Raw genomic sequence first — 144,179 nt, 5'->3', positions numbered from 1 at the left:
TCAAATTTATGGCAATTAATTTACTACATAAACACTACAAATAATAATAAGAAAAGTAATAGTAACAACAAAGACCTAGTCCCCAAAAGTTTAGGTCAGCTACTACAGAGTATAGAAAATAAGACCGTGAGCTTGACCAGGGAAAAAAAGAAGCTAGAAAGAGAAAACACACACCTCTTACAGACAGTAAACATTTTCTGTACTAAGCTATTAACAACAAATAAGAACATTAATAATACAAAGCTAAAATTTGGCCTATATTAGCGAATTTGGTAGATTTAGACCCAGATCTGGGACTAATGCTAAAACAGGAAAGGGAATCACCACAAAAATCTACACCACCAAATCACAAAAGACCAGGGGTCAGAAACCCAGATCACCATTATTAATTACCATAAACAACAAACTTTAACAAACCCAACTACCATCTTCTCTATGCAAGTACTAAAATTCCATTCCCAACAATGAATGTGAAATTCTATGCAGTTATACTAAATTTAACAAAAACATAAAAAGCAACATATTCAGAGAGAGAGAGAGAGAGAGAGAGTAACAACCTGTTTTTTGAACTGAGAAAGATGGGATCTTTAGCAAAGGGGAGAGAGAAAGTGATTCATAATTTCACGTTTGAGTGACAGAAAAGTTTCCAGCTTTAAAATGAAGCATTGGGCAGAGAGAGAGAGAAAGAGAGAGAGAGAGAGTGTATGGTTGTGAAGTGAGAAGGGTGTTTCTCACTGATCTGAATTATTGGGTAGTGATAGTTGGTTATGTTGGAGCTCTGTGGAAGATCAAGGAGAGCTTCACCTCGATTGAAGAGAATAAGCGGTGTGGCATTTTCTGAGAATTGCAGTAGCTACCGGGCTCATCACCTGCATCAGAAGGTAAAGAAAAACATATAGTACAAATAATACTATAATATTTAAAAATAAATAAATAAATATATTACTATCAAATTTTAAAATTAAATTACAGAATTTGGGTCCATGTGTTATGTGTTTTAGGCCCAAGTATCCTAGGACAAATATCAGAGGTTGTTTGGTTGGGCTATAGTGGCCATTTTTTAGATCTGTATTCACACTTCTACAAGTTCAAAGCTCAATTTTAATTTTAATTTTTAATTTTTGCCTTTTATCATTGCACCAAAAGAAAGTTGCTTTTATTGTGGGGGTACATAAAGCAACCTAACAGTGAAATTGAAATTAATGTCTTGCAAGTACTATCCTGGTTCCTGAGGCCTGAATGTCATGCAAATTGACTGGATACAACTTAATCTCTCAATGCTGTAATTCATAATCTACTGAGCTATCATTGCATTTTGTCGGCTTCTAATAATTTTGTCTTTTTATTTTGAGTGATACAATTTCTTTTTTTACGGGGTTTTTTTTTTTTTTTTTTTTTTGGGAATAAGTAGGTGGTGAAAAAGATAAGGTTAGTAGAGATAGTCTCGAACCCAGCTCAAAAGCAAATACCATGATGCTTTCTATTCCGAGGAACTTGATTCTAAAAATAAAAAATAAAAAATAAAAAGACTCCGAGGAATTTGGCAAGGTTCCTTTTATTTAGACGGATGGAAAATATTTTCAACTATTTGATTATGCTCCTGAATATATTAGGATTTCTTTTTTTTTTTTTTTTTTTACATTTTCTTATTTCTCAAACACATATATAATAAAAAATGAGAAGTATAGAAAAAAATTGTAACTAATTACTTGCATCCGGCAGCAATGACCAACTATGTTAGTGAAGGGTGGGTGGTTGGATTGCTATCAGTGGGAGGTGGGGATGGGGGTTGGACTGATGAGTTTTGGGTGATGCATAAAATGTTAAGACCGCAAATGAAAGAGTAAAATGTTTTACACCCAAAGTTCCTCTATTTTACAATCAATTGTAAATTATTTTTAGATTGACTAGCAATTTCAATCATCCCAAACACCCGCTGAAAGTTTAAATAGTGTAAAACACTATAATTTGTTTAGACCTCCAATTTTAAACTTACAACTAAATTACTTTTACTCTAATTTATCTAAATGTGGAATAAGATTAAATGATACGCAATAACTAGAACTACTCTTTAAGCCATAACCACAAGCAAGCAACAACAATAATAAAGCTTAAAGAGTAAGGGAAGAGAGCTGCAAACACAAGATAATACCGAGACGTGTTGTTGAAGATAAAACCGAAGTACTCGGTGAAAAACCCCTCCGCAACCCTCCAAGCCAAAATTGATCCACTAGTGAATAAAATTAGAGTACACGAATATCAAAAAGACATTCTAAGCCTAATCTACCCAATGTACTTGAATCTTCCAAATTCCAACTACCAACGAGCTTCACCTAGTCATGTCTTCACTAGTTATCCGGATTCCGCAATTAGCTCCAAATTGCATCCGCCAATCAATGACTTCTTCCAAAACTTCCCACGCGCACCAAAACTTCTCTCAATACTCAGATTGAGTGAGATAAGTGTTTGGGCTAAGAACCCCTAAAGGATGTGTAATTGGAGAGGTAGGAGTAAAGGAAAACTTAAAAGAAATGGTGTAGATGATTGTGGGTTTACAATCACTAACTCTGAAGTGTATAGCTAGGGTTTTTTCTCTCAAAAGTTCTTTGGAAAAACTCCTTACAATTTCGTGGGTAATGTGGGCTTATATAATGTTGGTAAAGGAATGAAAAAAAGCACACTTAAAAAGTTCCAAGCATTGAGTTTCGTCTGTCACTTGCAATTTGGCCTGAGTTGCAAAGTGACTCGCGAAATCCAGCCTGGCATGAGATTGTTTAGATTCCAGCATGTGCTTCTCACATGACCTTTTGCGAGTTGTCATTTGTGAGCCAGTCACGAATTCACCTTCTTCACAAATCTTTACCAAACTCTCACACTTAACCTTTAAATTAAATCCCACAAAAAATACAAGAAAATGATTGAACAAAAAATACAATCAAATTTGACACGGAATTAAAGCCAGCAAAAATATAGTTGTAAATCACAACTTTACACCCGTAAATGCGAAAAATATTTTTTAAGAATCAAATTTCGTCTAAACAAACAGAGCCTCAATAAACCTGACAAAATTGGACTTGAATCCAATAATTCATTTCGAATCTGAAGGAAAATGCTTGACCTGAACTTCCAGCTTTGCTCTCTCTCTCTCTCTCTCTCTCTCTCTCTCTCTCTCTCTCTCTCTCTCTCTCTCTCTCTCTCTCTCTCTCTCTCTCTCTCTATATATATATATATATATATATAGGGTTGAGTTTAAGTTACATCTAATGTAACTCTAAGCAATATTACACCACTCAATAATTTGTTATTGAATTCATATTTTGAAAATTTAATAGTTGAATTACATGTTTTATATGTTCTTAATATGCATGCCAAATTTCATGTCAATCGGATATAATTTGATCCATAAACTCATTTTTTATGCATTATTTTAACTACAAAAACTTAAATTTAAACATTTGATTGATGACATTGCTTTGATCTTTAATCATTTTAAAATTTTGTAAGTATAAAAAATAAACGAAGATAATGTGATCTATCCTTAGTATTACACTTTACTCTCCACAAATTATAATATTGTATGTCATATGTCCATAATGCCTTATGCTTCTACTTGACCTGGTAGCTACATGGCTATTTTGCAACTTTGCATTTCTCCCTACAGCAATTAAAATGGGATTACCATATACCAGAGATCCAACAGGCACAAAGAATACGAAGCATTGAAATGTGAAAATTACAGTGGGTCATAGCAGCTTTCAATTATCACAGGACTAGAAATCCTTTTCTTCTCTCAAAGCATTCGCCCCTTATTAAAATGCTATGCAATGAAGAAGTCCCCAAAAAAAAAAAAAGGATCAAAGGAGATCGGCCATTAATTTGCATAAATATTTCATTCACACATTATTCAAAAACCATAGTCTCACTTTGAGATCTATATATATATATATATATAATAGTATAAAAAAGATGATGATATTTGTAACTATAACATTTAATTAAGTTGTTTCTCAAAAAAAAAAAAACATTTAATTAAGTATTCTATTCTATCTATATATATAAATTGATAACTCATATTACTCATATAGTGACATAATATATGAATAAATAATGGCATCTATAATCTCAATTGATAAATTATTAGTAATTAATTTTAAAAGATATAATATAAATACAACTTAAGGTGAAGATAAATGTAGAGGAATTTTTTAGTTACACTGGCACCAATTTTTAGCCAAACTTTATTACCACGACACTTACATTGAAGTTGAGGTAGTATCTTCTTCACTGAACCACATCGGCGCAATCATTAATAAGAGTTCGGTTTTAGCTTGGCGTTTTACTGGCTTCTACGACGAGCCTGAAACACACAAGCGACATGAATCTTGGGATCTCTTACGTCGATTGCATGGGCAGAATTCATTATCTTGGTTATGTGCCGGGGATTTCAACGAGGTGACCAAACAATTAGAGAAGTCAGGTGGAAGATTACCACCTTGGGCTCAAATGCAGCTTTTTAGAGAAGTGTTAGACGAGTGTGGTTTTATGGATTTGAGTTTCAAAGGTTTCCCATTCACTTGGAGCAAACATTACCACATTGGAGTTTCCATTTGGGAGAGATTAGACAGGGCAATAGCTACAGCTGAATGGTTTTCAAATTTTTTGGGTACTCGAGTACATCACATAGACAGTACGACATTTGATCATAAATTGTTATGGATTGAACAAGCTGGTCTAGAGTTTCAGCAGTAGAAAAAGCCGTTTCGATTTGAGGAAATCTGGCTGGCTGACAAAGGGTGTGGGGAAACGGTGGAAGGCATATGGCAAGCAAGCTATGAGGAAGGTGACAATTGACGTATGCTCAGGAATATAGAAAATTGTGGTAAGGAGCTTACCCGTTGGAGCCAAAAATGCTTCGGGAATGTCAGAAAAGAGTTGAAAAAAGAGAGAAAAGAGTTGGCTCGGGTAGAGAAGTTGGCGTTACAGATTAGGGGGTCAATTTGGCTTGTGCAAATTCAGAATGAGATAAATGTTCTCATGGGAAAAGAGGATAGGATGTGGCAACAAAGGTCACGAACCTTATATTTAAAAGACGGAGATCAAAACACACGTTTCTTTCACTGTAGAGCCCCCCAAAGGAAGAGACGAAACCACATAGCAGGAATTTGAAACCAGGCTGATGATTGGTGTACTGAACAAAGTCAGATTCCGGACATTTTTTGGGACTATTACAACTAGCTGTTCACTTCATCCAATCCAATTAAGATGGCTGCTGAGGTGGACTCCATTCCTAGAGTGGAGACTGAGGAAATGAATGGGATTCTAACCAGGGAGTTCCAAGCATGGGAAATTTACAATGCTTTGAAGCAAATGGCACCTTTAAAAGCTTTAGACCCGGATGGAATGCCTCCATTGTTCTATCATAATTTTTGGGATTTGGTAAGAGGTGATGTAAGTGGTTCTATCTTGAATTTCTTGAATTTAGGTTCCCTTCCCAGCCCTTTAAATCATACTTTTGTGACATTGATCCCCAAAATAAAAAACCTGGAAAGGGTGACGGAATTTTGACCAATTAGTCTTTGTAATGTGATGTATAAAATCTTCTCTAAGGTGCTTGCTAATAGGTTGAAGAAGGTGCTGCCCTATATTATCTCCGAACACCAAAGTGCCTTTATTAAAGGTCGCCTCATCACGGACAACATCCTAGTAGCTTATGAGACCTTACACTACATGAAGAACCACAACTCCGGGAAGTCTGGTTATATGGCGCTCAAACTAGACATGAGCAAAGCTTATGATCGCATTGAGTGGTCTTTTTTAAAAGATGTCATGGTGCAAATGGGCTTTCAAGAGCGATGGGTTGCTTTAATCATGGAATGTGTCACTTTGGTAGCTTATTCTCTCTTGGTTAATGGTGAGCCATGTGGTAACATAAAACCGAGTAGGGGGATTCATCAAGGTGATCCATTATCACCCTATCTTTTCTTGTTGTGCTTGGAAGGTCTTCATAGAATGATCCGCAAGGTAGCCAGCAATGGAAATATTCAAGGGGTATCTATTTGTCGTAATGGTCCAAAACTAACAAACTTATTTTTTGCAGACAATAGCCTCTTGTTTTGTAGGGCCACATCACATGATTGTCAAAAAGTGTTGGAGATTCTATCCTCTTATGAAAGAGTTTTGGGGCAAAAATTAAATAGAGACAAAACGACGCTCTTCTTTAGTAAGTCTACTCCCATTGACATGCAACACAAAATCATGGATGATCTTGAAGTGACTACTTTGAAAAATTATGAAGAATATTTTGGGTTGCCATCAATGGTGGGGAGAAATAAGAGGGTAAGTTTTGAGCACTTGAAGCAAAGAGTTTGGAAGCACCTACAAGGTTGGGAAGGAAAATTATTATCACAAGCCAGAAGGTAATTGCTAATAAAATCCGTCATTCATGCTATACCCACATATACCATGAGTTGTTTTAAACTCCGAGTCACTTTGTGCCATGAATTAGAAACTCTTATTCGGAAGTTTTGGTGGGGTTAAAGGGGAGATAGAAGAAAAGTCCATTGGGTGAAGTGGGATGATTTGTGTCAACATAAAAATCAAAGGGGCTTGGGATTTAAGGACCTCGCAATGTTTAATGAGGCTATGTTGGCTAAATTGGCATGGCGACTCCTCTATGATGAAAATTCTCTTTTCCATAGAGTGTTCAAAGCAAGATTTTTCCCTAAAGGTACGATCTTAGAGGCAAAAGACTCTCCTTTAGCCTCTTATGCATGGAAAAGTATTCTTATAGGTCAAGATGTGATAGCTAAGGGAGCATAGTGGAGAGTAGGTGATGGGAAACAAATCGAAATCTGGGGTGAAAGTTGGCTTCCAACAAAACATAAGGCTAGAATTACTACTCCAGTGCTATTTGGTCAAGAAAATTCATGTGTTGAAGTGCTGATTGATTCAGTCTATTGATGGTGGCGGACTGAAGTGATTAACCATGTTTTTGAGAAAGCTGAAGTTGACATCATTATGAGCATCCCTCTGAGTTCTACTAGTCAGCCCGATGCAATTGTCTGGCCTTTTACTTTATCAGGCCGTTACTCAGAACGGTCGGGTTACAGGTTCTTGCAAGACGGCTCTGTTACAGTACAAAGATCAGCTCATGATTTGGAATTTTGGAGAAATCTATGGGGAATGGAGGTGCCTAGTAAAATCAAAAACTTTGTGTGGCGAGCATGTAAGGAAGCTCTACCAACAAAGAGAAATTTGTTCCACAGAAAGATCACTACGTCTGTGCTTTGTGAAAATTGTAAAGTGAGTGATGAGGATTGTGCACATGCAATTTTCTATTGTTCTAACTTGCAAGTGGTTTGGAGCTTGGATCCATAATGGAGCTGGCTTTTGGTTTTGCAGGGATATAATGTCAAAGAAATTTTCCAGAGAGCTTTTACGGAAAAGAAGGATGCTGAACTTCTAGCCTTCACGGGCTGGGCTATTTGGAACCGCAAGAACCAAGTTAGGTTTAAGGAAGCTGTGTGTCCTATAAACCATATACTTCCATTGTAAAAGGAAAGGAAGGCAGAGTTCTAGAATCTCCATCTGGCAATAAGGACGGTCCAGCATAGGAATCATACAAGATGGAAGCCGCCGAAGTCAAAAGCTTACAAGGTGAACTATGATGGTGCGATCTTTGTGGAACAAGGAAGAGCTGGCATAGGAGTAGTCGTCCGAAACTCTGAAGGAGCGGTCATGGCTTCTCTATCACAGTAGGTCCCTCTCCCAACAACAGTGGCCCAAGTGGAAGCAATGGCAGCTAGGAAAGCCATCGAGTTGGATCTAGAGATTGGCCTTACAAAAGTTATCATCGAAGGTGATTCAGATATATACCATCTACAAAGAACTTAATAGCACTAATCCATCCCTAGCTTTACATGGACATGTGATTCAAGATATTAGATGCTTAGTTTCCTCTTTTGTTAGTCATAGTTTTACTCATGTTCATCGCCAAGGAAATAATGTAGCTCATGCTTTAGCAAGATGGGCAATTAACTCGCCCAATTTAACTGTCTGGATGGAAGATGTACCACCAGACATTTAGTATGTTGTTTAGGCTAATTTGGCCTCCGTTGATTAATTATTAAGAAGCAGGTTTCTCAAAAAAAAAAAAAAAAAAAAAAGACTACTAGCCTATGCAAGACAACTCAGGTTGATAAATTTCAGAAGTGATGAAGACCTCATCATGGCCTATACAAAGATCAGTCAACCTACATAGTACATATTAATCATATTCCTAGAACAGTGGCGGCTCTAGGAATTTATTTTAAGGTGATCACTAAGAAACTTAAATTATACAAAATTTACTAAAGAAATAATTTGAATATAACAACATAAAAATAATAATAAATAAATAACACACACTCAAATACATGAGGTATTACAACATCTTTCTATTTACAAAGAGGGGGAAAAAAAAGACTGATAAGATGAGAGTAATAAAGTGAGAGAAAGTCTGAAATGATAATAGAGAGAGAGAGAGAGAGAGGAGAGAGAAACAGAGAGACAGAGAGAAATGGTATTTGCTAAAACTATGAGCAAAGTCACTAAGGAGAGAAAAATTGATGTGATTACAAAGCCAAAGAAAACATAATTGCCAGCACCTCCAATGAGAAATGACGACCATAGTATTTCTCTTGGTACCATTTTTGAAGGAAAAATGAAATTATAAATTATTTGTTAGTAATGGGTTGAACAAGTTCCAAATTTGAATGATTGGGGATTTTTATTTTTTGTTTTTGAATAGTTTTTTTTGTTGAATAATTTGTTCACTATTTATTGTTTGATCTAGTCTTTTTTTTTTTTTTTTTGGTTATTTTTGTTGTTATTTGGGCTAATTTTTATTGTTATTATTTAAACCTTTTTGTTTAAGGGGTTAAGGATTATGTTTGGGAAGTTCAATGGGGACTAGAATTATTTTTGAAGAAATGCTATGTTCACAATATTGTTACAACAAATCTTATATGACAAGCTATTATTGGTGGGTAAAAAAGTGATGTTAGTATTGAGTCCAAATTATAATCAGTAACAACTTACCACATAGAATTTGCTGTGAGATTATTGTAAATAAGTTGTGGATACAGCATTACTCTTATTTTTGTTGAACCTAAATTATTGTGATTTTCAAGTTTGGGTGTTCAACATTTTTTTAGGGTGATCACAATAGGTTAGTTTAATAAATATATATATATTTTGCAAGTATATATATACATTTTTTTGCAAATTAGGGTGGTCTTGTGACCACCCTAACATCAATGTGGGGCCGCTAGTGTCCTAGAATCACACTACTAGTCACACCGTGATCTCACATTAACCATGACAGTAATGATTCAAGAAAATGATCTTTCATAAGTTATCATACATGTGCCAGTCAAAATGTTAAATTTGACTGGCACAACTAATTTAGTAATTTACTTCAAACTAGCTTTACAATGGGAGAGGCAAAAAAGATAATCAGGTTACTTCAAAATGATATGACAAAGTAGTAAAAATCTGAATATTGTACTAGGTTTTACCTGCTGATGCTTACAAATTAAATTATGTGAATACAAGTGAATACAATTTCTCTTTAGGACAACTCTTCTCTCTCTTTTTTCCGATTCCCCCCTAGTTGGAGAGGGGCTCTATTTATACTAGTTAACCCTCACTTTAGTGGATTCCAATGGTGGAAATAAGTAGATACTTATTCCATCAGGTGTCTCCTCCACCTTTTAGGGAGATGAGTGGATTATTGGGTGTGTAACACTATTTAGGCCAGTCATTCAATAATAAATGCAACCATATTAGGTGAGAACATCTATTTAATGCGGAAGTGACTATTGTTGAATTCAAGCGCTATTTTCTTCGGTTTATCGAGCATAATTCCATTGTGCAATGGTTCATCCTCGGCTTTTTTGTGTATATCATTGGAATGCCAAGGTCATTCCTTCATCAACTAGTCAGTAGACCACAATAAGGGCAGTCATTGTTGTTAGATTTTAGACCCCTGTAAACATAGTTTGTTTAACCTAATTTAAAACCAAGTTGTTACTTAGTTCAATTAAACAGATCTAGGTTAAACAAATATTAATCATATCAAATAACGGAAAAGTAAATAATACAACGATATGATGACCCTGGAAAACTAATGAAACGGTCCTGTTTCAAAGTAAAAAACTTGGGAAAGATTTAACTTAAACAATCCACAAGATAACAATTCACTAATAGAATGAAAGTTTTTACAGACTTAATCTTAAATCTACTGCTACCTCATGTAGTACTTACTCACATGACCAAACGCAACTCCAAATCCACAAACTCTTCTATTATGAATTTGTTGCACACAAACACTCCAGTTTGTGACTCTGAACTCCACTTATAGGTTTTGATCAGCAACACAAACTCTCCAGTTTTTGACTTTGAGATCTCCACTCAAATATTTAGATCATCAGTTAAGATGTCTAGTGATGGCAACAACTTCTATAACATCGAATTTTGAGTTTCTTCAAAGAGTATTGTTGGTAAAGGATTTGAGAGGGCTTTGGGTACAAAAACCCTAGATCTACAATTAGAGGCACAAGATGCACTCTTCTCTCTCTTTTTAAAACGTGTCTTAGGGTTTCCTTTAAATACTATGTGAATTAGATCTGAAACCCTAATCACTTGATGGGCTTAATGAGCTATTAGGCCTTAATTAAATTCTGCTGATCTATCTCAATTGGTCGAGCTTTCTTCTCGATTGGTTGAACTTAGCAAGTTTCGAATTTCCTGAACCTGTAGCTTCCTTGTTCTTGTATTCTGACTTGCAGTACCTTGAGCATTGTCTAACATACCTTATAGACTCTATGATCTATATCTAGAAAAGTTTATGTTCACGATTTACCAATTGTTCTAAACTTTTAGAACCTAACAATTGTGTCGAAATCCGAAGCTCTTAATTGGGCTTGGGGTTTTTCCCTTTACCATGCTTAGTCAATCTCATACTATTGTTTCTTGTGCCGAGCTTAACCTTTTCCTCACTGTTACTGTAGGGACACAATTTTTGTGATCCAATCCTTGTCGGTCAAGTCTTGACCCAAGAAGTCCCACACAATGAATTTTTTGTAGAGTATGGGTTAAAGAACTTAGTTTCAGTTAGTTTAAACGGTTTGTTGCATGGGTTAAGGGAATACAGAAATAAGAACGAAAAATGCCACCGTAAAGAGAGGTCCCTCACAAATGATAAGGCCTAAAACTTGATTAGTGGACACAGATTAATGCAATAAGATTTTTCTACAGTATTCTCTCCTCCTTTTTTCCGTCCCCCCTCTTGAGGGGCTTCTTACATATTATATAGGCCCTTTTATATCATCTGGGTTTTACACTTGTTGATCATCCAAACCCCTACTTGAGCACCTGTCCCATTAGACACTCCTATCAATTCTTTGTGAGTTGCGGTACCCAAGGTAGCACTGTTCAGGGGTCTTCTCTTCATTAATGCGGCCAGGAGAGTAGTTGTAATGTATTTAATGTGGTGGTGGCAGCCTTTGCTGAGATATCTCGGGTTTCCTTCCTTTTCACGTATTTGGAAGATGGATTGTAGTGGCTTGGACATGCCTTTGATCTGGATTTTGCAATGTCCGAAGAGAAATTACTCCTCAGACATGTTCTCTTTGCTCCAGTGGGCCTAAATAAGGATTGCTTGGGCCACGATGTCTCCTCGGACGGGCTTCATTCTCGAACGGGCCTAGGGCCCAACCAGCCTATTATTTTGGGCCGGTCCCCACAATTACTTTATAGGCCAAAGCTTCATGGGCCTTGTGGACAGACCAACCCCCTATAATACAGATTCTTTATAAAAAGAATAAAACGATAATACAATACATATACGCATTTAAAATACAAAAGAATAAGCTAGTCTCTTTATCTGAAAAACTAGGTTATAACCTATGCTTACACACGAAAACATTTATGGGTGGTGATGATAAGGTGGTCATATCCAATTGAGTGAGGTAGTTATCGCAGCGTTCATGTTGAGTATTATGAATATGTCACTCGAAACCAAAATTAAGACAATTAATTGGATACTTGGCACAAAATTAAATTATAATTAAAAGCTAATTTGGATTCAATTTGAATTTTGATTATGTTTCAATTTTAATATAATATGTATATATTTAATGGATACTCAAATACTGGAACTACATACACTAATACCCTTCACATAATCTTTTTGTAGGTGTCTAATGTCCATGTTAACTGATGATGCCAAAAGTCATTAGTTGGGTCACTCGTCCAAATCCAGAGTTCTAAAAAGGTTTTTTAAGATCTACAAGAAAAAGAAAACTTATAGTGACAATCGGGTTGTGCCCTGGTATGGGAGCTTTGATGGTCAAGTCAGTGGTTGAAATAAAAATGGCTTTTAAGAATAAAAAGTGTATTTTACTATTAAGATTGCATAACTTGTTTTGTAGGTGTAGGAACGGTTTTATACTTCTCTCTAGGCTAACCTTTTTTGGGAATTGATTGTGGTGTCTTTATTGGGGTAATAATGCTCGGTGCTTTCATAACCATCATCAATAGAGGATAATGGTTAGTCAACTGTTTGCCTGTATCGGTTACCACACATTTAAAGTGGGCATTGAATGTCGTTATTTATTGTCTATTTAATATAGATGATTATTACTTACACATTCATCTTTGATCTTACGTCTAGTCATCAACGACCATGCCAATTTTTCCATACCCATCAATAATTATGCAAAACATAAATAAGATATAGTTACAATTTTAAGGGAGGCCAAAATTTTAAAAATTATAACCTTTTATAATGCTAGTTGAAGATAGCGTTGGGAGAAAAATCATACAAATAAATTAATAAACCCTTTTGTTTAGAGAAATGATATGTTTACAACATTTTCATAACAAATCATAACATTTTCCTCATGAAGCACAATTGATTCTAAGCATTTCCTTAAGCTCTTGGCTTCCCCAAGATCGTCTATTCTGGTCCTAAACTCAAATGGATAACTTCTCTACCCACAGTGCTTGTAAGTGTATGTTGGTTGGAGGAAACTCGACCAATAACAAAAGTAGCTCTAATCTGAACCCCCAAAAGTCTTTTTGGAGAGGTATTTGAAAGCTACGTGTTCCCAACAAAGTGAGGCATTTCTCTTGGTGTGCTTGCAACAATTCATTGCCAACGACAGATAACCTATTTTGTAGACATATTACCCCAGTTGTGCTCTGTAATAACTGTAATGTTGAATTGGAGGATTGTCTTCAAGCCGTATGGGGCTGCAAGGAGGTGGAGATTGTTTGGAGTAGTCTCTCCTGTATTAACCAAATAATCACATCCCCTACTACTGATTTCTCTGACCTTCTATCTAGATTTTTGCAATTTCATGATGATTACAGGAAAGAGATCTTTGTCCTAGTTGCATGGCTTTTATGGAATTGTCGTAATGCAATCCGTCTTGATCTCCCTTTGTAGCCACACTTTATGATTACCTCCTTGGCTGGTGGCATGCTCTAGGACTTTCTTAATGCTCATGAACCGGACCCTAACCTCACCCAGTCTTTTCCTCTCCAACGTTGGTGTCCTCCTAATTGACATTGTTATAAGGCATATTTCAATGGAGCCATTTTCAAGAGCAATGAATTTGCTAGTTTTGGGGTGGTTGTCTGAGATAACGATGGTGAGTAAGGGTGGCAAAATTTGACACGACCCATAAACACGACACGACTTGACACAAAATTAGTAGGTTATGGGTTGAGGCTTAACGAGTTCGTTTCATATTTGGGTTGACACGACTGACTAGTTTAATAAATGGGTTGGGTTAGTTTCCAACCTATAGAACTCGTTTAACCCGCCTGACTTGTTTAATTAAATGGTATTTTACCAATACACCCTTCAAATTGTAGGTATATAAACTTATTAGTTGTTGTGGTTTATTTTCTTTAATATATTGTGATTGATTATTTGTGATATTGAGATATGTTTTGATTTTAAATGGTTATTTGCGATGCATTTACTCGTTATTTCTGAATTTTATATAATAATTTTTTTTTTTTTGGTTTTTTATAATTTAGATCAATTTGGTTAATACTAAAATTTGTATATTTTTGTTTCGCTTTGATAAAATTTGATAAATGGGTTGACATGACTGACCCGTTTAATAAACAGGTTGTGTTAGGGTTAAGGAATCTTGATCCTTTTAATAAACATGTCTGATTAGTGTTGACCCATATAGTCGTATACTCATTAGTCGACATAACATGAATTTGGCACACGAACATGAATTGCCACCCCTAATGGTGAGGTTAGTTGTTGTGATTTATCCCATTTAACCCATTTGACCTGTTTAATTAAATGATATTTTACCAATATACCATTCAAATTGTAGGTATATAAACTTATTAGTTGTTGTGGTTTATTTTCTTTAACATATTGTGACTGATTATTTGTGACATTGAGATATGTTTTGATTTTAAATGGTTATTTGCGATGCATTTACTTGTAAATTCCGAATTTTATATAATAATTTTTTTTCTTCATAATTTAGATCAATTTGGTTAATACTAAAATTTGTATATTTTTGTTTCACTTTGATAAAATTTGATAAATGAGTCGACATGGCTGACCCGTTTAATAAACAGGTTGTATTAGGGTTAAGGAACCTTGATCCTTTTAATAAACATGTCGGATTAGTATTGACTCATATAGTCATATACTCATTAGTTGACACAACATGAATCTGGCACACGAACATGAATTGTCACCCTTAATGGTGAGGTTAGTTGTTGTGGTTTATCCCGTTTAACTCGACTGACCTATTTAATTAAATGATATTTTTCCAATATACCTTTCAAATTGTAGGTGTGGGGACACGATTTATTTAACGGCCCAAGAATGAAGTTGGGCTCGTATGTAAAGGGTCCGAACAATATGATTTGTAGAGAGTGGGTTTGGAAAGGCCTGCCTTTGGACGCTGGGTTTCGGTCTGGTCTCGGTTTCATGAACGATCATACGAAGATGAGTTTGGACTGCATAGCTAAGCCTTGCATCAATGTAGTTTGAAAGGTTTGACTCCTCGGAATTAGTCCGAGGAGCATTACATTCTCACCATTCCTCATTTTTCTTCCTTCTTTCTCCGGGGGCCTCCCCTCATTTTTTCCCTTTTATACTAGTATTCGATTTCCCTTCTTCATCTACGTGTCAGTTTCTCCTTGTTTGGGGCAATTACTCGTCCTATCAATCTTCACGTCAGAGTGGTTGGGAAAAGCTAGATAGCATGGTATGGGGTATGGGCTTGTCAGGTGCTGGGCTCCACGTTATGGTGTTGGCAGCTTTCTAGCTTGTACTGCTCTTGTACTGAGTTTGTCCTTTTCTTCAGGCGTTTTGTGAGGCGTTGAGCGTGAGGTTGTCCTCGGCTATATTATTGGGCCGTTAAGGGGCTTTCGTCATACGTCCTCGGTAATAGGCTCCTCGGCTTGGGCTTTGGACCCTTAATGTGAAGTGGGCTAGGACTTCAAATTTCAGGCCCCACAGTAGGTATATAAACTTATTAGTTGTTGTGATTTATTTTTTTTAACATATTGTAATTGATTATTTGTGATATTGAGATATGTTTTGATTTTAAATGGTTATTTGCGATGCATTTACTCGTTAGTTCTGAATTTTATATAATAATTTTTTTTTTTTCATAATTTAGATCAATTTAGTTAATACTAAAATTTGTATATTTTTTTTTCTCTTTGATAAAATTTGATAAATGGGTCGACATAACTGACCCATTTAATAAACAGGTTGTGTTAAGGTTAAGGAATCTTGACCCTTTTAATAAACATGTCAGGTTAGTGTTGACCCATATAGTCGTATACTCATTAGTTGACACAACATGAATCTGGCATACGAACATGAATTGCCACCCCGAATGGTGAGGTTATTGGTGCTCTGTCAATGCGTATACCACTCCCTTAGACAGAAGTAGAAGTGGAAGCCCTTGCATGTCGTAGAGCTGTCCAATTTGCCAAAGAGATAGGCCTTCAAAATGTGATTTTCAATGGTGATACACAATAGTAATAAGGTTGCAAATGCTCTAGCTAAAAAAGCCGAAGATGGTATGGAGCTACAGGTTTGGCTAGAAGCCCTACCTGAAAATATAGCTCCCCTTGCCCTTTTAATGTTCATTAAATGTTTTTCAATAAATTTCTTGGCTGTTCTTCCAATTTGGATTTTCAAAAAAAGTGATAGGTTGTTATTAGTTATTATGAGCAGATAAAAATGTAATTTAAGTTTTGGATTTAAATTAGAAACAATAATAATTTATCAGATATAATTTATTGTGAAAATATTATGGACATAACACTTCTTGTTTACCTAACCATAAATGGTAAGAGAATCAAATGTTCTGGCTTTTTATTGATCATGCACTGTAATGCATTAAACGATGCGTACTGATTACAGGTTAAGTTGCTTCTCATGGTGATTATCGTCAAGTGTGAAGCAGAGAACTTGCCTGCGTAGCATGACGTACAACTCAGCTCCACAAACAAATCCATCAATCAACTTTCATTGATTACAAAGAACAAACGTACCCTACTGTTCAGCCAAGCAATTTCGCATAAATTTATAACTTAATTGACACAATTTTCTTCCGCCTGATGGATAAAAGAGTGGTGTACGTACGTTCTGGGATTTTGCTATTTGGACAGAGTCCTCCATTTTGCAGCAAACTAGTGTTATTTAATTTCAGCATGAAGGCCTGTGGAAACCGATATATATAGCATAAATGGTTCATGGTAAAGATGGTTTTTTTTTTTTTTTTTTTTTAATAAATTTTTTTATGAAAAGATTGTAACTTTATTAAGAAAAATATAAATTTAGTACGTATTGAGTTATAGACTTATAGCCAACTCAATGGAGATAGATTTTTCTCTATCTTAATTACAAAATTATCTACTTTCTCAGCATATTTCGCCAAGATGTAGATGTGTTAGTTTATTTCCTTGCCGCTCCACATGTGATACTTGGATTGACCTGAAACCTTGAAATTTCTAACATACCTGTTTAAGATATTGGATACAGGTATACAGCAACTAGTGGAGTGCAGGAATCCAAGAGAGCATTAGAAACAATCATAGAATCATGTTAAAAAATCACATCCCGTATATCAAGATTTTATTTTGCCAGGAAAGGTAGTTAGCGAACATACTAGGACTCTATGAGCCTAATTATTAATAAATTATCACTTATTTCAAAATTTAAAATTTTTAACAAATGCAAAGTGGAGAAAGATTCGAGCCCATTATAACTTACTCTAACGTCATAAATCATAGTAATAAAATACCACTTGTCCAAAAAAAATAAATTAATAGAAGATAATTAATTAATATTCTAACAATAATTAATAGTCTAATAATATTTCAAAAGGCACGATTACAATCACTCACAAGTCACAAGAAGTAGTAATGTCAGCAAAAGTTTACAAGACTAACAATAATATGTTACATGAAGGTATCATCAACCAAATTAGACCAGAAAGGGAAAATAATACAAACAGTAATCATTCTTATTCCTATCAAAAAAGAAAAAGAAAAAAAGTAATCATTCTTATTTATCTACTCTCCATCGGACTGATCGCTAAGCAAGCTTCTACCATTCAAGGAGACTCTAATTTCTTGGTTCTCAAGTCGTGGTTGTACATCTTGGAGGAGTTCTAGGAGCTGCATAATCATCAATTAGGAAAATAAATGTTCAATAAAAGAGATGTATTAATTAAATATGGAGAAAAATTAGATGAACTAATTCTTTTAAGTACTTAAAATATGTTATTACCTAACCCAACAGCCTCTGAGCTTTTCATCAAGCGAATACGCTTGCATGATTCTATGAACATTCTGCCATTCAAAAAGGGAAATAAATCATATGAATTAAAATTAAATTAAGAAGACCAGTTTCTTTTCCTATCAAAAAAAAAGGAAAAAAGAAGACCAGTTTCTTTCAATATCCTACAATTACAGATCTGAGGCCACTTAAGAGAAATAGTACCAGTTAAATTAGTTTAATCTAATTAATATTTATTATGCTTAATGGTAGCCTTAAATCCTTAAAATGAGTGAAATGCTGGAAATAGAAATACATCTTTAAAGAAGATGCTACTTGTAGAGACCAAATTGAGATAACACAAGACACAACACAAGGGAAGATTTGGTATGCAGTCCCGAATTTCTCAAACTGACAATGCTCTAGAAAAGGACACATAGTGAGTGTTTGGATCCACGTTTTGAGCTGCATTTCACGTTTGCGTTTTTCCTTTTATTTTATTATTTTATTTTATTTATTCACAGGCAACATCTTTTAGGAGACAGTGCACTGTTCATGTACTGTTCATTACTGTTTGTGCACTGTTCATCAGAAAAAAAAAATTTTTAAAATGGGCCTCACGGCACTTTTCACATATTTAAAATTTATTTTGCTACAGTATTTTCAATTTTCAGTTTCAGCAAAAATAAGTTGTATCCAAACGGACCCATAAATGAAAGTTACTAAGTTTCCATGTCCCAACTCCCACAAAATTATCCAATTTTGTTTTTCTTTTAAAAAAACATATTGTTCGAATGGAGTTAGTATAACTGTATGATATTCAAATTGATGTACCTATTTCTAAACACAAATTAAAATCAAAGTATTTTATGGGAAAATTAGTAATAATTCTAGTATTTTCTTTACAAAAACTCTATTCCTACAAGCATAAAGTTGGAAAATAATTAATCATCTCCAACTGAATCCTGTAATTCCTTCATATCTTTAGTTGGATGTGTGACATTTTTCATTTAGTTAAGTTTTAAATGTCACATATTTTACATCTAAATAAAAGTTAGAAGAAATTTGAGGATTCAATGAGAGAGATCTTACCTCATATATAACGGGTTTGTAGAAAATTCTTTTAACCCATTACATAACAATTGATAAAACTATCCACATGTATTTTTGGTCACATGACCCATTTAATCAAGTATATGACTTGTTAAAATAATAGGGTTTGGCTTATCTCTAGTATTTTTTTAACTGGAAATTTCTTTTATTTTAATGAGAAACTGCCACATCGCCCACTAACTAAATAAAATGTGAAAATTAAAACCCACTATCACTTGTCCTCGTGTATTTAAAATAAAAGAAGATCTCTAGTTAAAAAAATACTAAAAGTAAGTAAAACCCAATATAATAATTTATGTCCTTAAAACATACATTAACAATCATCTATTTTAAGAAACTTTTTATGAAAAATTGAAAAAACTATCAAAACAGTTAGTTACTTTTTTCATTTTTCCATAAAAACGTTTTTAAAAATGATTTACTAATATATGTATTTAAGGCATACCTTAGTAAAACCCAAATAATAAATATGTATGGTTTTATAAGTCTTCAACCTGGAAACTTTATTCTTCTCATGATTACTAGTCACTTAATTAAAGGTTAGGTTAATTATATTTAGTGATGACTTACTTCCAAGGAACGTCTCCAACTAACATCCAGTCACCATCCTTATCTTCGTAGGTTGGCACATATTCCATTTCCTTCATTGGATCGATAACCTTGCTCTCATCCAGATAATTACCTATATATAATAGCACCAAAATCAATAAGAATTTAAGCACAAATGATTAAACTACCTCTTATTATATAGTTATATGACTCAAAATGTCAAATGGTAATAATTAATATTGTCCCATAATGACAAACTCCAACTCCAACAAATACTACATATTATAAGTAGCACATATATATATTATAATTAATATACTCACCACGAATTTTGAAGCAAGTGAACATTTTCTCTAAGGCCATCAATAGCTCCTGATAGCTATTGTATGTCTCCAGGTCCACTTTACGCAGATACGGTGCTCCATCTACGGCTACTTTCACGTACTTGCAGCTCTCCAACGCCTTCTTTCTGTACGATCTCACTGGTGGCCACCCAACCACTTGGGTCCTTAAATACCACAATGAGAAATTATGTGTATATTTGTACAAATTAATCACACAAAATTTTCACAATGTTGAATAACATGCATGAAGACTTTAGTAGCTAGCATGCATATACCCTATTTAACGCAAAGAATGAACTACAGCCGCTTATCATGTATGAGCTCGATCTTTGTAACCTAGTTCGTTTGTATTAGCAGATGGCCTTAAAAAGCGAGCGTTTTAGGCTACTCTATCATCTTTGATGATCTTTCATTTACATATAAAACAGCATCTAAAATCATATTTGTATATATGCAAAACTCATGTGCTTTTGAACATAAAATATTCATCGATCGGGCGGATCTAGAAGTTCCCGCTTACCTTCTTAACTCAATCAATTGCCTAGGAAAAAAAATACTTTTAAAAAACCTAAACATAAATTTATAGAAAAGCTTAAAGCGTTCTAAAACCTTGGTAAAAGCCGGTGTAACAATACTAAGTTATACTTAAGGAGTGTCTTTAAAATTAGTCTAGAGAGTTATGGTTCAAGTAATATGATTCAGTTCTCTATTTTTTTTTTTTTTTTTTTTTTTTTTTTTTTTTTTTAAGTGTCAAAATCTTCCTTCACACTTTAAATAAGGAAGAAAAGAAAACCCTCCTATCAGATGGAGGATTTTTTTTTTTTTTTTTTTTTTCCATAGACTAATTATATTTAGAAAAATATTACCATTATTCTTGAGAATAACTATCATGTCACATGTAAAGTAAATCATCTTCTTTTCACCATCACTATTTTCTTTTTCTTGATAATTTAAGAGTGAAGAGAGGAAATTTAACCTGACTGTCTTAATTAGAAAGGCCACCACAAAGTGTTGAGATTAATTACAAAACTTTTGTATTCATCATAACTAATTAGGAATGTTTGTTATAATCTTCTTCTTTTTTTAATTACTTTTTAAAACCTCACTACATCAATACAACTTAACCAACTTCAACAAATAAACAAATAAGTTTTGATTGTTTTGCACTTAACAATATCCATATCCTTTGACATCATTTTTACATTCTTTTAAATTATATGTAAAATTTGAACACTCAAATATGGATATTGTGCAAAACATTTTAGAGTCGGATAGAGTAATTACCCTAAACAAGTAAAAATCCTTCAGCCAAAAAAATAAATGCCACACTTTTTCTTTGAATTAATTTTAATGAACTAAAAATTTATATAGGTCCAAGCTAGCTAGCTAGTATTCTCTTACTTGGAAGCTGGGGTTTTGCAGGCACCGGAGACAACATCATCAGACTTGTCGTCAACCTCGTCAGCATGAGCTTTGCCATGTGGGTTGCTGGTAGATGTTCTGAGGTTAAGATCGACGGTCTCGATGAATCCACGTTTGGTACAGAACTTTCCTGCAGGTGAACGAGTTGGCTCGCCAGGTATTCCTAAGGTGAGCTCGGTGTCCTTGAAGGTCAAGGCGGAGGTGACGTCAGACTCCGGCGAATCCGAGAGTGTGTCCGGTGGCATAGTGTAGGGCTTGGTGGGACCAATCACAAGTTGGGGTATGAAACTACGAATAAATCCTAGTATATGATAATAGTAGTAATTTAGTACTATCAAATTGTTGTGTTTGTGTGGTTTTTGCTTGTGAGTATGCGTGAACGAGTGGATGGGTGTCGGGGGACATATAAGGGGTTGGAAAGCCTATAAGACGAGGCCACGTGGGGGTGTGGATTGGAGGATGAATCCATGTAGATGCGTGTACTGTGGCTGTGAGAATGTGGATGTGATTGTGATGATAGCAAAGCTTGGAAGTTTGGGCCCCTTGTCGGTACATTCATTCTCAATCAATTCACTTTCAACTCTCCCACCCACTATATTCGCTAATCTGCTTTCAACTATTGCTGTTATCTTAATCACTAGTATTATTTTGTCATTAGGTAAAATTTAGATACAATAACTCATATATTTGGTTCCAATTGAATTCAAATACTTTACTATGTTGGATTTGATTGTCTTTTATAATAAAAAATAATGCTATTCATTTCTTATTAGTCAATACAATTAAGTGTTTAAATTTAATTGACAAATTTACATATTGTATTTAAGTTTTATCTCTTAACATTTTGATTATATTTTTAAAAAATAATACAATTCATCTTTTATTAGTCAACGCAAACAAGTGTTTGAATTTAATTAAGAAACTTATGTATTGTATCTAAGTTTTATTCCTTAGCATTAGGGTTAAAAATAAGTAGAGTTAAGTTGAATATTAAAAATTTATAATGATTCATTTTGATTTAAACACAAGTTGAATTCAAGTTCATCACAAAGCTCTAGTATATGTTTAAACTTGATTTTCTAGTCAAATAAACCTGAGATTGTTTATGAGTTATTTGATTAACTTTGTTTTTTTTTTTTCATATGTTGTAAACATTATGACTAATATATATATATATATATTACCTTTTCACAAGTCCATACCATTAATTTTTAACTAAATTATAGCTAAAATTATATTATTTGAGTTAATTAGATAGTATAATTTTCGTTCATGAAATACAAATTATATTGACCTGCCTTTTATTAGTACCAAATTGACAATTTCCATTTTCAATAAATTATAAAATAGTAATTTGATATCTTATAAGCTTGTGCACCAATTTACATAATCCAAATAAGTATTTTTATACATGTATGCATATTAACAAACTAAAAACAAAACAAAATCCCTAATAAGTTGATCTTGAACTATATATAAACAGTTAAATTTATTTATAGCCCTAAGTATATTTTTGGTTGGAACTTATTTTTCTTATGTATATAAAATATTTACACACATATACTCTCTTTTTAAAGTTATAATTTTACTTTTATCAATTTTTGAAACTTATTTTGATAGATTTATTTTGCCCGAAAAATAAGATACACAAAATTTAATATGGCAAAAATATGACTGTAAAAGGTTGTATATATACAAAACAAAACAAAAGTCAAGCCAAACAAATACTTGATCCCCTAAAAAGATAAGTAAATGAATAAAAGTGAGGTTCAACTTGGGTTGCAATCCAGTCGAATCGAACTGAGTAATAAACTTTTATAATTAGTGTGGGGCCAAAGAATTTGTGATCCTGGCCCACTTTACATTAGGGCCCAAGGCCCGCGCCGAGGAGAGACGTTACCGAGGACATGCAACGAAAGTCCAAATGGCCTAGAGATATAGCCGAGGACAATCCTGTCCTCGACATCCCAAAGCGCTTCCAGAAGAAAGGGGGAGTACAGTAGAACACGCACAGGGGTACAGTGTAGGAGCGGTTCAAGGAAAAGCTGTCACCTCCGCATTGAATGCGCCAACAAGCGTCTTGGTAGCATTAATGGGGAAAGGATCCCTGAACAGTGTGACGACAAAAGAGCTAGGGAAAGGCTGCCCTTACTGCAATTAAATACTCAGCGCCAGATAGAACCATACTTTTCGGCTTTTACAACCACCCCCAACCACTTTGGGTATAGGCCGATGGGACAAGTATCAGCTCTATAAAACTGAACTTACACGTGGACGTTCGAGAGAGGTGAAAAACTAGTATAAAAGGAAGAGGAAGCAGTCCAGAAAAAGGGGGGACGAGGGCCAAGAACCAGAGCCATCCAGGCCGTGTTGAGGAGAAAGTCTTCTTGGGTAAGCACAGTCCGCCTCTGTGCGATCATCTTGAACACCATGACTAACGGCTGTCCGTTCACCAAGGCCTAGTCTTTTAGCCCACTCTTTACAAATTTATTGTTTGGGACTTTAACGTTCGAACCCAATACCAATTTGGGATCGTTACAAATTGAGTCCTTACAATTAGTTTATTTAATTTTATTTGAAACATTTTAGGCTTGGTTCATTTTTTTTTTTTTTTTAATTCTCTACTCTCAGAGTAAAACCATTACTATAATTTGTTATATCTTCAAATATTATATTTTGACAATTAATAACTAAATAATAATTGAAATTATATTGTTTGAGATAATTAAATAGATTAGCTTTTCTATAAGCTTATAATAATTAGATTCACCAATTAATCTGGTATGACCGTAAATTATGTATATTTGCAACTATGAAATGAACTATTGATTATCAAATAAATTTAAAATAATAACTTGATATTTTATGAACTTATTTACAAATTTAAACAATCCAATCTTAATTATGTATAAGTATATTTTAAATACATTTACCAAAATTTTTTTTTATACACATACACAAATTGAGTAACAAGTTATGGACACATTTTTATGTTTAAGCTTGGTTCTTTTAAATCATGTATAAAACCTGACTTTAGTTTGGCTTATTTGTTAAATAAAACATAAACAAGTGTCTTTGTAAGCTAAGTAGGAGTAATTCATAAATAGCTTGGCTCATTTACCACCATAAATCCAATACTAAGTTATAGACTACCATTGGAGAACTTCATACATAACCAATAATAAGAATGTTTTTTTTTTTTTGATAGGCCAATAATAAGAATGTTGTTACAGTAAACTTCACAATTTTTGTGTGTGGTATATTCTGTTAGGAAATAAAATTGACCGGTTTCACTTCACATTAAATATCATTTGTATTAGTAAATAATACTAGTTTGTAATCCCTATACATGCATAATTGCAATCAAGTATTAAAATTATTCATGGTTTTTTAGAAAGTAGTCCAAAAATACTTATAATTAAATATTATAACTAAAGAATTTTAATAATTTTGAATGAGAGATTTAAATTTTGATTTCTTTTAAAGAACATTAATTACTATGTTAAATAAATTGAATTGGAATTATTTGTCAATAAATATATATTGGTAATGGAAACTTAAGAAATAACCACAAGATCTACATATAAATTACCAATATTAATCCATTATGAAAAAATTAGCCTCATATATCACACGCGTTTTGTGTATGCAATGAGACTTTTTTTTTTTTTTTTGAATTTAGTGAAATAATGTTTAAAAGTGAGATAAAGATAGTGTTAGTGTCCTATTTTTAGGATTTTTTACTACGCGAGAGTTTATAAAAGTTTGAAAGTCTAAAACTTAGGTACTTTTTAAAAAATAGTAAATTACTTTTTTTTAACCTATTTGTGTTTTTAAATTTAAAATTATTTAACTAAAAGATAGGGGTATTTTAGAGAGTTTAAATATTTGTGTGAGGATATTTTAGTACAAAAAATGATGAAACCCAAATAGGGAATCCTCTCATTAGTATATGAAAAAATATTTAAAAATAACATCTACCCTATTAACATGATATCATATCATCAATAAATTTTTCATCAAATTTTGTGTTTGAATTAATATTAAGTTTTGGAGTTCTAAGAAAAATTGGATTAGTTTCAAATGGGTTGTAAGTAGTTTAAATGGAATTTTAAATAATTTAAATAGATTGAAAATATTTTGAAACTGGAAAGACTTTTTACACAAATTAAATAAGAATGAGTTTAAAATCTAATGTGAGACATTTGAAACAAAACTAGAGTTAATTCATCCTTTGTTGAGTTTCCATTTTTATTATTTAATATGATAGATTTATGTCCCCTTTCACTCTTAATTACACAAAATGTGTTATTCTAAACAGAGAAAATGAAAATTTTAGAAAGTAAATAATAACATAACCTAACTCAGCATAAATTAGGCAAAAAGAAGTAGATTTTGAAATATAATGCCACATTCCAACTCATTATTGACATGATATTGTTTGCTTTGGGTTGTCCCTCACAGTTTTAAAACTTAAAAGGTCTCATACCAAGTAGAGTCAAAGATACTCCAGATAAAAGCGTAGGATCTCCCTTTACCTAAGTGATGTGGGACTTAGTCAAAATTTGGTTATTCTTTACCCTATCTCACGTAAGAGGTTTTTTGGCCTTTTGGGTCCCACAATCTAGCCCATCAAGAGCCACATGTTCTTGTGTGGTACTTACCTACCACCCCACATTATATAGGGATCTGCTATGATACTATTCTGTCACGCTTAAGCTTGTCATTGGCATAATTTTTTTACTTTGTGTTACCCTCACAGTTTTAAGGGTCTCATGCCAATTAGAGTCTAAGACACATTCCATATATTTAGGTGATATAAGACTTAATCAAGATTTTATTCTTCCTCACCTCGTCCCACTTAAGAGATCTTTTAACTTCTAGATTCCATATAAACTTCTGATTGGCGCCACCCCTACTCTCATTTTAAAATGTATGTCTCAGGCGAAAAGAAATACCATTTTGGCGTTTCAAAGGTCAAATTCTTTTTCAAAATCTTTTTACTTTATAAAGTTTAAACTTAAAAGCCCCCTACATTCAAAGGTGTTTTGACCTAAAACGAATTTGCATGTGCCTATTAATTAGCCGTAAGAATGATTTGGGCTCAAGCTTCAAATTTATACATAAAATTATAAATTAAGGGTTGGCCGGCTGGCCAGCTGTCCATATTCAACAATAATCTTATTGTCCAGCTACAAAATACATAGAAAATAATGAAAGAAATGAAGCACATCCCTAGCGTGATTTATGATAAAGAATCCATTTCTTCGAACTGTTTGTACTTTTTCAACTCTTTAAAACCTCATTATTTTTTATTTTTTCAGATATAATACATTTTCACAAAAATAAATTGAACTAAAGAGATACGTACTAGAAAGACTTTGAAAAAAATAAATATAAAATTGAGATTAACTCAGCTTTTGCATTGCTTGCAGCAGTGCATTGTAGGTTGACCTAAAGCTGTTATATAAACAAAGTTGGGACCCAAGTCTTTGAGGATTTCAAGTCAAGCTAGGGAAGAGCTACATTGCCTTGACAAGTCCGACAGACATGTGATAATGTTTGCTTGTTGGGGACGTGTCGTTTTCCCATTCAACGTTTCTGGAAAATAAAATAAAACAGGGAGCGGTCAAGACTCAAGATTCTCACTGCAAAACCGGTAGCCGCACGCGGCTTCAGCCACTGTCTTGCCATCTCAGGAAATTTTCATTTGAGTCTCTTGTTAAATCTCTTTCATATTTAGATAAACTAATTAAACTAGTTTACCTAATAGGCAATAATCTATCTAACCCTGAATTGTTTTTATTCATTCTAGGTCATTAAAAAAAAAAAAAGTATTATTTTGATTGGCAAATTTTTCTCGTCTTTCATTCTTATAATTCGTTGTTTAGTTCATCCATCATGTGCAAAAGTGAATTGGGTTTTTGTACTCTTCTATATATACAGTTAGGATTGGGGCTTAATCATGTGACGCCTCATGCTGGTATAGTGGACTTCTTCATGTGCATGCATTAGTTCACAAACAGAAAGCATTAGAAAATTGGCTCAAGATTAATAAATTTCTAAATCACTATTCTTTATGTGTAGTTTAATATGTGACAAGTGCAATGCATCATCCAGTCGATTCCTCAATAGACGCATAAATTGCCATAAGAGTGATACTAGGAATAATATTTATTTTACTATATCTCCTTTACAAATTGATGTATTACCCATCACAAAAAATTAGTAAGTCAAACATTCATTTTTATATTTTTAGAATTTACTGATCAAATTTATTGCCACATAAGTTTGTAAAGGTTATATAAAAATATTTTTAACATCAGGTAGTCATCATGCATGCCTTGTTGAAAAAAAAATGCACAATATGCTGCAAATTTCATATTGTGATCCATTTGTTTAATTCAATTTGTAGTAAATACCAAAAAAAAAAAAAAAAAAAAAGGCAACATGCCATTTAACTCTAAAAACTCAATACCCATATTTCACTAAAGTTTAAATTAAAGAGGTTAGTATTGGAAATTAGTACCCTTTTATATAAAAGACAATTTATTAAATGATGTTTCTTTAAAAATTTGGATTTTTAAAAAATACCAAAATGTGATAGACGGAATATCATTCTTTGAAAAGTCAATAAGCAAATTTCCTAACTTACCATTTACATTATTTAATGAAAATAGTTTTAGAAGTGTGTATATTTTTATTTAAAAGACAAATATGTGGGGTTCATAGATTTGTCCCAAACAATTTTTAATATAAAATCTGTAGATTACTTTTAGGATGCTTTCAAATTAAATTCAAAACATTGTAGAATTTGTAGATTACTTTTTTTTTTTTTGATAATGATAAGGGGTATAGAGCTTATGTACCCTTTATATATATATATATATATATATAATAATAAGTTTCAAATTTGAAGCGTGAGACTTTTTTTATGATAAAGATAAACTAATTAAGAGATAGCAGAATTTGGACAAATCTGTAGGGTCCACTATTTTCAATTTATTTACAACTATACAGTTAAAAACATTTTTTGTATCATAAAAACAACATCTCAGTCGTTTTCAGAATCATGTTTTGAATAAGGAAAATAGGATACAATTTTCCAAAAACTGTATTTAGAGAATATCAGCCAAACAATATATTCAAGTGCGGGACTCACCATTTTATAGATTGCAAAACAAAAAACTTTATTTAAATACTCTTACCAAACATGCCCTAAAATATAATTGATTTTGATATTTAAAATATTTAGGGCTTGTTTGGTAATAGGATTTAAATACAATGTTTTGTTTTGGAAACCATAAAATAGTGGATCCCACACTTGAATCTTTTGTTTGGCTAATGCATTCTAAATACAGTATTCAAAAAATTAGTTCCTATTTTCTAGGTTCAAAACAAGATTTTGAAAACAATTAAGAGGATGTTTTTAAGATACATAAATTTTTTTTAGCGGTATAGTTGTAAATAAATTGAAAACAATGAGCTCCACAGATTTGCCCAAACTTTTTTATCTTTTAAATTAAGGAGCTTGTTTTTATCACAAAAAAACTCTCACCTTTCAAATGTTAACTTTATCACTATCCAAAAATAAAAAAGAAAGAAAGAAGGGTACATTAGTTCTATATATGTTACTTACTGTAAAATATATGTTATCATTATCAATTTTAAAGTTTATCATTATCCAAATAATATTAATAATCTATATATGTTACTTCCTGTAAAATATATATATATTTTTAAATATCTCAAACTTGAAATGGTCTCCCAAAAATCAATGTTTTTATTTGTTTTAAGTATTTAGAAATTTGTTTTTAAAAGTGGGAGCTAAACACATACTAATGTAAACATTCTAAACACATACTAGTTTCACATTTTATTTTTTTGAAATTACTTTCATACTGTTTTGAAAAAAAAAAATTGTTTTATTTATTTATTTTTTCGAGCTATTTCCATTCCTATTATAAACCCAACTTTATATTTTGGATCGGGCGCATTCTTTTCAAATAGCATATTATTTTTAAATAGGCAAACCAGGGCAAGCTGGCGGTAGAGGTCTCCAAAGGAATGAGAATGGGGAGTGGATCAAAGGGTGTGCTCGGAATTGTGGGAATATGAATAGCATTATGGCAGAATTATGGGCCCTCAGAGATGGGCTTATGATGGCCCAGAAGAAAACATTCCAAGTTTAATTGTAGAACTTGATGCTTTAGCAGTAGTTCACCTTATTAAAAACTCCAAAATCAATTTCTCACTTGAACCTCTACTCACCGACTGCAAGAACCTATTGAGGACCTTTAGCAATCAGCAAGTGGAACATGTTTATAGGGAAGCAAACCAATGCACGGATGCTTTGGCTAGAATAGGCAGCACTAGTGTTGACGCTTATATTTTGTTTATTAATCCGCGGTGGATCAGCTATGTACCCTTGAAAAAGAGGGAATGTCTTGTAACAGACTTATTTCTATCTAATTCCAGCATTCCGTATTTACCAAAAAAAAAAAAAAAAAATTAAAGGTGTAAACTTACTACACTCCTGGTCCAATTTGTTTTTAAGGCTCCAGCTAGTTATTTTGCTTGTCCCACAAATCCATAAAGGCGTTGCATATCTTTTTCGGTCCGTTTCCGTTTGCATGGTCATCGGCATATGGGCTAGAGATTTAGGATGGTCTTCTCGTCTAACCATCCTCGCTCTTTACTTTTGAGTTGGGTATTTAGTTTCCTATCGCTATCGTTTAAATCACAAGCACGTGAAATTCAATCTTGAACCGCAATCACAAATCTCGATCAATAATATCCTCACTGACTGCCAATAGCTCAAATACATGCCTTTCGGCGTGCCCACTTATATTTATTTCCCCTTTAGCGTAAAACTCAAAATCAGCTCCATAATTTGGTTGAAAAAAGTAGACAGGATCTAGGCAATACCTATCTTTTTCTTTTATCTTTTTTTTTTTTTTAGAAGAATGCAATACATGTGGGTACTATATGGTTGTGGAAACCACATCTAGTGAGAAAAATGAAGCATATGACGGATGCACAACATACCAAGGAAACTCTGGTGGCTCGTTTTGGGAGTTTTTTTAGCTACATTAACCTGATCAGCTTTCCAAGAAGCCAAATCATCACCGGCACTGCACCGAGATCAGAAATCATCCGCAACACCACCGCGGAATTCTATCATATTTAAGGTGAGTTATTGGCGGCTGTGGATTGTCAATAAGAAACTTGGGCACCGTATTTAAGGTGAGTTATTAACGACAAGCGCTTGAAGTGTGATGTTTTTTTCCTAATGGTTTATCCAGAAGTTTCTTTCTGACTACCTATAAAGTATAAACTAGATCAGGAGTCAGGAGAGATTGGCTCGTGTCTGTCTACATCGTTAGAAACTGCCACTTAACAATAGAATCCACACGGTTTCACCATGCCGTATGGTTTGGAGAGTTGAACAACCTTGCCAGCCACAACTTCTAAACGAATCCCTCAATTTAATGGTCAAATCTTCGCCTAACTTTTGAACCCAAATAAAACACCAATCCCCCAAATATAGGGGTAAGACGACCACCCTAAGATTTAAAGAAATCTTTCTTTTTGCCTAGTCTATTCTACAAATATATGTACAAGTCTTCTTTAAAAAGGAGGAACTCATTAAAACACAAAATGCTAAAAATACAAGCTGTTGCATCCAAACACAAGACACGTTTTTAACTGAAGTCAGATCAATGATTATTGTAGCAATAAATGGACATTTATAGCTATTTCTAAATAACAAAGAATAATAATGAAAAGAAAAAAAAAAAATTATACATGTCATGCCATTAAATAAGACAACTCGCCCTGGTATCCCAAACAGCTAAGGTTAACTGCCAGAATGCAGACATTTGTCCTTTAGCGAGCCTTTGAGAGAGAGAGAATACAGCAAGAGCTAATTACAATGGGGCTACTTTTCTTTTCGAGGGGAGACAAAAGAGAAGGAATATATATATATATATAAAGAAGAAACATATATAAATCCAAGAAACACATGCAGGATTCTACACAAGTGAGGAGCACACAGAAGGGAGGGAGAGCATTGCCATTCCAGCACTCACAAAATTAAGCGCTTTCCGCTGGAAGCTGACCAAAAGTCCCAAAGTTTTTGGCGTATTTGGGTCGCCACACAGTCCTTCCCCTCACAATCTCAGCCCCGTCCTCAAGTCGAAGCAGGTGCTGGCACTCAATGTCAGCAAGACTAGCCAAATTGCCAACACCATTGCTAGAGACGGCAGTCAAAGACTGCAGCACACTGTCCTTCCCACACTCCCTCCTATACTCCAAAGTCATAGCAACAAGCTCATGGCTCTCCAAGATTGGCAACGGAGCACTCTGCAACATTTACCATTATTAACTTCTAATTAAATTGACAAGAAAACTTTCCAACAGATATTAGATACTGAAAAAAAATAAATAACATCAGATATCCAGATTCAAAGGAATAAAGATAACAAGTAAATGTTCCGTGATTAAATCTCCTGCTGTCAAGGAAAGCAAAATAAAAGAAAAGAAAACATATAATCAACAGAGTTAAAATAACACGTGATGTACTAATCTAATACTTCCAGTAATGCATAAAATCTAATACTTCCATCGCAGTACTGTGATTTCTCACAGTACTGAGATGGAAGTATTTAACACAAGTACATGGCACCCTAAACATAAATCTGAAATGCCCACTTTTCTTGCTGATTAAACCAGGAGATGTTATGTTTATATAGTTTGCAATGCACTGCTGAGGCATCACTGCAAACACCTGAAAAAGACATGAAATTGTTCACCAAAGCTCAGCACAATTGTAGTCTGAGAATTCATGGTCAGGTGGAAAGGAGAAGGAACCTCTCTGCCAGCAATAAATCAATCGAAGAGGTTAAAGATGACAACTAAAAGACAAACATTATTATGTGGCAATGGCGAAAGGCCACAATGGACACTTTCACGAAGACATGTACACATGACATGCTGCACTGAAGTGACTACAACCTTGCTGGACAACCAAAGTGATAACTACACCACACATGACCTCAAATGGACTTATACAGCCTGGCAATTAATTAAGGTTGTTGGGGAAGGGACTTAGGTTGCATTTGGCATTGGCTTAAAAAGCCAGCATTTTTTACTATTTAGCTTATTTTTGCTACTATTCATGAGTCTCATTGCACTTTTTAATACTATTCATGAACTGTACTATTTCAGCTACTTTTTAGCTTTTATCTACAGTATTTTCAGCAAAATATTTTCAATTTCAACTAAATAAATTGTTCCCAAACGGACTCTTATTATTAAGTAAACTACATATAGGTTGAAACTCTCTCAACAAAAAAAAAAAAAAAAAAAACTACATGCATTCCAAGTATGGCAAACATACTCCTAAAGAATTAGCAATAAAATTGCAGCTTTAGGATATGATTTAGCTAAAAAAATTAGCCTTAAATTAATTATAAAAAAAAATTCTTCTTGAAAAAAAAGTAAGAATTCTTAGCATATGAATTCAACCGTTTCTCAAAAACAGCAAATCAATCAGTACCACTCAAAAACAGGTTTGCAGAGTCACTGCTGTCATCTATACTTTTATTGAATAAACTAAACCCAAGAGAAGGTTAGCCCTGGTCAGACCAGTTCAGCTATTCAATCCATTCAGAATTTTATTCCAGATTGACAATCTTCAGACAGGACAGGCAGTATTAGCATGCATATCAAATCTAGTAAACAGGCATCTAAGAATAAATAAGGATAGAGAGCAATTGACAATCTTCAGAGAGGAAAGGCATTATTAGCTTGCATATCAAATCTCGTAAACAGTCATCTAAGAAAGATAAGGATAAAGAGCAAGGGAGGGAGAGGGGGAAGTGCAAATGGGTGATCTAAACAAATCAATTTTGCTTGGACATCTACCTCAAGAATCCAGCCAATGTACTTCACATTGTTAACATGCTGGTTGACATCTAAATCACTCCATCTAGGCTGCAAATCACAAAGGGGGAAGAACAACAATCAGAAAACAACACGTGAGCAGCAAGGCAGATGAAATTTTAAAATAAATAAAATAGAATGTAAATTGACTAATTATATTGAAAGAAAAAACTTACAGCGAGACCAGTGCGAACATAGTCCGCAGTGTTGTCATCAAGTTTTTGTAGTTTTCTGCTATCCTCTTCCACAACAGGATCAGAATCCAGAAAGTACGGCTCTATTTCCCCTCGAACTTCTTCCGGAATCTTAGATAACTTCCTCGTTTTTTTATTCATCATCACCCAAACACTGCAGATCATCAAAAACAAAAACACAATCATTGAAAACCAAATCAATCTCTTTAGTTGATAGCATTTAGAGTATGCAATCACACCACAATGCATGTTTTATAGATGTTAAATACAATGGTCCAAAAATCAATTAAGAAATAAATAACAAATAGTAGATGATTATTTGTTTCATTGCTTCAATTGTCATTTCCCAATGTACGCAATATCTAAAGTAAAACAGATCAGATTACATGTTACAATCCCCCTTCCAACACCACCATGCAGCATATTAAAAAGCTACATCAGACTACAATTTATCAGCAAAGAACAGAGAGAAACAGTTTAAAAAATAAATATTAATTTCGAATCAAAATTAATATCCTACCTCGAGGCTCTTGTTAGTATTTCCCCAGTTTTGTAATCGCGTACAAACCAATTACGCCGCATACCATTCTTTCCAGATGGACCAACCGAAGTGTCCACTTGAACAACATCACCCCTGTAAGACAAAAATAAATTAAGCCCATCAAACTCTACTAAGCACTTTCATGATACTACAAATCAATTTATAACCTATAAATTCTGTTACTGCCCAGCCTTGATGAAACTCCATACAGTTCTTAGCTAAAAACAGATTATATAACTTGCACACAAAATTATTTTAGACCAGTTGGCTAATGTCAATACAAAACATATTTATAATTCAAGAGTTTTGAAATGTCAACCCCATACTATAGTAAGAGTTTCACTAGTGGCATCTCTGCATTGAGCTTCTTCCCTTTAAAAAAAAATATACATGAACTCAGGAAATCTGAATGCAACTTCATAAATGTACATCATTTCAGAGAAATAAGGGCAAGTATATAGCATTCCTAGCTCATAAAATTCTGGGGGGGGAAAAACTACCCTACATATGTAACAAAAACCAGCAATATTCATATCTTAATATCATTAAGTAAAAGTACAAAATTAAGTAAACAAAGCTAAGCACGGAGCAAGTTCTTTGCTATGGGGCCAGCCCCATGAACATCATCATATGGAAAATAGCAGGGTAGGGGATGAAATCCTCAAATCAATATATGAAGCCAAACACAACATGAACTACATAAATGAATGATAAAACTATCATCTCATGCACAACTACCAATAAAAACGGCAACCTCCATGCATGAAGAAGTGACTTACCAAGTAGGATAGCGATCAACCACAACCTGCATCCGTGCGACCACCCATATCAGGTTCTTTTTGCACATCTCTGGTGTTGAACCAAAGCCATCACCAAGGAGTCCAGCAGTCTTAACATGATTAAGAGCAGTTTCCTGCAGCCAAAAAAAAAAGGAACAAAATAAAAAAACCAGCTTGTGAAGAAGAAATCTCATTAACATACATATATGCTGTTGCGGAAAACATAACAACCCATTAAAATTTTGGTTTCCTGAAGTGGTTTCCATATTCCTCCCTACAAAAAATCTATATCACAAAATTGAATTATTCAATACTAGTACCTGTAAATGATTCATCAACGTCTCTATAGACGCTGTCCGATCAGCACCTATTTCATATGATCTAATAGAAAAGTTCTGGCGGAAAACAAAACCATCCTGGACAATTCTCCCTAGACCAAATGGATCAATAAGCAGGTCCATGTCGGGCCGCCTCGGTTTCCAATCAAGCATCATCCACTGCTTCTCAGCAGCCAAGAAGATAGTGGTGATAGCAGCAAGAAGCATACTCCAATCAGGCAGTGTGTTAATGAAAGTCCTTGGTGGCGGTGAAGAAGAAGAGGAAGAAGAAGGAGACATTTCAACCTCATGCTTCACAGTTTCCACAGGTGTTGTCAAACTAACTGAGCTACCATTTATTTTGGGAGGAGCTTGGGCATTTGCCTTGACCTGCAAGCCACCAGAAGAAGTCGATTTCGACTTCATTCCTCCCAAATTCGCAAGCTTTTTCGGCTTGGAGCTGGGGTCCGGAGCCGACGGAGAAGGGACTGGAATGAATGCAGAAGTAGCAGCTGTGGCAACCATGTTGAATTTTTTTTTTTTTTTACCCAACAGTCAATTAAAGATTGTTAACAATCCGAGCTCTGATTCTGGCCAAAAAAATAAAACTTTGTCAGTGAAATTTTATAAGCAAAAGCTTCAGAAAGAACACATACGCTTAATAATGAAGCAATATGAAATAAAACCATATAATTACAACAAAACTGGAATCTTCAATTCCTTCTAACAAATTACACAAGGACAAAAATAAAATACCCAAATTCTTTACTGTTCACTGTTCAGATAATGAAATTATTCGAAATGTCATAAGCAAGTTTCTGATTAAAAAAATTAGGAAAAAAAAACACACACACACAAACACACAAAACATAAATTCATATTTAACATGTTCCGAGAAATTTACGCTATCTAAATTGCTATATTTTCAAAAATACTTTAAAACAAAAAACCTTTTTAATTTCAAACGAAACAGGAACTCAAATTTTGACATTTACCACAGTTTTTGCTTACTTCGGTAAAACTTTCCTAAAATTAAAAGCCAGTACGAAAAAGCACATTTATACAAAAAAGAAAAAAGAAAAAACGATTCTGATTGCAAATCAAAGCCATCAAAAGGAGAATTTTTTATTTTTTATTTATTTTTTTAAGAATAAACAGAAAATTTTGAAATACGCAACCATCAATATTATCGAATACAGACCCATACGTAAATAAGGAGTAAAAAAATAGCAGATCTGAACTGAAAAACTATTTTTTTAAAAAAATAAAATAAAAATCCAAGAGATAAAGCAGAAGCATTTCAATTTGTAAACAATTAAGGAAACTAACAATAAAAAAAAGAAGACAAAACTTCTATTCCGCGTTTGGTTGCCGATAAAATGATAGAGAAAATGGGAAGAGAAATTTAAAAAATGAGAAATCCAGATCTCTCATTATTCAAATGCCAGCAAAACACTAACATTAAAATTAAGCAAACATCATTTTCCTTCCACTGCCTCCACTTTCCCGGCAACCAAACAGAGGACAACGATGGCCAGTAATTACAAATGCCACGCGCGGATCAGACCAACACACACACACAAAACAGCGAGAGAAAACGAAAGCAAAATTCAAAATCTCTCCCCGTCCGTACCTTCAACAGCGACGAAACTAAAAGGAAATGAAAGATTTTCGAATCAGTGGAAACAAGAAACAATGAGAAGAAGCGGAGAGAGGGCTCTTATGTCATTTCGGATCCGCAAACACTTCTCTTTTCTCTTTTCTAGACACTTATCTCTAGGGTTTACAATCTCAATTTTTTAAATTATAAAATATATATGCGCTTGTTTCTTCTTATAAAAATTTGGGTTTTGGTTTTGGCTTTGGCTTTGGTTTCACTTTCCAAAATAGCAAAGAGAAATTTGGAGAGAGAGAAATGAGAAATGTGGGACTTTAGGGCCAGCGGTTGATTGGGTGGTAGGGAAATGGCGTTTAGTAAGAGTTTATTTATATAGTAGTATAATAGTATCCACCTGTCTCTCCCGCCGCTCTCCTTCAAAGCCCACTTTCCCCAACACGTCTCTCCTCTTTTTCCCTTTTTCACCTTTTTGCCCTTCCTCCCTTCTACGTATTTCTTCTTTGCCTTTTCTTTCTTTTTCTTTTTCTTTTTCTTTTGTTACTTTCCCAATTTGGGTTGGGGTAAAAGTTTGGGTAAATGGTTTATCACTTTGCTTGTTAATGAGGTTTTGGGTTTAAAATTAATTATTATTATTGGCTCATATTAATAGGTGCTTTTAGGATAATTATTAACAATAATTTTTTTTAAGAATAATTCATTATTTTTTTTATACAAGATATAAATTTTACTCTAACTAACCTAATTTAAGTGTATATATATGTGTGAAGTTCATTTTTGAAAATCTAAATTCTAGCCCTTACCCTCTATACTTATAAACACTTAATACTTATGGAGTGACTCATATAATGTATGAGCTGTGCATGTCTTTATTTTTAAATATCAAGAGGTAAGTTGACGAAGAGTAATACTTACGTAGCCTAAGACCATTATTGCTTCAGAAGTCAGGACTATGTAAGTTTTTTCTCTTGGCAAGCAAAGTGTTCTAATACATGAGTCAACATAGTATATTCTAATATATGGGTCAATAACCCGAACACACTACATTTATTAAGCGGGTTAATACAACACAACTCACATAATAAACCGAGCACAATCCATTTCAACCCATCTAAAATTGTAAGCACATGTATAGAATAATTAAAAACAAGTTTTTTTTTTTTTTTTGGTTCTCAATTCTATACAAATTCTAAAATCAATTAAATTGCTAATATCATACAAGAAATGATCCTCTCTTAATGAATCATCAAATTTCTAGCTAGATATGAGACGTGTGACATTTATTTGATTTTTAAATGCCATATATCCTACATGTAAATCAAAATTGGAGGGAATTGGAGGAATCAACGAGAGAAGATTTTATCCCAAGTTATTATTTCAACCTAATTAAGTTCCACCGAAATTTGCAATCACCATTTAGGTCAATGGCACCACCTAGTGTTTTCAATAAAAAAATATATATATATATATATATATATCTAGAAATCTCCACTCCCTTAATTCGAATGTGTCAAAACTTTCACCCAAATTTAGAAATACACAATTTGAAAAATATATTATAAAATGAGAGTTTTTTTTTTTGGGTAAAATGATTAACTACTTTAAGTTTCCGATGAAGAATATAGCAATATAACCATTAAAGTTCTTTTAATTAATAATTTTTATATTTAAATTCAAATTTATGTTGATTAAAAATGTCATTTATTTATATGAGTCAAAAAATTCATGTCAAAATGGGTTAACCCATCTTGAGTCTTGACACTAGCAGTGAATCAAATCAATTTGGTTCGATTGTATGTTAAACATGTCAACACAAAATTAATCCATTTAATAATGATGTTAAACTAGGTTGACTCGCTTTTTCACAACCCCATTTACACTAAACATTAACCCACCAAAAAAAAAAAGTTGTCATGTTCCCCCGTGTTAAATATTGTCATTTGAAATCTATTCTATCACTTAAAGAAAATATGGTGTAATAAGATTTTAATGGAATATATAAATCATGAAAAAATGTGATATTTTGCAGACTTATATGGCACCGTTAGAAGAAAATCAACAAATTGAGAGCTATTGAGAGGTTGATGTTATTTGTTGTCTTCATATGATCCTATAATTATTAAAATTGACTACTTTAGGAAATACCCTAAAAGCACTCGTTAATGAAACCCACTTGAAAATACTATCTAATTCAATATATACAATCTTAAATCTCCACTTTTCCTTTAATATTTCCTTACTTATTATTTTTAGATTTGCAAAATTTCTAACTCTTAAAAAAATTAAAATATATATTATAATGATAATGTTGAAAATGGTTTTCAACTAAGTCCATATCTCTTTGTACTAGTGATAAATAAACTCATTGAATAAATTGAAGATGAAGTCATTTAGTGCATGCTTTTTGTGAATGATATAAATTTTTGTGGATGAAATAGACATTGATTTAATGTTAAGATAGAAATTTGGGGAGATGCTTTATAATTTAAAGGTTTCGACTAAGCATGACTAACACAATTAAATATAACTTAGGTTTAGTAAAAGTAGAAACACAAATGAATGTGTTGTAGAGACTTGATAGTTAAAAAGCAAGAAAAAGCCATTGAGCCCAAGTGGCAGAAATGAATGGCATATGGGCTCATAAAGTGGGTCCTGAAGAAGCAAACGGACCTGAAAGGGCCCAGAAAGAGAGAGGAAGCAAACCCATGGGCAGTATGTAGAAAAGTGAGAATAGGCCATAACAAGCTGAAAGTAATGTAAGCGAAGAAAGTAAGGGGCTAATGGAAGACCCATCAACCCCAAGGATGAAATATAAAGTAATTGGGTCAGGGAAGCCCAGAGAGAGTTAGTAAAGGCCCATGGGAAAGCAGGATTGGAAAAGGGCTGAAGAAGCCCAAGGAAAGCAAATGGGCCAAGGATGCCCAAGAGGGAAATGGGACACAGGAGCCCGCAAACAGTATAAGAAAAGGCCCAGTGAACACACTGAGTTATTGGGAGGGAAATAAACAGCAGGCCTAAAGAGGCCCAGCAGGATTGAGTCAAACAATATTACAGTAGGAATAGCAGAGTGGTATAGCAGGAGCATGGGAACAAGGCAATGGAGTGAACACAGAATAAGCCGGGGGAAGAAAGGCCTATGATCCAACAAGGCCCAATCCCCAAAAGAAGTAAGTCATTAAGAATGGTAGATTGGAAAACAACCCACGCCATAAGAAGCCAAAAGTGCACGGCAGAATGTATAGAATAATCTTTAGAACATGGCAAGTGCATGAGCAACGGGTGAAGAAGGTGAAGCACGTGCGAGACCCAAGCACTACCAACTTGTACCCAGCCAATATAGGAAGTGGTGGGTCATGGATCAGAGGGCATGGTCTGGCGGTGGGGAGAGGGAAAAAACCTATTCTAGGGTTCTTGCTCAGGCTCTTTTGGGGGAAATGTCCTGTTGGGATAACATGCCACCCAAAAGAAGTAAGGATGAGTTGGAATCACCAGGTGCATGCCATGAGGGATTAAGAGAAAGAGAGCCCACACATTGTAACAGGTAGAAAAAATCACAGCAAGCAAACAAACAAAATAGTCTTCTTTGTCTGGCAGAGAAGAGCGGCACAGGCAAAACAGGTAAGTGGTGGTGGCTGCACCACTGACGACCAGTAAGTGATCGACAAGGACACTCACACCAGACAAAAACAGTTAAGGGCTAAAATAGTAAATACCAGTCACGACAGACTCTATAAAGGACCTCTTGCTATGCATTGAGAAGGTGATTCAAAAAATCACAGTAATAGGAATTTCTAGAGAAAAACATAACTCAGAAGTAAGCATTGAGAAGGAAAGGAAGTAAAACAAAATAAAAAGAAAACCAGGAAGTAAGAAGGAGAGGAAAAGAAAAACAGAAAGTTTAGAACGGCAGGCATGCACCAATAAGTTGATTTCCTCTCTCCCTCAATAGCCTTGCTCTCTATAAAAGGCAAAAGATCTGTATTTGGGCATGGACCATTTAGGCCTGTTCTCTCAAAACAATTAATTTCTTCTCCAAGATTACTCGCATTGAGGGAACGGTTTTTCCCTTCTTGGTTTCAACCCCGTGTATTGCTTGGCATGGCAGACTAACGCTTTGATTTTGCTAACTCTTTTTATTCTTCACCTAGCTTATTCTGTGTACAAAGAGCCTTTTGTTGCTCACTTTTACTTGTTGTGGCTAAAAGTAGTGATTGTGTTTCTTATATCAACATTATTATATATGCTTGCCATAATTTAATCCTAGTGGTTCTGCCTGCCATGTGTCTGTGATTAAACTCTAGCGAACGGAGTATAGTTTGTCCACAAGCCGAACCAAAGTGAGTTACAATTGGACCGGTCCCAACTCCCTTACTCAGAACATTTGGGCCAATACCGCAGGATGCAGCCCAGCCCAACATTGCAAAAAAAGCCCACTACAATGTGCTAGTGAGAAAAGTAAGGGTACATTTGGTACACTGAATGTAGATTACATTATGAATAGTAATCTTTATTACTAGGAATAAAAGACATTGTAATGGAATAACCATTACTATTCATAAGTTTGGTTGTTACATATGGAAAGCTTGTAAAAGATGATGTATAAGGAAACTTTATATTTTTTGAAATATATTAATTTTAAAACCTATTATATATACTAAGGAATAACTATTTTTCAATTTAAAGAATAGTCATTCCAATGTAATAACTAATCTATGTAATAAAGATGCAACCAAATGACCGAATTGCTATTACACATGAATAACTACTCCATTACAGGAGTTATTACAACATACTAAACATACCCTAAGTTGATATAAGTACAAGAAACCATTAAAAAAAAAAAAATGTAGGTGAAAACCTATGATAACACTAGTTGAAGTAGTATAAAAGGACATGCTAATTAAAGACATTATAGAAAGTATGACTTTGGATATAATAGAATTGTAAAAAACAATACATGTAGCCAGCCTTGACAAGTTTGTCAAAGATATAACGATGATCCCAAATTTTTAGAACTTATGCTTAGTTGTTGTTATTGTTGTTATACGTGTGTTAAAGGAATTTTGACTTAGGATCCGTTTGGATACAACTTATTTTGTTGAAAACTGAAAACTGAAAATACTGTAGCAAAACAATTTTTAAATGTGTGAAAAATTACTGTTTACTCTTTTTTTTACTGTTCATATGCCTTGGTGCACTGTTCATGTTTCATGAACAGTGCACCAGGTGCTTGTCTTAAAAAAAAAAAAAAAAAAAAAAAAAAAAAAGAAAGCTGAAAATGCACAAAATGTGAAACGTGAACGTGGATCCAAATCGGGCCTTAGTGTGTGTTTGGGATGAGCTAAATTTTTTAGTTTATCTTTACTTTCAGTTTATTTTGTTATTATTTATGGGTCTCGCTGCACTTTTTAATACTATTCATGGGTCCTACTATACTATTTAAGTTATTTTTTAATCTTTTTTTTACACTTTCAGCAAAAAAGGTTTTTAATTTCAATTAAATAAGCTATTCCAAATGGACACCTAGAAATAATTTTTTTTGAGAAAAAATAATAATAATTGATTGAATATGGGCCATCGGTTCCAGCATGATGCATGTTGCATTATCGTGCATGCATTGTCATGTCTTCCCTTAAAAAGAAATTGATTCGAAACTTACTTATTGTATTGGAAAAAAATGTCAACATGAAATTTTTATGGCATTGAATAATTTCATTTGTTCAAAAAGGCCAAGTTTAGTTGGGAGAATAAAAATATGAGTATGGTAATTATGAATTAGAAGTAATTTAATGATAAAAGTTCTCCATATAATTTTCACACAACTTTAAAATAACATAATAATATATTTTTGACCAAATATGATTTTCATCCCTAAAGTTGGCAAGAATTTCATTTTTCATTCCTAAATTTTAATTTTAATTTTTTTGGTTTCAAAATTATTGGAAATGTTATACCTTTTGTCACTAAACTTAAAACAAATATCCATAACATATTGAAAATATTTTTTTCTTCATATTCCTATTTTCGTCCACTATTGAAAAAAAAAATTGTAAAAAGTGTATGGACGAAAATGAAAATTTTAAAGTTTATAATTATGAACAAAAATGAAATTCATAAAAATTTTAGTCACAGTAATAATATTTTAGCCTATATTTTTTTTAGTGAAAAAACTGTGTTCTATGAATGAAATGATGGATAAACTCCCAAACTTTTTCCATCAACTCTCAATATCTTTTGGGCTAGCATAGTGTAGGGATAAGGGTTCAGGATCATATGTTGAGCCTTGAGCTTAGTTCGAGGACGTTGAATGATCCGAGAAGGGACAAATAGTTATTAGGGGTTCCAATTTAACGTCTCATAAATAAGGAAGGAATGGTGGATGATCCGAGGAGGAATTCCTCCTCGGATATGATGAATGCAACTCAAATATCTATTCCAGCAATTAGAATGATCCTCCAGAAAGCTCCAATGATAGGGACGTGTCTCATGAACATACGGGAAAGAAGGAAATCCAAAAATATCCAAGGAAAAGCTGCTACCACAGCATTAAATGCACTACAGCTACTTTTCTGGCCGCATTTATGTGGAGAAGATCTCAGAACAGTGTTACCTTGACTATCACAACTCATAGAGAGGCAAAGAGAGTGTTTGATGGGATAGGTACTCAAGTAAGGGCATAAATGACCAACAAGTGTAAGATCAAGATGATCCAAATGGAGATATATAATGTGATAGACCCTCCATGAGAGAGGGATCGGAAATTGGAAGAGAGAACACTGTTGCAATCTAAATTGTCTTCATATCCAGTTGTGATCAATATATACTAGGTTACCTCCTCGGATTGAAAGTCGATTCAAATCAAAATCTTTTATTTGTGTTTGCTTGTCATTTAATTCAGTAATAACCATTGTCCAACTCGTTAGGGCCTAATTCTTTGACCCACTCTCTACAAATTTTATTGTACTGAGCTTGTTATGCCAAGATCCTATACATCTTGGACTTGGACTATAAATCTGGTCCTTACACATAGCATATGAGATTATATAACCAATTTTTTCTTCTTATTATTATTATTATTTTTTTTTAATATGAATCGAGTCTTCAGTTGTAATACCAAATTGAGAGAAGTTTTGTACTTATCTATAATTTATAATATATAATATCTATAAGATGAATCCCCTCCTTAATCTGGACTTTTTTTAAGGTAAAAAATACGCTCATCTAGTATCTAATAACTTCTCTTACAAATATTTTAGAAATAGGTCAATAACGTCACAGATTCCCTATAAAATTGTTTTTCTTGGACTAGATTTTATGTGGTTCAAAAAATACTCTCATTAATAAACTGTGACTTCTCTTAGAAATAGGAACAACAAAGTCAAATAACAAATTTAAAACACACGTTTTCTACAACACCAACAGCTACTATTATTTTGAATTAAAAAAGAGAACTCCTACAATTTACTCTTTCTATTTTTTCCCTAAAATTTAACCATTTTTTATTCATTTTTCATCTGAATAAAAACACATCTGGTTAAAAAAAGAAAAAAACCTAAGAGGATTCCTAAACTTTAGGCTTCTTTCTCCCTCAAGTTTCAACTTATTTTTCCTAGAATTTAGTTATTTTTCATCTAAATAAAACAACTCCAGTTAAAAAAAAAAAAAAAAAATCCTTCACTTTGACCTTCCTCCCCCCCTCCCCCCCCAACATTTAGCCCCCTTTTTTTTAATAAAGCACCATTGGTGTAAAAAAAAAAAAAAAAAAAACCCACATGCTACCTTTTTCTTTTCCTTCACATTGATTTGTTTTCCCCCCTTAATTTTAGCAATTTTTTTCCCATTTTTCATCCGAATAAAACACCTCCAGTTAAAAAATTCAAATCCTTTCAAATATTAAAAAAAAAAAATTCTATTTGAATTCAAATTCTCTTAATTACTCCACATATATATATATATATATATATATATCAATTACATTTCTTTAAAGAAAAGGAAAATAAATGAAAAAAAGAAAAAGAAAATGAGAAATTATTCTATCAAAATCAAGCACTTTTTTCTTTTATTTATTTTATAATCTCAAACAAATGGATAAACTTCAAAATCCTTGGTCATACGTTTTTAAATTTAAAACAAGTTGATAAACTTCAAAATTCCATAGTTATAGATAAACTTCTCTCCCACTACACATATTCAATTCAAATTGAACCAGTTTCCTCCATGCACACCTCTCACGTTCAAATGATTAACACAACCTTAACTCACAACATTCAAAAATACTGGGGAAAAAAATTGAACCTTCTACAAAATATCCCTACCTAAAAAATTGATAGAGAAAAAGAAATCAACAAAAGACTAGAAATTCGTAGGAGAGATGCTTAACATAGCCTTTGCAAATCAATTGAAGGCATGTTAGTCTTCAACGGTCAAAGGAAAAATACAAAGAACAAAGGTTCTCTCTTTTTCTCACTTAAATTTTCTAGCTAACCAAACACAAACAAGTTTGTTTATATACCACTATTGTTTGAGTCTCTACGAGTATTTGCTTCAATTTGTTTAGGATGGCCTAGATGTCCATCCTAAGTTGCTAATTTTTCACCATTGGAAATTCTTTGATTGGTGAGCCTCTAAAATTTATGACATTAGAGGAGATGAATGAATAGAAAGTTATTATACTAAAAAAAAAAAAAAAAAAAAAGAAGCCTCATCGCATAGGCAAAGTGCATGTAATGAGGCTAATTTTTGTATATAGATTTCCCTTTCAACCAATACTTTGGAGGCAAAACTCTTTTGAAATTGAAGAAATAGTTTCTACATGTTTGGTATTCGTAATTTTCCCTTTCTTCATAGTCATAGCTACCATAGCTCTTCCACCCAATCTAACACGATAATCTTAATTCCTACCTAAAGCTTGTCATTAGAGATTACACTTTACACCATCCGCATTTACTTTTTTTGACTGAAAGGGTAGAACATCCGCATTTACTTTAATTTCACATTTTGAAGGAAGTTTTCAAATATTTTAAGTACTTTGCTTTGGCGTTCCCATCTCTTAGCCTAATATTGTTCAAAATAATTCAAGTGAGATACATTCACCCTTTATTCCCTGTTTTTGGTTTTTACCGAAACAAACCCAATGATATTTGTTGGATAAAATAATAAGATTCAGCTTTGCCATCGGTGTGACAAATGGCAGAATAGGAACATGACCTTTGTAAAACAATTGACATGAAGAAAATATGGGAAACGCAGATGTGGTAGTTATTTACGCAACATTTTCATTTTATTTTAGGTTAAATTGTAAATTACACCCCTAAAATTTGAGAGTGTTTGGATTTTACACCTTGAAATTTCAGAATTTGGATTTTACCTCCTGAAATTTGAGGAGTTTGGATTTTACACCCCGACATTTCAGAATTTGGATTTTACCTCCTGAAGTTTAAGGTGTTGGGATTTTACACCCCGACATTTTAGAATTTGGATTTTACAAGTTTGAAAGTGTTTGGATTTTACCCCTTCAAATTCTAAAACTTTTGTGGGTTCCAGTTAGCTCAACTGGTAAAGTCTCTGATGGTTGTATAAGAGATCTGGGGTTCAATCCCCGCCTACACCAAAAACTGATTGGTGTCTTGATCTGATAATAAAGAGCTATTATCAGGAGCGGACACCATAGGTTAAAAACTCTCTCAAAAAAAAAAAAAAAAAATTCTAAAACTTTAGAGTGTAAAATCTAAGCACTCTTAAATTTTAAAGAGTAAAATTCAAACACCCCTAAAATTTTAGGGGGTAAAATCTAAATTCTAAAATGTCATGGTGTAAAATCCAAACATCTCCAAACTTTAAGGGGTAAAATTCAAATTCTAAAATTTCAGGGTGTAAAATCCAAACACCCCAAAACTTTAGTATGTAATTTGCAATTTACCTTTTATTTTATTTATTATTATTATTTTGATACAATATAGAAATTCTAATCTAAGTGTATAGGTGTGTGAAACTCCCTCTTGGAGACTTGAACCTCGGTCCTTGCCTCCCCCTCCTTCCACACCCCACGAGCATTTATACTTGTGGAATGACCATCGTACCAAAGGTGTGGTGTACAGTCACTTTATTTTATTTTTATTTTGATAATAAGATGGAGTAACGGCAATTGATGTCAAAATAGTAATGGAAGTTACAAGCAATGCTTGAAAGAGTGACAAGTCGCGTCAAAGCCTAAGAATAGAAAGCCACGTGGATAGAGTAACCGGGAGAAAATGGGCAAATGCCCCTTTCAAAAAAAAAAAACCTAGTATTTTGCCCCCTTTCCCAAACTAATTAGGGAAATACCCTTCTTTTGAAACTTGATTTTCTCAAAATCGAGTTATAAAAAAAAAAAAAAAAAAAAATTCTGGAGCCCTATAATGGCGTTTTAAGGAGCCTATAGTGACGTTTTGTAATTCGATCTCCATGAAATCGAGTTACACACAATTTTTTTTCTTTTTTTTTTTTACCTATAACTCGACTTTATGGAAATCGAATTACAAAACGCCACTATAGGTCCTTAAAACGTCACTATAGGATCCTTAAAAACGTTACTATAAGGCTTAACTCGATTTTGAGAAAATCGAGTTTCAAAAGAGGGGTATTTCCCTAATTAATTTGGGAAAAAGGGCAAAATGCTGGATTGTTTTTTTGAAAGGGGCAAAAGCCAATTTTTTCCTGAGTAACCGTCAATAACTATCAAGAGCCTCAGGTATAAATAGAAGTCTCATTTTTAAGGTGAATAACACAACTATCCATTGTCAAAACTGTTGATACATAAATTACTCTCTTGATATTGTATTTTCCTTTGTAGATTCCTCTTAGTTCATAGCATTTAGGAAGATGTTCATGCAGGTAGGTAGTTTACTTGTAACTCATTGCCATGTTAGTCTTGAATATCTTGATTATATTCAAGTTCTTTTCAATTTGATTCAAGTTTGTAGTTATTAGCCATGTTAGTTCCTAATCATCGATCTCAATTGATGTTTAATTTGTTTACATAAAAGTCACTTTTTAAAAACTTATAAGTTGAATTTATTTCTAACCCAAATTATATACATTATGTTAGAATTTTTAGCGTTAGGCTAATTCCGTGTCAAATTTTTTATATTGAATTTCATTTTAGTTGTATTTGAATTGGAGACAAAAGAGGACTAGGAGTTACAGCTAGAATTGATGAAGATGAAAGCTCACTAGTCTAATTACTAGTATTAATTAAGACTCCCAAATTTTAAATTATGGCTGGATTAGTTTTAATCTACTCTAAATAATGCAGAATAAGAAAGATAAACAACCTAATCAACCAAGAATACTAACAAGTGCATGGATAAACATAATAAACAATTAAGTAAAAGCACAAGTAATAGGGAAGAAGAGAGCAAACACACAATAACACGCGATGTGTTATCAAAGAGGAAAACCGGAGAACTGGATAGAAAAATCTTTCCACAACCCTACAATATGAAATGATCCGCTAGCAAATCAATTAGAATACATGAATACAAAGAGACTCTCCAAACCTAATCTACCCATTGTACTTGAGCCCTCCAAACTCCAACTGCCAACAGTTTTCTTCGAATCTTGTCTTTGCTAGCTTCCTGGATCCCGCAATTATTACCAATTGCTCCTACCAATGATTGGCATGAATCCAATGCTTCCCAAAAGCTCCAGATCAACTCTCTACACTCAGAATGGGTGTGGATTGTGTTTGGGCTAAGTTTCTCTCATAGGATATGAAAATTGAGAGAGAAAAGAATGAAGAAAACTAAGAGAAATGTGTAGATGATTGATGGATGACAATCTCTAATTCTCCAATGGATTTTTAGGGTTTTATCTCTATAACTCTCCTTATAATTTCATGGGTAATGTAGGTTTTTATAGTGTTGGTAAAGAAAGAAATGTTTCACACATGAATTCCAGTTGTCAGTGTGTTTCGCTAGCTAGTCGTGAAGTATCTTTGATGTAACAAACGTTTGAACTTCCGTCATGTGCTCCTCACGTGGCCTTTTGTGAGTTGCAGTAGTCACGATCAAGTCACGAAATCCCCTGTCTTCACAATTCTTCACCAAACAGAACACTTTACCCATTACTTTCATTCCCACAAACATACAGGTAAATGATTGAATAAAATACAATCAAATTTGACACAAAATTAAATCCAACAAAACAGAATTGAAAATCATAGCTTTACAGAAAATATAATTTTCTTGCGTGAAATCTCCATTTCAGGCGAATTTTGAGCGAAATTGCTAGTTTTTAAAATTCCAATAGTTAGAAACTTTCACCTATCTCTTGCCAATAACTTGCTTGAGCAAGTTGGTATATGAGAGAAAAATTTTAGCTTTTTTCTATGCTATTCCTCTATCCAATTACCCCCCCCCCTCCCCACCCCCACCCCCTTTTGTGTCTAATAAAACCACAATATCACACCCTAAATTAAAGAAGAGAGAAGAAGAGCTACCCATTACCTTAGAGAGAAATCATAGTACTCTTTACCCTCACCCTCTCCAAATTGTCATACTTTATACGAGGATATTAAACCAAATACTTTGGGTCTGTCTGGATTGAACTTATTGTTGTTGAAACTGAAAACCGAAAACCGAAAACTGAAAACACTGTAGCAAAATAATTTTTAAATGTGTGAAAAGTACCGTGGGACTTATTTTTAATATTTTTAAATGCGTGAACAGTGCTGCTACAGTGCATGAACAGTGATTTTTGTCTATGCACAGTAAATTCATTGTTCATGCGTTGGAAAAAAAAAGAAAAAAAAAAAAAAGGAAGGAAACTTGAAATGAAAACGTAAACGCAGGTTTCAGTCATATCCAAACACATACTCTAATTACACTTGTGAGTTATGGAATGAGTGATTGGTACTGGAAATTATAGAGACCATCCCAGAACCTTCAAGTGGCTTTGGCGTATCCATTGGTTTGGATTTGTGGTTGCCTGGTTGGCGTCTCAACTTGCGGAATTACCGGTTGCTAGCAGGAATAGGAAGCTAGAATACAAGTAGATCTATATACTAGAAGGGTTTGGAAGTATATTGTATCACAACTACCTTCTAATGAATTTCATTTGCTAGGCTAGGTTGCCAAGAGTTTTTTTTTCCGTTGCACGTTTTTTCTCTGTAGACACATCTTGTGTTTGTGTGTGTGAGTTTGAGAATTTTTGTTCTTTGTGATTATCCATGCAATATGTAAATTTTTTTTTTGGAACTAGTTTAAAAATCCTAATACCTAACCCCACCCCAAACCCACCTTCTGGGGCTAGAACTAGCGAGCCCATGGAAAACACCCAAATCCTCATGGCATGGGAGAGGTACCACTCCACCAACATTGGTGGTGGTAATACACCATGTGGTGGTAACGTGGAATAATGTTTAAAAATTAGATTGAGATAGTGTTTTAAGTCTTAGGCCGAATAGAGAAGACAAAGAAAAAAACCTAAAATTATGAACAATAAATTACTATTTTAACTAGTTTGTGTTTTTTAATTTAAAATAATTTAACTAAAAGATAAGAGTATTTTAAAGAGTTTGAGAATTTGTGTAAGAATATTTTAGTATGCAAAATGTTAAAAATCAAATAGGAATCCTATTAATTAAAAAAAAAAAAAACAGAAATCTTGTCATTTATAATATAGATAAGAAAAAAAAAAAGTCATTTTAAGTAAATAAGTTTACAGTAAATTTCTCAAAAATAAAAATTGGACAGTAAAAAAATTTATTAGTGTATGAGTCGTAGAATTATCTGTTAGCATTTGGAAGCTACCAGTACCAGTCTACCACAAACCTAGAAGTCAAGAGTGAAGGCGATGACTTTGGCTTTTGGGAACTATGCTTGCCAGCAAATTATTTTCCTTTTCTCCAGGAAATGGGGAACGCCTTTTGACAGAAAACTTTTTTTTTTTTTTTTTTTTTTGAGGAGAAAGAGAATTTTCTTCTAGAAAAAAAAAATTATTATTATTATTATTTGGATAACTAGAAAGTTCCAAATGGATAAAGAAGAGAAGACTTTGTTCCAAATCTTTTAACGTATTACTAGTACTTTTAACCCGTAAGACTTTTAACAACAAATATAAAAATTGTATCACAATTATTTAGAGCTATTTCATCAACCACAAAAAAAAAGAAAAAAAAAAAAGAGCTAGTTTGCACGATTGTTTCTCGTACAAAGGGAGTCGTTTTCAGATTAAATTCTTCCTACTACTACCGAGGTAGATTTATACAGGTCGATTTATGGGTGGAATAGGTTTGCAGGTGATTTTGACTAGAATATTGCTCCCACAATTTTCACAATTAGAGTAGCTCAACTATATTTGTGCTCTACTTTTTTTCCTAAAAGAAAATAAATATTTTCATTTGACCTAATGGTCTTTAATATTTTCATTAACATCAAATTGGTTGCTTAAACTGCTTGATATGTTGTTGAAGCAAAAGTCTCTATTACCTACAATAAAGTAATTGAATTTTTATGGAGATTTGATTATTTAAATTGACTTGTCGTGTGCCTTATCCACTTTAACAGGAATTCATTTATTCACAATCTTCATCTAGAAGTCATGCAGGACCAATTGTAAAATTATAAATTATATACATTATAAAGTTATAATAAATGTATAATAAATATGAAAAATTAGGCTAGGATATTCCAAAGTGCACGTAATTTTTATTTATTTAATTATTTTGGGTTTGAGAAATTTAATAGTAGTACTTTTTTGAAGGATGGTTGGTAAGCTAGAACTTGTCATTGTGTGGTGTTTGGGTTTTGACCAATTTGTCTTTAATTTTTCTTCCATTTCCAGGAAGCATAGTTAAACAGAACTTCAATCTAGACATTTCCAACAAGCAGCCAAGGGAATGGCAATCTCGTTGTTATTGAAGTTTTCCAAGGACAACATTGTAAAATAGGAAACAGTTGGACTAAGAACCATTAAGAAGGCTTTAAATACGTTGGTGACGAAACTTTTTTTTTTGGGGCCCCCTTGATCGCTATCCTAGCCCGCACTAGTTAGGGGTTAGATGGTAGAGCTTTTACGCTTCCAAATCTCCATGTTCTTGAACGAGATTAAGCAATACAATGTGAAACTCAAATAGACATTTACCACTAACATTAATTGTTTTCTTCTATATGTGGATTATATAAAATTTGGCTTTAAATACGTTGGTGACGAAACTTTTTTTTTTTCTTTTTCTTTTTTCTGTGGCCCCTTGGATCGCTATCCTAGCCCGCACTAGTTAGGGGTTAGATGGTAGAGCTTTTACTCTTCCAAATCTCCATGTTCTTGAATGAGATTAAACAGTACCACACGAAACTCAGATATACATTTAACACCAAATCACAATCGTTTTCCATAACATTAATTGTTTTCTTCTATATTTGGATTATATACAATTTGTGACAGAAGTCTTTAAGATGACAGTAGTTACATTATTTTAGTTTGCTAATTAATATGGGTCCGGTTAATGTGGCACACATTAAGCTTTCTATTTTTGAAAATATTTTTTCGGGAATTGAAAAAGCTGTCATTACTTTTTCAATTTTCGAGATAATTTTTTTCAAAAATGGAAATTAATATGTAAGGCATACATTAGTAAAATCCAATTAATATTATGGGGCCACCCTCAAAAAATTATTTCCCGCACTTATTTAGTGTATGTGGGATGACAAGACTATACCCTTGGATGATCAATCATATGCAATCCTAGACTCCAAAAAAAAAAGGACACTTTGTAATAATAAAAAGAGAAATGATAATCAAGAAAGGGGGTAGAGTTGCCAATTAGATTGGGATTTTCTTATTGTGTACTATGTTAAGAAATTGTTTTTTGAGATGTTTTGTGTAAGATGTCCAAATAGTGGCAGAATGGGGTAAAAGATTTTGGAAGGAGGATTTTGTTGAGAAGACAAATTTAATTATTAGAAGTGATATTAGTTTTATCTAGAATTAATCCTTTAAAACAAATCAACTTTGAACTAGTTTGTATGTTTATGCAATCTGAATGAATTTAATTTTAAACTAATTTAAACTTATCTTTAGTAGATGTGGATTGAAATTATTCTAAACATAGATATACATTTGAGTTATTCTCTCTCTCTTGAATCCTACCCAGCAATTAAACGGATTACAAAGACATTGGAGGAGATAGACGAAGAGAATAATTATAAGATTAAGAATTATATATTTTGAAAATACAATATGGCTAGAAAATTTGCAATTTTCAAATTAATTATCTATGGTGTTCTCTCTATGATGATTGCTATGTATTATTAGACACCAATTGATTTTTGATGTAAGCAAGATTAGAACCATGTATAGTTTATTCGACGATGAAAGACTTTACTAGTTAAACTGACTAGAACCTATTTTTTCGAGAATTTAAAAACTTAAATAATTTGAAAAGAGGAGGGGAATTCTTTTTCAGGGGTTGGGTCTTGCCTCTACCCCGGTCCTCTTATGTGACCAACATGTCTCATAATTCATTATTATATGAATTTTGATTGAGGTAATATGCTCTTGCCATTTAGACTGTTAAGACTTAAGAATATGAAGTTCAAGAATCTATATTATCTACTAGTCTCTGAGCAAGCATAGAGGCTCTTCTAATTTTTCTTAAAAGTTAATAATTTTTATTTGATTTAATTTGGGGTTGTTAATTTTTTTGGTCTTTGAAAAACCCAAGGGGTGTGATGAGATGTAGTACAAAAACAATCACACCCAAAATGCAGAAATATCACCACCCTTCTTCCCTATTCCCTGTGTTCTTTGTCTATATTATCTCAAAAAAAAAAAAAAAAAAAAATCTGCATGTTCTTGAACTTGATTAAGCAATACAATGTGAAACTCAAATAGACATTGTCAAAAGAAGGTGCAACCGATTTAATAATGAGGCCAAGAGTCTTATAGTTAGTTAGTAGTTACATTATTTTAGTTTGCTAACTAATATTATGGGGCCACCCTCAAAAAATTATTTCCCGTACTTATTCAGTGTATGTGGGATGACAAGACTATACCATTGGATGATCAATCATATGCAATCCTAGACACAAAAAAAAAAAGGGCACTTGTAATAATAAAAAAGAAGTTGATAATCAAGATAGGGGATAGAGTTGCCAATTAGATTGGGATTTTCTTATTGTATACTATGTTAAGAAATTATTTTTTGAGATGTTTTTTGTAAGATGTCCAAATAGTGGCAGTGTGGGGTAAAAGATTTTGGAAGGAGGATTTTGTTGAGAAGACAAATTTAATTATTAGAAGTGATCAGTTTTATCTAGAATTAATCATTTAAAACAAATCAACTTTGAACTAGTTTGTATGTTTATGCAATCTGAATGAATTTAATTTTAAACTAATTTAAACTTATTTTTAGTTGATGTGGATTGAAATTATTCTAAACATAGATATACATTTGAGTTATTCTCTCTCTCTCTTGAATCCTACCCAGCAATGAAACGGATTACAAAGACATTGGAGGAGATAGACGAAGAGAATAATTATAGGATTAAGAATTATATATTTTGAAAATACAATATGGCTAGAAAATTTGCAATTTTCAAAAAAGAAAAAGAAAAAAGAGTAAATAGGGAAATACATTAATATGACTCTTGAATCCTACCCAGCAATGAAGCAGATTACAAAGACATTGGAGGAGATAGACGAAGGGAATAATTATAGGATTAAGAATTATATATTTTGAAAATACAATATGGCTAGAAAATTTGCAATTAAAAAAAAAGTAAATAGGGAAATACATTAATATGATTATTATTATTATTATTATTTTATAGATATAATAGAAAATTTATCTATGGTGCTCTTTCTATGATGATTACTATGTATTATTAGACACTAATTGATTTTTAATGTAAGCAAGATTAGAACCACATATCTTTTATTCGACGATGAAAGGCTAAACTAGTTAAACTGACTAGAACCTACTGTTTCGTGAATTGAAAAACTTAAATAATTTGAAAAGGGGAGGGGAATTCTTTTTAACGGGTTAGGTCTCACCTTTACCCCGGTCCTCTTGTGGACCAACATTTTGATTGAGGTAATATGCTCTCGCCATTTCGACTGTTAATATTTAAGAATATGAAGTTCATGAATCTACACTATCTACTTGTCTCTGAGCACGTGTAGAGGCTTTTCTAATTTTTCTTAAAAGTTAATAATTTTATTTATTTTAATTTGGGCTTGCTAATTTTTTTTTTTTTGAAAATCCTAAGGAGTGTGATGAGATGTAGTACAAAAACAATCACACCCATAAATGTAGAAATCTCACCACCCCTAGGTTTTTTCAAATAATGAAAAATGCAATAACCCAAATTAAAATAAATAAAAATTATTAACTTTTGAGAAAAATTAAGTGACAAATTTACCAAAGTTGTAGTTGATAAGACATTCGCTATGTAAGTCTCGTAGATTTTGAGCCTAATTAATATGCTGTAAATATCAAAGTGGATAAAGCTGTGGGAGGACTTTCATCTCGGCCCCCAATCATGTATTGTCCTCTTTGGAAATGGCGTTGAGCCTTAGTCCTCAAGGATTTGTTCAATCCCACATCAGGGAGAAACGCTTCCCACTCATGCCTTATAAGCCTTTGGCCTAAGGATGAGTACACGCCATTTCCAAAGAGGACAATACCTGATAGGGGGTTGAGACGAAAGTCCTCCCACAAAAGCAATTTGAAAACCATAGGAGAGTGATCCTATTTTGTAGGCAATATTTTAGTAGGAGTTAAAGATGTATTTTTATCATGGTTTAGTTTTGTCTCTACTTAAATCTAGAGATGTAGGGGTATTTTTGTACCAATAAAATGTCCATCCCAAACAAAGGAAACCCCTTAAATAGTAATATAGATAAGAGGATTCTCCTCCTTGATCTATATTTTTTTTAAGGTCAAAAATACTTTCATCCAATATCTAATAACTTCTCTTACAAATGTTTTAAGAATAAGGTTAATAACGTCACACCAATTTTTTTTTTTTAACTGAACTTTTATGTGAATAAAAAAATTTCATAATCAATCAACAATGACTTCATTTAGAAAAGGGGATAGCAATGTCAAATACCATCTTCTCAAAAGAAAAAAAAATGTCAAATACCAAATTTAAAACACACATTTCAAGAAGAGAAGTTCTGAAACCTAGGTTTTTTTTTTCACGTTCATTTTTTTCCTAAAATTTAGCCCTTTTTTTTTATTCATCTTCACATTGATCTTTTTATTTTCCCTAAATTTTAGTCTTTTTTTTTCCTTTTCTTTTTCATCCAAATAAAACACCTCTTACCCACCTTTTTTATATGTTTTTTTTAAGGCAAAACTCCATTGTCAATCCCTAAAGTTTACCTACAGAGCCCTTTTAGTCCCCAAAGTTTCAAGTGAGTGTTAATGGTCCCTAAAGTTTCAACAATGGTCGTTAGTGGTCCTTCTATTAACTTTTGTTATTTTCTTTGTCTATGTGTCTAACAGAATAATGATATGGCAATTTTTTTAATGATGTGTCATTTTTTTATTATTAAAAAATTACACATCAGCTTGGGTTTCCCAATCAATCCCAGTTCTATTTTGGATTATGCATTGATTTTCTTAGTAACCAAATTAACAGAACTACTACTAATTTTTTTTTTTTGGAACTTACATTGATTTTCTTAGTAATTTGCATCTTATATTGACTAGTTGGCTTCTCCAAGCTGTACTACCCCTAATCTCTCTAAAACTAAAGGATGTAAAATGAAATCCCAAATTTGAATTAAAAAGAAAAAATAACAAGATTAGGATTATATCGGATGAAAGAAAAAGATGAAGATACTCTTTTGATCATCCACTAGAAAATATACTCCTTATTATATAGGGTAGGGAGATGCCTTCCAAATGCGGGTGTTACTGAGTGTTAGCATTAGCATCTAGTTTTTACAAAATATCTCATTTTACCGTCTCAAAAGCTACATTATTTATTATACCATACTATTTTATAATACACTCAACATCCAAATTTTTATAAATTTATTTCATTTACAAACGCGCATAAATCTCAAATTACGTACAAGTTAGTTTTGCATTTCTAGATTTTAATAGCTAATAACCTTGATTAATTATTTAGTTCCAAGAATATCATGTGAAGCATTGTGGCACCTATCCAGCAAATAGCCTTCTTCCTTGAGGATAAAACCAAATCAGATCAACATAACAAAACCTCTAAACATAGCAAAAACCATAACTAGCTAGCTCATACACCCATACAAATTTATTATCCATGACAAAAAAGCCCTATGATCTTCATTTTCCATATGCAAGCTGACTCCAGCAGCGCGCAGTAACTTTTCATGATTACAAAGGGTAGCCATCTCTGCTTTACAAGAGGGAGTAGGAGACCCAAATCAAGCTAGCAAATCTCAGACTTTGAATCCCTTAATTTCACTCTTCTTTCTAAGATTCTTTTATATATCACCAAAAGCTTCAGTTTATTAATTTCACTTCTGAACATTTTCTTATGTCTCTAGTAGCACCATTAAAATGTTCCAGCAACTCCATATATAATTTCACGATTATTAGGAACCTTTACTATGATTGAGAGATTGACATGCACCTCCCAAAGCTATGTTCTCCCCCTCTTAAACTCACTTTCCTCCATGCTTTATAGTTTAAATTTAGCTCATTAGCATTACTTTGATATTCATCATAATGTTATTGTTTATGTAATTCCACTGTACCTGTTTATGTTACTATGCTATAAATATTTAAGTTGCTGTGTTGATCTCACTTGCTATAAATATATATTGTCATTGTTGGACATTTATACTTAACTTTGCCGAACTTTTTTACATTACTTTGCTAAATTTATTTAATAGCATTGTCATTGCTGGACATATTTTTATTACATTATTGAACATATTTAAATGAGTTTCGTTAAAAATATTTCATCACCATTGCTAGATAGTTTTGCTTTAACTTGATTAGAAACATCACTTTGACTTCACTAAACACATCATCCCAACTTAGTAGGGATGACAATTTTTTCCCGCCCCGCCCCACCTCGTCCTATGCCGGTTTTCCCCGCCCCACAATGGTGGTGGGGCAGGGATGGGGCAATATTTTGTCCCCGCACCCTAGGGTGGGGCGGGGATGGGTTTAGTATTTTTATCCCCAACCCGCCCTGCCCCCACCCCGCACTAATAAGAACTACAATTATAAATTTAGTAAACCCTAAATCACTAATATTTAAAGTGAAACACAAGAGTACAAGACATGAGATAAAATATTTTTTATTCTAAAACCCTATTGCTATTGCCACCTCTGACCCATCCCTCTTCTCTATAGTCCATACATGTTTTTCAAGGTTCATCTCATTCACTATCTTTCTTTTGTTTTAGTGTTTCTTAAATCAGTTTTTTTCAATTTAAATTTTGGTTCTTTTTTTCTACCTAAAATTGGTATTTTTGTTTATAGCTATTGAAGAAGCACAGTTGAAAGGAAACAAGGCTAGTCACGTTACGTAGTGCTTCCCGACTTCCAGTAGCCAGTAGGTTTGTTTCATGTTTTTTGCACATTGTTTCATATATTTGACTATAGTAGGCAGTAGGTTTGTTGATATATTTGGCCCCACATTGTTTCATGTTTTTGCACATTGTTTCATTATGTATTAGGCAGCTTGAAGCTATATGTTCGGCCCCACACTTGCTCTTAGTAAGCTATCCTAATCACTATTATAGTAAGGAAACAAGCAGGGGCAATTGTAATCGTACTGAAACTGAATCTATAAAGAAGGAAATCATGTATTGATTTGATTGTGCCAGGCCTTTCCCGATTCCTGATACTACCCTTACCTTAGCAGTGATACAATACAGGAGGGGAGAGATCTGCTATTCGGTTATATTTATATTTTTATATCCAACTTATTTTTTTCTTTACTATGTGATAGAGTCATAGTTTTTAAAAATTATTTGATTGATAATCTTAAAGACTTTATCTTTGTCAATGTGGTTAAATACTTATATCTATATCTTTCTATCGACAATATTTTTCCTTGAAATGTGTGAAAGCATTACACACAGTTTAATTTACTAGAATTTTTTCATAAGTGATATAAGTTTATCTTTTACATCGTTCTATATTGTTTGTGTTGGAGACTTTTGGCTTAGGTTTGGTGTATTTATATTACTTTTTTATGATTGCTAAGTTACTAAATTATCATAAACAATTTTTTTAGAAATGACTTCAAGTGAAAACAATGGTAGCTCCAATCCATCTATCACACCCATTGGCAACCAACAATCTCCAATGATGGTAGATGAAGATAATACGACTCCTTGTTCAACTTCGTTGGATAGGCCAGAAGATGCCCAAGCCCAACCTAACAATGAGATAATTGAGGAACGAGGGAGGTTGAAATCAGTTGTGTGGAATCATTTTAAGAAAAGGAAAGTTGATGGGAAAGACAAAGCTAAGTGCAACTATTGTACAAGATTACTTGTAGGGGGGTCTAAAAATGGTACTAAACATTTGCATGACCACATAAAAATATGTCCTAGGAAAAAGTTTAAGAACAATAGGGATATGAAACAAAAAATTTTGGTGAGGGATCAACATAATGTGGACTCAATGGCAAGTGTGAATGCTTATCATTTTGATCAAGATGAATCAAGAAAAGAACTCGCACGTATGATCATCTTGCATGAGTATCCCCTTTCTATAGTTGATCACATTGGCTTTAGAAGATATTCAACTTCTCTTCAACCATTGTTCAAGATGGTTTGTAGGAACACAATCAAGGACATTATGAGCATCTATGATCATGAAAGGGAGAAATCAATGCATGAAATAGAAAAGAATCGAAGTAAAATTGCTATTACCACTAATATGTGGACTTCACAAAACAAAAAGTAAGGGTTTATGGTTGTAACAACACACTTTATTGATGATTTTTGGAGATTACAAAGTCGAGTTATGAGGTACATTTTTTAAAGTATATATTCATTTTTTTTATTTAATTTTTTTTCAAATATTGTATGAACTTATTTCACTGATAGTTATAATAATTTAAATTTCTTATTTTAGGTTTATTTATGTGTCATCTCCACATACAAAGGAAGTGTTTTATGATGTCCTTTTACAAACCTTGTTGGAATGGAACATTGATAGGAAGTTATCTACTATGACAGTGGACAATTGTAGTACCAATGATGCAGTTATAAATATTATACTAGACAAGCTTCAACGTAGTACCCTTGTTATGCGTGGATCAATGTTGCATATGCGTTGTGCAGCACATGTTCTTAATTTGATTGTTCAGGATGGTTTGAATGTTATTGGATCATGCATTGAGAAGGTTCATGAGAGTGTGGGATTTTGGACTGGATCAACAAAAAGAAGGCAACGATTTACAGATACGGCTCGACAATTACATGTTGAATGTACCAAAGAACTAGACCTTGATTGTAAGACTCGCTGGAACTCTACCTATCTTATGCTTTCTACTGCTATAGAGTATTGAGATGTCTTTTTTCGATTGAGCCAAAGGGAGTCATCTTATAAGTGCATTCCAAAAGAGGAAGAATGGGAGATGGCAAGTAGTATATGTGAGAGATTGGCATTGTTTTACAAGGTTACAAAGCTATTCTCAGGTACCTCATATTCTACAGCTAATCTTTTTTTCCCTAAGGTGTGTGAAATAAAAATTGTTTTGAATTCTTGGTTCACAAGCCCAAGTGATATAATTAGGAGTATGGCATTTAAAATGTTAGAAAAGTTTGACTATTATTGGAATGTGATTCAAGCAGTTATGGCTGTGGCAACCATTTTAGACCCAAGATATAAGATTGAACTGTTGGAATATTATTTTCCTCTTATTTATGGTGACTGAAAATGAAATTCAAAGAATTAGAGATACTTGTTATGAAATGATTCATGACTATACTTCTAGGAGAATGGGTAGGGAAGGTGCTCGTGGCACTTGTGTATGTGAGGATCCACAAGTTGATGACTCCCTTATGGACTTTGAAAGATATCTTAGTCAGAAAAAAAAAGGGTGGGAATATTAAATTAGAGTTGGAGCATTACCTTAAGGATGATCTAATGCCAAGAACTTTGGAGTTTGATATTTTGGCATGGTGGAAATCTAATGGGCCTAAGTATCCTACTTTGCAATGTATTGCAAAGGATATCCTAGCCATTCCAGTGTCAACTGTTACTTCGGAGTCAGCATTTAGCACAAGTGGTAGGCTGCTAAGTCCACATCGTTGTAAACTTCATGCAAAGACTGTGGAGGCATTGATGTGTACTCAAAATTGGTTATGGGCTGAAATCAAAGGTAATCAAATTTACTAGTTAATCTATTTAATGATTTATGTTGCTGCATTTTTCATTGTATTTTTCAATTGTTTGATTGAATTTGTTTTACTTATTTTAGGCATTTCATCTATTGTAGATGGAATTGAAGCTAATACATTCCAAAACATCCTTGATGATTCTGATGATGAAGAAGAAAGTGGTGTCACTACATTGGGAGAAAGCAAAACTTATTCTTAAAGAACTAGTCAATTTTTATTTTTTTTTATATTTATTTTGTTAAAGAACTAGTCAATTATCCTTGATGATTCTGTTCATGCAAAGACAATGTTTCTTTTGTTATAAGAAATTTTGAATTATGTTGTTACGTATTAGACTATTTAAATACTTGGTTTATTTAAATGCTTGGATTTCAAAACATTTTGTTTTGTTGTGATTTATATTATTGTAGCAAAAAATTTATTTATATATATAAAATTGTATTAGGGGTGGGGGGGGGGGGGGTCCCGCAGGGCCCCAAAGGGCGGGGATGGGGCAAGGTAGTTTGCCCCACACCCCGGGGCAGGGCGAGGACGGGGAAGGGCAACAATCATGCGGAGCGGGGACGAAGATCCCATCCTCCCGCCCCGTCCCGCCCCATTGCCATCCCTACAACTTAGTCATAAATATTTCGTTAATCATATTATTTTAAGTTTTTAACCTGGCAAACATACTAGTATTTCAATCTCAATCTTGCTAAACAAACGGATCTTGTTTTGCTATCCCTACTAGAAGCAAACCGACAGTGATTCTTCACTTCTTATGAGTTATGACATTATTTACATGTGGATCTAACTTATCACCACAACAAATCTCTACATAACAACCTATAATGATATGAGATTATTTTACATTTTTTTTAGGTGAAAATTTTACAATTAATTTTAGTGTTGCTACTGGATGCTTTATGTCATAGCTATACCACTTCTTATCTTTTCATTTATTAATTCCATTACCTTATTGTTTACGATGAGTTCTGTACTTAACTATCCGATCACTACTTAACATACTAAGCAAGGAACGTTGATACCCACGATTTGAAAAGTTAATCCATATTTCTACGAAAGTAAAATTTTAGTGGGTATTTGAGTATCTAGATGCCCAAAAGCATCAGAATTCCCTTAAAAAGTTATTTACAACTAAACATAAAAATCATATCATTCTTTCAAAAAAAAAAAAAAAAAAAGTATCCCAAAATTCTCGAGGAATCCTAGAAGTTCTAAAAAATGAACCCAGACCAAACACCTTGTCAATACATATCACTAGCGTGGAAGAGAGGGATATCACTCGACACTCGTACAAAAATATGGGGCAAAGGTAAATGCGTGACACAATTGCATCAATGCCATGCATAAATAATGAACTTGCTAGTCTCAGGGCAATAATTTGTATCTTTGTCTAAGCTAAAATATCGAAACAACCCCCAACCCCTTCCCAAATTTTTTTTTTTTAATTAAATTAAAACATAGATGGTCCACATTGAAAGCTCAAAATTGTGTGAATATACAAGAGCTTGTTTAGACCCCCAATTAAAAAATACGGCTAGATTGCTTTTACTCTAACTTATCTAAGTGCGGAACAAGAGTAAATGAAGTGCAACAAACCGATAACTACTCTAGTGCATAAACATGAATAACAAACAATAAAAGTAAAGTACAAGAGTAAGGGAAGATAGATGCAACCACAAGATAACACCAAGACGTGTCATCGAAGAGGAAACCAAAGAACTTGGCGAAAAACCTCTCCGCCGCCCTTCATCAGTAAATCGATCTACTAGAGAATAAAATTGGAGTACACGAATAATAAAAGACCCTCTAAGCTTAGTCTACCCAATGTACTTGAGCTTTCCAAGCTCCTGCTACCAATGGACTTCTCGGAGTCATGTCTTCTCTAACTTTCCGGATCTCACAATACACCCAATTGCATCCACCAAGCCTCACTGGCTTCTTTTGGCAAATCCCCAAAGTTTCCCAAGCTCCAAAACACTCTCTACACTCTGAAAATGTGTGTGATGTGTTTGGGTACAAATCTTCTCTCAAGTTATGACAATGGGAAAGAGAAGGAGAAGAGGCTATAATGATTTCTCTTTAAAAATAAGTAGCTCTCTCTTTAAAAAATGGGTGTGTGTGTGTGTTGTAGAAAACCTATTTAAGGTTTTTCTCTCTGAATGATCTCTCATACTTTTGTAGGTAATGAGGGTATATATAGTATGGGTGAAGGGTAAGAAAGCCACACTTAAAATCCTCCAGGCATAATGCTTCGTGAGTATCTAGCGGGAAGGCCTTACTCGCGAAATACTTGCGAAACTGACAACCTAGCATGACTCTTCAGTTTCTAGTCATGTGCTTCTCATGTGACTTTTAGCTTTCTTGATCAAATCTCCACCACTTAATACTAAACCCATTACAAATAAATACCACAAAAATACAAGGAAATAAAATTAAAACAATTACAACACTTTTTATCATGGAATAAAGTCAACATAAAATATAGTTATAAATCACAACTTTATACACATATATTTTATGCATAAGCGATTATAAATAATACAAATTTTACTATATAAATCTTACAAATTAATATGTTACCAATCATAAAAAAGTAATTCAAACATTTATTTATTACAGTATATCGTTTACATCACATTTTTCTCAGTTTATAATTTTTTTTATAGTAAAATTTGTAATAGTGTTACCATTTTTGATGCAGATTTTGTTTTTGTTTCCAAAATAGTATGAAAACAGTTTTCAAAAAATTGAAATTGAAACTAGTTTTTAGATAATAATTTTTACATTATACATATTTAGTTCATACTTTTAAGAACAATTTTCAAAATGTTGAAAACAAAAAAAAGATGTTTGGGAGACCATTTTTATTTTTTGAGATTTAAAAAAAAAAAAAAACAATTTACAAAAAGTAACATGTAGAATTTGTAGATTATATTATTTTTTGGATAATGATTAGGGAATAGAGTTCATGTACCATTTTTTATAATGATAAGTTTCAAATTTGAAGTGTGAGAATTTTTTTGTAATAAAGATAAGTTCCTTAATTTAAAAGATAGAAGAAAGAAGAACCTAGATAAGCCTGTGAGGTCTATTATTTTCAATATATTTACAATTATGCCATTAAAAACATTTTCTTTATCTTGAAAATATCATCTCATCCATTTTCAAAATCCTATTTTGAACAAGAAAAATATAATATAATTTTCTGAAAACTATATTTAAAGGACATCATCCAAACAATAGATTCAAGTGTAAGACTCACCATTTTAATTTACAAAAGAAAAGAAAACTATATTTAAATCGTTTTACCAAGCAACCTCTAAAGAATGCCTGCACGACAAAGCCTAAGCAAGCAAGCAAGACAGGCGAAGCTGCAGTGAGGCGTGTAACTGAAGAGACAGCAGGTCCTATGGGCGCAATCTGTTTTTTAGAACTCAGAACTCCTTGTTGAGAGACTCGTATTTTTACCTATGGGCTGAGTTGCTTAGGAGTTCGTACTTTAAAGCGAATTAGCAGCTGTCACAAAACTGGCATTTTCAACTTCGTATGAGTGTCAATATGTAATATGTTCAACAACACACCAAACAAAATAGGCTTAGAAAAGAACAAGTTTGCGAAGTCAATTACTTTGCCGGAAAGAAAGATGGTAAAGTTAATTGGGAAATGGGAGTGCATTTCATTTGGCTTGAGATATGGAAGAATCTGATGTCATGCATATTTTCCTTTTCTATTGAGACTGAGCCACCTAAGAGGACACCAAACACCAAATCTTTCAACACGTAAGGGCATCCACGTTTGTGAAACTATTTTTTTTAACTATTTAGCATTACAAAAAGTTACTTTATTTATTTTATCTACTCATTTTACAAAACATTCAACATCATTGGATCTATTTTAACTTTCAACACAATAAAATAATATAAACTAATGTTATGAATACCGTTTTGGTGACCATTTCGGTTTGTCTTTTGGAATGGAATATTTCGATACCGACCTATTTCAACGTACCGTTTTATACTGTTTCGAAATTTCCCGCTAATATATATATATATATATAATTACAATTATTTTGACATTAACTAATGAACTCAACAGAGAGGTTTGAAAAGAAATCTTAATCAACTTTAGTTAGATGGTTTTTTAAAAAAAAATATTAAATCAGAATAATTGGGGTTTTTTTTTTTTTTTTTTTAAATAAACATGGATGTTGGGTATTGTAAAATTACCAACCCCACGTGATTGTCTTTTCAATGACTTCCTATTCCTACTTTTTATACTATTTCATCTTATTTTACTTATTACTTGGATTGTGTGGTCAACTCAATAAAGCAAATAAAACAGCATCTTTGAATATCTTCAAGAGCTTCTTCAAATTTTTGCCTGTGTTTACCTTTTGCATACTTACTTTTTCAAATACACTTTCCAACAGACTCTCTATCATTTTTTCCATCTCATTTAAATATTATTTCATCATTCATTCTTTATTCTTTTTTTATCATCATTTATTCTTTTTATATTCATTCCCAACAATTATATTTTTCAAAGAAAAATGTTATATTCACTATATTTTTTGCAATACTTTCACAAGAATCATATCAAAATCTTATGTGGAAAGTTGTTGCTAGTTCTAATTTGAACCCACCATTGAAATTATTTTTTTACTCATCAATATTAGCTAATAACAATCTATTACTACTTTATCAAAAAAAAAAAAAAAAAATCTATTACTTAAAATTTATTATGAAAATATTGTAGTAACATTTTTTAATTGCCACTTCTTATTTTTTATATTATTTTTCCAAACTTAATTACATCCATACGTTTCTTTTTTTTTCTCTTGGTTTTTTCTCCACCACACACCTATCCCAGCTCTCTCTTTTTTTTACTTTTTATATTTCTACTTGATTCTAGAACACTCTCTACAGTGATAAGAAATAGAGAAATTAAGAACAAGCGATTGCTTGCTCCACCGTTGATCGAAGGACATAGGCAGGCGTTGTCTCTTTTTTGCTTCGGGTTGCTTGCTTGCTCCACTGTGGGTCAGATGGCTTCTATGTCTTTTTTTTTTTTTTTTTTGCTTTTATTGTTATGATTTGATTAATTTTAAGATCATGTTTTTGAGTTTGTATTTTGATTATGCTTGAGTTTAAAGATGTTTAAGAGAAAAATTATTTGGTTTATGAGATGTTTCAAATGGCTCCACCGTTGTCTCTTTTCTCTTTTTTCTTTTATTTTTCTGATTTCATTTGGTTTATGAGAAAAATTATTTTCGTGTTTGGATTGTATTTAGCGTTTTGTAGCCGTTGAGATAAAGAAGAGAGATGGAGTGAAGAAGAAAGAGAAAGGAAGGAAAGATAATTTTTTTTTTTAATTCAACCGGTATTATTTTAAGGGGAAATATTCTTTGCATAAGCTACAGTAGCTCTCCAAGCCTAGAAAGGTACTGTAGCAAATCTAAAAAAAAAAAATTAGAGATAGAGAGGCTGTTGGAGGGCTTTTTTGGTGTGTTTGCTCTCCAAATTAGGCTTTAGAGAGCATATTGGAGATGCTCTTACTTTGCTAAAAGTCTGAAACACCATCTCAAGTTCACTTCTCAAAGATCTTCTCAGTCGGGTTCTAGTGGAGTCTTTGCAAAGACATGGGTTTCTAACTTCTAAGAGGAAGCATACAACCATACATAAATGATAAATCCCATTACCGTGAGCTTTTCTTGATTTTTTTTTCTTTCTTATCTTCTTTTTCCTTTTGTTTTTTTCTCTTGATTTTTTTCTTCTCACCTCCTCATCCTTCCTTTTATTTTTTCCCCTCACTGTGGCTCATAAGATTTTTCCTTGTATTCTGTCAATTTTTTTTCACATGAAACTCATTCTGGCCGAATCCATAATTTCGGCCGGTATTTCCCGAAATCACCCAAAACGGTCGAAACACCCCGAAATAACCCGGAATTTGTTCCGAGGTAACCGTGAGCTTTTCTTGATTTTTTTTTCTTTCTTATCTTCTTTTTCCTTTTGTTTTTTTCTCTTGATTTTTTTCTTCTCACCTCCTCATCCTTCCTTTTATTTTTTCCCCTCACTGTGGCTCATAAGATTTTTCCTTGTATTCTGTCAATTTTTTTTCACATGAAACTCATTCTGGCCGAATCCATAATTTCGGCCGGTATTTCCCGAAATCACCCAAAACGGTCGAAACACCCCGAAATAACCCGGAATTTGTTCCGAGGTGGAACAAGGGGGTATACCATTCCGGTTTACTTGCTGGAATGGTATTTTCTGGCCATTCCAGCCATAACAGAACGGAATTAATAATTTTGATATAAACATCACAATAAAATAATATATTCACTACAATAAAATAATATATCCATTACAATAAACAACAATCACAACCACCACAGCCGCTGCCACCACCATCGTTGCCGTTGTCGCTGCTACCATTGATGATGCCTAAAATTGTCAGTATGTTGTTTGTCCAACGGAGCTAACGTCTTTCATGTGTGCCTGCAAAACAGAAGAGAGATTTTGGTGGAGAAAACACCAGTGAGGTGTTTCCTTAAAACCCTTCTATGATAAAGTCAGAATGACAACTGATAATAGAATAATCAGAGATTCTTTTGGGTTTTCCAAGTGTTTTTTGTGCATACCTTTCCTTTATTTGTCTGATTCCTTTTATAGGAGCTGGAACTTGTAACCTGCTTTCATTACGTTATTAATTGGGCTTTACTGCCTTTGTAACGTATTAGGTGATTAAATTGGTCACCTTTAATGATCGTCGGTTACAAAACTTGCTGGAGATTCTGTCAGTTACTAATGCGCATAAATTAGCATTAATGTCCATTTACTGTTGTTTGGACGAATCATATTCCAATTTATCAGTTGCCCCCTCATTCCGAAATTGTTTGTTTAGAAGGAGAAAATTTGTAGGAATGACTTTTGTTCATCTATGTCGCTTCGAATTCCATTCTTGTCACATTTATGAGGCGCGACTTTTTTGGTCGAATTTCTGCCACGTGTCGTGCTTCGATTGGTTGTTCGTGCATTAGGAATTCGCGATCTTCCCACATCCTGATTTTTCTTCTACCCCTTTTAAACTTCCATTTCTCTTTCTTTCCTTACTTATTCGTTTGGTTTTTAATTCCGAGCACTGTACTCCTTGAGTTCCAGGTGAGTTCCTTTTTCTTCTCGGTAATTAATGGTTGATTATTCTCTTGTCTGGTTTGATTCCCCTTCGATTTCTTTTTTCTTTACTTAGCTAGGTTTTTTTCCTTCAAACTTCTGATAGGAGGAAACCTCAAGTGGGTGTGTATGTTACTCGAGAAACTCCTTTGAGGGAAGTTTTGTTGTCATTGTACCCCTTAGTTCACTTTTCAATCGGTTTCGCTCAATCTTTAGAAAGGAGAGTAATGTCTGAGGATAGGGTGAGGTCTAGTGATTTAGAAATTGGTTTATCCTCTAGTGAAAAAACTGTTACCCAAGAGATGTGAAATCTCGAATATGTGTGAAAACACAAGAGCTTGTTTAGACCCCTAATTAAAAAATTACGGATTGGTTACTTTTATTCTAACTTATCTAAGTGCGAAACAAAAGCAAATGAAATGCAATAAACTGATAACTACTCTAGTGCATAAACATGAATAACAAACAATAAAAGTAAAGCACAAGAGTAAGGGAAAAGAGATGCAACCACAAGATAACACCAAGATGTGTTATCCAAGAAGAAACCGAAGAACTCGGCGAAAAACCTCTCTGCCGCCTTCCAAGCGGTAAATCGATCCACTAGAGAATAAAATTGGAGTACACGAATAACAAAAGACCCTCCAAGCCTAGTCTACCCAATGTACTTGAGCCCTCCAAGATCCTTCTACCAACGGACTTCACAGAATCATGTATTCTCTAGCTTTCTGGATCTTACAATATGACCGATTGCATCCACCAAGCCTCACCGGCTTCTTTTGGAAAATCTCCAAAACTTCCCAAGCTCTAAAACACTCTCTACACTCTGAAAAGGTGTGGGTTGTGTTTGGGTACAAATCTCCTCTCAATGTATGACAATGGGAGAGGGAATGAGAAGAGGCTAGAATGATTTCTTCACTAAGGATAAGTAGCTCTCTCTCTAAAAAGATGGGTGTGTGTGTTATAGAAAACCTATCTAGGGTTTTTCTCTCTGAATGGTCTTCTTACAATTTCTGTGGGTAATGAGGGTATATATAGTATGGGTGAAAGATAAAAAAGTCGCACTTCAGCTTCTGGCATGTGCTCCTCTGAAGATAGCTAATAATAGAATAACCAGAGCTTCTTTTGGGTTTTCCAAGTGTTTTTTGTGTGTACCTTTCGTTTATTTGTCTGATTCCTTTTATAGGAGTTGGACCTTGTAACCTGTTTTCATTACATCATTAATTAGGCTTTACTGCTTTTGTAACGTATCAGGTGATTAAATTGGTCACCTTTAATGATCGTCGGTTACAAAACTTGCTGGACATTCTGTCAGTTACTAGTGCACATAAATTAGCATTAATGTCCATTTACTGTTGTTTGGACAAATCATATTCCGATTTATCAAGTGTCAATATGTAATATGTTCAACAACACACCAAACAAAAAAGGCTTAGAAAAGAACAAGTTTGCAAAGTCAATTACTTTGCGGGAAAGAATGATGGTAAAGTTAATTGGAAAATGGGAGTGCATTTCATTTGTCTTGAGATATGGAAGAACCTGATGTCATACATATTTTCCTTTTCTATTGAGATTGAGCCACGTAAAGGACACCAAACACCAAATCCCATTGAAAATTTCAACATGTAAGAGCATCCACATTGGTGGAGCTATTTTTTTAGTTATTTGGCACCACAAAAAGTTACTTTATCTATTTTATCTACTCACTTTACAAAACATCCAGTATTAGTGGATCTATTTTAGCTTTCAACACAGTAAAATAATATAAACATCACAATAAATTAATATATCTACTATAATAAAATAATATATCCACTACAATAAACAACAATCACAACCACCGCAACCGCTACCGCCGCCACCACTGCCGCCGCTACCGCCACCGATGCCACCACCGCTGCCGTCTAGTGTAACAAGTAATTTTTTTAACCCCAAATTATACTTATACATTTTTTTTTTTACTAAAACAATTTCTTAATCGTCATGATAGCAAATAATCATCTAGTGTAACAATAATATTTTGTTTTAACCCCAAATTATATATATACAATTTTTTTTTTGACTTAAAAAATTTCTCAATCGTCATGATAGCAAATAATCGTCTAGTGTAACAACATTATTTCTTTTAACCCCAAATTATATATATATACAATTTTTTTTTTTTGACTAAAACAATTATCTCAATTGTCCAAAAGCAATCTTGGAACAATGTGAACTATGAAATGGAGGAATCATATAAGAAAACATATAAAATAGAACACATATTATAGTTGGAACAATGTAATCCATAGATTACTCACATACATAACTCAAACCAAATTACAATAAAACTCACACGCTCGCACAAGTTCCTATGACTCATGCTTCTCAACATATTAAAAAAAAAGTTCCTATGACTCGCCTTGCAAAAGCATAAACTTCCTTGCAACCAGAAAATTCCCAAAACAATTTCCAACATGACATTTATTGTAATAAATTAGAGTCAACAAATAGAAAATTAGCAAGAAGCCAAAACAAAAACAAAAAATTTATCATCCCAATTCTCTGCAAAGTTATCATTAGAATCAACAAATATAAATTCCTTGCAAACAGAAAATTTCCAACTGACATGAAAAATTTATCATTCCAATTACCTAAATCAAAAATCCTAAGCATTACATGAAGAAGACAGAGACAACTCACCTGTAAATCAGCAAGCAAGTTTTGAAGAAATCGGTACCCAAACAGAGAAGAGAGGCCAGGATGGGTCAGACAGAAGAGATGGGTCAGCGGCATGGGTGAGATGGGTCGGCAACGTGGGGCAGGGGAGTGGACTGGTGAGAGTTGAGCTTCGGTGGTGGGCTGGTGGCGGTGAGAGGATGATGAATCTTGGCAGAGGTGAGAGTTGAGAGAGAGATGTGAGAGTTGAGAGTTAAGAGAGAGGTGAGAGATTTGAACTGAGAATCGGTTAGAAGAAAAAAAAAAATTTTAATAGGAGGTGGGAATAAAAAATTAATTGTGAGTTTAATTTTCAACTACAATGCATAGCCATATATAGTTGTGCACTGTACTTGTGTAGGTAAAAATTTTACCTATACTACCACCAATGTAGCACCCTTTTTGTATATGGTGGTGCTAAAAATAGCTTTTTAGCACCACCATTGTGGATGCTCTAATTAGGCTTCAATAAGGTTAACTAATGGTGTGTTTGGGAAGCACATTTGTGCTTCCCAGATCTGCGTTTTGCGCGTTTTCAACCTTTTTTTTTTTTTTTGGACTAGCGCCATGAACAGTGCAATCAGGCCAATGAACAGTAAATTCATTAATGAACAATACTCAAAATATATATTTTTTTATTATTTTCAGTTTTCAGCAAAATAAACTACATCCAAATGGACCCTAAGAAATCATTCTTTTTGGGCTAACAAAGAAACTAATGGCTTCTTAGTGACATTTAACAAAATGGATTGCCTTTGAGTCTATCTAAAAGGAGAAGAAATCTTACTTAACACACTCGTGGAGCTCACATATTGTGAGATATCCACTGCATAAATAAAACACATACTCATCAATAATTAGATACTTTTCATTTATGTTACATATTCAAATAGTTCAGACCTACCTTTTTTTTCTTTGCGCGGTATGCTTCACCACTTTTAGGTTTAAAATACTCTGCACGCTATTTGCAACTAGGGGCTTTCTGCTTCACTTACGTAGTCTCTTCGACTTGTTTGATGGGAGTTGTGTTCGGCTTTTGAAGAGACAAGTGGCCAATAGCAATAAGTTGTCCACCGACGATTGTTGTTTATAAGTTTGATTTACACGTACTTTTGACATGCAAATTAAATTATTTAAAATTATATATGAGGAAGCTAACTTCTAAAACTAGTTTGACCCATGTTATCTCGACTTCTCTACTCAAACATGCATGTAATTGAATGCTGCTGACCTTGTAGCAATATAGACACAAAAAAGAACCCAACTAAGTTGATGAATTTTTTCAACCAAACAAATAAGAAAGGGGAAAATCACTGTAAAAGCAGCCAATTATGATTTTATGTCTCTCTTAATTTATTGTGAAGTGGACAGAAATCCTTTTATGGTTTAAGAAGTATGCAGTTACATGTTTAAAGTTAATTGAAGAACCCTAAAAATTTAGGTACAATTTATTAGAAATTGTATTAATACAATTTCTAATAAATTGTACCTAAATTTTATCTAAATCTAAAAGTCTAGATGATTCATATTATCCATGTATAATTCATTAAAAAAAATTATAATTAATTTTGTTTAAATGACATGGGACTACATGTAGCTTTAGATTTGTCAAAATTAATATTTGCCATGGAATCATGTTGTTAATTCAAAAGAATGAAGATAGTGGCATGTAACTTTAAAACTTGGAAGTTGGGACAAACTATTGCCGAGGCAATTGATAAATTATTGTTAATGGCAAAATAATTAACATTTTGAAATTTGAAAGGTACAATTTATAGATGTGAGGAATCTTTGGATTTTTTTTTTTTTTTTTTAATTTTCAAAAGTGAATCTGGATGTTTACCTAATTCCAACTTTTTAATTTTTGCCTCCTAAAATAAATTATATGTCAAACGTATGGATTTTTTTTTTTCTAATTTTTTTTCCAATTTAAACATTTGAATTCCACTTTCTCTCTCTCTCTCTCCATTTTTTTCCCTTTATGTTATTTTTTTTTTTGAAACGGAAACATGTCATTTAATTAATTAGAAAAATCAGCATCCTGATACAAAGCTTCCCTAACTATTGGAGGAACATCTTCCATCCAATACAAATCTTGACTAATGTTTCTAGCAAAATGAGCTAACTCATGAGCAACTCTAGCTATTCCCCCCACGCCTAGTACATTCAATCCTAACCCATTGTAATTTCCTAACCAAATGATGAATATCCCCTACAACATTCCCAAGCAAAGAAAAATCATCCTGCAAAGCCGAAACAACTTTCATGACAGAAGAATCCCCTTCAATGACAAGTTCAAAAAAGCCAGCATCAGCGGCAAATTCAATAGCTTTCCGACATGCAAGAAACTTAGCCTCCTCACTAGAAGATACCTCAGGACCCTTTGTTGCCATGGCTGCCATAGCCTCACCTTTTTCATTCCGAATAACTGCACCAAAACCTGAACTGTTAAGAGCCGAAAACAGAGCTGCATCAAAGTTAAGCTTGAAGATTGAAGGAGAAGGGGGCTGCCAGGTGTCCCGAGAAGCTTGCCCTCCATGTGATGGTCCCATTAGTATAGTAGTAGTCTGAAACTCCTCCAGAAACTCTGTTGCTCGATTATTCAACCAGCCTAGATTATGAAACTTACCCCCATGCACAACCCGATTTCTTTGATTCCAAATCAGCCATGCTTGAACTAGCATAACCTCCATATCATGAGACTTTACCTGCTCCATTAAGTATTCCATTAATTGAAGCATATCCACCATACGTGACCCACCTTTCTGCAGAATTTTTAAGCTACCCACCCACACATCTCTAGCCGCACCACATTCCCAAAGCGCATGGACAACTGATTCCGGAAACCTCAAACAAATTGGGCACATCGCATCTACAATAATCTTTCTCTTAGACAGATTCAATTTTGTTGGTAAGATTTCATTACAAGCTCTCCACCCAAACACCTTTATTTTGTTGGGAATTCTAAGCTTCCAAATTGCAGGCCAAACCTCCTTTCCAGCACAACCCCGAGAACTCTCAGCTACCCTTCCTTCGCTCAACACTTTCCTAGCCACCTTGTAAGCGGATTTAACAGTAAAAATCCCCTTTCTTTGGTGCATCCAAATCATACAGTCCTCCACATGTCTTCGGCTGAGCTGTATTCTACAAATAGCTTCTGCATCTTCTTTTTCAAACATATCCATGATAAAATCAGCCCTCCATGCATGCAAGTCTTGGTCAATTAATTCAGCAACAGTCGCCTCACGAACTTCATCTTCCATTAGATTTAGAGGTGCATTTGTTGGATAATTTGGTATCCATTTATCCCCTAGAATCTGTATTGAGTGGCCATTCCCACTCTCCAGCAACATCCAGACTTCAAAATAGGAAAAGCAACCACAATACTCTTCCAAACAAAAGAGCAATTTGGTGACTCCTTAGCAGCAAAGAGAGAAGTTCTTGGAAAATATCTAGCTTTAAGGCATTGGAACACCAAAGAATTATTATCATGCAGCAACCTCCACCGTTGTTTAGCTAGCATTGCTAAATTAAAGGCCTTTAGATCCCTAAATCCCATTCCTCCCTCCCCCTTTGATAGCGTCAATTTTTCCCATCTCTTCCAATGAATTTTCCTTTCATTCCCCACCTGTCCCCACCAAAACATAGCACACATTGCATCCAGCTCATCACAAAGTTTCAAAGGGAGTTGGAAAACACTCATAGTGTAAGTAGGAATGGACTGAGCAACTACTTTAATCAGAATTTCCTTACCAACCTTAGACAACATCTTCCCCTTCCACCTCTGCAACTTTTTCCATATCCTATCCTTCAAGTATGAGAACGTATGATACTTTGTTCTCCCTACTAAGGTAGGCAGCCCTAAATAGGACTCAAATCGGTTCACTTCCTGCACTCCCAAAGTCCTCAGAATGTCTTGCTTCTGACTGGCTGAAGTATTGCTGCTAAAAAAGACCAAGGACTTTTCCAAGTTAATGCACTGGCCTGACGCATTAGCATAAGTCTGAAGCATCTCAGAAAGAACCTCCACTTCATTTTGAGTTGCCCTGCAGAATAAGAGGGAATCATCTGCAAACAATAAGTTATAAACTTTCAGTGCCCCTCTACAAATGGAAGTGCCATGAATTTTGCCATCAGATTTCGCTTTTGCCAACAAAGATGTAAATCCCTCTGCACATAACAGAAATAAGTACGGTGAGAGAGGGTCTCCTTGGCGAATTCCCCTAGACGGAGTCACATTCCCATAAGGCTTTCCATTAAGTAGAATAGAGAATGATGTGGTGGTAACATAGGTCATCACTCTCTCAATCCATTTTTCTGGAAAACCCAACTTTTGCATAATGCCTTGTAAGAATAGCCATTCCACTCGATCATATGCTTTGCTGACTTCCAGCTTCAAAGCCAAAGCACCTGTTTTACCCTTCTTCCTAGCATGCATGGAATGCAAAACCTCATATGCAACAATAACATTATCTGTAATAAGTCTACCTGGCACAAAAGCACTCTGAGTGGGAGAAATAATATAAGCAAGTACTTGTTTCAGTCTATTGGCAAGGACTTTAGAGATAACCTTATAAATGACATTACAGAGGATAATAGGTCTAAATTCAGACATTTTCTCAAGATTCTTCACTTTAGGGATAAGCACAATATTGGTATGATTTAAATTTGGTAACATAACTCCATTATTCAAAAAATCTAACACAGCATTCACTACATCATCACCTACAATATGCTAGAATTTTTTTATAAAACAAGGCATTCATACCATCAGGGCCAGGTGCCTTTGTTGGTCCCATCTGAAATACAGCTTCCTTGATTTCATCAGCAGTAAAATCCCCAGAAAGCATCTCCTGCATGTCTGTAGTTACTCTGGCCGAAACTGTACTTAAACACTCCTCCATTTGATGACATGATCCTGCAGAAAAAAGATTATCAAAATAATCAACTACAACTTTGGCTATGTCCTCCACCTCCTCCACCCACTGCTCTTGTGAGTTCATGATACCCTTTATATGATTCCATCGTCGCCGTTGTGAGGCTTTTGAGTGGAAAATTTTAGTATTTCGATCCCCATGTTTCAACCATGCAACCCTAGATTTCTGTGCCCAATAAATCTCCTGTTTCAACAAGAGATCATCCAATTGTTTACTAATTGCCAAATACTCCACCTTACTTTCATCAGTAGTGATAGCTCTATTAATTCTATCAAGCCGATTCTGAAGGGATTTAATTTCTTCCTCCTCAGGTATAGTTCTTATGTCTCCCCATGCCTTTAATTCATCACCACATGCCCTAATTTTTGCATGCACATCTTCCAAACCCGAAGCCCCACTTCCTTCCAAACTCCATGCGTGCTGAAACCGAGTCTCACAGTCATCTCACAACAACCAACATTCTTCAAACTTAAAACCCTGATCAGCTCTACGATGTTTCTGTCTGAATTTTTGAACCTGGATAGCAATAGGAAGATGGTCCAAAGCATGAGGAAGAAGGTGCACTACATTACTGACCTGAAACTTCTCAATCCACCCCTTTATTGCCACAGCTCTATCAAGTCTTAATTTAGTATTTGCATTACCCGGTCTCTTGTTAGTCCAAGTAAAAGGATATCCTTTGTAACCAAGGTCTTCTAATTGGTAACTCTCCAAGGCCTCCCAAAACTCATTAATTTGGGAGTTATGTGGCTGCCTTATGCTTTGTTTTTCTGAAGAATGGAGTATATCATTGAAGTCTCCAAAACATAACCATGGACCCTCCATAAAAGTCTTCAAATATTCCAACAATTGCCAGGACTTATGTTTTTGTTGTGTCTCTGGCCAACCATAAAAACCTGTCATGAACCAAATAAAACCATCTTCCTCAGTTACCTTAGCTAACATATGGTTTGCAGTATAATTAATCACCTCTAACCTAATATCATTCTTCCATAAAAAAGCTAATCCACCACCAGCATCTGGATGCTTAACAATTATTTTATTCTGAAAAGGCAAGTCACCGTAAAGATTATTAAAACCCTCTGTATCCAACCGTGTCTCCATAAGAAAACACACCATGGGAGCTTGTTCCCTCACTAATTTGTGAAGGCTACGACCTGTCCAAGGGTTCCCAAGCCCTTGGTAGTTCCAACTTAGGATCCTCCTTGCTCCCGGCAAGGGTGGCTCTCCACCCTCGCCGATAAAATAGTTCCAACATCTTCATCTCCAACCTTTCCACACTTAGGCTCCCTAAAATCAGAATGGTCACACAACTCTTCCTCCCCAGTAGAAACACTACTTCTTTTTGCACGGGTAGGCAGCTGCAAAGCTTTAGATGATCCTCCAAGCCCAAAGTCCATTCGGTTAAACTTGGTCCAAGTGGATTTGGGCTTTACAAAACTAGGCCCAACCATCTCCAACCTCTGATCCAGTCCACTAACTTTAACTCCAAACCCGGCTTCCTTAGTTTTACCCATTGCCACCTCAATAAAATCAACCCCAGCTGGTTGCCCCGTCACTTCTCTCATCAGCTCCACATCAGTACCTTCACAAACCGGATCTGAAACCAGTTGTAAAGAATTTCCATCCTGCACGTCGTCTGTTCCGCCCAACTCCACGTTAGCATCTTCTTGGAAAGTAGGTAGTTCCCCTAGATTCTCGGATTCAACTTCAACCTGTTTACTAGGGTTAGTATCTTCCACACCTGCCGCCAGAAAAGTCCCTTACACCGAACTGTAATTTGTAGACTCCCCTGACGTTTGTTCTTTCGCAGCCCCAGCACTACCATAGTTATTTCTTGATGGGAAAGAACGTGGACGCCCTCCCAAAGCTCTTAAAGACTCCCCATATTGATAATCCACCTCCCCATCATTCCTACTAACAGCAAAATGCAATGCACAATGCTTTACATCGTGCCCTAACAGACCACAATAATGGCAAAACAGAGGTAAACGTTCATACTTAAATGTTACCCAACTGCAAGCCCCATCTAAACCAGCAATGAAACCTCCTCTCCGTAGTGGCTTCCCAATCAGCACAGAAACTTTAACTCTCATAAAATAATTCAACTCATCTTGTCGTCGCTACCCTTCAACTTCTTCAACGCTACCAATTCTATTACCAACTTCCCTTGCAACTTGAGGGGAAACCATATTGAATGGTGCACCCCATATTTGAATCCATAAAGAATCCATAGAGAAGCATACTCCAATCGGATATTCCTTACTGTCATCCCCTTATGCCATCTTTGAAGCAATAATAATTGATTATCGAATGACCAAGGACCATCTTGTAGAATACGTGCCATATCAAACTCTGTTTTAAACTTGAATTGGAAGAGATTCGAACCCACCTCAATAATCTGTAAATTGTTCTCCAATCCCCATGCCCTTCTCAATGTAGTCTTTGCTGCACGTTTATTGAATGGTTTACATGTTAAAAACTTCCCAATAAGACTTAAGCTACAACTCTCCCTAGCCTGCACTCTGCCTTTATCGAAGATAGGGATAATCTCCTTTTCATCAGACGTTAGTTTCATATTACCCAACCCGTCAGCCACATCATCTGCCATACTGCCGAGATCACAAAAGAATGAAAGGAAAAAGCAATACCCTTAGACCTAGGTCAAGGGAGGGAAGGCTCGTGAAACACGAGAGAGAGAGAACTCTATGGCTGGGAGAAAACCCTTCCCTTTCTGTTATTCGGTAACGCTATCTTTCTCCAAGTATTGGTGTTGTACTAATTTTGGTGGTGACTCATTTCCTTTGGATAGATTTAGTCTCGTTAAAGTTGCATTATACAACGGAGTTTTAATGTGATTTGGGACTATCCAATGTAAAATTGAGTTCTATATCGTGGATATCTTGCACGCACAACAAACGTGTTAGCTCCTCAGTATGCGATTAGAAAGATGCATTTGTATGAATGGAGGAGAGTCCTTTAATAACACTTTGTTCTCTTTCTTTTTTTACTTCAATAAAATTTGCCAGTTTTTTTTTTTTTTTTTTTTTTTTTATTTACAAAAAAAAGAGATAGAGAATTTTTATTCAAGTTGAGATACATTTAAGTCACATATCCAACGTTAGTGTTATTGTTTTTCTTTTATTTTTATTTTTGAGCGTTGTTTTTTCATACCTAATATTTTATCATGATAGCTTTTTGTTTTGAAATTTGCATCTAGAATTGCTTATATTGTATTAGTTTCTATTATGAATAAGTACTCATTCTTTAGTGGGTGCAGCTTGTGTCTAGTGAAAGTTTTCACTGGACACAAGCCCTTCCCTTCTTTAGTGTACTCTCTCTCCCACTAACTTCGGTGCAATCTTTCTCTCTCCTTCCTTCCATGAATTCCAAATTTCCAATGCAATTATGCAAACGAGAGAGAAAGATTTATTTATATTTGTTTATAATTTAAATAAATAAATAAATCTCGCATCATATTATTATTATTATTGATGATGCCAAAATCATCAGTAGTTGAGATCATCCAAATGACTTCAGCGTAACCTGCAAGATAGCAAGAAAATGTAACAAATAGGTCACCGGCGTGGTGCCAGCCGATGAACCTCCGATGACAAAGTTAGAATGATAGAGAGATAATTGGGAAATTCTAGCTGATGGGAATATAATTCTGATCATGTCCTTTACGTTTGGTGGAATGTGCCTTATATAGGCCTCTACTCTCCTAGCCATTGGAACCACCATTAATGGTAGTTTAATTTTCTATCTCGGTAACGCCCCTAACACTTAATGTAGGGATGTGGAGCCTTCTGATACTTAATGCACAAATATGGAGACCTCTGAGTTGCCTCTCTATTTACTTCGTCCAATCATAACGGCTCAGTTAGTAATGGCTTCATTTATGGCTTGTTCTTCGTCCATAGCTGCGTCTGGACGAATAATGCCTTCTAGTTCATCAATTATTATTGTCTTAAAAAGTTTTAAGAGTATATTTAAAAGTTATAAACAATTTGGTATTTTTTTATTTTATTTTTATAAATATGAATCCTATGATATATTGATAGTATTTTAATTGATTATTAAATTAATTATGACATCGACTCCTAGTCGAACCCTAATTGAAACCTCAAACCTTATACCTCTATATTTTTTGATTCTTTCAATAGTTCAATTTTAAAATATGTTTATAATTACCTATAATTTTTTAATTAAAAAAGAAAACTACATTTTGACTGTTTAGATGAAGTATATGTGAAGTGTACTTTCGATAATAAAAAATTATATATATATATATATACACTTTTCTGATAATTAAAAAACCTTTAAATTATAATGTTGGAATAGATCAAGCAAAAAATTTATTTAAAATTGTGAGGTAGATTGACAACATCAAGTAGGTTAAAGTTGCACTGATTACTTAAGGGTTCTAAATACAATTTTATGTTTTCATTAAAGAAAATAAACTCAGACATTGTTTGTAGTACCTTTCCACGGGGCACTTTCGTGGGTTATGTAGAGTTCATAAGCTCCATTGAAGGTCAAAGTTATATTCATTGAGCAAAAAGGATAAATATTGTTGCACACACTTTCCACACAATTGAAAAAGTAATTGAAATCATGATTTGAAGTCACGATTTTCATATATAAAATTGTTATGGTTTTAAAAATCGAACCGGACTGGCCAGCTCAACCGGGAACTGGACACCAATTTGGTCTAGTTATCTTTAAAAACCGAAAACCAAAGAAAAGTAAAAAACTGCCAATTCAACCAAAAAAACCAGGAACCGCTATGGTTAAACCGGTTCTTGAATTTGAAGGAGAATAAGAAGAAAAACTGGAATAAAATGGAACAAACTTCTTAAATTTGCACTAAAGTAAAATTGGGGAAAATTTTCAGATTTGTGGGTGAAAATAAAATAAAAGAGATACTTTTGTTGGATGATATGTATAAAAAATCCAAGCTTTGACTGGAATAAAATGTCGAGGAAGACTGTTCAAAACTTATCTTGAGAAAGATAAAGACTTGTGAGATTTGAGAGAGGGGCTGAGAAGATGTCTACTGCATTACCGAAAAAGTGTGGAATGAAAACTGAGGAGTAAAATTTAAAAAGGAGTGTGAATATTATTTGAGGCATTGGAGTAGGTGGTAATGTGTGGTTATAGATTTATGGGAAATAAGAAAAAGAAGGAAAAAACAAAAAAGAAAACAAGAGTAAACGTGTGTGAGTGTGACTATTGCTATGAAAGAAAACAAGAGTAATCTGATTTGAATGCTTGTCTAGTCATTCTGACATTTAGAGAACTTTGGTTTTCGGTTTTTTTTTTTTAATAAATTGTTAAAAGTTGAAAGTCAAAATATCAACCTATTATTTATATAATTCAGCCAAAAAAAAAAACTATTATATATATATATATAATTTATATATAGCAAATTATACTTTGTCAACAATTTATTTCATGAAAAATAAAAATTCACATAAAATTTATTTAAATATTTTAAATTAAATTATTAATGACATCATCGATTCGACCATCGATTCAACCTCAATTAGACTATAAAATCAATAATTAGTTCATTTATCGGTTCTTTAGTCGTACCAATTTTTAAAATTATGGGAATTGTTTCACAATTTCAAATACTTTTTTAGTTGCGTGAAAGTATATGCAATAAACACTTCAAGCAAACTTTAGCAAAAGTTGCACTTTGATTGTTTTGGAGCGTCATTACCAAAAACCAATCCAATTAATGTCAAAATCGAAGTTGGTGACTCTGTCCAAAAGTACTTGTTCATTTAATTCAGTGAAGGAAAATGATTCCATTAGATAAAGCTAATGAGCTGATTGGCATCTCAAATATTGTTTATTTGTTACCCGCAGGAGAGATAAGACCTAAGAGATCTAGCCCAAAACGGGACATGATTATGAAAGTGAAATAAGATTAGGGTTGGGATGAAAAAGACAAAAATGTGCCCAAAAAGAAGAAAAATAATCCACTATACATGATTTTGTTAAAATACCATTATCTAGTGTTGACCTCACATAAGCATCCACTCAAAAAATATATAAGAAGATTTATCTCAAAACTATGGTTTTTTTCGAAGGAATCCAATTGAAATTTAACTCCTAATACAATTTTTTTTTTTTTTTGGATGAGAAAACTCATAATACAGTTTGAAGGTTGTATCCACTTATCATTTAAAATTGTTAATATATCTATTTCTACTTTTGAGAAAACATATGATTTTTTTTTTTTTTTAAAAAGATCCATTTGATACGTGTATTTAAATAACAATTTTCAGTTTTTTGAAAATACGTGTGAGTGAAAAAGTGTATGAAAATACGTGTAATATTATTTAAAAACTGAAAACATATGTTTAAATACATATACCAAAAATGGGCCAAAATTGCTCTAAATACAGTAAAAGAGTTCACACACATAGTCCTTGTTCTCAAAAAAATAAAAAAGTTAAAAATCGAATCGGACTGATCAATTCAACGAGGAACCGGACACCAATTTGGTCTAGTTATCATTAAAAACCGAAAACCAAAGAAAAATTAAAAACCGCCGGTTCAACTAGGAAATCCAAGAACCGCTATGGTTAAACCGGTTCTTGAATTTGAAATAGAATAAGAAGAAAAATTGGAATAAAATGGAACAAACTTCTTAGATTTGCACCAAAGTAAAATTGAGGAAAATTTTCAGATTTGTGAGTGAAAATAAAATAAAAGAGATACTTTTATTGGATGATATGTATAAAAAATCTGAGAAGATGTATACTGCATTACCAACAAAGTGTGGAAAGAAAACTGAAGAGTAAAATTTAAAAAGGAGTTTAAATTTGATTTGAGGCCTTGGAGTAGGTGGTAATGTGTGGTTATAGATTCAAGGGAAATAAAATAAAAAATAAAAAATAAAAAAAGAAGGAAAAAACAAAAAAGAAAACAAGAGTAAACGTGTGTGAGTGTGAATATTGCTATGAAAGAAAACAAGAGCAATCTGATTTGAATGCTTGTCTAGTCATTTTGACATTTAGAACTTTGGTTTTCGGTTTTTATTTTTTTTAATAAATTGTTAAAAGTTGAAGGTCAAAATATCAAACTATTATTTATATAATTCAGCCAAAAATAACTATTATATATATTTATATAATTTTTATATAGAAAATTATACTTTGTCAACAATTATTAAGTAGGAAAAAATGAAGAATAAAGAAAATCTTTCATTTTTTTAATATTTTCTTAATATAATTTATGAAAAATAAAAATTCACATAAAATTTATTTAAATATTTTAAATTAAATTATTAATGACATCATCGATTCGACCATCGATTCGACCTCGGTCGGACTATAAAACCAATAATTAGTCCCTTTATTGATTCTTTAGTTGTACTGATTTTTAAAACTATGGGAATTGTTTCACAATTTCAAATGTCTTTTTAGTTGCGTAAAAGTACATGCAATAAACACCACTAGCAAACTTGAGCAAAAGTTGCACTTTGATTGTTTTGGAGTGTCATGACCTTGTGATTTTGAGTACAAAAGTTACTACCATTACCAAAAACCAATCCAATTAGTGTCAAAATCGAAGTTGGTGACTCTGTCCAAAAGTACTTGTTCATTTAATTTAGTGAAGGAAAATGATTCCATTAGATCAAGCTAATGAGCTGATTGGCATCTCAAATATTGTTTATTTGTTACCCGCAGGAGAGATAAGACTTAAGAGATCTAGCCCAAAACGGGACATGATTATGAAAGTGAAATAAGATTAGGGTTGGGATGAAAAAGACAAAAATGTGCCCAAAAAGAAGAAAAAGAATCCACTATACATGATTTTGTTGAAATACCATTATCTAGTGTTAATCTCACATTTTGATGAACGTGTTGATCTCACATAAACATCCACTCAAAAAATATATAAGAAGATTGATCTCAAAACTATGGTTTTTTCGGAGGAGTCCAATTGAAATTTAACTCCTAATACAGTTTTTTTTTTTTTTTTTTGGTTGAGAAAACTCCTAATACAGTTTGAAGATTGTATCCACTTATCATTTAAAATTGTTAATATATCTATTTCTACTTTTGAGAAAACAAATGTTTTTTTTTTTTTGAAAAAAGAAATTGCTCTAAATACAGTAAAAGAGTTCACACACATAGTCCTTGTTCTCGAAAAAAAGTTAACATAGTCGTGCAATAATTCACAATCACATCAAAGTAGATAACATGAATTTAAACAGCAATTGTTTTTTCTTAAAGAAAAAATATATAATTCGAACAAACAAGTCATTGTCACCTCATGGATTGAAACACGCATTCCTAATTAATCGGACCAACTGAGCGGTGCATTAAATAGTAAAAAATCCAAAAGCAAAAAAAGAGCCTTATAAACGTTGCTTCACTTAATTTGTGATGCCTTTCTTAAATATTTGACTGGACATTATTGTTCAGAACTCGTTATGGTTGCAATAATTCCCAATGGTTGAGAGATTCATAAGCCACGTGTTGCATACCCAATTTATATGGTAATGCCGCAGCTAACTTGGCTTCTCATTGAGTCTTCTTTCGCTTTCATATTTGAGAGTGAAATCCCAAATGTGTCCATAAAATCCATGCTTCGGGTTAATGTAGTAGGTTAGAGTTTGTTGACCTACGTACAACCCAAAACCTTTTTTTATTTCCCCTTCTCTTGTTTACTTTGTGCCAGTAATATATATATATATATATATATATATTATTGATAATTCGAAAGCTATAATAGGAGAGGGAGATTTAAATTGTGGATGTACGGTTGAAAATATCAAAAAATGCGAATTAGTTAAATTACAAAACTCTTAACTTATGCTAGTAGTATTAGTAGAGCATGAGATATGACACTTTTTATCTACAACCATGATGGAGGGTTTTTATTTAAGCCTAAACAGTTAAAGAAGTTGTAAGCATTCTCTAGGTGAGTTTAGCCATAAACTAACTTCAATATTCTCAATGAAGTCCAAATAATATCAGATTTTCTGTTAGTGGGCATTTCATAAGTGAACTAATATTGCGGTTCAAAATCAGAATGTTAGCCCCTAATTAACAAAATCATAAAAAAAAAATATCGTCGCGGACCAATCCCCTTGATGGTGTGACCATAATAGAGTCAGCATATAGAAGCTGTGTAACAATGATGGGCTAAAGAAGAAGCTGTCGACTATTCGACATACACCTTTTCAATTAATACCAGATTTGACCACAAATTTTTAATTCAAAAACCTTTAAAACACGTTTACCTAACAAACTAACAATAATGCACGAGATTTGCAGTGTACAATAATTCGTATATCTTACTGCATGGATTCTAACCAGAAATTCTTTTCTCTATTACTTTGAATAAAGAATTGTTGTTTTAATCTACAAATTACAAAATTAGTATTATCTTCATTTTTCATGTTTAATGGAGAGTCAATTTCACAATCAATTAATAGCCTACATTACAGCACATCAATTTTTGTGTGGATAGGATATCATATCACGTACATATTTATAATTATAAAATTTAAATTGGACCATAAATATAGCGTGTGTGTGAACACTTAGACAGAGAAGGAAAAATTGCATCACATGCACACACACACACACACAGCCTTTTGCTATATAGGTGAAGAGTGAATACAACCAGATTCTCAAAAAAAAAAAAAAAAAAGAATACAACTAAGATATCGTAGGGTCCGACTAAGATCAATCATTAGCCGTATTTCTGCTCAGTGTGATCAGTGGCAACCCTAGCTAGTTCTTTTAAAGCTCGCAAAACAGAGAAGTTGGGTATACCTGGGCCAACCTGGTGCAGTTGAGTTATTTGATGTGCTTAAATATTTAATAAGCACCTTTTTTGTACGTGTTCTGCTATTGTCCATATATGAAGAGAATTTTTGTAAAATCGGTTTTGCTTCCTTCGAATTTATTTCGTTCAAGTTGCAGTTTGGTTAACCACCATTAATATTTTTGTACTTGTTCTGCTACCGTCCATACGAAGAGAATTTTTGTAAAATCGGTTTTGCTTCCTTCGAATTTATTTCGTTCAAGTTGCAGTTTGGTTAAGCACCATTTTTGAACGTGTTCTGCTACTGTCCATACGAAGAGAATTTTTGTAAAATCGGTTCTGCTTCCTTCGAATTTATTTCGTTCAAGTTGCAGTTTGGTTAACCACCATTTTTGTACGTGTTCTGCTACTGTCCATACGAAGAGAATTTTTGTAAAATCGTTTTTGCTTCCTTCGAATTTATTTCGTTCAAGTTGCAGTTTGGTTTTCGTATATATATTATTCTAATCTAATATAAGCGTGTGTGTATGTATATGTAAATATATATATATATATATATATATATTTATATATATATATATATATATATTTATTTATATATAGGGATGGAGCTAGAACTTAGAGTTAGGGAGGGCAAAAATATAAATAATTTTATTTTTTGAAACTCTAAGTAAGCATTCATTTAGAAGAGAAATGTTATGTCCATAATATTTTCATTACATTTATACAACAAATCGTAAGTGGTAAGTTATTATTGATTATTATGAGTGAGCAAAAAAGCAATTTAAGTTGTGAATTCAAATTAGAACCAATAACAACTTACCGCATGTCAAGGCTGGCTCTTCTACTAAGCCAATTAAGCAATTGCCTAAGGCCCCCAAGTGGAAGAGAGACCCCAAAATTTTAGAAAAAAAAGGGTAGTAGGGAAAAAAAATTTTGGTTTTAGATGAATCTAAAAAAATCCGGCACATCATTTTGACCAAAAAACAAAAGTTCTGGTATATCCGGTTAAACATTGGTAGCACAAAAAAAGTTTTGGGTCTAAACAAAATCAATTTTCCCCAAATAACATTATTATCCTCTAGACAAACCAAAATTCAACAAGATAAACTACAAATCCGGTCTAAGAAATTAACCGCAAAACAATCACAAATCAAAACAAATAAAAAACCTCAAATCCATAAAATTTTTACCGTTTCTCTTTCTCATTCTTGCTCTGCTTCTTTCTCTCAGCTCTTGCTCTCCACCTCTCTCATTCTTTCTCTCCATTGTTGCTGGCTTCTTGGCTCAAGCTTTCTCCAATCTAAATGATCCAATCACATATGATCTAAAAACTCTGAACTGATTGAGGAGTGAGGACTGCCGATTGTCTTTTTTTTTCCTTTTTGCTGTAGCATTTTGATTCTGCAGATGGATGGGTTTTGACTTTTGAGGTATAAGACTTGGCTTTCTCTACTTTTTATTTGTTAAGACTTGGCCTGTTTATATTGAGTTATGGCTGGACGTTTGGGCCTTCAATTTTTTTTTTTGGTTATAGGTGTAATAGGATTTGTTTTGTGTTTTTTGTGGGTGGGTCTTATTAATAAGACTTGTATGGCCATCTTGGCATCTTCTTGGCTGGGCTGGGCTTGTACTTTTGTTATGGCTCTGCTTAATTTTTTTTTAAAACTTTAATCTCGTGTTTATATAAATATATATAGTTATTGGTAATATAATGAATAAATATTTATTTATGCAAGTTGAGATTGCTAAAAACTTGTTATTGTTCGGTGAAACTACAACAATACTTTTTATATAAATCAGGTTCTATTTCTCATTTTCTCTACACTTGAAAGTTATTTTTTATTTTTAGTCTTTATAAATATATTGCTTGATTAGAAATGTCTACAAGAAAATATGCATTTGGATATGAAAAACCTAAAAAAAGAAAAAAAGAAGAAAAATTAATTGAGTCTAAAAAATGATCAATTGATAAATTTGTTATTAGTAATAAACAAAATATAACACAAAATTTAGATGAAAATATCACAAATGAGCAAGAAATTCAACAAAAAGGGTTAGAAGATAATGAAATGATACAATTGCAAGATAACAATGATGTTCAATTTTGCAATACAACAAATCTCGATAATGAACTTCAAAAGAATTTAGAAGAAAATGAAAATAATAATAATATGTTGAATTATATTCCTTCAAATATTTATGATCCAGGTAATTGGAAAAATATTGACACAAAATTAAGAGATTTATTAGTAGAAAGAGGTCCAATTAGCTATATTATCGATTGAAAATGAGATGTTAGAAGAACTTGAATACAAAAATTTAATTAGTCAATTTGCATCTCAAAATGAAAGAAAAATAAATTTTAAATGAAATATATTATAATATAAAAATATTAAATAAATATTAATTTAATTAATACATAAGTATAAAAAAGGCCCCATTTTAATTCTTGCCTTAGGCCTCGAAATGTCTAAGGCTGGCCCTGCCGCATGTCATTTGTTGTGAAAATATTGTGGACGTAGTAGCACTTCTCAATTTAGAAAGTTAAGCTTTTTTTTTTCTTTTTTCTTTTTTTTTTTTAACTTTTTTTTTGGGTGTCTTTTGTGTTGTCAAATGTGTGTGGATGTTCACTTAGACTAGTTAGAATTGGCTTAGGAATTTTTTATTTTATTTTATTTTTTGTTTGTGTCTTGCATGGGTTTGTTTTGGGGTGTCGTTTGGGCTTAAGTTTGTTTTTGGTAAATTTTTTTGTTAAGCTTGTTAAATTTATTTCAAATTTTAGATCAATAAAAATTGTTATAACCTTTAAGAAGATCAATAATATTGTTGAGAGGACAAAGTGCAAATTTATTAAAACAAATTGCTAAAATTAATACATACACATATATACTAAAAAAAATTTGAAAAAATTTAGGGGGGTGGGGGGGGCACTGCCCCCCAAGTCCAACTATTGTTCCGTCACTGTATATATATATATGTGTGTGTGTGTGTTTGTATGTGAAGCTCATTCTTGAAAACTTGAATTCTGACTCTTACCCCCATACCCCATATGTTAAAATGGCTTTTGTAAGGACTAGATTTGACCTCCAGTCCACTAACAGTGAATGATCACCCAATATGCCCAACACAATATATTTGTTAGAAAATGGATTATATAAGAGAGTAGCTCAATAAATCAAGTATGGACCTTAATTGTTCATATTCAAGCCAAGAAGACAAACACAATGTTAAGGAAAGCTCTCCTTGGTTATATCCAAGGATAAAGTGTTCTTATATTACTCAAGTTATCTAATACAAGGTGTTCTTTTTCTTTCTCTCTTTCTTTTTTCCTTCTTAGATTACATGCCCCATTTTTCACGGAGGGCCTTTTCCTTACATAGTCCTGTTCTTTTCAATTCTAGCCTTCCATTTGTTGATCACATAAGTGATCTCTTGGATGCTTGTCCCATCAGAAACCTTCTGTAAGTTTTGTGAGTAGCTGTGAACTGAAATATTTCTACTTAGGGGTCATTTCCACATAAATGCGGCCGGTTGATTAGGTGCAGAGTGTTTAATGCGGTGATAGCAGCCTTTTTCTCAAATAGTTCTTAAGTTATTGTTGACTCCTTTCCCTGAAACTTATCCTAAGAAGTATGGTTACCCTTTGCACGGTATTCTCTAGGCAACGGGGTTCCAACCTTCCACAATGCTTTCTCAAGGAAGTTCGGATCCTCGGGAGACACCATCTGTTCGTTATTAATCGTCCTTGTCCTCGACCCATTGACCCCATACTCATTTCACCGTTCGACTATCCTTGGGTTCCTATATGTCCTCGGGCATGGCTCATGGCCCAACACTTTTGCTCAGCTCACTTATCCCCACAGCTTTAATTTGGTATTCATTCCGTTACTGTAGTTGTCAATTGCCATATGTAAGTTAGTACGTGAAAATCTAAGTAAATGAACTCTTTTATATTAATTTGTTTCTAAAATAATAATAATGATGATGATGATGATGATGTGTATTTTTTAAATAGTCAAAAAGTTTTGAAGAATCATGGGTTTATCGATTATTATTTCATGTATAATTGGTATGAATTTTTTTTTAATGTTCTAATTGATTGTTCATTTTCAAAAGTTGTCTGCCTGTAGTTTAATATTTTACATTTTACTCACATGAGGTTAGCTTTTATGTCTCTCTCCTCCAAAAACACAAAAAAAAAAAAAAAACGTAAAAATACAAGATCAAATAAGATAAAAAAGAATCCAACGGAATACTTGCATTATAAAATTTCAAACCACTGGTAAACAACTTAAATTTTGGTCAAATCACGGAAGGGTAAAATGTCAAATTTCAAATCATAGGTAGGCAATTTAAATTTCGGTTAAACCACAGGTTGGTAAGTTGTAATTTTACCCAAACCCAAGTAAGGGCCCAAGGGTGCCGGGCTCCCCCCCACCTACGCGGGGTCCAATTTTTTTTTAATAGTTATTATATATTTTATTTTGTAGTTAAGCCCCCCTTACAAAACCTTAGGCCCCATTTTCCCTCAATAAGCATAGCTAGCCTCACCCAAATAACAACTATCCAACCCAAAAACTTAACCAAAAAAAAGATAAAAACATTCACAATGGTGATTATATTTTAGCAAAAAAAACTATTTTACCACCCAAAAACAAAAAAAAAATCATGTGTTATTGAAGAAGTTAAAACTAAATTTTTTTAAAACTAAATTTTTTGCAACTACAATAAAATGACATAAATACCAATTGACAGTAGTAAGTTGTTAAAAATACAATATTTTATTAAGATTATATCCCTTCCTTCAATTAAAAACTCAAATTCTCTCTCTTCCTTTATTATTTTAATGAATTGTTTTTATTATTTTAAATGAAGTGATAAAAAAAAAATAGAACATTTTATATTGGTTGTATTGTAAAGTGAGGTGGTAAAATAGATAAACTAGCTTTTTAAGGTGTTAAAAGCTAAAATTTTTAGCAATACCACTGTGAATGCTCTAACTTCAACCAAAAAAAAAAAAAAAATCTTTTTGTTTTTGTTTTTGTATTTGTTGATAAATGATTGCATCTTAATGTATTTAGAAATGACGATTTTGTGTATTTATAATTTTTTAATACTATATATGGACACCTATTTGGAGTTTTTTTTTTTTTTTTCTTTATACTCCGGCCCCCGCTAACTTAGATTCCTGGGTCCATCCCTAAATTTACCCTTTGAAAAATGTATACATTGAAAAAAAAAAAAAAAAAAAAAACTCATCGTAAATGTTAGAGAAATATTAGGCATATTTGCTCAATGTAATAAATCCAAGCCCACCTATTTTGTGTGCAAAGGAAATCTCCTACTTGTACTAGAAGTCTAGAGTTTAGTTTATTGTAATACATGTTATGTACTACATTCTTACATAATAAAAATGTAGCCCTTAAGGGTTTCCTCCGTAGTCGTAGGCCGACAAGGCTGAACCATATAATTATCATGTTCTTGTGTTCTTATTCTATACTACCTCTTTCACATCTACTCTAGTGTATACAATACATGTAGAGCCAAACTTTGTTCTTGGCATTAAGCAAAATATCTCTACCAAGCAAAGAAGATTCCCACATGTTGTGAACAAATCTACCTCCATCACCGCCACTTGCCTTGCTACCTCTTGAATCTAAACTCCACGGCATCACGTGGTTACCGTTGCTCGTCATTGTGTCAAGGATCCATAGACACATTCAAGCCGTGTTTGTCCAATCTCAGATTTGTGCAAATCAAGCCTTCATCAAATAAAACCATTCACACGGTCTTGCTCCCTGGCATCCTGCAAGAAAAACTCTGAAATTCGGTCTCCATCAATAGTTGCACGCATCACCACGCATAGTCACTAGCTCTGGCAAATCTTCCACACACCTCTTCAAATTCTTGACTCCTAGATCGTCTTTTTGTGCACACGCACTGCCATGTAGGCCTTGTCGTCCACCGATCTACAAAACCCAGGAATCTAGTCCTCATATGACGTCACACGTACTCTCATGCACCTTCTTGGATTTTCCATACATTCCACGCACCGATAAGTAACACACAAACCGAAAAACTCCGTTGACATCATCCTATCCACATCAGTGGCCCTGCAAGCATGCCATGAAAGCCCTAGATGACGTCACTACCATGTTATAATCTAGTCATTGCCATGTTAGCATCCGGATGCCACGTCAGCATCACCACGGGTTACTCGACCCAGTTTCTTGGATCCGAAACCGATTAATGATGTCAACATGACATATGACCTGTTGACCTTTGGAGATTTGACTTCCTATGTTGATTTTGACCAATAATTGACTGTTGACTTTGATCAAAAGTCAAAATTTATGGAAAAGGCCTATCTTGCTCAGTTTTTCGCGTAGATTCCAATTTTGGACATCATTTTTTCATTTGAAGCTCTAAAATCTCTCAATTGGCCAATTTATCATTGTGGTTTCTTAAAGACTTTCTTCAAGGCATCTTCTCAAGTTTATCAAATCTCAATCATTCATCGAGCTTCCACCTTAAGTTTGAAGAGGATTGTTAGAGATATATTAGACATATTAGCCCAATGTAATAGGCCCAAGCCCACCTACTTTGTGTGCAAGGCAAGTCTCCTATTTATTTTAGAAGACTAGGGTTTAGTCTACTATATATACACATGTTATGGTTTATTGTAATACAGGTTATGTACTACACTTTTACATAATAAAGATGTAACCTTTAAGAATATCTTCCATGGACATAAGCCGAAAAGGCTGAATCACCTAACTCGTGTTCTTGTGTTCTTATTCTATGCTACCTCTTCTACAACTGCTCTACTATATACAATACGGTATACATCAATGCTAATATTTAACAGTGAATAAGCTGATAAATTACCTTCTTCTTCTTCTTCTTCTTCTTCTTCTTCTTTTTTTAAAGGAAAAATGCAAAAAATATCCCATGAACTTTAAGTCAAAATCAAACTAGTCCATGTGTTTCCATTTTCATAATATAGTTCCAAAAATGGGAGGAGAAATTTGAAAAGATGCGTAAACATTGATTATAAAAGTAAATTAGTCACAAAATCTTTGGTATGTTTAGAGAGTGGGGAATGATAAAAGATTTTATTGGTCATTTAGTCATAAAATAGCATATTTTGTTGGGTAAGAACTTATAGGAAGCAACCAAGCATCTTCCCAGCCATATATTACTCGATGGGGTCATCCTCATTATGTTATTTGTAATACATAAGATCAGTAGGGGAAGCAAAAAGTGGACAATGAAATGGTTAAGAGTGTTTGTAGCTTAATAAGTATCGGTTTTTCAATGAAAGAAAAAATAGGATTCAAACCTCTATTTCCCCACTTGGCATTGTCAAAGGCAGCTTATATAGAATCTTGCATCAAATAAAATTCTGATGAGAAGAGAAGACAGTGTGGCAAATTTGGTAAGAAGTTAAAGGAAAAAGTTAACGAATGCTATAAAGTTATTGATTTAGAAAAAATTTTAGAAATATATTATGGGAAAAGAATAAATAAATTAATTTTTTTGGTGGCTTTTAATATTTTCAATAAAAGTTGTGTCAAAGCTTTTTTTTAAAATGGTTTACTAACAATTACCCTATGAGCACACATAAAATTAACCCATAAGTTAATAACAGTCCCCGTCCAATGTTACATGAGGAAGTTGATGCCTGATGAGGTTTTGACAATTATAATGCACCTAACGTTAATTGTAAAAGCAGTAGTATTATAGATTGACAATTTGTATAAAGCCTATTTAAGGACGATATCCCATTGACTGTAAAGGCTTCCCAACTGCTTCTAATGGCCGCTATGTTTGAGCCTATTGTACTACCATGTTCGAGCGTATGTGATGTGCTAAGTACTATATTTGTTATCATCTACTAATTCGGCACCATTAAATTGTATAAAAAGGCCAGTGAACGTCAATTTTTAGAAATTAGTAAACGTCGTTTGGATTGATGAGATTTTCCTATTTGTAGCAAAAATAATAGACCTTTCCTAATATAAGTAAATATGGTAAGGTGGTTGTCACTTAAAAGAGAAACAATGTTTATCAATTGAACAAGGCTCAAAAATTTCCTTAATTAGGGAGAGATGCGACAGGTGTTTGTTTTGGTGATTTATAACTAGGAGGTTGTTAGGGAACATTTGAAAATGTATTTGATAAGAGTGTTTAATAAAAGTGTTTGAGTCACCGTTCTCAGTTTAAAATATTCAAATAAGAGCATCCACGTTAGTGGAGTTATTTTTTAGTTATTTGACACCGCAAAAAACTACTTTATTTATTTTACTTTATCATTTTACAAAACATTCAACATCAGTGATTTTATTTTAGTTTTTTACACAAAAAAATAATATAAATACTATAATAAAATAATATTTTGTTCAACAACCAAAAAAACACCACAACCACCGTCTAAAGCCATGGAAGAACCAAAGAAGAAGAACAAGAAAAGAGAGCAGAAAAACCAAAAAAAAAAAACACTAGCAAAGTTATGGGCAAAAACCAACCCAAATCAAAAGCACAAATTGAGAGGCCGAAACCCACAACCCAGCCCGAGAGGCCGAAACCCATTCTCGAAACATAAGCCCAAACCGAAACCCATGCTCGAAACACAAACCCAACCTGAAACACAAACTAAGCCCGAAATCGACGCCGAAACACAAACACAAACACCAAAATCCATACCGAAACACAAACACAAAGCCGAAAATGGGTCAGCGATAGAGGCTTAGGGCTTGGGGCTTGTATTGGCGACGAGTTGAGGAAAAAAGATGGTCGAAGCTGAGCAAGGATGGAGGAAGAGAGAACAAAACTCGTTTGGGGGAATTGAAGAGAGTCTGTGTAACAGGAATAGAAACAAAAAAAAAAAAAAAAACAAAACAAAACAAAACAAAAAAAAAAACAAAAAAAGGGGGGGGGGGGGAAAGAAACATTACTTTAATGGGAAGTTTAATAAAAAAAAAAAAAAAATATATATATATATATATATATTTTTGTTTTAGCTTCTTACTATAGTGCACAACCATTGTAGATGAGGAATAGACGAGGAGCTAAAATTTTTAAGTTTAGCTCCACCATTGTAGCTCACTTTTTAGAATTGGTGATGCTAAATAACTATATAGCTATTTAGCACCACCAACGCTAGTGCTAAAATGTGTTTTGAGAACACTTCAAGGGTCTTTTTAGTTTTTAAGTAATAATTTTGCATAATTACTTTGAAAACTGTGAGACTCATGTTGACAACGCATAAACACACATTTTCTTAAAAACACATACTCATATCAAACACTCAATTGTGTTTTTTCACTTTTGAAAAAATATGCTATTAAAAACATGGTACCAAACATTGGTTTTTTTTTTTTTTTTTTTTTTTTTTTTGCATTATAAGTATTTTAAACACGTGTTTTTACAAAAATTTTTAAATTATATTTTTCACATCATTTTAAAAACCAATACCTAAACACTCTTAAGGGCGTTTGGTTCGCTATGATGTGTTCTTAGTATAATGCACATTACGATGATGTGGTATTAAGGTTTTTGATTTATTTTATTTTTTTTAATATTATCATAATCTAAAATTACAAAATATATCACATCACATTTCTAAACAATGTAATGTTATATTTTTGTATTGAAATTACATTAATGTAAGATTACAATAATATAAATTATATTACGTTGTATTATGATATCACTGCAAACCAAACGTCTTCTTAGTTTAATATCGACCCTAATTGCATCTCACTGCTACAATATTGGAGCCCAATGCCCATCATTAGTGGTAATGGAAATAGGCACCCAACGGGACTTAGTTTTTCTGCTTAAAACGTTTTGGGCCAGAGTATGGAGGTCAATAGGTTGGGCTATATAATATGGACCACGCCCTTTTGACCTGTTTTTTTTATTATGAGTTTTTGACCTTTTTAAGACTCATTTGATGATAGTTACACGACTCATGCCATCTTTTCCCCGATCATAGGGCCCTATGCTTTTTTTTTTTTTTTCTTCTTCTTCTTTTCTTTTCTTTGATAATTCAATAATTGAGGTGGAGGGATTTGCATCTTGAATATCGCTGTTGAAAGTTCCAATTAAGTTATAAGGTTCTTGGCTTTCTCCTGTGCACTTGACGGGTGGGGTGTTCTTAGTATTTACTTCAAGTTGTGTTTCTCGCTCTCATTTCCCTCTTTTTGTTGGCTGTTTCGTTCTTGGCTTTTCAGGCTTGTTTGATAGGATTAGAATGCCTAACCATTCTTCGTTGTGGTGCGTGTGATGTGAATGTGATACTCGCTAGTTGAATACCTACACATGATGAAGCTAACACTTCCCAATAGTTAATGGCATTGTTCAAGCCTAAGTCATGGTTAAGCCAACATTCAATGCAATATACGGATAGGGGGAGGGCAATAGCTGAATTTATTTGCAGGGATGCCTTGAGAAATGGTATTCCATTTTCCAAAGAATTCAAGTTAAATTTCTCAAGCTTGCCAATCCCAAGGGAATTCCCATAACTTATATCTAATGCACCACCAGTAATTGTCACTATTGCAGTGTAGGGTAAGAAAATTCTATCTAGGGGACTAAATTTCGAGAGGGCCCTTCTGATATAACTGAAGCTTTGATACCACATAATGGAGCCTTACCACTTCGATTTCTGAAGCCGATCATGTTTGGGAAGCAACCATTTGATATCAGGTACGTGGAACTAAGCAACCAGTTGAGGATTTGTCCATTTCCAGCACTAAACTAAAACTAGGATTGTCATACAGAGATTTGGAACACCAAATTCTTAGTGCCCTTGAAAACATTTTACGCTCAATCCAGATGTTGGCCTAGACTATCCTGTTGAAAAAGAGAGGCAATTCTGCACTCCCATAACACAAAACTCCTAACCCTCTATAGTTTTGACATCAAAACTTAGCTTCTGGCAAATGATATTCCTAACCCTACTACGCACATTATCAATATATATATTTATGGTGGATTCTTCCATGAATTTGAATAGAATCCTATTACCCATCCAAAGCAGAAGAATTCATATTTCTCCATTCTACTTTCATGTAAATTGCTAGAAGCATGCAACATTCTCTCTTTCCAATTTTAATTATTTGTAACCACTCTTAAACGTCTCAATGGGTAGAAATATGAAAAGGGGCATAATATTGATTTAAGTAGAAAAAAAATTTAAAGAAAATTTGCATTTATAAATTTCACACAAAATCCCCTCTCATCTATAAATAACAAATTGGGCAGTAAACCAACTCAATATACAGAAGGTATCAGGTCCTCTTTACACGGGAAATCAAATAGATTAACCCCTTCCACTTTTCACTTAGAAAATTGCAAACACTGCCTCTGATTATCTACCCTGAGAAAGATTAGTAGGCCAAAAAACAAAAAAGATTAAACTGTACAGTGTGCTATACAATGAGTAAATTGTGAGGTTCAATATGCTTCATGATCATGGCTGTCTGTCTTCAGATTTTTGTACTATGATGGGTGATCCTGATTCCCATTTGAGTCGTATGGTGTTGAAGCAGGAGGTCTTGATGGAGCGGAATGTGGTGAGGGAGCTGGAAGGGCATAAGTGAGCCTGGATGATGAGTTCTCAATTAGACCAGCCACCCCTGCAGCAGCAGATTGGGCATTTGAAGGCAGGAAAAGATCATGTTTCTGATCTTTATAAGCACTCCAAACCTGCAAAATTGGCAGCATGACCATCAAATGAATGACAAGCTAATTATTAAATTTGCAAACTAACCACTCTTCCAATCAGTCATTCCTAAAGCTTCTGTAGAGATTAAATTATATATAATGCAAAATACTGCTATGGGTTTTGATATGAGTTAAACAAACAAGTTCTCAGTTATTAACTACTATTTTATTAATTCACTCTTTTTTTTTTTTTTGTAATGATTAGAGCTTGTAATTTTTAGGAATACTGTGTGTACATATCCTGTGTGCATAAGGTATCTCCTCTTTCTCAATAAATTTATATTACTTATTTTTCCAAAAAAAGCTTCTTCTAGTAACCCAGCATTGGCGGGCAAGTACAACAACAGAAAAGGACAATTATTTGTCCTACAAGGACGACCTTGAGGCCTGAGGTAGTCAGGTTTGTCTAAACACTCTTTTAAGGTTTATACAGTTGAAATAAAATGCAATAGAATCTCATCACAAAATATGTTTGTTTTCTGTTAATAAGCAAGACGAAGTGTAAGATATCAGGGTATCAGAGAACAGTTCAGGAGGCACAATTCAAGAACTTTCTCCAGAAAATCAAGTTTATGGGTTGCACAATATAGTTAAAAGATACTAACCCGCAAACAAATTACACCACAAACATAAAGATTTGGAAAATGAAAACGTGTGTAAAGGCTTACATCAGATGCATCCAATATGTCACGCACTTTGGTACAATGGGCCCCTTCCGTGGCGAATGCATGCAAAACCTGTATGAACACATTCAAACCAGATAGTTTTAAGCCACCAAAATAAATGGCACAAATTTAGCTTTGCAGGTGTAAACCATGCATCTTGAGCCAATTTTGCCCCCAGAGAGAAGAAAAAGAAGGGAAAAACAGAACAACAAAAAGGATTTTCACGAGTCAGAAAGCATTTGAATAAATTCAAAAAAGTCTGAAAAACTCTCTCTTCTGGTTATGTGAACAGTCCTCACGAAAAGATGTGAGAGATCCTTCAGGATACCCAAAGCTCTCTCTAATTCAGAGCAAATTAACAAAAATGGCTCACATGTTTCGTCTTTGCAAGCACATGATAAGATGGAAAATGCATAAAACATGTTAACAATTCCTAACTAGTACCAAATAAGCAAATGTAGTTTAAAAAAACAAAGAATGTTCCAAAGATAATATAAGTTAATAATCTTTCTTAGGATGTTTCAGAAGAACAGGAAAATAAAATCAAATCCAAAGGTGTGTGACTTGTGAATAGCCAGCAATACTGTCTCACCAACTACTTGGTATGCAACTCAACTATTTTTTTATAGTGAGGATTGGTCAAAGCACGCTTATGCACAAAGTGCCATGGCCCCAGTGTCTCTGCCGTTAAAGCGAGGCAGATTCAAAGAAGCCTTTCTGGAGCTTTTTTATATTAAAGTCAATGCATGGTATGCTGTTATACACTTAAGCCTACTCCCTCCCTTTACAAATTCTAGAAGACCCCAGTTGGAAACCAGAATCACTCTACCCACAGTCCTTTACCAGGTATGTCTTTCTCTCGCTCTCTACTATTTTACTGTGACATCCTGAAACCCACCAACACCCAAACCCCACTTATCTCTTCTGGGGTTTCATCCTGTAAGTTGTCCTGATACTCCCACCCCCTAATTCTTCTTCTTATTCTATTAGGTTTTCTTTACTTCTTGATTTTTCTTCCTGAAACAGTAACCCACAAGCACAGTGCACAACCCATGCCTCTTAATTTTTATCCCCCACTTCCCCTCTTGGATTTTCTGCTTGGTACCAAAACTGCTATATCCTGGAACTCCTAGTTCATTCATGAAAAAAAAAAAAAGTGATATTTTTTATTTGTGGTAATTGTTTATTTACTTTACCAGTTGATGTAGAACATGGCATTTAGACTTATATTAATTAATTCATATAGACCTATACTTATTAAGTAAATAAATTAATGGTTGCACATATTTTTTAAGCACAAGAGAATTATATAAAATTTTATATTTCAATTTATATAATTATTTGATCACTTGATTGTCGTATTTCCCATTAATAATTATTTACAATTTTTTTTTTAATGTGTCCTTCACTTAAATCAAGTGCACACTTGTGCTTTCCACCTTAGCTCTGGGGGGCCTTTGCCCTTTTAAGTGTGCCCCACACTTTTACCAATGCTGGTAAGTATACAACCAAATTTTAAATGCATGTAACAGAAAAGTTTATCAAGTCTTAGGTATATCTAAAAGGCAAGGATCAATTACAGCCTTAAATGGATAAGAGGAACTAGAATGGGCAATGACACTAGAACAGAAGCAATGACATCATAATAACCTCTCTTTTTTTCTTGTCAACTAACAACATTATATTGGAATACTAGGTAGAGAGTTGAGCAACACAAAACCTCACTCTAATTTAGGAGAGGTAACATAGGCTATGAAGGCCAGTGGTATAGTAAAAATTTAAGCATGGTTTTACACTACGTAGAGAGTTGTGCAAAACTTCATAGAATTGACAAAGCCCAATTAAAAACAAAACTCAAAAAATATCTACAATGATAAAAATTCTAACCTCAACTGCAAGCACTCTGCCAATAGATGCTTCAGATTCATTCCACTTCATCTGAGAGCAAAGTCCATTCCTTCCTCCAGCCCTCCAATCAAGAAGGCCAAGAAGCACTTCGACAAGACCAACCCTGCATTATTCACACTTAGTTCCAATATCAGAAAGCACAGAGAGTGTGAATTTGATATAGGAAACACATCACAAACTCTTTCTATGTCCGTTCACACACAGGGAACCAACCAAAAATATTTGATATCCACATGCAGACTGATTAAGCATCTGGGGCACCCATAAATGTACATATTACCACAAGAGATTGAAAATCCTTTGAGAAGGTTTGCCTCAAAAAGGCTAAATTAATGTATGATGAATATTACAGCCAGAAAGATAAGTACAATTGCAGTAAGAATGTCCACTGTAGTAGGAAAAATTAGTCAAAGGGCAATGACATTATCCTTAAGTTGGCACAGGTAAAGCCTGACCCGGTTACATTGGCATCACATTTATTTATATAACATTTGTACATGATATAATTTAGTTTTAGGTGAATTGCAGTCTCACAACCAATAATTATATCATACCAAACAGTTGGTCACCTACTCAGCTATCGAGAAATAAATTAGCTTGTAAGCCATATTAGTAAATAGTATAGTAAATTAGGGAAATTTTACTATCTCTTATTCATTCCTTGTTTCCTGATAATATTTTTGATAAAAGGGAAACTATGATCAGTGTCAGCCAATGTATTCTCATTCAACCATATCAACAACATATGCAATTTATGTATTTATTTATTTATTATTAGATTAAAATAAATGAGTTCACAAATGGACTCTAGAATCATTAAAATTTTGAGTAGTTATATCAAGTTTAATAGTAAGATAAAATTTCGAAAAATGCATAATGCCTTTTAGTAGAATGAACAGAATTCATGAGCACTCTCTATATGATTATAAATATAATTGATATGCTACCCATACACATGTAACTCTAGCATGTGAGCGCATGTTTTAGCATATCTTACAACAAATAACAATCTGCAAGGTACAGACCACACCACAATTGAAAACTGAAGCAAACCTATGGAGTAATTAATGGAAACAGATGATGGAATTTACTCACTTAAGACCTTGTGCAACGAGAGCATCCCTAGCTCGGTTTCCGGCAACGACAACACGTTTTAGTGTCTCAAGAGCTAGTATGCTTCCGCCTTGCCATCCTATGGCTTTCATTAGAAGAGGAACAACCTGGGAACAACAAGATAAACAGGAGTAAACCAGGGATAAAGATTAAGGAACAAATGCAGAGTACAATACATCACCAACAATATCGTGTTTCAAACCAATCTGATAGAGGACCCTTTCACCACAATCCAGAAACTAATCAACTAGTGAACAAAAATCAGAATCAACAAGGTAGTCATACTATCTATAAAATGAAAAACAGATCATTTACTATCTAATAAAACTTTAAAATTTCCTAAAATTTGAAATTTCCCAGTGCAATTAAACCTAAACAAAATTCTATCTAAAAAAAGAAAAAGAAAAGAGATGGAAGAAAAAAGTCCAATACTGTACAATTGACAAGATCAGGATGAGGATTTGCAGTTTAAAATAATTTATTCTTAGAAAACAACATTCCAAATGCCTTTTTGCAGACTTGTTTAGATGTCCATCCCTTTAAACCAAAGCAGCTATGGTTGTCACAAAACCAAGTTAATAGGATCCACAAGACAACCATTTTAACGGTAGAAAAACAGATAGATCGACAAGTACCTGGGGAGTTCCAACACTTGTTGCTGCCATGGCCTCAGCACAAGTAGTACTAGCTGCAAGTTGATGTAGTACACGTAAACAACTAAGACGAACACGTTCTTGTGGAGTTTGTGAGGGCTGTGCTGACCCATCATCAGATTCATATTTTTTATCTGCATAGTTGCCATTATTCACCTCCTCCGATGCCATTGTTTCTCTTCTTGCCTCGTAAGCCACAGCAGCTACAAGTTTGGGCACATATCCAAGATATCCAACATGATCTGCAAGGGCAGGGTGCACCCGCAACAATGAAACCAAAGCAGCCGAAAGAAGCAAAGGAAGCTCAGGGTCAAAAGGTTGTGTGTCATAATGTGTGGCAGCAATGGATGACAAATACTGATCTAGCAGTCCTTCCAAGAATCTTTTTGGATTTCTTAGGGGAAATTTGGGATCTTTTAAGAACAGCCTGACATAGATTCCACCAACCTGCATGAACATGAACTTTTAGTTCATTCAAAAGTATGAAAACTATATGGCTAATCATAGCAAATATAAGGTGATACCTGTGGCTCATCTCTCATTTCCTGCTGCCCAGATGCCTGCTCAGGTACATCCCAATCAACAACACGACCTTTTATCTGTTCGCGGTAAAGGTCTGATGCCATAGTTGCAATTTGTGCAGACAAAGAAGCTGCCATCGCTGGTGTCCATACAAGTTCAGGTGTCTCTGTAGTCATTTCAAGGGCAGCTACAACAGCCTCACCTGGACCATCCCTAATAGCTGATACTAGACCATCTGGAAGGAATCTTGCCAATGTTATTGCAACTCTAGGCCCATGCATTGGCTGCCCAACAAGTTTCCCCAACAAAGAGGCTGCCGCTGCTCTTTGCTGTAAGGGAATCTCTTCTGCACATCATAGTTGTTCTTATTAATAATTTATAATCTTAATAGATTTAAGAGGTGCAAAAAAGGACAAAGGAAAATTCATTACCCTGTGAGGGCAAAAGAAGTTCAAGAATATACACCACTCCACCGTGCTTGGCAGCAGCCCAAGCAAGTTCTGGTGTGCTTGCCAAGGAATAAAGAACATGAAGAGCCCCTTCCCGACAGTTTGGTGCAGAGTGAAGCATTTGTAGTAAAAGAAGAAGACTAGATCCATCTGCAACCATAGCCTCCAAGCAGGGAGCGTATGCAGTCAAGAGTGATAGTACGCTAAGGCAAAGTTGAGGAATGTTGCTTTCTGATGCAACGGGCACGGAAAAGCATTCAAAAAGAGGCAACAGCTTGTCTTTAGTAGAAAATATTGACGCCAAACCAGGATTGTTTGTCAGTAAGTTCTGCAAGTATAAGAATGGATCAGACACCACCTGAATAACAACTCAATATAGCAAACCACCCAAGCAAGGGGTGTGACCCTGAGGTTAGCCTTAGTATGGGTAGGTCCTGAGTTCAAACCCTCGGGTGAAAATGTGATGTTGATTCAGATCAGGGACTATTGCTTCCCATTGCCTGAAACCACTGGATCCCTGAGTGGGGTTGAGGTTAGGCTATGGCTCATCCCACTTGAAGGGCACCTGTGGATTACCCACTTGGATCCCACACCTTGTCGGCCAGTCTAGGCCCCTCAAGCACTGTAGGAAGCGACTATTGGCCACACCTAGGTAAGGTTGTGTTGGCTGGTTCCCCCTCCCCCCTCCCCAGTTTTATTTAGCCACCCAAAAATAAAAAAATAAAAAAAATAATAATAATAATGAGATATGCACCTTAAGTGAGATCAATCCAGATTGAAGGTTCTTAAACACATCAAATTTTTCCTTGTTTGCCACTTGTCCATCAGATACTTCCAAAGAATCATCAGAAATTTTCTGTTCATCAAGCGATGCAGCAGCCACTTCACTTTGGTTCTCAGATGTTTCATGCTGTTCATTAACTGATACATGAGCCGTCTCATTTGGATGCTTAGATGCTTCAGGGGATGAGCCACTGTCATTAACTTCATCTTGAGAACCAAAACTTGTAGCACACCTGTTATGCACTTGATGTGATATAAACTCAATCAGAGCAACACAAAATGCTTCTGGTTCACTGATCTCAAAGTCTGGCTGATCATTGTAGACCCTCAAGTAAACATTGCCAACAAAAAGTTCTTTAGATAGCGCTTCATACACAAAGACCTGTGAATCTTTTAGGTCATATGAACCATCAGGACCCTGGCTTTCTCGTTGCTGATCCACATATTTCAGTAGTTCTGCTCTGGTCAAAGAGTTCCAGATAATCTAAAACCACAAGCAGTTAGTGTTGTGAACAATATAATCAAAACAAATTAAGAATCACACTAGCAACAAAATGCCTAAGGAAGATAATAATTAATGATAAAAAAAGCCATTGATTAAATAACTCCACATGCAAATAGAGCATACAAGCCTTTGGATCCCTTGATTTTCTATGAGCCTTCTGAACCCTCCATTTTCTATTCCACAAATATTGAACTGCAACTTTTTGCAAGATTGTCTCATTGAAACCCACAATTAGTTACACAGTCTAAAGAGGACAGGCTTGAAGGCTCAAGAAAATAGTCAGGCCCCAAAAAAGGAATACAAGACCATAAGGATATGCCTTTGACATTGCAACCTCTATGCAAGAGGTTTGCTGGTTCATCATCACCATTTTATTTTATTTTATTTTTATTTATCAAAACCTGTCATCTGAGCTCTTACTCTGGTTTCTCTATATTAAACTACTTACCAGGCGAAGGCATTTATTTGAACTTTAATTATTTTATTCATGACGTCACAAAAAAATTACAAGTTTAGTATTTGTCTAAAACGCAGATGAATGTTTAGCCTGTCATTCATCAGCATCAAAAGCCCACGCTTAATCATTTGTTCTAATAAACAGGTGAAACAGAAAAATTCAAAGAATTTACCTCTGGAGTCTCCAAGTTTGCATTTAATCTAGACAGTAGGTCTTTTGGCAGTTGATTTTTTAACATACTGGAAAGTTTAGGAGTTAGCAAAGCTCTGAGGGCATAAGCTGCCCCCTCATTGTAAGGCGTTGAATTATCATCAGCACATAAACCACTAAGCCTTGATAGGGCTTGAGAAGCTCGCACAGCATGCAAATTTTTTGCAATCTGCACGCTTGCACCAACCCCATGTGACTCAGTCGCATCAGATTCCTCTGCAGTTGAATCATACTGAAGCAGAAGTGGCAAAAGGTACCTAATTCGACCAAATTATAAGTATTATGACAATTATATTTAAGTTTCAACAAGAAAAACTCATATACTTAATGACCCCAAAAAAAAATAGAAAATAAAATAATTTTTTAACAATATAAACCATTGATTATACCCACAGCCAAAAAGGGATAGAATGAACAGGATTCTAATAAATTACAGTAAAAGATTAAACTAATAGGAAATTTTGAAACTGCTTAACCATTATTCTCACACTCCTATGTGTGACCCAAACTCACTCTTAATATATGGGGACCAACATTTGAAATTTATAGCTTTTTAAATGAGAGGTAGAGTGGGGATAAGGTTCAAACTTAGGACCACCTACTTTGATACAATGATAAATTACCACTAGTCCCAAAAGCTTAAGCTAATAGAACATGATGTATTTAATGACTTGACCATTATTTCATCAATGCCAAAAACTATGTAAACTGTTTTTTTTTTTTTGTTTGCAAGTATATCTAATTTTTTTTCCTTTCCCCATTAAGTAAGAAGACACCTTATCTAGATATGCCATAAAATTTAGTAGCAAAGCAATAAAGCAGCCAACTCAAGGGTGGAAATTTTTTGATAAGAGAGTTTTGGCCCCAAGGGGAGAGGGAGGGGAAGATTCTAATTAGTGACTTCGCTTCATGAAGGCATGGTCCCAAGCTGATTGTGCTACCCCTTTGGATTAACAAAAAGGGTGGGATTAAGCAATGTGGCAGATAGATATATTGAAAAATATGGTTATATGTAATATTATTAGTTGTAAGGGTAAATCGGTCGTGGTATCCTTATTTTTTTATTAGTAAAATAATTTATTAATGAAAAAGGTTACGACCAGCTCACGATGATAAGCACTCTATAACTTAAAAGAAATACAAAATTATGCCCAAAAAGAGTGATTCTTTGAAATCTAGAAAAGAGGTACTATTTGTGAAACCCCACATACGAGACCAATCAAACAAAGATAGAAGTAGCAAGTCTTTGAGTTGGTACTTTGAATTGACTTTATCCTCAAAGACCTGATTATTGCGCTCCTTCCACAATAGCTACATCAGACATAACTGTGTAAACTTCCAAATTGCCAAATAGTGCTTCCCAAACCAATTTCTCCACCTAGATAAAAGATCAACTACCCTCCCTGGTAGCACCCAATGGATCCCAAACAATCTAGCAACCAAACTCATTTCATAAAAGCAACCTCACAATGGATCAACAAGTGATCTACTGTCTCCCCACTAAACCAGCACATAGAACACCACCCAACAAAGGTAAGACCCTGCTTAATATTATTATCACATGTAAGGATCTTCCCCCAGGTAGCTGTCCAAACAAAGAACAAGACCTTAGAACACCAAATGCTTTTCTAGGGGAAAGAGTTTGTTGATGCACCACAAATAGCCTCATAATAAGAGCAGACAGAAAAGACGCCATTCCCTTGTAATTTCCATACCATAGTTTCATTATTCTCAAAACTATATATATATATATTAGAGCTAATGATATTCATTCATTAACCCTAAGAGATATTTTTGGTCAATGGATTTACATGGTAGTATCAATTCATATTGGCTGCAACCCAGTGTTCCACGAGCAAACTTAACATATAGAGGTAAATTGTTATCTTGTCTGATAAAGAGTGTAGAGTGGTGTGATTGCTACCCCATATATCTCTACAAGGGCCCATGTTGCTGAGATGTTCACAAAAGCATTGTGCAAGGCTCAACTAGATTTGTTATGTAACAAGTTTGGGACTATAAATATATAATTATACACCAACTTGAGGGGGAGTTTTACGAGTAATATTGTATTAGTTGAAAGGGTAAATTGGTCAAGCTATCATTATTCTCAAAACTGTAAATAAAATGTATTTTAGGGCAAATGATATTATCAACCCTAAGAGTAATTTCTGGTCAATGGGTTTACAAACATAACGTAAGCTGACTTACCATAAAACCCCAGCATTTAGTAAGGCATTCTGCAATTCAGAGGACACAGAAACATGGGCAATTGTCTGGAGGGCAGAATCAACAGCTGCAGGTACAAGCTCAAGTTCAGTGCCGTGAACAATGTCCTCAACTAGTCCAGAAAATTCAAGCATCTCATCCCTGGCAGTCAGAAATTGACTCAAAACAGAAAAGGTTCGCATAATGTTTGTAACAATAATGGCCGATGGTTCACTTGCAGGAGTAGATGGCTGAACTACACACATGCAACGGGAAAGAAGAACTGCAAGAAGTTGTATCCCACCATCCCTCACAAGTTCTTCACCATTCAATGAAGATGATGCACACCTAAACATGAGAAAATCATGAGTAATCAAACATGTGCATGTTGAAGTTCAATTATTATACTGAAATCATTAAATTGAATATTGGGATTTACGTCAGCCAAATAAGCTCTGATGCAGCAACAAGGAGGGGTGCCCTATCAGAAGAAAGAAAATTGTTATCATCTTGGTCCACGGTAACTGCATTGAGTAACATGGGATAGCCAGCATATTTAAATGGCTCCAGTAGATATCCATATCGTCGGTATAATATACACTGCCCTTTCAATAGAAGTAACAACCTCCAAGGTTGAGGACCTTGCAACCCTTGCATGGTGGCCTACAAACAGTCATATTGAGTAAAGGGTTAGCAAACTTAAAACAGTGAGACGAAGTTGAATATTGATGATTCAAATCTTTCAACATTGAGAAGACTTCAAAACGATATTAAGTAGAACTCTTGATCTTTGTTGGAAGATAAATGTTGTCAAATTAAGGACTCAAGGTACCAGATACAGGTATGTGCAGATTTATGTTGTCAGACCCATATTATGAAATAACTGGCCTCTTATATAACTTCCATTATCTAAAAGTACCAATGGCCATGGGAATATCACTGAAGTTTTATAGATAATCATGGGCATTTTCATGATTTCAATCATTTTAAGATTGATATTACTACATCTAGACCAAGTGTACCTGCAAGCGCTCATAAGCTTTCTGTACAGCAAGAAACTTCTCACGTCCTTCAGGATTTTTGTCTGGATGGTATTTCATTGCAAGTTTCCTATATTGTCTCTTGAGTTTTTCTTCATCAATGTTCTCAATCTGCTTGGATATGCTAGATATCTCCTCAACCCCCTCAAAAGTACGCTTCTTATTGGCATCATCACTTGACACATCTTCCAGAGATATCTCTAAAATTTTGCAAGCTTCTTCTTCAGAAAGATCCATGGGCCTTCGTGTCAACTCTTCACGCCACATTGCCAGTAATGACTGAAGAAATTCAACATGTTCAACGATTGGCCAATCTCGAAACCGAATCTCATCACATAAATTCCTAAGGTAATAACGGTGACACCACATTTCGTCTCTTAGCTCTGGGTATGTCACTGGTGGCATAGGAGCATACTCATATAAAGAGTGGCAATGCTGTGACAACTTCTGAGGAAAATCTCCAAGATGCTGCAAAACCTGGTGAAAAGGAATGAAGCATAGATTCAGTTGTAGTTTAAAGATAAAATTTCCTTAAGCAAATGAAACACATAATGCATGCACCCCACTTGAAGGTTTGGAATACCTGGCGAATCAAATTTTCTGCTCGCATTTTGTGTGTCCATATAATCTCAGGAGTATCAGAATCAGAAACCATTGCAGCAGCAAAGGCAGCTGGACCACTACGCTCCAGGACATACAGCAAGGATTCAGGAAGAAGTCCACCCAATACACTACGTTTTGCCAGAGGCAATGATGAGGAAAGAGCAGCTTCTTCCCCACCATGAAAGGCTTGATGGACATGGGTCACTGAGAAAAGTTGCGCAATTGAAAGGAGATTAGATCCAGGGTATGCCAGGGCAAAATAAAATGTGCCTGTGCTGTATAGACGTATCATAGCCTTGGGATTTCTGGTAACAACAGCTTTCAGCAAAGCAGCAGCACCCTCTACAATACTTGGTTCCCCAGAAAGCATAGCCTAAATTAATTTGGCAAACAGAATCGAGGATAATGAGTGCTATACAACCATCCAGGTTTCATAAGTAATTAAGAGGCAAGCACCTCCAAAAACAAACACCTAATTATCCACACATGTTCAATTAATAACTACGAATCAAGATTTTATAATGTAGACACGGTTGAAAACTAGGAATCATAGGTTTCACAATAAAGACACACTTGACATAAACACATAAGTTTTCCAGGTCCAAAAAGAGCATCAGAATGCCACCTAGGACTCATTAAGTAAAAGCAATTAAAAAGAGATCATCACACACACACACACACCGACAATTATTCCAGGTCCAAAGGGACCATTATACTACAACCTAGGACTCATTTAGCATTTATTTTTATTTTTTAAAAAGAATCAAAATTCACCAGTGTAATATCTGAAGGCAAAGTGGATTAGAGAAGATTCATTTTACTCTAGGAGTAGTGACTCTCTTTCCCTCTCTCACATACGGACAATCATTCCAAGTCCAAGGAAACAATCAGGCTGCCACCCAGGACTCATTTAGCAATACAAACTGAATTTTATACCTGTGCAATATGTGGAAGACAGCGTGGACTGGACAAGATCCGTTTTACTCTAGGAGTTGGGGTAACTATCTCTCCAGCATCATCTAGATCTGAATGAGCAGATACCATGCTATGTAATATGGACAATGCTGCCTCTCCTACCTGAAAATGATATAAGACAAGGAAAAAGTTACAGACACAATTTCTAAGATGGTAAAAGAACCAGAAATACAATTGTATAGCTACCAATTGCAAATATTCTATATGAAAATCCGCAACATACGATACAGTCCAAACTTCAGCATATTTACAAGAAGTGGCTGCTGTCAAGAATTTAACCCAAATACTACAGTTGATAATTCAAGACTTTTACCATTGCACTCCGTTTGTTTCAACGTTAAAGTTTTATGGAAAATGAGTCATTCTTCAAAAAGTATTTTCTGGAAAACTATCTCGTTTACCTGTGTTTCATAGCGACCTTGAAAATCAGCTTGATAACATTTTTTGGTGAGATAAGAGTTGTTTTTTGAAAAATTTTCGTCGAAAACCACCTCTTAAAAATAAGTCATATTTTTAATAAGGTTTTCTACTAACTAAAGATAGTTTTTCTTTGACCTATTTTTTTTTATATATGCTACCAAACACCGAATAATATGGAAAACTATCTTCACAGAAAGCTCTCCAATGAAACAAACGGAGTGTAAATAATGGCCCCTTTCCCACACCGAAAAATATTTTGAGAGAGTACTGATTTCAAGAAATATAAACAAGTAAAATCAATGATATGCAATTTCTCCAGCACCCCCTTTATACAGTACTTCAATTATAAGTTAAGTATGACACTTCAGCACTGCAGGCTTGATTCCATTAAGGGCAAAATGCTCTAGACAAGAGCAGCACTGATTTACTTGCAGCAAATTCAAAAATTGATAACAAAACAAATAATCAAGTAGAGTTTACAGGTTCCAAAAGACTAAGGACAATCAATTGTACAAAGGATTGAAGAATACTTCAAAGTTGGACAGTAAGAAACAAATCAAATAACAACCAATAGATACAATGTAATTAGTATTAAGCTAAAATCAATTAAATGAGATAGAACTGCAAGTACAGTCAAACAACTTCTTGGGAAAGTTTCCTGAAACATCAAGGACACTAGCAACCAAAAAACAGATCAGCATTATGTCCATGTGTGATAGGATAATACCTGAGTAGGAGTGAGAACTGGAACCCTAATAGCTAGCGCCCAACGAAGCTCACGGATATCACGCAATCTCTTCCAGTCTAGCATCCCAGAAGCCCAGCACCTTGTCGTCCAATCAATGGCTTTCTTTGACCAGAACCTCCTAATAGCATCTTTCTCCACAGGTCCAACTTGTGCACCATCCTTCTCAAAAAACAACCACTCCTTAAGTGGCTCCATGAAAGCAGTAGCAGCAATCAAATTTGACTGCAACGGGATAGAAGTCCTTTCTGAAGCCTCATAAACCACTGTCAGAAGATCCACAGCTAAAACACACCCTCCAACCAAAACACAAGCCTCCACATTTGATAGAACCTTCATCAAAGCCTGCACATACATACAATAGAGTAACTGTTACCTCATCATACTACGCTAAAATCATGATGACAAACGCAAACTTCAATTCAGGCTTTGCCTAGATTTCAGGCCCTTTCCATGTACCAGGTTGGTTTCAGATAATCAAAATCAGAAAACACTGATTTCCAATGCAGAACATTCAGAGTTTCATCTCTGGCAACTAGCAAAATGGTAGAACAGGGTTAAAGACAGCAAAAATAGGCCTCAACAATGTTATAAGGACAATGAGAATGTCTCTAAGGGTTATCAGTTAACAATATAAAAATGAGTTCATTGTTGAATTCCTAGTAAATGGTGATCATTCCACTACAACACACATTAACATGAGAGACAGAAGAGCAATCAATCTGAAACATGATCAATAACTTCAATTTGCACAAGCAAATCCTAGTCAACAAAAGGTTGTAATGCAAATTATAAAGGAACAGAGTCAAGAATAATTTCAGCAGAAAGAAACAAAAGATAACGTATATCACTCACACCAGTATGCCCAACAGAGTAGCAAGTAGGCATCAAGTCAACTCACTCATGAAGAGAAAAAATGAAAATATAAAATCACAGAAAACAATCTGAAGATACCTTCAAAAGGAGAAGAAGACGGTGCCTCAAAGCTCTATCATCTGTTCTATCCAAGAGAACTGTGATGTGAGCAGTTCCCTCAAAAGGGCCTATCGTTTTATAATGCTGCTCATACACAATTGCCATTGCCCTTGCACAAAGCTCTCTAACTGAAGAACCTCCTCCTCCTCCAAAACCATCTAATCTTCCCAAATCACACCAATCATCAGATGCACCCATTTCATCAGGAACAGTACCATCTACTGTAAGCCCTATGTCAGCATCACATAAGAACCGATGATAGAGTGCTCTAAAGAAAGCAACTGGATCACGCAGTGGAAAATCCTGAGCCCTGCCACTGCTGCCACTCTCAAGCAGCAAACGCAGATAATATTGACCCACGCAAACTTCCTTGGACAAGCTAGGATAACTAACTGAGAACTCAGAGTAGTTCCAAGATATTTGTGGCACACTATCTTGCCCAGTCATAATCTCTACCGCGGTGCCTCCTGGAACAATATCTTCAGTGCGCTCCTTCTCAACATCTAGTTTATGAACCTCAGCCTGCAAAGCTTCTCGTAATTCTTGCCTGGTACGCTCATTCCAGATCAAATCTGCACGATTATGGTCGAGACTGAAAGCTCTCCAAAATTCAGGCCAATTGCAAAGTAGCCTTCCAGAGCCCACAGGTGTGTTCTCCACAACAACCTGAGCAGGAGCTGGAAGGCCTGTGTTTTGTAAACCAGCTATGCTGGCATCAGAATCAACCATATTTGAACCATTTGGTTCTGATGCCTCATGAAGACTCACTGATGGAGCATCAGCTGAACCAGCAAAAGCTGACTGATCGTTTTGTGGAACACTGGGAAAGGGAGTTTCACCGGTCGAGTTATCATCAGTGGGAGCAATGGAAGACTGATCGGTTGTAGTCTGTCCAAGATTTGAATCTAGAGCAGATTTTTGGTAGCCATCTGACCCTTTAAATGCACCAGCAACTGTCTGCCTCACCAAATCACCAACTTCAAAAGTATTGACAGAAGGTGAGGGCTGTTCTTGAGGTGCAAGTCCTCTTCCTATACGACCTTTCCTCTGTTGAAGTAAACGTCTCTTTCTTCCACTGGTTAGTGATCCTTCTTGATTGATATCTTCAGTAGCAATTCCATCAGAACGTGTATGCAAATAAGCAACAAGCCCAGGGGGCAGAACTCTGGACAATAAATCTAGAGCTGGTTGGTAGGAATCTGCCCAAAGAGCAACAAGTTGTCGACTAACCTCTCGCCTCTCACCAGCTGGAAGGAAAAATGCATGCAATAAATGCCTCAGCAACGCACCATCACGCAAAGCAGCATCACGCATGGACTCTGCAGCAATTGCATCTTCCTCTGCAATTGTACGCATAATCACAGCTACAGCTTCCCTAACACTTTCAGCAGGATGTCCAAACAGTGCAAACAAACGACGCTTCAATCCAGCTACTTGGCGTAATAGTTCAACAAAAACTGTTAATTGAGTAGTTTCGCTATGTGGTTCGCATATCATAGCTTCAAGAACTTCAACAACAGTCATTGACAATAAAGGTGATACAGACATAGGCTTCAGCCTGTTGACAAGAATAATAACATAACCGTGATGAGCAAACAGTACTGACTTAGTGTGCATAATTGTAGCATGCTGCTCTCCTTTAGAATCTGTTAATATGTTTGAATCCCCAGGACCACCACCAATAAGTACTGCAACAAGGCCTGCAGCTTCAGCAGCTACACCCTCTGAACCATTTCTGAGTAAACCCATTATTCTTCCAACAGCTGCAGGAAATGACATCACATGAGACGCTGCACTTCTTGATGCCAGCAATCTACGTAAACATCCAACAAAGCCAATTACTGTTGCAGCTGCTTTAGGTGAAGGGGGCGGTAAGGGAGGAGCCTCTGGAGGAAGATTTGGAGTAGCTGGAAGCATTGTAATTAAGGCCATCAAAGTCACTTCAGGTACTTCAATGTTAGGTGGAAGTCCACTATATGGTATACATGCATTGAACTCCCTTATTCTACGCCAAAGCTTAGCTCTTGATCCAGGAATAGAACCACCTTCAGCAACAGCATCTTTTGCAGTTGTTGCTAAGTGTTTCAAATGCATGGAAGCGCTTTCCATATCAGTGCCTGGGCTTTGTTGTCCAAATTGTATACGAACTCTTCCGCAAGGCGGATCAATGCGATGACCAGGCATAGTCAGCCTCGGTAATATGGGCACTGGGCACTGACCCTACACAATTTAGTTCAAGGGTCAACCACACCACATGAAATTTAGTAAGTTATCTATCACTAATAAAATTTTAGCTGCAATTATTCATAACGAAAAAAAAAAAAGAAAAAAAAAATCATCTAGTTGCAATTAATTAAAATCATGGTAAAAAATATAAGGATTTTTTTTATATAATTTAATAGTTACTATGGGGTGGGGGATTTGAACCCTGGTGTCTCCATTGGAAATACCATCCAAGAGAGCACATCTAAAATAAAATATAAGGATTTAAAGCTTCATATTACAAAATCTAAAATAAAATCATTTCACCATCCAAGAGAGAACACATCTACCTACTTCTGTTTGCAACACATCCCGAACTGCTGCAAGTAAGCTATCTCGAGACGTGCTTGCATAAACCTACAATTCATGCCATACACATCAGAAAATTACCCCTAAGTGAAACAATAATTAAGAGTGAAGCTAATAAATGCTCACATGGATCGGGCATCCATCATTAAATTCAATTGCAAACATCTGGGGCTCCTCGGCAAATCGAACTAGAGAGCTTACTGCAGATAAAGGACGAACGCTAACAGCCTGCACACATCTAGTGATGATTCTCAACATTTCATATTACTCCAATAAACACACACCAAACTATGTAAATATAATCCGAAAAGAGTGTTAAATACATGAACATTATTCCCATTTTTAAATGCATGTGATCATTCTTCTACTTGCATGTACTTTTCTCTTAATCAGAATTATAAGATTTGTATAAAAATCTGCAATGCTTTGCCATATGATGTGAGAACCTCATCAGGAAGGGCTACTCAATAGTGAGTTGATGTTATATGTGCTGTTGTAGTGGGACCACCTCTTGATTCATTGTAGTGTGGCCTTTGAGTTGTGGAGTTTGATATTTAGGATGTTTGGGGTTCAGTGTGTATTACCAAAGTAGGTTCTTGACTTATTATGTGGGTGGCTGAGTAGGGGACCTAATTCAGATATCTAGAACCTTACTCCTTTATGTTTTGTGGATTATATGGAGGGAAAAAAAATCGTTGTACTTTTGCAGATGTGGAGTGTACGTCAACTCAATTAAAAACATCCTTCATTAATTCTCTTTATTTTCATTAGTTCTCTTTATGAGAGGTCTTTTGTATCGGGTCTCACAAACAGTAAGTTCACTCTTTCATAGAGTCGATCCATACGTAGATATTTTCCAATTATAATTCTTTAGGCTATTTCATGTCTATTTTCATGACATAGTCTTGTTTCAATAAAATTACTTTTACCTATAAAAAAACCGATTTTTTTTCTTTTTTTATAAATAGGATATTAATTTTCTTCAAAATGATCATGACAATAATTAAGAATTTAGGGGAGGTATTGTGTAGGAGACGAAACTTCATCTAGTGGAGTGGAAGATTTTGTGTTCACCACTTCACATACAAGGCCTAGGTATCAATGAGTTATGTAGTACTTTTAACAATTCATTCTTGGGGAAATGGTTAAGGTTTAACTTAAGAGAACGATCATATGTGAAGACGTTTGGTGACAGTTATATAAGGGATGCATTTTCTATATGGACTACATCTCTGGGAAAACACTTAATAGTAGATGATTTTATTAAACGAATGATGACCATTATGGAATGGTGTTGTATGTGTAAATGAAGTGGTGAGAACATGGATCATTTGCCACATTCCCCAATTGCTGCGGAGTTCTATACTTTTGTCTTTTTGTTGTTTGGGGTTAGATGGGTGATGCCTAAATCACTGTATATGTTACTTCAATGTTGGACAAATTGACCTAATTCATTCAGATATGGAGCCTGCAACGTAGGGCTCTCATGTGTTATGTGGCTTGTGGCAATTATGGAAGGAAAGATATAGGATGACTTTTTTGAGTATTGGGATCCTCTCCATTTAAAATGGATTTATTTCATGGTTTGGATTAAATATTACAAATCTAAAGGTGTATCCAATGCCACATCAATTAAAATTTTAAATGATGTTTCACTCTGTACACTATCATATCCACAAAATAAAATCTTATTTGTGAACGAACTCTCTCCATTTAAAGTGAAATGAAGAGAATCCTGTTATGATTTTTGACGTGCGTGAGCTTTCAGTTGAGAGAATTAAGTGAATGTATGTTAGATCCTTAATTTCACTAGATGTCATTCAATAAGTTTAGACCCAAACCTTAAGGGGTTACACAATCAATTGGAGAGCCTCATGAAACAGAGGTCACTACGTCAAATCTCCCCTTTCCTCTACCCTTAGGGCCAAAACTTACAAATAAAAAGAAGGGGAGATAAGTGTAAACCCTCTAATCTTATAGATTTTATGTATTCATTGTATGCTTGATTTGTTTGGGGGGGACAGTTGTGTATATAGCCGTGATAAGTAGAGTATATAGCCTATATACTTAAGCTATTTCCTCTATCTTTTGTAATTTTTTCAGCTTCTTCAATATTTCAATTATTAAAATAAAAATAAAAGAATTTAGACAAAACAATGTTACAAATTCATTGATCAAAAAATAAAAATCTATAATAAGAACCACTTATTTATAAATGCATTGATTGAGCAATCATTGTGAAGAGGGTAAAGAACTAACAGCTCATTCCCTTAATTTTGAAAACATGACCAAAAGTCTATGACGTCAAGCCTAACACAAGGAGTAATTACTCCAACTCTAACATCTACCAAAAGCTCAAAATATAAAATTCAAAAAACTAAAATTTGGTCAGCTTACTTCATAGTTCTCTGGCCGCCTCTCAACAAGTGAAACCTTTGTAAGAATAAGTTGACGAGATACAGCATCACCATGCTCCCCAAGTCCTCCCTTTGGTCCAACTCCCAAACTCAATCCAGGAACATTAAGAGTTCCATGTGCACCAGACCGCAACCTTGTCACAGACCAACCGCCACAAGGGGTTTCTTCTGCTCCTACTGCCTCTTTTGCTGTATTTGACAAGTTTCCAAAAACTAAGAAGCATCAAAAGCTGAAACACAAAAGAAAATGACTATGGCTAAAAAGAGCAGGAACTAATGCACTACCCCTTCTCTTCAAATACTCTGCTGCATTGAGGGATTGAGAACTATCCACGGATAGTGACAAGCCAACCATTGATTTTGCAGTTTTAGTCTGCCAAAAAGGTACAACTATATAAGTCTTGATGCAAAATATTTCCCAGTGCATCAACTCAATCCAAAAGGGATAAACAAAGCATTCAAGTAAAGTGAGTTATTTGCATAGGGGGCACTTCAGAGGTAAAAGGAAACCTTGGGCAAAATGTCAGTAAATTACATACATATATATATATATATATAACTGTTTTAGACGCCAGCCATACCAAATTTGAGATGATAGAAGAAGTCGTGGTCCCTGAAGCAGCCTGGAAAGCTTTAGATTTTCTTCCATATAAAGGGCAAAGAACAAAACCTCCATATTCAACATTTTTCTTCCCGTACGCATCGGAGAGGAGAATAATGGCAGGGGAATTCATATCTCTAAAATCCAAGCACCAGCGAAGGTCTCCAGATTTTAAGTCGATAAGTTCAACACCAACATATGTAACTTTCAGTTTCTGTATAAGTCACCAGTTGTAAATACAAAAGGTTTAGTAGTTTAAAAGTACAATTTAAGAATAGTGAGGTACATTGTATATATAGTCATACCAATTTCAATAAGCTTGGTTATTGTAACTAGTGCCCCTATGATTTAACAACCAATCATAAAAGTTTAAAAAAAATATATTAGAAGAAATCCAAGACCTCTGTGCTACATACATTCACTTTAGCAAAAGCCCAGATGTATCAAATTGGCTGCCAAGTTTAACCTATTTGTATCAATGGCCTTCAACCATGAATGTTGCAGATATTTTATTGGGTCACAGCTAAATTGGAAGAAAAATAGTAATCAAGCTCTTGTCAAGCAAACAATATCCTTTTAGTAATTGTCTTTCCAACTTAAACTTACTCGCCGGATAGTAGAGTTAATAAACAAGTTTATTACTTAAAAAATAAATAAATAAAAGTAATCATGCATATGGATTACTCCGCAATATGTAGTTGAACATATCTTTGTCTTTCATATAGTCTTAACCATTCCAAAATTAGTACAAAATACTTGGTGAAGTTACTTTCATGTCTTTTTTTTTTTTTTCCTTTTCGATTAGTTACTTTCATGTCTATTAGCACCGAAGTTTCTATCCTAACTAACAAGCTCTACTCACAATTGGTTACAAAATTTTTCATTTCTACGCTTATATCAAATTTGCTGTCTACTAAAGCAGCAAGACACACTTTTTTGTGCCTTCACACAGTCTCAACAACTCTTAACATTTGATTCACACTACAAATGCCTCGTATAACCGAACCTTCACGATACCATAAAATCAAAAATAAACCTAAAACCACACTAAAATCCGAACAAACTTGAATTTTACAATCAACTTTAAACAGTTAACACAGTAAATAACCACATTGCACAATGCACGCACAATTAAAAGGGAGAGAAGTAAAGCAGCAACTTACAAAAGGGGCCCACTCCGAGGTCCGGCGCCGGAGATGTAGAACCGGAAACTCGGCCACTGCACTCAGCCTATTCCACCGAATTCTATGCAATTCGGTCAAAATACTAGCCCTATACCTTGACGAGAACTTCATCCCCTTGAATTTACCACGCCCGTCGGTCCTCACACTCAAATTAAACTCGTTCGAATTGTCATCACGGCCGATAATCGGCGCGGCGGCCTCGAAATCGGAAGCGACTTCGTAGGAGTTCGTGACAGAGAGAGTGTTGGGGTCCAAGGTGATTATAGAGACGCTGGAAATGCACAGTATACGCTTGTAACGGCCGCGCCAGGAGTGTTTGATGACGAGGTAGCGCGCTAAGTACTCGGGCTCTTCGACGAGGGTAGGGGCAGAATGGGAACTGTGGACGGAGGAGTCCATGGTGGTGGCTTTTCGCCGAGGCGGCGGCGGCGGTGGTGGTTGGGGGTGATTGGGTGCGGGGCGGCTCAGGGAATCGAGGTAGGCAAGGGAGTGGTGATGTGGAGCATGTTGAGAACGGAGAAAGAACCAGAGTCCCGCACCGGATGCCGACCCCGCCGGGCTTCGGTGAGGCCCAGACTGATTCGCCCCCAGTTCTGATCTTTATTTACGAATTTATCCAATCTTCGATTCGCAGAATCACAACCTAATTAGACCTAAAGTTCTTCATCTAAATTATAAGAGGAAAAGGAAAAGTGTGCTTTTGAAAAATGCTTTTTGAATCTGTGATTTTGATTTGGGAACTGATAAAAATAGATAAGATCGCGAAATGTGTTCGAATTGAATCGGAGATAGAGAGAGAGAGAGAGAGAGAGAGAGAGAGAGATCGAATTGAGAATTGGCAATTTAGAGACTAGAGAGAGAGAGAGAGAGAGTGAGAGAGAGAGAACAGCTAGGAGGCTTCGCTGTGAGGTACCATACTGTCAAATGCTCAAAGCAATTTTCGGTTGGGCCAAAACAATTCTGTGAGGATATCATCACCTGCGGGTGACTTATAACTGATGACGTGGCTACTTATGGGTTAAGCAAGATCTGAACCATCTAAACTCTATAGCGTCGCTAGAATGGATCGACTTTAAAGAGGAAAATGGAACGGGTCATACTGGGCCCATGGACCAGGCACTGCAAACCGAATCCAGTCCGATCGCTTTCGCGCGTGATACCAAAGCAGACTTACAAGATATGGAATATTGGAATGGAATGGAATTGAACTGAGAATTGATTCATATTTTTAATTGCGTATCTCTAATCTTCCCAAACCCAGCCCATAATTAATTCTTGTTAGAAATTTTCATTACCATGGATGAGTAATTATTTTTATTCTTGGAATACAATATCTGAGCGAAATTAAATTATAGTAGAATTTCTATTTCAAATCTTAAAAAATATATATATAACAATTTTCATGATGAATATTTCTTTTTTTTGTTCTTAATGATTAGCCAGAAGTTTAGGGCCCGTTTGGTTATAGAGTTCAAAAATTATTGTTTAAAAAGATGTGAAAAATTGTAGTTTAAAAAGTGTTATTGAAATACATGTTTTTAGTGTTTATAAAACAAAAAAATGTATTTGGTATCATGGTTTAAATAACATGTTTCAGTGTTCAAAAACATAAAATATGTGTTTGATATGTGCGTGTTAGATGGTAAAAAAAAGCTGAACAAAGTACAAAATAAATATTTTTTAAATCAACAAAGTACAAAATAAATATAAAATATTTTTTAAATGCTGCCGGGTTGTGTCTGTGTGGGTGAGACCATTCTTTCAAAAAGCTGACCGGTGGACCTTAATACTGTTCAACTTAATTACAAAAGTGCCACTCAGCAATAGTTTTTGTTGTTCAAAATCAGTCCGAAGGTGATTTCAAAAACTATTGTTTTAAACATATGTTTTGAGCAATATTTTTCAAACACCCCTGTTCCGGAATGGTCTACCAAACGTATTTTTTTTTGTTTTTGAACAATATTGTTCAGTGTTTAAACACTAAACAATATGTTTTGAAATCAATGACCAAACACCCTCTTAGTGGCTCAACAACACCGTCCATTTTTTTTTTTTTGGAGAGAAATTTTTAGTTAAGGAGATTTAACACTAAACATAACCAATTTGATTAAGGATGAGTAGATTTGACACTAAGCTAAACTCCCATGAAGGAATAGATGCCACTAAGCTATATTAACCTACTAACGAATGGTAGTTATTCTTTAATTAAAAGGAAATGCTAACGGGTGCCCTTAAGGTAATAGTTAACAATACATTTTAATAAAGTTTTTATAGGAAAAGAAAAAAAATCAATTAATATTTTTACAACTTTTTTCATTTCCCATAAAAATGATATCAAAACTTTCTTGAATTGTTAACCATTGCCCTAAAAGCCAGCACGACCCTTAATTAAAAAAGTTAAACATTTATAAACGTATAGATCACTTATCATGCTTCACATGAAACATGCACACGATTTAATCCCCCAACGCCATTAAAGTGCTGCAATACATTACTTGCTGAAAAATGATAAATAATGGGCCCATGGACCAGGCACCGCACCCGCGTGAACAGAAATCTCACACGAAGAAAAGATAAACAACCTGAGAAATTTATTATAACATAATTAAATCCAAACTATAGTCTCAAGATTTTGGTTGAATTGATTTCCCTCTATTTCTATTACAGCCTCAATGGAAATCAGCCAATGGCGCCATGCAGCAATAGGGCAAGGTTACCAAAGTCTCTTTCGCCAGCAATTAACATGTAAGAAGTAAAACAAGGAAAATATGAAATATCCTTCTTTGCACTAAACAAAAAGTTGAGTTGTAACATAAAGGGATAACCAGTTAAGAAATCTAGGAAACAATATGGAATGCATATTTCTTACTTATCTACAAACTGTGAATGTGATTATCTATATCACGAAACAAAATCCATGTCTTAGAAGCCTGAATATGCAATCAATCTATTTCTTACTTTATGAAATCAATCTATTTCTTACTTTATCTACAACTTCGGAATAAGGCACAGCCATTCTCCCTCTAAAATCAATCTTATCTGTCTACGCAATTAGAAGCTTGAACCTGAAGGACCAGCAGAAGACCCACTGGCTTCCCCAGAGAAAATGATCTTCTGGTTCATAGAAGAACCTTCAGTAACTTTGCATTCTGACACATCACCAATGTCCAATCTACTAGGCAGATGTTCAGAGAAATCAACAGGAGATAACTGCAAATTTGAAACAATCCAGAGCAGGAAAGATCAGAAATAAATGAGAAGAAAATTCTATGATCACATTTCAAAACAACAGAGAAGGCAAAAGCATAATTGTAGACACCACACAAAGATGCCGTTATTCAAACCTTGAATCACCGTTTTAATTCATTACTAATATAAACGATAGAATTACATAAAACAGAAAGGAGGAGAAACAAAACCAAAGTTGTTGCATATAAGCATATAATGGCAAAGTAATAAGCATATAAAGTAACACCTCTACCCAATTGGATACACTTAATGTTACTATGTTGTAAAGATTGAAACTCATCTAACCATCCATCAAATATATTACTTTTGAAAGGGTGGGAATGGTGGACCGGAGTGTCCTCCCTGCACTTTATTAATGCAGTCGTTCAAGAAGCAAATTGGCATTGAAAACAACATCATATGTAATCACTGGTGTGTTATAAATTGAAGTAAAGGCTTTCCAAAGCATACACTTTTACCTCTAGTTCATTCAGCATATCAATAGAGGTTTCCAGGTCGCCCTCATTAACAGAGTAAACATCAGCAAGGGACTGCTCTGACATATTGGGAAACATGATTGCCAAATAAGCCAGATCCATCTCAGGATCTTCATCTACACACTGTTTTTTTGTCAGTTCACTCGAATTCTGCACACCCTTCTTTGTGAAATCATTGCTAATGAGAAGTTCATTTACGTCATGGATGTCATAATCAGCACCAGCTTGGGGATAGCTTTGATTCATTCCAACAGGGCCATTAGGAGGACAATTAGACCAAGCAGTCTTACCAACATTCTTCAAAGAATCTTCTGTTGTTAACACAGAAACTTGGTTCTTATCCTTTGTTTCTTGCTTGTGAAGTGGTATGTATAATGCTGCATTTGGATTTAAGGATGACATTCCTGGCTTCATCTTCTCAATTAAAAAAACTCAAAACTGTGGAAAGAACACAAGTAGAATAATTTAGTACTGTCACTAATAATAAAAACTCCAACCAAGAAAAATAACACATAACAATCTATAAAGTCCAGATGGTCTTCAATATATACAAATATCCCTGTATGAGATTGCATATTGAAAATATGTGAAAACCAAAGACATCAACGATTCCGTAAAATTATCTTAATAAATAGTATGTTTAAAAACCCAGCACCTATATCTGGTAAGCATATGGGAAATAAATTATCAGCATTGCTGGGTGCCACTATCCTACAATGCATACATACTTTTTGCTGAAAAAAAATATCAAGGCCAAATATTTTAATAATTTCCTGATATTTTCTTAAAACACTGGACATATATAAATTTGTATTTCAAGAACTATCATCATTTACAAATGTTTAATAGATAGTGCATACAGAGATTCATTAACCTGTGTTTCTTTATAAACCCACCCTAATTTGGTGGATATGGTACCTACCAATGAGTCAAGATCATATGGCACTTTCTCCTTCCATAAGAAATGTGGTCAAATATATATATTGCTCTATCTTCCATTCGAACCACAGAGATGGGGCACCACAAAGGATGCCAGGCTATCACTTTAACCACAAAATATGGATCTATTTCTATTGCCAGTAGAGCATAATACATATTTATATATATATAGCCAACCCCAAAATTTTGTGCTAAGACATTGTTGTTGTTGCAACCCTCCTCAACTAACCGCGCAAGAATTAGTATATAACGCAAGGCACAGGTATTTTTATATATCTAAAAATTTGCAACTCAATATCCAAAGTTATATTGAGTGCGCTCCAGGCTGATAATCAATGTAAAAATAATGAATAAACTAATATAGTTTTCAATTTTCAGTTTTTAATTTATATTCTTTTTTCTATTATATTTCCACCAATTCCCTCTGTATTCAAACAAGCAATATAATAACCCAAAAAGATAGCAAGAAAAAGTAATATATAGTTCAAACGATTCCAAACTAAATATTTTATAATCTTCTACAATTCACATCCAGAATTCAAAGTAACTATCACGAAGAATAAACTTTATAATCTCACTTTCACAACTCCATAAATTTCATCCCTGCTTTCACACGCGCACATACATATATAGAAAATCCTATAATACTTCTACGTTTTTTGATGGTATAATTCTCACTATGATCATCGCCATCAATTTTCAAAGGTTTTAGTCTCTACCATGTCTTCCTGAATATAAATTTAAAAATTAAATTAAAAGAAACTTAACGCAGTTGAGTGATTAAAAGCAAAATCACAGAGACTAAAATATTGTTTTCCATTTTCTCAGCGAGCAAACAGATGATAATCAAATATAAGCAAATAGGGGAAAGAAAAACAGAGAATAAGCAAATGTGAAAAGTGCAACTCAGAAGAGATTTCTTCCATCTTCGTAGTAGCTTTCAAGTACTGTGAAAAAGTAAAAAAAAAAAAAAAAAAATTAGGTTCCTTACTTGCTATTGACCTTCACCTTTTCTTTTTTCTCAGCAAACAAACGGAGTAATAAGGATCGCAGCGCACGAAAACCGTTGCGTTTTTTGTCTAAGGATCGCAGCGTAAACCCTAGTTTGAGCCCCCTTGAGCTTTATCGAACAGCGAAAAGAGAGGACAGAGACAGTGAGTGAGTCCGCAAGAATCGTCCGAGTTACCGAGTGAGTCGAACGGTTGGGATGAGAGAATGAGAGAGAGAAGAGTGTGAGTAACGTGTGAGAAACTTGAATCGGGGAAATTGAACAGTGATTGGATTGGAATGGGTTGGACTTGGATTGGAGCGAAGAAAAGAAAAAGGCAAAAGCTTGTAATAAATGAATAATGACGTGTATTTTTATAGGTGATGTTGAGTGGTGTCATGATCATCCCGAGGCTGGTGGCGATGGATATATATAGTGTGGGGTCCAGCACTATTTACCTACTGCTTCACGCGCGCTCCGCGTCTGCCTATCTATAGATTTTTCTTTTTCTATTCTTTTTTATAATCCACAAAATATTCTAAAACACTTTTACAAACTCTTTACTGGCTCTCGTTTAACATTACTAGAAGTATCATTTTTTCACTTGTCAATAACCGTTCACCATATTAATAGTTTTATAAATAATATTATAAAAAAGTTTGTATCTCTATTTATTTATTTTACATTGCTAACAATTTTGGAAAAAGTTTAAGACAATTATTAGTAGACAATTTTACTAAATACTAGTTGCTAATTCATGCGATGCACGAAAAAACTATTAACTTTGAAAAAAATGATGAAATATTTAACTTCTATACTTTTCCACAATTTAGAAATGTTGTCTAACATTGAATGTTATTGAGTTACAAGTGCATAGTTACCAAAACCTACAAAGTAATTTATAATTCTTAAATTAATAAAACAAAACTCTCGATAATTATATATACACACACTCAAAACTAATATAAACTGCAAATATATAAACAAAGACTATGATATGAGGAAGACACACCAAGTTTCAAATTTTAATAGCAATATGACTTTCTCATAATAATAACAATATAGACAATTCAAAACATGGAACAATATCAAAATTATAATACCTATTTCCATTATATTTTATATTGAATCCAAACAAATAATTAATTGAAATTAATCCAAACAAATAATTAATCAACCAAAAATCATAACTTTTAATAAGAAAACAAAAAATCACATGAACTTAAATAAAAAGTATTTAAGGTGAATAATTAAGATCAACCTACTGAGACGCAGATACCAAAAACCCCAAGACATAAAACTTCAAAAATTATAGAATCCCCAAATTCAACATCTAATGTGAGTCTCTTTTTTTTCTTTTTCTTTTTCTTTTTTCTTTTTTTTGTCCTATCAGAATTTTTGTTTTTATGTAGATTATCAACGTTTAAGTTGGACTTATTAGAGAGATAGAGTTTCACTCCTTATTAAGTTTTGATTAAACAAAAATAATTTTGTTTTAAAATAATAATGATGAGCTTAAGTTTAAGTTGGACTTATTAGAGAGATAAAGTTTCATTCCTTGTTAAGTTTGGACTAAACAAAAATAATTTTATTTAAACATTGTGCTGACGTGGAAAATTGTGAGAATTTCAAAGGTTTCGATTTTATATATAGATATAGATAAGAGATTTTGAAATATATATTTACCAGTGGAATTATAGACAACATTAAAATTTTCAATTTTTTTAATAAGTCGGTTCTTTTTATTTTTAGTAGACATGTGTAGGGTAGACCTACCAAACAATTCATGTTGGGTCAAGTTACAGATGAGATTAGTTTTGGATCATCAAAAATAAGTTGTGAGTCAGTTGGATCTATCGAGTTGTCAAGTTAATCAGGTTACAGGTTGACCCATATTTTTGTACATGCAATAAGAAAGATAATAACAATGATTGTATTGTCTTTGTGTTTGTCTTCCTTTCAATACAAATTAGAAAACAAATAACAAAGTACTCAAAAATAAATTCTAAATGATATATAAATTCTTAAGTTTACACAGTATATAATTCACTAATGATATCAACACCATAATCGATGGAAAAAAATACTAAAGATCTTGAACCACAATTTTTTTAAGGTACGGTATATTATTATTATAAATAATAAATGCCACGAACCAATGCTAAAAGAAAAAACATCTAACTTTGCATATCATCTTTGAAATTTAGAAAACAAAAAACAAAAGGTTTTTTATTTTTAAAAAAAAATTACCTTCTTTAAAAAACAGGTTGGTACAAGGTGAACGGTTTTTCTTATGGGTTGGGTTCAAGTCAAGTTAATAAGTTTGAGTCTAAACCTGGTTTTAAACATTAATATTAATATTTTTGTTTATGTTCTAATAAGTATTGTAAGGACACGATTCGTAACGAACCATAACAGTGTTGGGCTCGCTCGTAAAAAGGCCCAAACAATATCATTTGTAGAGCATGGGTTTGAAAGGCTAGTCATTGGTCACCAGGCGGTGGGTTTTTCGCGATATCCGTACATGATTAAGTCGTCTTCGCCCCTGGAGTCTTTCTCCTGGAGGCGGGCTGGGAGGCTCTAGTTTTTGGCCATTTTTCTCAGCCCCCTTTTTGCACACTAACTTTTACATTATATAGTCCTTCTTGGTTGATCCTGGCCCTCCACTTGTTGGTCAGGCAGGTGCTCACTTCTGTACTTGTCCCATCAGTTATCCCCTCTTACTTTCTGTTAGTTGCGAGGATCGAAGTTACACCGTCCAAGCGTCTTTTCTCATTAACATGATCAGGACGTTGGCCGGTGCATTTAATGCGAAGGGGACGTATTTTTCTTGAACCTATTTTGTACCGTACCTCCATGTGGGCCCTATTCCACTCACATCCCCTTCAGGGGATTATTTGGGGATGGCCTTCACTAAGACGTTGCGCTTCTCATCAAAGTCTTGGAGTGCCGAGGATAGGGTCGTCCTCAGCTGTTCCCCTTAACCCCTCGGCCTTTGATCATTCGTCCTCGGCACACTACCTCCTCGGCACAGGCCCTGAGCCCGGATAGAGCGTGGGCCGAATCGTAAGCTCCCCGGCCCTACAAGTACTATTGTTAACTCCAAAAAATAAAATTTGGGTCTATTTTGTCAAGTGTAATTATTTGCGTAAGTATGATATAATGAGTATTTAATGAAGGACACAAGTTTCGCGATAGTCAATACCACTTCCAAGTTAAGTTGGATGAAAACTTTGAGATTAAGATCACAGGCCAGTTGATTAAGCACAGTGTGGTCAAAGGTAAAATGGTAATGATAGTCACAAGGCATAAAGAAAGGGTCCCTACAGCGGATTTGGATTAGGTGAGCTATTGCACCATGTCATTGTGAGAGGAAAAGGTTGAAAAGGTAAAATAGTAAAAAAAGTATTAAGTTTGAAATTAAAAGTTTTGATTCAAGGGTTGAATTAAAAGTAATTTTTTTCAACTTTCAATCTTAGTCATCAAAAGTGCTATTGCATGGTGCAATAGCTAAAAGAATTTATCTTGATCGATAAGAATGGGAGAAGAATTGGAAAATGAACAAATAGGGAATTATTCCGATTTGAACATGGGGATAACGTTTAACTTTCATACGAAGCACAAACCAGTTTCATTTTAACATTTATTGTTGACAACTACCACAGTTGTATTTAATGTTATTTGAATGGTAATTTGTTTTTGGATAAAATTTGGGTACAATTCCTTCGGTTGGAATGACCAATGGACCATATAACTAAATTTAATTATCCTTAAAAAACTAACACAGTCTTTTATTTATATTTTTTTTGGAAGTACAAGCTAACACTATCTTTATTGTATTTTTTTGTTTATTTATTTATATCTGCACACTACTACATTGTATTGACCAATACAATCATGTAGTTGTATTCAACTGGAAACTTAAGATAGTACATAAAAAATTATCCCTAAGTTTTGCCATTTGTCTTGTGGCCCAAAGGGACTAGAGGGATGCCGATTTTCACCCAATCCTCCAAGGACTCCCTAAGATACATGGGATGTCTAACCTAATCTCTAAAATCAATGGAGAGGGAAATTTCTCATTATGCTCTTAGGATAACCCTTATAAATACCCAAACCAAGTTATATCAAAGGTATGAGAAGTTCTAATCCATCACTCTTAAAATTTCCTTTTAAATATCTGTATCTAACTAGACCATTGGAGTAGGCTGAAGCCATTTTGCGTATACCCTTAGTCACAGGTATACTTCGGACACTCTGTTTTGGCTAGCTGAAAAATATGGGGAATATTCAGTGAGGACGGGGTACCATACGGCATGTAGGTTGGCTAAAGAGCAGGATTGGGTTGAATGCTCTAAGGGTGTTGTGGGAGGAGGTGTGTGGAGAACTCTTTGGAAGCTACAGGTGCCAAATAAAATCAAGATTTTTGGTTGGCGAGCCTGCTATAATATTTTGCCAATACGTGTAAACCTGTCAAAGAAGCGGATAAGAGAGGACAACAGATTTGTAGCGTGCTTGACTGAACCTGAAACGGGTGTTCATGCTTTATGGAATTGTGGACTGGCACAAGACATTTGGGCAGGTAGTACAACACGTCTACAGAAGTGTCGGGGGGATATGATGAGATGGTTCAGTTAGTGGAAGATTTAATCGTTAGGCTGTCCACCGAGGAGCTTGAACTATTTCTTGTCCAAGCCTGGTTTATATGGCATCAACGTAATGCTATGATCCATGAAAAGTCAGTTCAGGCACCCTCATCTCGGCTTAAACTGAATTTCAACGCCGCAATCTTTAAGGAGATTGATGCGACTGGAATGGGAGCTATTATTCGCAATGAAAATGGAGAAGTGATGGCAGCATTATCAGCTAAAGGTCCGCTAGTGACATGTAGTGAGAAAGCCGAAGTTCTTGCCTGTCAACGCGCCCGTCGAGTTTGCTATGAAGTGTGGCTTCTCGGAGATGGTGGTTAAGGGAGATAATCAGATGGTCATGTCGGCGCTTAAGTTGAGGAAAAGGCTTTCGTCTGGGGTAGGCCATGTTATACAGGATGTTCTCTGTCTGCTGAGTGGTTTTAGGTGGTTGCAAGTGCACTGTATAAGAAGGCGTGCAAATACAGCAGCCCATGCTTTAGCTAAGTTTGCCAAGAATGTACCTAAGGAACTTATCTGGCTGGAGGATTCCCCTCCTCCAGTGATTGAAGCATTGTATTTTGAGTCCAGCTCTATTTAATGAAAGCTAAGGATGGTGTCCTCTTCAAAAAAAAAAAAAAAAAAAACTGGACCATTGGAGTACTTCTGAGTTTTGACCAACCATCCGACCATCCACAATGGTTGGAACTTGGTAAGTCTTGCTTCTGGTTAAAAACATCATTATGGTGATCTTTTAAAGCTTTTTAGGACTAAAATTTTCCATATACCTACTACAAGTGTGACTGTGACTTCATATATATAAGAAAGTGGTGTGGTGTCTTTTGCTAGACTATTCCACCCCATCCATGAGATATTCCAAAAATCCCATAAATCGATAGTGTGGTGGATTGAACTTAAAACTACTAAGTTTACGTCACGCCCTAGGCTAATGAGCACACCACCAAACTACTAGTTGGGGGGTTTATAGACACTCTTAAATCTCAAATCCTTAAAGAGAAGGGAGAGGGGAACTATGCAAAATGGTCTTTTACATCTATTCAACATACTGAAAAGTAAGCATATAAACATTTGTCTCAATAGATTCTTTGACAATCAAATGCTAATCGAAACATAGAACTTGAAGGTAGCTACGTCTTACCTTCCCAACTTTTCTTTGAAAGGAAATCTAAAACAGATGGGAAGGGGAGCAAGCACCAGGTAGTAAATCAAAATGAATTTTATTCTCCAAGATGTTGCCATTAAAACGTCAACCTTGTTGAGACAACTGGAACGAGTATTTATCATTATGAACTATATGCATCATGCTTTGATGCTTTATTTTCAAAGCATCATCTTAATGTAGTAGCTTATTAGTATTTATATATGACTTGCATTGCTTGAATCCATCATACACAAATACTCAGTAAATTTATCAATAGCGGCCTCTGGCAAGCAAATGCATACCACCACTGTCCCATGATGATCAGCCTTTCCTTCTGGGAGGATGACACAAACTTGTGGTGTGGGAGTCAGGTCTATAGGGCCTGCATATACTGGCCTTCCCCATCCAAAATCTGCAGACTCATAAATGGAAAATCTAGTCCATTGGGTAATTGTCAATTTCCCTCCAAATTCAAGCCTTTTTGGCCTGACTGCCTCAATGTAATCCACTGTAGACCTCAAATACTCCTCTGAAACATTGAGTCGAGCTTCACGAACTACACAGGTTGTGTCCGAAATCTGGCCATTCACAAGCTCTGAGACAGTACTTGTTGCACAAGCCACACACACCACATTGCCGTAAAACCCTTCTTTTAATGGTGGGTTATGCAGCTTTTGGCGAGCATTGACAGAAAATGTAAGCCTAAGCTCGTAGTCTAGTGGTCTGACATCAAGTGCTTTCACCCATGATCTCCATATATGTGCAGCCATAGCATCAAAGGTAGTGCATACATCATCTGGTTGAGCCAGAGTTTTCAGATGAGACTGGAATTCCTGGCTAACCCGGTAACACTTCTGAACAGGCTTGGTTTGCCACAAAGTCATAGTCAGGCTTGAGCCCTCTTCAATTCTCATAAACTCAACATGTGGAAATTTCACCAGTGGAGGGTTGCGAGGTAGAAAGATTTCCCTTTCCCAACGTGGCTCAGGTTTTGCTATTATGGTACCTGCTTTTGCTGTGGCAGCCCATGCCCTAAACAATTGCATGGCACCAAGTCCATCACAAATACAATGGCAAAGTCTCAATCCTAGGCTAAAGCCACCACAGCTAAAAAGGGTTACCTGAGCTATGACTAATGGCATGTCAAGAACTTTGTATGGCTCCTCATCAGGGAACTTGAAGATCAAGGGTTCCCAACCAGGGTTTGGCACTGTGAGGTCTCCTAAATCTGCTAAGGCCATTTTAGAGTGTGCCTCAACCATGAGTACTCCTTGGTTTGGTCCAAAAAACACTTCTAACTTTCCATTCTTGGTCTCTCTAAGCCTGCCTGATAAAGGATAGTAAGGGACTAGTACTTCAGCAAGAGAATCACATAGTATTTTCATGACAGGTTTTTGGCTGGAATTCATGTCAGCTGCAGGCTCATAAAAATATATTGTAGGAGTGAAAACACGTGCTCCAATCATGTCATCGAGGTTAGAGAGGTAAAGGGTGTCACCTGGCTGAGCAGGAATAGGCCCTGAGGGCATGACAGGAAACATACGATCAATGGTTATAGCAATTTTCAGGTGAGTGAAATGGAGCTCTTGAACCCACGGAAGATCCATGAGAGAGTGCTGAGAGATCCCACACCAACCGGTGGCATTTGTAGAAGAAAGTTTTAGCTTTGACATACAAAGATGTTTGGGCTAAATAGATGGGGATTATAAAGTTATATTGGTGTAGAGCAGTTGGTGGTGATATCATTCATGAACTGAAAATTATCAATTTGATTAATCTGTTGAATTTCACTGATAATATATTTGCGTCTTTGTGTGATATTCACCTGCTTCTCTTTTTATTGAATTGTTGTTAACAAACAAACCTATAATCCGTACCTTCTTGACAGACCTACTCGCACAACCATAATAAAGCTACACGAAGAAATGAGGTTTAGGAACTATGAAATTTTATAAGACTACTGTATTATTTTAATCCGGTCACAATGGAATTAATCCTGCAGAATCTTGACGTATTTGCAACTTCATCATGAAGATAACTCAATTTTTAATAATTAATCCTGTATGGTGATGAATTTCATAAATATTGTAAACATTTAATTTCATAAATAATTAAAAATAAGATCATTCCAAATGATTATAATTTTATTGGATAAAAATTGCCAAATCATTATAAATAAGTTATATCTTACTCGTTCTTTTTATTCTATCACCTGAATCTGCCGTTCCTTAAGGTGCATCATTTTCTCACTTAAAATCATCCTTGCACGTTCACCAAATTATTACTCTAATCTTGTCAATGAGTGCATGACTAAATTCCAAAATCCAAACTATTTTAACGTACTAGATGATCACAAATCCCAAAACTTGTGAGGGAAAAACATGCCAACATGTAATAAGTAGAAGAAATCAAGAAAATATGGAACACCCACCCACAAAGAAAAAAACCAAAAAGGCAAATTTTATAATGAAGATTACCATGTGCCAAACACATTAAAAAAGAAATAATTTGGAAGACTACCAAGTTGACAAGTAGTAACCTTATTCAATATAAAATAATTTGAAAGATCTGAAGTGACCTGGAGATATACCCATGATCAACAATAACAACTTTGCTTAGGAGAGAGGGAAAGGAATGAACTACACTGAACTGAAAGGGAAATTTACGGAATATTTTATCCATTCTCATGTTTGGAAGTTTAGTGGGAAAGAAAGAAATGACTAGGAGGGAAGATAAATCCCATCCCAACCCTTCTGAATTCCTCCCAAAAGTGGGATAAACACATATTCGTTTAATGAAATTGATGTAAAAGATCACCTATCAAAAAAAATAAATCGATGTAAAAGACTAATTTTATTCCTATTACAAGGAAAAAGAAATAAAAGCTAAATGATATAATAGTTAAATTATATATTTCTTTGCTTCCTAATTTTAGAAAAAATATATTTTATGAACTTCCAATTTCCCAACATACCCTAAGATGTAACTCTTTGAAGGACCTTAGGTTAGTAACCAAATCATCCTATATTCCAATCTCTCAAATCTTTACTAGCTCAAATTTCAGCTGTGCGCACCTTGACATCTACATAGGAACCTGTCTGATCATGCCTATAAACACACAAACTAACACTTTGGATGTAAGCAACAGCCAAAGAAGACTACTACCAAGTACCAACTTGAAATCAATATGGAGCAACAATTATTCAAGATCAGGTGATACACATAAGCAACAACAATGATGACAAAACAACGGAAGATATATAAATAACCTTTTTTTTACCCTTTGCCTGAAGTAAAACTAGAAGTATCTTCATGAAACTCAACTTCACAAAACCAGTTTCCAATGTTTATTTTGCATTCACCAAATGAACCAAGAGTACATGTTCATATATGAGAAAAAGAAATTACAAAAACCAAGGATCTCGCCAGCTTACCGCACTGGCTGCTGATTGTAGTGATTCTTCTCCTTTTTCTTTGCTGCAGCAAGCCTTGCATTTCTAGCAGCAGCCTCACTTGCAGCAGCTCGGGCAGCAGCATCCATCTCTTTGCTTGATGTTTTTTTCTTCTTCATAGATGTAACTTTTTTTAGCCGCTCCTTAACATCAATAGAAGATGCATCTTCTGCCTTCTCACTCCCAGCAGCTTCTTCTGTTGCATTTCCAGCATCAGTGCCATCAGGCTGGTCCTGGGATTCTTTTAGCTCCTTTAAAGATTTATCCTTCTTTTTCTTCTTTTTTGCACTTTTGCTTTCCCCTGTAGCATTCTCCTTCTTATCTAACTCTCCATTTAGATTCTCTGCTTTCTTCTCTTGTGAAATACCTGCTACGCCAAAATCATTTCATTTAGGAAAAACCACGAGGTAATCAGCCAAAAGAAAAATAAAAAATTAAATCAACAAAGCAAACAAATTAAATGTAATTAGGAGAGACATGCCAATAGAACAATCAAATTGATCAGTAGTAGTTCTAGCAAAAGTTAATTATTAGCCAAAAGAAAGCATTTATGTTCATAGCAAAAAACGGCCAGTAGATACAAACTTCATATTTTGAAGGACAAATAAATTACTGCCTCCTGTCCTACTATAATTATAATGTTGAATATAATAACAAGAAGCAGCCAACAAGGCCTTAGTCCCGAAATAGACACGATTGCTAACATTATATAGATAACCCATTTATCACATGAAAATTAATTCTACTTAAATAACAACTAAATTATTATCGTTCAGGATTTCTGAACTTCTTAACAACATGGGTGTTTAAATTTTAGAAGATAATGCATCAATTTCATAATTTAAATTAAGTACATTGCTAATAAATAATCCTGAACATCCTTCGTTAGCAGAAGAAAAAACCAAATGCTATGCCTACATATGAAAGTAAATGCCAAATTACCATGGGTATCATCTTGGCCACTGGTCTCTTTGCTGGTATATCCTAATTCAGCAAGAACAGCTTCGAGTTCTTCAAGCTCTTTTTTCTTCAGTTCCTTCTTTGAAAGCTGCCTTTCTGCATCTTTAGGAGCCAAAGAAGCCTCAGGAGGCTTTGTAATAACAGGCTCAGCAGTTTCAAGTGTTGCCCCTGGCTCATTTTCATATTCTTCCTCAACATCATCATCTACTTCATCACCTTCCTCACTTTCAGTTTCCTGATATCCAAATATTAGTAAATCTAAAAATTACTTAATGTAATTAGAGCAACATGCAGTTTTCATGAAAAATAGGGCGGTCACAAATCAATTACTGCAATTACACATTTCACGGTCCACACCTCAGGTGGAAAAATGATAGCTCTAGTTGACAAATTAAAAAAATAAATACAAATGTAGAATGCAAGAATAATCTAGTTGTAATAAGCAACTCCTTAATTCCTCTAAACTTTGGTCTACATTAAGTGTTAAAGTGTGTCATCGATATCTTAACTCTTACCATAGTTATTGCCTTTGTATAATTTAATTGCTATTTGAGTAAACGCTAAAATATTTTGACTGCTTTGGCTAAGATTATTTTCATATATCGTTGGGTCGATTGATTGATCACTATATTCGGTAAGCTACAAGTTCTTTCTATTGGTTTTCAACAATTTATGACGGATTTCAGTGCTACTAGTCATTTTCCTTCCATTATTGTTTCTTTTGTACTTTTAATTATGAGATCTTCTATTTACTTATCAAGAGAGAGAGAGAGAGAGAGATCTTCAATTTAAATTAGATTTTTTTTCCTAATAAAAAAAATTCAATTCAAGTTCTATGAAGGAAAAAAATATATATTGGCACCATAATCTGTATAACTGATTTGGGAAAAGTGGTTGCCCACAGTTTAAATGTGATATTTTATCCACACAAACCAACCAATTCCAATTTTTTTATTTTTATAAAAAAAAATAATTAAATAAATTGGTATGTTACACACACAATTGATTATGAAAACAAGACCTGATTAAGATTCTTACAAACCAGTAAGGCGCTAAGATCAGGCACATAGAATAACTATTCCTGTGTTGTACATTCAGATATGAAACCAAATACTGATCTCCTTGACATTATTAATTTCTAACATATTACTATCTCTAATAGATTTAGACTATTTTTAGAAAAATTGTTGCTATAGAATTTTTTTTTTTTTTTTTTTTTTTTTTGATAATTCCATACTTGAGGGTGGGAGGATTTGAATTCTGGATGTCTCAGTTAGAAATACCAAGATGTGCCAACCAGTTGAGCTACAAGGCTCTCTTACTTATATCTAAGGCCAAGTTATGGTTGCTCAGTTCACCAAACACCCAGCAAACTAGTTGTTGCCAACTCTAGCAACCTGATTGGCTAGTTCAAAAGCCCCACCCACTTTGGTGGTCCACAACCATTTCTTGGGCTATATATGAATGTACATTGGGTGTCATCAGTGTAAGGCCCTCATCTAAAATGCTTGTAAGGCTATCATATAGGTTGCATTTGGATACTTGAATTTGGATTTTAATTTTAAAGTGACGGATTTGAAATGCCTTAATTCCAAATCCATAAATATTTAAGTATGTCATATGGATTTCTAAAATTCTACGGGTTTAGAAGTTATTTTGAATTCAAGAATTTTAAGGTTTAAAATCCTTGGCAGATTTTTCTAATCCAAATCCTTGACCCTTTGTAAACTATTCAAACAAGGTACTTGGATTTTAATCTCCCAAATCCAAATCCATGTGCCCAAATCCTGCCATCCAAACACGCCATTAAGGTCATCCAAAAATGTTTGGACTTTGGATAACAGAACATCATTCTAAATCTATATCCATAGCAATAAATTACACAAGTTGAGAGATAACACAATTAAGAGCTTTAGATATACACTATAAAGGGAGCATTCTGTCATTTTGATCCATTCAGATGCAGTTGCTTGGTTGCCAACACCACAAAAGGAAAGACATGGATCTACTGACCATGTCCTTTGACACCATCAACACGTTTTTAATTGATGAGAACTATGGATACTCCTTAGATACCGACAAACTACATTACATTTCCCGTGTCCATTATATATTATTAATCTAATTTTGACAAACTCCATGTGATGACAAAGAAAATACTATTATTGTGGAGGCAACAGAAGAGAAGCTACTGATCAACCAACAATATCTTCCATTATTAGCTGCTGCCACCAACAAATGTTAAATTGACATAAAGTATGGATCCCGACAAGCTACAAGACATCTTCCATGTCTGTCATAATCATTGCATAGAAGCAATCTAATCCTAAAATTTTCAAGGTAACGACAAATACAAAATTAAGTAGGCTACACCAAACATTCTTAAGGCAACAACAATGCTATTATTAACATGTTTGTGCAACCCTTTACCCAGGGGAGCAATGCACATGCACTTTGAAGGATCAAAGTTCCTTGTCGTGAAATTAAATGATCAAATGACTGACCAAATCACATGTAACGCTTGACCAATACACGTGCACTTCGAAGGATCAAAGTTCCTTGTCGTGAAAGTAAATGATCAAATGACAGACCAAAGCACATGTAACGATTGAGCAATACACGTGCACTTTGAAGGATCAAAGCTCTTTGTCATGAAACTAAACATCAAATGATTGACCAAAGCACACGTAATGCTTGACCAATAAACGTGCACTTTGAAGGATCAAAGTTCTTTGTCGTGAAACTAAACAATCAAATGATGGACCAAAGCACACGTAATGATACCGTATCCTCACCTCACCAATCCGACCAAAATCCTTTAAATTACAAAATTCAAAAACAAAGATCACGATATAACATTTATTACTCCACATTCATAAAGTTAAGTCTCATTCTTTCTTAAAATGAAAACCAGGTATCTCATGAAAATAACGGCCATATTCAACAATAACCAACATTATCTGCTACCTTAATTCTTGATCCTAGGTTCCCATTAAGCTCAATAGCAGTTCAATATTCCTAAATTCATCCATCACGCTTCTCAGCGGAAAAAAAGGAAGCGAAAATACACTCTAAAAAACCCAAGATGTCCATCTCAGAACATAGCAAATTATATGATACCCACCATCATAATAACAACGTATTTTCAAGTGTTTTAATCTCCACCATTCCTTCACGAGTATAAACAAAATGCCAATATTAAAACACTTAAATTTTGATCATCGTGAGCACCATAGAAGAACCCCTCAAAACATATATAATCATCATATCAAACCGCACAAACATCAAATTTATCTAACCATTAAATCACAATTTTTTTATTAAAAAAAAAAATTGAATATTTCTAAAAATAGTATAACACAAAAAAACCAGTCCATATGAAAGATTACTCTCCTCGTCAAAATTCTACAAAACTTATCCATTATTGTCCATAATGCCCTTTCTGAAATTAGCAAAAAAAACATTAACAAATTCCGACATAGCATCGTCATTTTTAGCATCACCATCAAAACCATAACCAAATTTAGAAAAACAAAACAAACAAAAAAATCACCAATTGAAGAAGAATCCAAACACACCAATTACTCACTCACCACAAACCATTTCCAAAATCTACATGCACATACATATCAGAACCAAAAAGAAGATAAAAAAAATAAAGAAAGAAAACGAATTGTGAAATGAGAAAAAAAAAAAAAAAAAGTTTTACCTCATCAACAGGCTCAGCGTCGCTTTCTTTGACGGCAACGGCGGCCCAGGGCGAGTCGGGAGGAGCGGCGGCGGAGGCGGTGGTGGCGTAGTAATCGTCTTCGTCGTCGTCATCGACATCTGCCCAAGACTTGACGTTGAGCTTGGCTGGGGTCCAGATTAGCTCCTTCTCTTTCTTCTCCTCATTCTTCTTGGCCTTGGACGAAGAACCTTGCTGGCTTTGATCTTTGTCTTTCTTCTTCTTCTTCAAGCTCCCGAGCGCCGCGAACACGTTCGTGCTGTTTATCACCACCGACTCATCTCTCCTGCTCCCACCTCCAACCATTCTGGTTTTCCTGCTCTCTTATCCCGCTTCCGGTTTACTCTCAGTCCCGTTGCCAAACACTGTTGTCGAATGTTAAAAATGATAATGTTTACCGAGTCTTTGAGTTTGAGTTTCAGAGAGAAGGGGCAATATCGGAAATGAGATAAAAACAATAAATTTAGAGATGCAGATTAGGGTTTTCTATAAGAGGAATAAGATTTTTTTTTTTTTTCCCTTTTTTGGTTATTGTAGAATCGGCGGAGAAGAGAAAGACGATCTGCAAAGAGATGGTGATAGTGGTGGAACTGTTGTAGTGTTTGGATAGATGAACCAAAACGCTTCGTTTTGGTCACTGAGAAAAATATATAAGAGATTTTTTGATTCACTACGTAATCTATATAATCCCTGTGAAGCTCTCTCTCTCAGGCAAAGGGTCCTACAACGCGCTCTTTAGTTGTTGAGTTGTGTCTCCTTTTATTTGCGAGACTGTGGAGACTTTGGAGTTTGGGCTGGGCTTCGGCGAGTAAGTAAGCGTGCCACGTAGGCTGAGGGTAAATTTAGAATAATGAGACATTTCAAATAATAACAAAATTTCTTACCAAACTTTTCGTAAATATATATTTTTTTTATTGATGTTGATTTTAACAAAATTTAATAAATATATAATTTTATGTTAAAAAATTTAAATTACACAAAATCTAATAAAAAGTGAATTCCATGTTAACAAAAAAAAAACATGCAAAATACATAAAATCTTATAATTTCCTTTTACGAGTTTACTTATTTTGAAATTATTACTTAATAGTCTCATTATTAATACTCCAAATTATATCTCTTTCAAAATTTTAATTAATAAATTTTTCTTAGCTTTTTCATTTTGTTTGTAAGTGCCTAATATGTTGTTAAGAAGCCAAAAGTTTAACTACAAACTTAAACTGCAACTCTCATTAAACAAATTAACATGACTATATATTTTGAAAATTTAATAGTTGAATCATGGCAATTAGATATTATTTACTATTTTATCCATAAACTTATTTTTTATTTACAATTTTAGACTACAAAAACTCAAAATTTAAACATTTAATTGATGATATAGCTATTAATCTTTAATCTTCTTGAAACTTTGCAAACATAGAGGGTATAAGAAAAAAAAATGTAATCCAAAGGTGGATTTGTCAAAATTCAAATCCAATAAAATATATATATATATATATATATATATTGAGTGAACTTGTAGCCTTCGTCTACAACAAAGTTTGATACAACCAAGTTTGTTGTCAAACTTTATCCAAAATTTAATTATGTTGGGCCTAAAAAAAAATTTAGGGTGGTCACAATTTTTTTTAAGGGTAAAAAAATCATAAAATTTTTATAACTAATATATAATAATTAATTTTTTCCAGATTAGAGTGGTCCTGTGACCACCTTGGTAGGAAAAATGAATTTTTGCACAACTTTATATTGGATAATGTAGGAGGATTTTGGGATTGGTTGGATAAAATGTGGAACTTTTTCTATTTTACATAGATGGGTGCAAACACTCGTTATATTTTCTTATTATATCTTTTATACTTCAAGAGATCAAAGATCAATTAACTATTTCATCAATTAAATGTTTAAATTTCAAATTTTTGTAGTTTTAAATTATGATAAAACATAATAAGTTTATTAGTTAAATAGTAAATAACATCTAATTTGAATGAAATTTAACATGCATAACATACAATCCAATAATTATATTTTCAAAATATATAACTATGTTAATTTTTTTGTCCAATTTTTAAAGAAGTTTATTTTTAGTGAGAGGATTTCTCTCCAAACACTTTATATTTAAGATAATAGGTTAATCTTAAGATGTTAGTTTAGTGGTTCCTAAGGTTTCATGATATTCATAAGATTTTAGATTTGAAACATCTAACCAATATCTTGGAGCTACTCTTATAAGATTCTTTCTTGTAATAACCTAGTATGTGTGAAACAAGAGGAACATACCCTCAAGAGAAGCGAAGACTTTTGGACACTTATTTGTTAAAAAAAAAAAAAGATAATGAGTTATAAATTTTTTTTTTTTTTTTGCAAAAACCTAGTGCGTGTAAAACAAGAGCAGCATACCCTCAAGGAAGCAAAGACTTCTGGACACCTAGTTTGTTAAAAAGGAAAAGAAAAAGATAATGGGTTGTGGATTTAGAATCTTAGATGGATCAGGATTCAGATAGGACAGAAAGGAGTGAGTATTTATGAGAGAGGGAAGGTGAGCCGTTGGATTTGATGGGAGCGTTGCGATGTGGGGTTGGTTTGGTGTGCGTCCCATTAAGCTTGGTGGCAAGGCATTTTTATCGTGGTGGTGGCGGAGGTTACGTATGTGTAAAAAGAAAGTGGAATGAAAGTAAGGATTATTTGCGGGATGGGAGGACAATTGGCTGGCATGCCAAGCTTTGGACCCACCCTGACCCTGTGATATGAAACGCATGGTAACTGACTCTTTCTTTCCATTTATGATTTGTTGGCCTCGTTGCGAAATAGGCTAATTTCCTGAAACGCTTTTCATCATTTTCCACGATATACAAACTAATTTATTTAATGAGATCCTTTAATACATAAATAAGTAATAACTAGCCTCGCGTACAATGATGCTTTTGATTTTTTAGTGGTGGTAGAAAAAAAAATCTATGTTTTTTTATTTTTTATATATAATTTTTATTTTGAGAATCTAATTTATAAGTGGATAAATAAATTTGAAAATCAACAAAAGAGTGACCCTATCTTTTCCCCTTTTAGTTTGGATGGAGTCGGTGCTACCAACATTGCTTATTTAGTTCACATTGATGTAATCCCTTAAGTTTTTGCATTAATAAAGTTATATACTTCTTCTCAAAAAAAAGAAAAAAAAAATCTTTAGGTAATGTTTTAGTGGAAGTTAAGGTTGTATTTTTACCAGATTGTCCTTTAGTTTTGCCTCTACTTAAACATAAGGATGTAGGGATATTTTAGGAAAAAAAATTCGGTCCAAACAAGATAAGCCCTTAAATAGTAGTATAGATAATAAAAGACTAAATCAAAAACTACACCTCTATATTTTTGAGTTGTTTAAATTTTATACTTTGAAATTTCAAAATTTAACTTTTCCTCAACTATACTACTATTTAGGGGGCTTTCTTTGTTTGGACCAAATTTTTTTGGTTCGGACCAAATTTTTTTTGTTCCAAAATACCCCTACACTCCTAGATTTAAGTAGAGACAAAAATAAATGATAGTCTGGTAAAAATACATGTCTAACTTGCACTAAAACATTGTTTACAAAATAGAAACACTCTCCCACCAACCCACTTCTTCAAAACAACTATACGTTTATTTTTTTTTTTAACAAAAAAATAAATTAAACAACCTACGTTTCTGATATATACAAGTTTTTTTTTTTAATAGATAAGTAGATACATCTTTAACTCCTACTAAAGTGTTGCCTACATAACAGGACCACTCTCCTGATAGTTTTCAAATTGTTTTATCTATTTATATAAAAAAAAAATTTAAAATTAAAACAAACACACGTTCCTTTGTAAACACATCTGTCATACTCATCACATCCCTAGGTTTTTTTTTGTTTTTGTAGTAATCCTAAATTATAATAAATCCTCTAAATTAACCATTACCCAAAAAATAGAAGAGCCTCTGAGCACGCGTGTGTGCTCCAAGGCTAGTGAATTTTTATTCTGTGCTCAAAGGCTCGTGAATTTTTATTCTATTTGCATATGCAACTCCTCCATCCATATTTTTTGTTAAGTGTCTCATAAACTTTTCATGCGTGTTTACTTTGTCCAATAAGACAATACTACATCATTTTCGTAGCCTAAAAAATTAAAAATGACATGACATAATAAAAATAATCTATACTACTATTTAAGGGGCTTCCCTTGTTTGGACCAGATTTTTTTTGTTCCAAAATTCCCCTACACTCCTAGATTTAAATAAAGACAAAACTAAAGGATAGTCTGGTAAAAATACATGTCTAACTTACACTAAAACATTGCCTACAAAATAGAAACACTCTCCTACTAACCCACTTCTTCAAAACAATTATACGTTTATTGTTTTTTTTTTTAATAGAAAAATAAATTAAACAACCTACGTTTCTGATATATACAAGTTTTTTTTTTTTTTTTAGATAAGTAGATACATCTTTAACTTCTACTAAAGTGTTGCCTACATAACAGGACCACTCTCCTGATGGTTTTCAAATTGCTTTTATCTATTTATAAAAAAAATATATAAAAAATAAATAAAAAAATAAAAACACACGTTTCTTTGTAAACACATCTGCCATACTCATCACACCCCTAGGTTCTTTTTTCTTTTTCTTTTTTAATAATTGGAAAATGTAGTAATCCTAAATTATAATTGTACGGCACCGAGACCCCAAAGCCCATACCGGCATTAAGCCCAAGCCCATATAGGTCCTGGGCCAGGCCCTTACCGGTTTTGGATGCAGGCCCAGCGGAAAGGTCCAGTTACCCTACGCCCTTCTTGACACTGCCTTAACGTGAAAACAAGTTTTGGGGTCTGAGTTCCAACAGACGATCGGTTTAACTTTCCCAGGCAAGCGAATTGGCCGTGTCCGGGAAACTCATGATATGCAGGGGAAACTCATGATATGCACGGGAAACTGAGTTGCCGAACATAATCCATCAAGCAGGAACCAAGTTCTAAGGTCATAAATGCTGCACCGCCCTCTCACCTAAACATCCACTTTAACCAGATAATATTGGACCTTTAGTAGCACTAATGGTGGCTGTAATCATAATCTCCCCACTAACCTTGGCTATAAATAGAAGAAATTGGGGAGAAGAAGGGGTTCAGAAAAATAGAGGGAAAACCATTAAGTGAGAAAGAATAAACTGAGTGTTGTTTTGAGTCTCTCTGCCGAGAACGACCCAAAGTAAGAAATCCTCAAACCCACTACAAATAAATTGTGAGCCCAAGTAATTTAAGGCCCAGAAGTCCCGTACTTGGTTCTTACAATAATAAATCCTCTAAATTAACCCTTATCCAAAAAATAGAAGAGCCTTTGAGCACGCGTGCGTGCTCAAAGGTTAGTGAATTTTTATTCTTTTTGCATATGCAACTCCTCCGTCTATACTTTTTGTTAAGTGTCTCATAAACTTGTCATGTGTATTTAGTTTGTCCAATAAGACGATATTACATCATTTTCATAGCCTAAAAAATTAAAAATGACATTACATAATAAAAATGATGTGGTATCATTTTATTGGATGAACTAAACACATGTGGCAATCTTATTTGGCATTTAACAAAAAATATAGATGGTGGAGATGCTGATGTAAATAGAATAGAACTTCAAGGGGAAAGATTTAAATTCTGAAATTTCTAAGTGTAAAATCCAAATAGCCCCAAACTTTAGGGGTGTAGTTTGCAATTTAGCCCCCCAAAAAAAAAATCTCTTCTTGAGCAAGGAAGATAATCAAGCGAGACCGGTCAAATCATGAGTGTCGTATATCATCTCATCTACTCCTTTTAACATAAAGAAAAACAATAAAATTAGAGGCACAATAATTTCACAACAAAGCTTGGGAGGAAAATTGTTAATGGTAGATAAAAAGGTGAATGTTAATAATAAACTCAAATGTTTCAAAAAATAAACTCAAATGAAAACCAATAACCGCTTACCACCTAGACTTTATTGTGAAAATGTTGTGCTCATAACTCTACTCTTAAATAAAAATGTACAAATTGGGACCAATCAAATCGAGGTGGTATGACCAAGTTTAAAATTTTGTTCATTAAGGTTGAAATGGCAGGTAAATTTTGAACATGTTACTTAACCGATATAAATCACTCTCATATTCCACTTCATCCTAAATTTCAATTTTTTTTTTAGTCCATTCAGCTAAATTTTGATCTAGAACATGAACAAAATATCAACTTTTTTTTCCTTGGTCCTTACTCCATATTT

The 144,179-nt window shown here is 34.3% G+C and overlaps 9 protein-coding genes across 13 annotated transcripts in view; 1 reads left to right on the top strand and 8 right to left on the bottom strand.

The window, feature by feature from the left end:
- Positions 1 to 904, bottom strand: part of LOC126715285 (serine/threonine protein phosphatase 2A 57 kDa regulatory subunit B' kappa isoform-like) — a 4,553-nt gene extending 3,649 nt beyond the window's left edge. Inside the window, exon 1 of the mRNA XM_050415824.1 lies at positions 558 to 904. The gene's annotated coding sequence lies outside the window, so the exon portion shown is untranslated. The remainder of the gene's footprint in view (positions 1 to 557) is intronic.
- Positions 905 to 17,390: 16,486 nt separating this feature from the next.
- On the bottom strand, positions 17,391 to 21,640 carry LOC126715284 (auxin-responsive protein IAA1-like). Its single transcript, XM_050415823.1, has 5 exons — positions 21,235 to 21,640; positions 19,813 to 19,997; positions 19,511 to 19,622; positions 17,840 to 17,901; positions 17,391 to 17,727 (listed from the first exon to the last, which is right to left on the bottom strand). The coding sequence occupies exons 1-5, from the start codon at positions 21,498 to 21,500 to the stop codon at positions 17,690 to 17,692; spliced, it is 663 nt and encodes a 220-aa protein (XP_050271780.1). The 5' UTR covers positions 21,501 to 21,640; the 3' UTR covers positions 17,391 to 17,689.
- A 9,294-nt stretch (positions 21,641 to 30,934) lies between these two features.
- LOC126715283 (palmitoyl-acyl carrier protein thioesterase, chloroplastic) lies at positions 30,935 to 37,005 on the bottom strand. Of its 2 annotated transcripts, none has more exons than XM_050415821.1 (7): positions 36,666 to 37,005; positions 35,036 to 35,622; positions 34,716 to 34,849; positions 33,916 to 34,029; positions 33,378 to 33,549; positions 33,184 to 33,252; positions 30,935 to 31,620 (listed from the first exon to the last, which is right to left on the bottom strand). In XM_050415821.1, the coding sequence occupies exons 2-7, from the start codon at positions 35,555 to 35,557 to the stop codon at positions 31,351 to 31,353; spliced, it is 1,281 nt and encodes a 426-aa protein (XP_050271778.1). In that variant the 5' UTR covers positions 35,558 to 35,622; positions 36,666 to 37,005; the 3' UTR covers positions 30,935 to 31,350. The 2 variants fall into 2 exon arrangements, with proteins under 2 accessions (XP_050271778.1, XP_050271779.1); XM_050415822.1 differs by having other exon boundaries at positions 35,036 to 35,616.
- Positions 37,006 to 58,878: 21,873 nt separating this feature from the next.
- On the top strand, positions 58,879 to 60,160 carry LOC126704124 (zinc finger BED domain-containing protein RICESLEEPER 3-like). The gene is made up of 2 exons (XM_050403157.1): positions 58,879 to 59,549; positions 59,725 to 60,160. Exons 1-2 carry the CDS (start codon positions 58,879 to 58,881, stop codon positions 60,158 to 60,160), a joined length of 1,107 nt encoding a protein of 368 aa, XP_050259114.1.
- Positions 60,161 to 73,005: 12,845 nt separating this feature from the next.
- LOC126704117 (uncharacterized) lies at positions 73,006 to 74,130 on the bottom strand. Its single transcript, XM_050403150.1, has one exon. It carries the CDS (start codon positions 74,128 to 74,130, stop codon positions 73,006 to 73,008), a length of 1,125 nt encoding a protein of 374 aa, XP_050259107.1.
- A 22,701-nt stretch (positions 74,131 to 96,831) lies between these two features.
- LOC126715282 (dnaJ homolog subfamily C GRV2) lies at positions 96,832 to 119,262 on the bottom strand. 2 transcript variants are annotated; one of them, XM_050415818.1, is made up of 22 exons: positions 118,322 to 119,262; positions 117,139 to 117,372; positions 116,843 to 116,930; positions 116,538 to 116,746; positions 114,267 to 114,368; positions 114,126 to 114,188; positions 111,549 to 113,789; positions 110,577 to 110,939; positions 109,391 to 109,531; positions 108,435 to 108,827; positions 107,834 to 108,328; positions 107,251 to 107,474; positions 106,815 to 107,159; positions 104,566 to 104,860; positions 103,403 to 103,915; positions 102,631 to 102,976; positions 102,202 to 102,545; positions 101,660 to 102,124; positions 101,007 to 101,131; positions 99,891 to 100,014; positions 98,007 to 98,075; positions 96,832 to 97,320 (listed from the first exon to the last, which is right to left on the bottom strand). In XM_050415818.1, exons 1-22 carry the CDS (start codon positions 118,739 to 118,741, stop codon positions 97,114 to 97,116), a joined length of 7,806 nt encoding a protein of 2,601 aa, XP_050271775.1. In that variant the 5' UTR covers positions 118,742 to 119,262; the 3' UTR covers positions 96,832 to 97,113. The 2 variants fall into 2 exon arrangements, with proteins under 2 accessions (XP_050271775.1, XP_050271777.1); XM_050415820.1 differs by lacking the exons at positions 114,267 to 114,368; positions 116,538 to 116,746; positions 116,843 to 116,930; positions 117,139 to 117,372; positions 118,322 to 119,262 and having other exon boundaries at positions 114,122 to 114,175.
- Positions 119,263 to 121,109: 1,847 nt separating this feature from the next.
- On the bottom strand, positions 121,110 to 124,332 carry LOC126715281 (polyadenylate-binding protein-interacting protein 5-like). Of its 2 annotated transcripts, none has more exons than XM_050415817.1 (3): positions 124,015 to 124,332; positions 122,050 to 122,505; positions 121,110 to 121,552 (listed from the first exon to the last, which is right to left on the bottom strand). In XM_050415817.1, exons 2-3 carry the CDS (start codon positions 122,479 to 122,481, stop codon positions 121,394 to 121,396), a joined length of 591 nt encoding a protein of 196 aa, XP_050271774.1. In that variant the 5' UTR covers positions 122,482 to 122,505; positions 124,015 to 124,332; the 3' UTR covers positions 121,110 to 121,393. The 2 variants fall into 2 exon arrangements, with proteins under 2 accessions (XP_050271774.1, XP_050271773.1); XM_050415816.1 differs by having other exon boundaries at positions 123,998 to 124,331.
- A 5,445-nt stretch (positions 124,333 to 129,777) lies between these two features.
- Positions 129,778 to 131,489, bottom strand: LOC126715280 (fatty alcohol:caffeoyl-CoA acyltransferase). Its single transcript, XM_050415815.1, has one exon. It carries the CDS (start codon positions 131,455 to 131,457, stop codon positions 130,000 to 130,002), a length of 1,458 nt encoding a protein of 485 aa, XP_050271772.1. The 5' UTR covers positions 131,458 to 131,489; the 3' UTR covers positions 129,778 to 129,999.
- Positions 131,490 to 133,023: 1,534 nt separating this feature from the next.
- LOC126715279 (uncharacterized) lies at positions 133,024 to 138,664 on the bottom strand. 2 transcript variants are annotated; one of them, XM_050415813.1, is made up of 3 exons: positions 137,906 to 138,664; positions 134,179 to 134,431; positions 133,024 to 133,606 (listed from the first exon to the last, which is right to left on the bottom strand). In XM_050415813.1, the coding sequence occupies exons 1-3, from the start codon at positions 138,227 to 138,229 to the stop codon at positions 133,215 to 133,217; spliced, it is 969 nt and encodes a 322-aa protein (XP_050271770.1). In that variant the 5' UTR covers positions 138,230 to 138,664; the 3' UTR covers positions 133,024 to 133,214. The 2 variants fall into 2 exon arrangements, with proteins under 2 accessions (XP_050271770.1, XP_050271771.1); XM_050415814.1 differs by having other exon boundaries at positions 133,024 to 133,603; positions 137,906 to 138,662.
- Positions 138,665 to 144,179: the final 5,515 nt, after the last annotated feature.

Source organism: Quercus robur, chromosome 2 (assembly GCF_932294415.1).
Source record: "Quercus robur chromosome 2, dhQueRobu3.1, whole genome shotgun sequence".
NCBI lineage: Eukaryota > Viridiplantae > Streptophyta > Magnoliopsida > Fagales > Fagaceae > Quercus > Quercus robur.
This window is presented reverse-complemented; position numbering and strand designations above follow the sequence as displayed.

What these genes read in the sequence shown, in the direction of transcription:
- LOC126715282 (XM_050415818.1), bottom strand. Translation starts at nt 118,741, where the DNA reads ATGGACTCCTCCGTCCACAGTTCCCATTCTGCCCCTACCCTCGTCGAA. An exon ending in GGCGGCCAGAGAACTATGAA is followed by an intron (nt 114,369 to 116,537) that starts GTAAGCTGACCA and finishes AGATGTGTGCAG; the next exon opens with GCTGTTAGCGTTCGTCCTTT. An exon ending in CAGAAAATTTGATTCGCCAG is followed by an intron (nt 108,329 to 108,434) that starts GTATTCCAAACC and finishes CCTTTTCACCAG; the next exon opens with GTTTTGCAGCATCTTGGAGA.
- LOC126715283 (XM_050415821.1), bottom strand. Translation starts at nt 35,557, where the DNA reads ATGGTTGCCACAGCTGCTACTTCTGCATTCATTCCAGTCCCTTCTCCG. An exon ending in ATGTTCGCACTGGTCTCGCT is followed by an intron (nt 33,253 to 33,377) that starts GTAAGTTTTTTC and finishes TGTGATTTGCAG; the next exon opens with CCTAGATGGAGTGATTTAGA. An exon ending in ACATTGGCTGGATTCTTGAG is followed by an intron (nt 31,621 to 33,183) that starts GTAGATGTCCAA and finishes TAAATGTTGCAG; the next exon opens with AGTGCTCCGTTGCCAATCTT.
- LOC126704124 (XM_050403157.1), top strand. Translation starts at nt 58,879, where the DNA reads ATGACTTCAAGTGAAAACAATGGTAGCTCCAATCCATCTATCACACCC. An exon ending in TGGACTTCACAAAACAAAAA is followed by an intron (nt 59,550 to 59,724) that starts GTAAGGGTTTAT and finishes TTCTTATTTTAG; the next exon opens with GTTTATTTATGTGTCATCTC.
- LOC126715284 (XM_050415823.1), bottom strand. Translation starts at nt 21,500, where the DNA reads ATGCCACCGGACACACTCTCGGATTCGCCGGAGTCTGACGTCACCTCC. An exon ending in CACTTGCTTCAAAATTCGTG is followed by an intron (nt 19,623 to 19,812) that starts GTGAGTATATTA and finishes TATTATATATAG; the next exon opens with GTAATTATCTGGATGAGAGC. An exon ending in GTTGGAGACGTTCCTTGGAA is followed by an intron (nt 17,902 to 19,510) that starts GTAAGTCATCAC and finishes TTTGAATGGCAG; the next exon opens with AATGTTCATAGAATCATGCA.
- LOC126715279 (XM_050415813.1), bottom strand. Translation starts at nt 138,229, where the DNA reads ATGGTTGGAGGTGGGAGCAGGAGAGATGAGTCGGTGGTGATAAACAGC. An exon ending in ACGCTGAGCCTGTTGATGAG is followed by an intron (nt 134,432 to 137,905) that starts GTAAAACTTTTT and finishes TTTGGATATCAG; the next exon opens with GAAACTGAAAGTGAGGAAGG. An exon ending in TGGCCAAGATGATACCCATG is followed by an intron (nt 133,607 to 134,178) that starts GTAATTTGGCAT and finishes ATTTTGGCGTAG; the next exon opens with CAGGTATTTCACAAGAGAAG.
- LOC126704117 (XM_050403150.1), bottom strand. Translation starts at nt 74,130, where the DNA reads ATGGAAGATGAAGTTCGTGAGGCGACTGTTGCTGAATTAATTGACCAA.
- LOC126715280 (XM_050415815.1), bottom strand. Translation starts at nt 131,457, where the DNA reads ATGTCAAAGCTAAAACTTTCTTCTACAAATGCCACCGGTTGGTGTGGG.
- LOC126715281 (XM_050415817.1), bottom strand. Translation starts at nt 122,481, where the DNA reads ATGAAGCCAGGAATGTCATCCTTAAATCCAAATGCAGCATTATACATA. An exon ending in ATATGCTGAATGAACTAGAG is followed by an intron (nt 121,553 to 122,049) that starts GTAAAAGTGTAT and finishes TCAAATTTGCAG; the next exon opens with TTATCTCCTGTTGATTTCTC.